Source organism: Streptopelia decaocto (assembly GCF_964273445.1).
Source record: "Streptopelia decaocto genome assembly, chromosome: 3".
NCBI lineage: Eukaryota > Metazoa > Chordata > Aves > Columbiformes > Columbidae > Streptopelia > Streptopelia decaocto.
Genome location: NC_138656.1, coordinates 120,161,404 through 120,298,871, shown reverse-complemented (window position 1 = coordinate 120,298,871; position 137,468 = coordinate 120,161,404). Strand labels below are relative to the sequence as shown.

At 55.5% G+C, this 137,468-nt stretch overlaps 8 protein-coding genes across 12 annotated transcripts in view; 3 read left to right on the top strand and 5 right to left on the bottom strand.

Moving 5' to 3' along the window:
- The window catches only part of SLC35F6 (solute carrier family 35 member F6), a 5,658-nt gene extending 2,253 nt beyond the window's left edge, over nucleotides 1-3,405 (top strand). The window contains exons 2-6 of the mRNA XM_082048231.1: nucleotides 89-161; nucleotides 227-398; nucleotides 990-1,202; nucleotides 1,755-1,865; nucleotides 2,661-3,405. Coding sequence (XP_081904357.1) covers nucleotides 89-161; nucleotides 227-398; nucleotides 990-1,202; nucleotides 1,755-1,865; nucleotides 2,661-3,130 — 1,039 coding nt within the window. The 3' untranslated portion in view covers nucleotides 3,131-3,405. The remainder of the gene's footprint in view (nucleotides 1-88; nucleotides 162-226; nucleotides 399-989; nucleotides 1,203-1,754; nucleotides 1,866-2,660) is intronic.
- A 356-nt stretch (nucleotides 3,406-3,761) lies between these two features.
- Nucleotides 3,762-10,227, bottom strand: CLU (clusterin). Of its 2 annotated transcripts, none has more exons than XM_082047681.1 (9): nucleotides 10,179-10,227; nucleotides 8,942-9,048; nucleotides 7,903-8,051; nucleotides 7,620-7,790; nucleotides 6,606-7,023; nucleotides 5,968-6,081; nucleotides 4,448-4,692; nucleotides 4,067-4,248; nucleotides 3,762-3,984 (listed from the first exon to the last, which is right to left on the bottom strand). In XM_082047681.1, the coding sequence occupies exons 2-9, from the start codon at nucleotides 9,036-9,038 to the stop codon at nucleotides 3,978-3,980; spliced, it is 1,383 nt and encodes a 460-aa protein (XP_081903807.1). In that variant the 5' UTR covers nucleotides 9,039-9,048; nucleotides 10,179-10,227; the 3' UTR covers nucleotides 3,762-3,977. The 2 variants fall into 2 exon arrangements, with proteins under 2 accessions (XP_081903807.1, XP_081903808.1); XM_082047682.1 differs by having other exon boundaries at nucleotides 4,448-4,674; nucleotides 10,179-10,226.
- Nucleotides 10,228-18,466: 8,239 nt separating this feature from the next.
- Nucleotides 18,467-25,983, top strand: SCARA3 (scavenger receptor class A member 3). Of its 2 annotated transcripts, none has more exons than XM_082048215.1 (6): nucleotides 18,467-18,712; nucleotides 20,860-20,919; nucleotides 20,984-21,103; nucleotides 22,045-22,143; nucleotides 23,268-24,311; nucleotides 25,244-25,983. In XM_082048215.1, exons 1-6 carry the CDS (start codon nucleotides 18,706-18,708, stop codon nucleotides 25,681-25,683), a joined length of 1,770 nt encoding a protein of 589 aa, XP_081904341.1. In that variant the 5' UTR covers nucleotides 18,467-18,705; the 3' UTR covers nucleotides 25,684-25,983. The 2 variants fall into 2 exon arrangements, with proteins under 2 accessions (XP_081904341.1, XP_081904342.1); XM_082048216.1 differs by lacking the exon at nucleotides 18,467-18,712 and adding an exon at nucleotides 19,250-19,287.
- Nucleotides 25,984-30,237: 4,254 nt separating this feature from the next.
- On the bottom strand, nucleotides 30,238-43,758 carry CCDC25 (coiled-coil domain containing 25). The gene is made up of 9 exons (XM_082048234.1): nucleotides 43,610-43,758; nucleotides 40,921-40,968; nucleotides 40,170-40,209; nucleotides 37,468-37,519; nucleotides 36,995-37,070; nucleotides 36,386-36,489; nucleotides 33,858-34,060; nucleotides 32,830-32,875; nucleotides 30,238-31,191 (listed from the first exon to the last, which is right to left on the bottom strand). The coding sequence occupies exons 1-9, from the start codon at nucleotides 43,632-43,634 to the stop codon at nucleotides 31,162-31,164; spliced, it is 624 nt and encodes a 207-aa protein (XP_081904360.1). The 5' UTR covers nucleotides 43,635-43,758; the 3' UTR covers nucleotides 30,238-31,161.
- A 1,913-nt stretch (nucleotides 43,759-45,671) lies between these two features.
- On the top strand, nucleotides 45,672-69,535 carry ESCO2 (establishment of sister chromatid cohesion N-acetyltransferase 2). Its single transcript, XM_082048214.1, has 11 exons — nucleotides 45,672-45,713; nucleotides 48,956-49,024; nucleotides 50,756-51,716; nucleotides 54,115-54,205; nucleotides 56,262-56,322; nucleotides 60,968-61,097; nucleotides 65,116-65,247; nucleotides 65,496-65,585; nucleotides 65,988-66,131; nucleotides 66,631-66,815; nucleotides 68,941-69,535. The coding sequence occupies exons 1-11, from the start codon at nucleotides 45,700-45,702 to the stop codon at nucleotides 69,077-69,079; spliced, it is 2,016 nt and encodes a 671-aa protein (XP_081904340.1). The 5' UTR covers nucleotides 45,672-45,699; the 3' UTR covers nucleotides 69,080-69,535.
- PBK (PDZ binding kinase) lies at nucleotides 69,047-80,194 on the bottom strand. 2 transcript variants are annotated; one of them, XM_082048232.1, is made up of 8 exons: nucleotides 80,116-80,194; nucleotides 78,551-78,627; nucleotides 78,153-78,243; nucleotides 76,385-76,527; nucleotides 75,084-75,253; nucleotides 74,446-74,575; nucleotides 71,701-71,877; nucleotides 69,047-69,834 (listed from the first exon to the last, which is right to left on the bottom strand). In XM_082048232.1, the coding sequence occupies exons 2-8, from the start codon at nucleotides 78,594-78,596 to the stop codon at nucleotides 69,629-69,631; spliced, it is 963 nt and encodes a 320-aa protein (XP_081904358.1). In that variant the 5' UTR covers nucleotides 78,597-78,627; nucleotides 80,116-80,194; the 3' UTR covers nucleotides 69,047-69,628. The 2 variants fall into 2 exon arrangements, with proteins under 2 accessions (XP_081904358.1, XP_081904359.1); XM_082048233.1 differs by lacking the exon at nucleotides 80,116-80,194 and adding an exon at nucleotides 79,912-79,957.
- An 823-nt stretch (nucleotides 80,195-81,017) lies between these two features.
- Nucleotides 81,018-116,903, bottom strand: SCARA5 (scavenger receptor class A member 5). Of its 2 annotated transcripts, none has more exons than XM_082048219.1 (9): nucleotides 116,683-116,903; nucleotides 115,800-115,912; nucleotides 110,707-110,835; nucleotides 105,223-105,897; nucleotides 99,858-99,938; nucleotides 97,410-97,508; nucleotides 90,494-90,541; nucleotides 85,152-85,349; nucleotides 81,018-81,269 (listed from the first exon to the last, which is right to left on the bottom strand). In XM_082048219.1, the coding sequence occupies exons 2-9, from the start codon at nucleotides 115,909-115,911 to the stop codon at nucleotides 81,133-81,135; spliced, it is 1,479 nt and encodes a 492-aa protein (XP_081904345.1). In that variant the 5' UTR covers nucleotide 115,912; nucleotides 116,683-116,903; the 3' UTR covers nucleotides 81,018-81,132. The 2 variants fall into 2 exon arrangements, with proteins under 2 accessions (XP_081904345.1, XP_081904346.1); XM_082048220.1 differs by having other exon boundaries at nucleotides 85,152-85,346.
- An 8,006-nt stretch (nucleotides 116,904-124,909) lies between these two features.
- Nucleotides 124,910-137,468, bottom strand: part of LOC309438084 (L-gulonolactone oxidase-like) — a gene marked incomplete at both ends in the record, with an annotated part of 19,865 nt that continues 7,306 nt past the window's right edge. The window contains 6 exons of the mRNA XM_082048991.1: nucleotides 124,910-125,038; nucleotides 126,111-126,201; nucleotides 127,187-127,351; nucleotides 128,023-128,172; nucleotides 128,899-128,975; nucleotides 129,358-129,465. Of these exons, the coding sequence (XP_081905117.1) occupies nucleotides 124,910-125,038; nucleotides 126,111-126,201; nucleotides 127,187-127,351; nucleotides 128,023-128,172; nucleotides 128,899-128,975; nucleotides 129,358-129,465 (720 nt within the window). The remainder of the gene's footprint in view (nucleotides 125,039-126,110; nucleotides 126,202-127,186; nucleotides 127,352-128,022; nucleotides 128,173-128,898; nucleotides 128,976-129,357; nucleotides 129,466-137,468) is intronic.

The window sequence follows — 137,468 nt, the reverse complement described above, 5'->3', positions numbered from 1 at the left end:
ACCTGAGGGGCTGCTGGTCTGGGTGACAGCCCCGCGCTGGGTTTTGGGGTGACCCCCCGCTCTAACCCCCGTCCTCTCTGTCTCACAGATGGGCCGATAACTTCAGCGCTCCCGGCTGCGGGGGTTCGGAGGAGCACGGTTTCCAGCACCCGTTCCTGCAGGTGAGCCCCCCCCAGCACAACGGCTGCGCCGGCCGGACCACCCCCCTGACCCCCTTTTCCCGCAGGCCGTGGGCATGTTCCTGGGGGAATTCTCCTGCCTGGGGGTGTTTTACCTGCTGGTGTGGAGGGATCGGCGGCGGCCGGAGCCCAGCACGGCGCTGGCACAGCCCTTCAACCCGCTGCTCTTCCTGCCGCCCGCCCTCTGCGACATGACCGGGACCAGCATCATGTACGTGGGTGAGTGCTGGGGACGGGGACGTCACTGCTGTCCCCTCTTGGTTGTCCCTGAGGCTGCCGGGCTGTGGGACTCCACGGTACGTTCGGTTTTGGGGAGGGACGCTGAAGGGGTGTGATGGGTTGTGGCAGGACTCGGTGAGTTGTGTTCTTTAACGGGGGGACACGGGGTTCCTGTGGGGCTGTGTCTGGGCATGAAGCAGCTCTGAATGGGGGAGACAGCATTGCTGCCCCTCCCTCTGGCCAATCACCACACTGCTCTTAATTCGGGGAATCATAGAATCATTTTGGTTGGAAAAGACCCTCGAGATCATTGAGTCCAACCGTTACCTGCCCCACGTCCCTGAGAACCTCATGTCCGTCTGTCCAACCCTCCAGGGCTGGTGACTCCAGCACTGCCCTGGGCAGCCTGTTCCAATGCCCTACAGCCCTTTGGGGAAGAAATTGTTCCCCACATCCAACCTCAACCTCCCCTGGCACAACTTGAGGCCGTTTCCTCTGGTTCTTCGCGTGTTCCTTGGGTCAGAGCCCAGCGGTGGCCCCAGTTCGGCTCCAGCACCACACACACTTAGGGGTCTGTCTCTCCCTGTGCAGCCTTGAACATGACCAGCGCCTCCAGCTTCCAGATGCTGCGAGGATCCGTCGTCATCTTCACCGGGCTCCTCTCCGTCGCCTTCCTGGGCCGCAAGCTGGAGCTGAGCCAGTGGCTGGGGATCCTGGTGACCGTGGTGGGGCTGGTGGTGGTGGGGCTGGCGGACCTGCACAGCTCCCACGGCCAGAGGCACAAGCTCAGCGACGTGATCACCGGTACGAGGGGAAGGGGACGGGCAGGGAAATAACCCCCCAGGGCTGTGCCCCCCTTTCTCCTTCCCTTTCCCTTCCTTTCCCCCTTCCTTTCCCCCTTCCTTCCTTCCTTCCTTCCTTCCTTCCTTCCTTCCTTCCTTCCTTCCTTCCTTCCTTCCTTCCTTCCCTCCCTCCCTCCCTCCCTCCCTCCCTCCTTCCCTTCCTCCCTTCCTTACCCTTCCTTCCTTCCCCTTCCTTTCCCTTTACCTTGCCTTCCCCTTCCTTTCCCTTCCCCTTCTCCTTCCTTTCCCTTCCCCTTCTCCTTCCTTTCCCTTCCCCTTCTCCTTCCTTTCCCTTCCCCTTCTCCTTCCTTTCCCTTTCCCTTCCCCTTCCTTTCTCCTTTCCCTTCCCCTTTCCCTTCCCCTCTCCTTTCCCTTTTCCTTCCCCTTCCCTCCTCTCTCCCCCATCTTCCCTTCTCCCCATCTTCTCTCCCTTCTATTTTTCTTTTCCCCATCTTCCTTTTTCCCCTTCCTTCCATCCATACTTCCTCTCCCCTGTCTGTCCTTCTCTCCACAGGTGACCTGCTCATCATCATGGCGCAGGTGGTGGTCGCCATCCAGATGGTGCTGGAGGAGAAGTTCGTCTACAAGCACGACGTGCACCCGCTGCGGGCAGTCGGCACCGAAGGTCTGTTGGGACATCAGTTTGGGGTGCTGAGCACCTGAGGGGCGTCAAATCCTGCAAATCTGGGACAACCCCGGTATCGGTCCAGGCTGGGGATGCAGGGATGGGGAGCAGCCCCGGGAGAAGGACTTGGGGTGCTGGGGTGGGACATTGGCCATGACCCGGCCATGTGCGCTGGCAGCCCAGAAACCACCCGTGTCCTGGGCTGCGTCCCCAGCCCCGTGAGCAGCAGGTTTGGGGGGATCCTGCCCCTCTGCTCCGCTCTGGTGAGACCCCCCTGCAGTGCTGGTCCAGCTCTGGGTCCTCAGCACAGGACACACATGGAGCTGCTGGAGAGGGGCCAGAGCAGCCCCAGGAATGACCCGAGGCTGGAACAGCTCTGCTGGGGACAGGTGAGAGAGTTGGGGTGTTCAGCTGGAGAAGAGAAGCTCTGGGGAGACCTTAGTGCGGCCTTTCAGTGCTTAAAAGGGGCCGAGAAGAAAGATGGGGACAGACTTTTGAGCAGGTCCTGTTGTGATAGGACAAGGGGTGATGGTTTTAAACCAAAGGAGGGAGATTCAGGCCGGACATGATGCAGAAATTGTTTGTGCTGAGGGTGGTGAGAGCCTGGCCCAGGTTGGCCAGAGAGGTGGTGGCTGAACCATCCCTGGAGACATCCCAGGCCAGGCTGGACGGGGCTCTGAGCAGCCTGAGCTGGTGCAGATGTCCCTGCTCATGGCAGGGGGGACTGGGGGAGCTTTAAGGTCCCTTCAATCCAAACCACCCTGTGATTTGGTGATTTTTTGACATCCCCCCCAGGTTTTTTCGGCTTCCTCATCCTGGCCCTGCTCCTGGTGCCCATGTACTACATCCCCGCGGGCGGTTTCAGCGGGAACCCTCGCCGGACGCTGGAAGACGCCCTGGACGCCTTTTGCCAGATTGGCCACCAGCCCCTGATCGCGCTGGCGCTGCTGGGGAACATCGGCAGCATCGCCTTCTTCAACTTCGCCGGCATCAGCGTCACCAAGGAGATCAGCGCCACCACCCGCATGGTGCTGGACAGTCTCCGGACCCTCGTCATCTGGGCCGTCAGCTTGGCCGTGGGCTGGGAGACCTTCCACGGCCTGGAGGTTTTGGGGTTCGGGGTTCTGCTGACGGGGGCTGCTCTGTACAACGGGCTGCACCGGCCGCTGCTCGCCCGGCTGCGCCGGCGCGGGGACGAGAGCGGCGGCGCCGAACGGGAGGGTTTGCTGCATGGGGACAGCACGGCCATCAACAGCGACAGCTGAGCCCCGCGCCTGTGGGACCCTGGGCTTTATTTCCCTGGATCATTGTCCCTTGTCCCCTCCTCGGGGGGCTCGGCGTGGTGGTGGGGACACCGTGGTGGGGGGGACACCGTGGTGGCACCAGTGGCCGCTGTCCTGCTGTTATTTGCAGGATAAACCTGTCCCGGCCTCGCTGGGAGGGGACAGCGGCGCTGGGCATGTCCTTCCTTGTCTGGGGGGGAGATATTGAAGCCTCTGCCCCTGTTCCCAAGGGGCTCCAGTGCGGGGGGGCTGTGGGGGGGTTGGGGCTGGTCCCGCTGCTCCCCAACTTGTGTCTCCCCCCAGTAAAGAGCATCTGCCCGTGAGTCGCTCCCTGGGTGTTTGTGCTGTTGTGGGGTCCCTGTGGGGCTGGGGAACGGGGTGGGGACCCCCCTGGGCCCTGCTGTCCCCAGGGGACAGTTGGTGCTGTGTCCCCCCCATCACGCTGACCCTGCAGGACTTATCACCCATGTCCCCAAGGGATGAGAGCACCGGGACCTCTTTCCAGGGGCAGAGGGACAAGGCAGCAAGCCCCAGTGTCCTTGGGGGCCTGCCTGCCCGCCCCAGTTTGGGGGGGGGTTACATCCTGCCCTCTCCATTTCACAACACCCAACGCTCATCCTGTTTCTACAACGTTTATTTGCTATGTGGGGGATGCGCCCCAAAGAGTTGAGCACAGTCGGGGGGTTCGGCTCTACCTTTATTTCCTCTCTGTTTCGGGGCCCGTGGTGGGACCCTGGCAGCGGCGGGGGGGGAGCAGCGGCGTTCGGCCCCCCCAGCATGGGATGGGGTGATGGGGGGTGCTCGGTGGGGCAGGGGCAGCATCGCCCGGCTACTCTCTGTGGGATAAAGGATTTTGAGGGTGAGGCACGGCCTGGCCACCCCATCTCCACCGTGGGGATTTGGGGGTCACGGACTCACACGACGTTTTGCTTGTAGTGCCGAAGCGCCTGCTCGGCCACCAGCTCCATGAAGCGCGGGTCGTCCCAGGAGATGTCCCCGGGCACGGTGAGGGACAGCGGCTCCGAGTCGAACAGCTGCACCGTCACCTGCGTGTCGGGGGGCGCCGAGGGGTCCTCGGGGTTGGGAGCCTTGGACAGGACCTGGAAAAGCAGGGGACACACAAAGGGAGAGCCGGGCTAGTCCCCCGCGCTGGCCCCTGGCCCTGGCAGCGGCGCAGCCGCCGCTTTTGTGCCCGGCCGGGCTCACAATCGCCTCTTTCTCCCCCTGACCCACTTTCCGCGGCTACAAAACCGGCGGCGGGACGGGGGCGTTTGGAGCCCCGCGGCCGCGGGGACGCACCGTGGTGACCTGCAGGAAGCCGTCGGTGCCCTGGGTGAGGTTGGCCAGGCGGGACACCCAGCCGAACTGGCGGTTGAGCTGCTCCAGGAGGCTGCTGGTGTTGAGCATCTCGGCCTGGAAGGCGCGGAGCAGCTCGTCGTAGCGGCGGGTGAAGCGCTCGGCCAGGCGCAGCGCGTCCTCCAGCTGCTCCCGCAGCTGCTGCTGCGCGGGGTCGGTCTGCTGGCAGTCTGGGGGGGCACGGGGAGCTTTGGGGGTGTCAGGGTGCCGGGGTTCGCCCCAGCCCCGCTGCTGGAACCCCCCTTGCACCCAGCTGCATCTCATCCCCGCAACCCCCGTGCGTGCACCGCTTGCACCCCACCAAGTCTCAGCCCCGCTGCCTGCACCCCCTCGCACCCCACTGCATCTCATTCCCTCATCCCAGTGCCTGTAGCCCTTTAAACCCCACTGCATTTAACCCCCTCACCTCCAGCCCCAGTGCTTGTATCCTCTTGCACCCCAACACATTTTATAGCCTCAACCCCAACCCTGGTGTATCCACCCCCTTGCACCCCACAGCATCTTACCCCCTCACCTCCAGTGCCTGCACCTTCTTGCATTTAACCCCCTCAACCCCAGCCCCAGTGCATGCGCCCCCTTGCACCCCACAGCATCTAATGCACTCACTCCCATGCCTGCACCCCTTTAAACCCCACTGCATTTAACCCACTCACCTCCAACCCCAACATGCACACCCCCTTGCACCCCACTGTATTTCATCCCCACACCAACCCTGCTGCCTGCACCCCTTGCACCCCACAGCATCTTATATCCTCACTCCAGTGCCTGCACTCATTTAAACCCCACTGCATTTAACCCCCGCACCCCCAGCTCCAGTGCCTGCACCCCACTGTATTTCATCCCTGTGCCCCCAGCCCCACTGCATGCACCCCCTTGCACTCCACCACATTTTATCCCCTCACCCCAAATTCTGGTGCATCCACCCCTTTGCACCCCTCAGCATCTTATCCCCTCACCCCCCGTGTCTGCACCCCCTTTAAACCCCACTGCACCATATCCTCTCACCTCCAAGTGCGTGCACCTTCTTGCATTCAACCCCCCAACCCCAGCCCCAGTGCATGCACCCCCTTGCACCCCACAGCATCTTATGCACTCACCCCCAGTGCCTATACCCCTTTAAATCCCACCGTATTTCATCCCCTCACCCCCAGCCCCAATGTGTGCACCCCCTTGCACTCCACCACATTTTATCCCCTCAGCCCCAACCCTGGTGCATCCACCCCTTTGCACCCCTCAGCATCTTATCCCCCCCCCCCCTGTGTGTGCACCCCTTTAAACCCCACTGCACATCATCCCCTCAGCCCCAAGTGCATTAACCCCCTTGCATCCCAGTGCACCCCATCCCTGGTGCCTGCACCACCTTATACCCCAGCGCATCTCATCCCCTCATCCCCAGTGCCTACACCCCCTTGCACCCCACCCCCTAAATGTGTCCATCCCACCCTCCCCGTCCCCCCGCTGACCCACGGCGAGGATGTCCCGGCACTTCTCGCACTCATCGCGCATCCGCAGGCAGCCGGCCGAGTTCCTCCGGATCTCCCGACACACCATGCGGTCGTCGCTGAAGTTACGGGACTCTGCGGAGAGCACCCCAAAACCACCACGGTGCGGGGGGCAGCACCACAGACCCCCAACCCCAGGGCAGAGCTGCGGCGCCAACACCCCGGGGTGCCACGGCGGGGCATTAAAGTGCTTTTCGCGGGGAATTTCCCCCCGCCGGCTGTTTGTTCCGAAGGGCAGCGCTCCCTGCCAGCCCGCGTTTCGAAATCGCCGTTTCCCAGCCGCCGGGGCCGCGGTGGCAGACGGTGACGGCACCGGCACTCGGGCAAAACAAACACCTTCCCGAAACGGCGGCGGCTCCGGCAGCCAAGATTTAAGTGGTGGGTGGGGGGGGAACCCAAAAAACACCCGGCAAAGCAAACAGTGGAGCCTGTGATTCCTGGGCTCCCATGGGGATTCCCTGATGTGTCGTTGAGCTCATCCTCTAAATTAGTCACCCCTTAATAAGAAGGGGGGGCTTGCCGGGAATTCTGGCCATAAGAACGCTGCTTCCAGCCGAACTGGGGGACCCACGACCCCCACCCGTGGACGAGCACCCTACCTGAGCCGAGGGTGCCCATGGGGCGCTCCCAGCCGCCCTGCACCTCGTCCAGCATCCGCTGCGTCATCTCGAAGAGCGGCTGGAAGAGGCGGTGGAAGCCGTGGTGGGGATGCTGGAACAAGGGATGCAGCTCCCGGGAAAACCTCTGGCTGCGCGGGACCAGGCGGACGCGCTGGACCGGGGGGCGGAAAGCCTTGCGGAACCCGCCGAAGGGCACTGGGAAGAAGGGGTGAATGCGGCCGTAGACTTGGGTGCTGTCCTGGAAGATGTCATCCACCTCGTCCTCCAGCAAACCGAATCGTTCTTCCAGGTCCTCAAACTGCCGCTCCTGGCGCTGGTCGCGCTCCAGCAGCGAGTCGATGCGCTCGCCGTTCACCCAGATGGAGAACGGGGACGAACGGTTGAGGAATTCCTCCAACTGCCGGGCAGGGGAGAATCACAGAATGTCAGGGGTTGAAGGACCCTGGAAAGCTCATCCAGTGCAATCCCCCCATGGAGCAGGAACACCCAGATGAGGTTCCACAGGAAGGTGTCCAGGCGGGTTGGAATGTCTGCACAGAAGGAGACTCCACAACCCCCCTGGGCAGCCTGGGCCAGGCTCTGCCACCCTCACCCCAACAAGTTGCTTCTCCTCTTCCAGTGGAACCTCCTGTGTTCCAGTTTGCACCCATTGCCCCTTGTCCTGTCCCTGGTTGTCACCAGAAGAGCCTGGCTCCATCCTCCTGACACTCCCCGTTTCCATATTGATCCCCAGGAATGAGTCCCCCCTCAGTGTCCTCTTGTCCAGCTCCAGAGCCCCAGCTCCCTCAGCCTTTCCTCCCATGGGAGATGCTCCACTCCCTGCAGCATCTTGGTGGCTGCGCTGGACTCTCTCCAGCAGTTCCCTGTCCTGCTGGAACTGAGGGGCCACAACTGGACACAAGATTCCAGATGCAAAGGATCACACCAAAGAAAACCCCACCCCACAAATCCCTCCGTTCCCAGCAGCACCGCTGCTGCGGTCCCAGCTCTCACCTGCCGCCCCACCAGCCCGGAGCCGCTGTGGCAGGTTCGGGAGTAGAAGCGCATGCAGGTGTGTTTGAGGCAGGGCTTGCACTCCTCCCACAGCGCCAGCATCGTCTCGTTGCAAACCTCCTGCTTGGCCGCCAGCTGCTGCTCCTTGTCCCGCGCCAGCTGAACCGCCTCCTGCAAAGCACCCGCATCCAGAACGGCACCCAGCACCCCCGGGAACAGCATCCCCCGGACCCTCCGGATGCATCCCAGCCCGGGTACCACCGCCCTCCTCATCCTCGCTCACCTCCTTCCTCCTCTTGGTCTCCTCCAGCGTGTGCAGGATGGCTTGGTGGTCCTTGCTGGTCTTGTCCATGAGGGTCTTCATCTGCTTCACCCCGTTGATGGCGTTTTCCACCTCCGTGTCGATGTATTTGCTGCCAGCCGCTGACATCTCTGGCAGGGAGGGGGAGGAAGAGCGTCCCTCACCCGCTGCTCCCGGGGTGGGGGGAGCCCCACCAGCACACACAAGTATTTGGGGGGGCAGAGTCCTGTTTGCTCAGCAACGGCCCCATTCCAGTTCATAGAACCCAAGAGAAGTGACCCAAAAATCCCACCCAGGCTGGAGCCGCATCTCGCTGCCCATCACCCCGACATTGGGGCAGCGCTGCCGTGAGTTCCCCCCACCTGCCCCCCAGGAATGGCCTCACGCCGAGGTGGCCATCGGGCTGTGCTGTCCCCATCCGGTCATTGTCACCAGCTCTCGCTGTGCCCACCCCAGCCCCGGGAGACCTCTGGGGGGAGAATCTTCCTTTCTTGCCCCCCCAAAAGCATCCAGCCCCAACACTGCGTTCCCATCTCACTCAGGGATGACGTTGTGCCCCCCCCAGGGATGATGCTGTGCCCCCCAATCCAGCCACCCCCAGGGATGACATGGTGCCCCCCAGGGATCATGTTGTGCCCCCCTCCAAACTGCCCCGCCAGGCATGACGCTGTGCCCCCCCCAAGGGATGACGCTGTGCCCCCCTCCAAGCAGCCCCCCCCACGGATGATGCTGTGCTCCCCCTATCCAGCCACCCCCAGGGATGACGCCGTGGCCCCCAGGGATGACGCCGTGCCCCTCCATCCAGCGCCCCCCGTGGACACAGCCCGCCCCCCCCTCCACCCCACAGCCATCCCATTTGCTCCCCCAGCCTACAGGGAACAATCTCTCCCCCAATTAAAAGCTGTGCCCCCCCCAACCCATTGGGTCCAGCATCCCCCCACCCAGCGCTGCCTGGGGTGCTGCCAGACCCCCCGCGCCCCCCACCCCACGACCCCCACCCGGGCTGTCCCCCCCCACTCACGCTTGAGCTCGCTGGGGGGGACGAGGGCCTGGCCCCCCCGCCCGGCGAGCAGGAGCCCGAGCAGCGCGAGCGGCAGCAGCGCCATGGTCCCGGCCATGGTCCCGTCCCTGCAGGCAGCGGGGGGGTCAGAGCAGGATCCGCCCCCACCCCCCCGGCCACGGGGCTCTGAGTCAGCAGCAGGGACCAGCCCCCCCCTCCTCCCCGGGCATCGCTTTGGGGACACGGCGATGATTGAGCTAATGCTGCGTTACCCAGGGGGGCCGGGGGCTGCAGCGCATCCCCATGGGGGGGGCTCTGGGCAGGGGGGTCCTGCTCGCAGCCCTGGCTGGGGGGGCAGGATGTGTAGCCTGTGTTCCCCCCCACCTGCCTGCGGGACAAACAAGCCCCAGGCCCAGGGCCAGGCAGGGCGGGCGGCCAAGGCAGTGACCAGGCACAGATTCCCCCCCACCGTGAGAGCCAGCGCTGCTTTTCTGTTACCCAGCAGGGATGGAGAAGGGCTGGGGGGGCTCTAAGGAGCGGGGGGGGGCAAAGCCAGGGCAGCTCTGAACCCCTGCCAGCTGCAGGCAGGGTTGGGCACAGCTGGCAGGACCCCGGCCTCCCCGAAAAGTGTCATGCCCAAGGCACCCGGGGCTGCGCAATATCGGGGCTTCCAACCGCCCCTCCCCCGCAAAAAAAGTTTGTGCAATGGCCCAGCTGCGGTGGGGCTCTGCCCGCCCCCCCCCGGTGCCCTGCAGCACTGCAGCACCCATTGCAGCCCCCATTGCAGCACCGCTGCACCCCCCTGCCCTGCTGCCCCTCCCCAGCGCTGCCCCCTAAATAACCCCCCATCCCGCCCCAGCTCCATCCCGCCCGACCCGGGGCATTGTGGGAAACTCCTGCTCAATGGGCTGAGCATCCAGCCACCGCATCACCCCCCCAGCACAGTGCGGAGGGGTGGGCGGCACCCCGGGGTGCACGGCCCCCAGCTCTGCCCCAACAGCAGCTGCCCCACACCCATGGGTTGCTGTGCACCCCCAAAACAAGCGTGAAGCACCCAGTCCTCCCACAGCCAGGGCAGTGGCACCCCAGGGAGCACCCCGGGGAGGGGTGGGGGGGTTCCAGCACCGGCTGAGACCGGGCAGAGCTCATGGCAGGGATGGGGAGATGAGGAGGAGATGGGGAGACGGGGATGGAGGGACAGGGATGGCATGGGGGGCGGACAGGGATGGGGGGACAGGGATGGGATGGGGATCCGTACCTGCACCCCGCCGCCCTGGCCGGCTCCACCGCACCCGCCCCCGCCCGCCCCTATTTATCCGGCCGCGGCCCCGCGGGTCCGCCCCGCTCCGGCCCCGGAGCTTTCTGGAACCGGCGGGACCGGCCCCGTCCCCCCCGCGGCCCGTTTCCCGTTCTCCCCCGCGCCCCGACGCCGCGGGGTTGGGCGTGGTGCCGCTCGCACATCCCGCCTCGCCGCCGGTGGGCATCGCCCCCCCAAAAAACGGGGCTGTGGGGGGGACGAGACACGGGGACCTCGCATTCTACTCGCACTCCCCCTGGGGTTCACAAAATCCGGCGGGGAAAACCTCCCCAGACATTGCGCAGCCTTTATTATCCCATCCCGGGGGGGCCGGTGCGGACGGGTCATCCCCTCCCCACCCGCGTACCCAGCGGGGGCTGCGTGGGACCCCCCCCCAGCTCCTTCACCCCCGGCCCAGCTGCAACATCCGCCGCTGCCACGGGGGAAACTGAGGCACGGGGGAAACAAACTGAGGCACAAGGGAAACTGAGGCACGGGGGAAACTGAGGCACGGGCCCCACCCGCCTCCGCTCCCGGCCATGCCCCCCCCCCGCACAGCCCGAAACCGCAGCTCCCCCCCGGGGCTATAAACAACTTCGCAGCTGCTGGTCACGGCCCAGCGCCCGAACGCCGCCTGGGGAACTGGAGGAACTGGTTGGCGCCCAGTAAAGAGGCGGGGCCGGCGCGCAGGGGCTGGGGAGCTGCTGATCCCCCCCCGCCCCGTTCCGGGCGGTGGGAGGTGCCCACGGCCCCGCGGGACCGGAGCCGCCCCCGGGAGCGCTGCCCAGCGCGCACGGACGGTACCTGGGACGGGACGGGACGTGCCGGGCGGGGGGTACACGGGCCCCCCGGAGCGTGTGGGAGACACTTGGGTGCGTGTTGTCCCCGGACACGCGTGTGCACGGGAGGGTGATGGGGGTGCGAGATCTTCCGGGACTGTGTAAGGGACATGTCGGTGCATGTTCTGCCAGGACGGTGCCGGGGGGAGCCTGGGAAGGTGGGTGCAGGTTCGGGGGTTTAAGGAGGGGCTGGTGCTTCACCCAGCCCCCCGCACCCCCTTTTCTAGGGGCTTCACACCCCGCTCTGCTCCCCGCAGCCCCAGCGCACGTGGAGGAGGGGACATCTCCGTGGAAGGGGGGACTTCCCCGAGCAGGAGCCATCTTGGTCTGACATCCGAGCAACCTTCCTCTTCCTCCTCCAGCCTCCTCTTCCTCCCCCAGCACAGAGCAGCCGCGTAACCCGTGTGCTGCCGGTGCTGGCACAGACAGACGGACGTCCCTCGGTCCTGCCAGCGGGAAGCAGAGGTGAGGAGCCAGCGAGGTGCACCCAGTTGCCTTCGCGGTTTTCGGGGCGATGGCCTATGCCTGGGGCAGGAAGAACAAGCAGAATGGGCTGGTGTACAACATCCTCTGGGAGACGCTGTTTGGGGACCCGGAGGAGGAGTTGGGAGAGTTTTGGCAGTTCCGAAGCCCCGGTAAAGGCCGGTGGCCGAGCAGGACCCTGCGGTTGCCGTTTGGGAAGAGGCAGATGTGGGAGGAACCTGGTGATGGGCCCCCAGTGCACCTTATGATGTTGGCAGACGCCAGGATGGAAGAGCGATGGAAGGAAGAATTCCCGGACGTGTGGGCGCGGGATGAGACGGACTGCGGGCGGGTGGCCGGCGAGGTGGAGGTGAGCGGGACGTCCGTGCCCTTCAAACCGCAGCCCCGGATGTCAGCAGAGATGGAGGAGGCGGCAGCGCGGATGCTGTGGAAGCTGGAGCGGGGTGGCGTGGTGATCCGAGGCACCTCTCCCTCCAACAGCCCCTTTAAGCTCAGCAAAAAGCGCGACGGGAAGACGTGGCGCCTGACGCTGGATTGCAAAGCCATCGACAGGAGCACCCCGGTGGTGGTGCCGCGGGTGGCCCTGGATAGGACCAAGCTCGTCACCACGCTCAGCCCGCAGAGCAAGTGTTTCTCGGTGCTGGATCTCTCCAACGCCGCCTTCGCCATCCCATTGGCGGCCAGTTCCAGAGCCAGGTTTGCCTTCACCTTCCGGGGCCAGCAGTACCTGTTCACCCGCTTGCCCCAGGGCTTCCACAGCACCCCCTCCATCGTGCACCGGCGCGTGGATGAGATGTTGTCCCAGCTGGACCAAGAAGATAGAGCTTGGGTTTTATCCTTTGTCGATGACATCCTCATCGCCGGGAGAAACAAGAGGGAAACTGAAGCCCGAACGAGGAAAGTCCTGAAGCTGATCCAAAAAACAGGCTTTAAAGCCAAGTATGAGAAGGCGCAGCTTGTGCAGCCCGATGTGGTCTACCTGGGGATGACGATTGGCCCCAAGGGGCGAGGGATCCCCCCCAGCAGGGTGGAGGCCATCCAAAAAGCACCCTCCCCGCGCGATATCCACAAACTCCGCTCGCTGCTCGGCCAGTTTGCCAACCTGCAGGATCACATCCCCGATTACTGGGAGCTGGCCCGGCCGCTCCAGCGCCTCACCCTGCAGCACGTCCCGTGGGAGTGGGGAGTGGAGCAGGAGCAGGCGCTGAGCAGCCTCAAACGCACCATCCAGGATGCGCCCCCCCTGCGCTTCCCCGATAAATCCCAGCCCTTCGTCATCAGGTTGACAATCAACCAAGAGACGGTGGCGGCCACTTTGCTGCAGGAGGACGAAGAGAGGCGTCTGGTCCCGGTGGGACATCACTCCCGCATGCTGAAGGAGCGCGAGGTGTCCTGCCTGTGGCTGGAGAAGGGGTCCCTGGCGGCAGTCTGGGCCGTGCAGGCGTTCAAGACCCTCACGGGGTCGGCCCCCATCTTCATCCAGATGCCCTATTCCCCGTGGAAATGTCTTCTGGCAAGCGAAGGGTCAGGGTCCGGCGGGACAAACCTGCAGCCGGCACAGTGGACTCTGTGCCTGGTCAACGGGGGGCTGACCATAAGGGGACCCCAAGCTGAGAGGAGCCTGGTCCCCACTGCTCCCCCGCTGCAGCTGCCGCTCCTCCCTGTCCCCATGGCCAACGTGTGGTTCATAGCCACCAAGGCGGTTTCCTCCATGGGCTTTGCCGCCGTCAACCTGGAGGAGCGGTGGCTGCTGGGGGTGGCCGAGGGCCACTCGGTGCTGAGCGCGGAGCTGCTGGCTCTCAGGGAGCTCATGCGCCGTCACCGGTCCCCGGCACCGCTCTACGTGTACACCGACCATTGGGCCTTGGTGAAATCGCTACGAAGCCATGTAAGAAATTGGGAGCTGTGGCTCAGCTCCGGGGAGGGCTTGTGGCCGAGCATCTGCCAGTGGGTCTGCGCCGAAGCGGGGAGGCTGCACATCAGGTGGGTGGGAGGGGACAGGAGCGAGGACGCGGAGGGCAGGGAGTGGTGCCACAAAGCGGGCAGGAGGGCCGGGGCGATGGCCGGCGGGGCCGCGGGCACACGCTGGGTCTGGGAGCCCTCCAAGCACGAGAAGCAAGAGATCATCGCCCAGTGCCACGGGCGCTGGCACGAAGGGGTGCAGGGGACCCTGGCGAGGGTGCGGCGGGTGGCGTGCTGGCAAGGTGACAACCGGCAGGTGAGCCTGTGGGTGCAGAGCTGCCTGCAGTGTGCCGCGGGCAGGGGGGCCGCACGCAGGGTGCCCCCCCAGCGGGCAGAGGGGCCGTGGTCGCAGCTTCGCCTGGACTGCGTGAGCGGGCTCCCCGAGGGCGCCGGGGGGCTGCGCGCCCTCCTGGTGCTGGAGGATGAGTTTTCGGGGTGGCTGGAAGCCTTCCCGCTGCGGGAGAAGACAGCGGCCACAGTGGTGGAGGTGCTCAGCCGGGAGGTGTGGGCGCGGTACGGGACGCCCGGTACCGTCCGCTTGCCGCGGGTGCCGCGTTTCCTGCGGGACGCCGTGCTGACGGTGATGCCGGAACGCGACGCGTGGCCGGCGTGGCAGGTGGTGGAGGCTGGGAAGCCGGGACCGGGCGCCGCGGTCCTGCAGCGGCTGGCGCAGGCGGCTGGTGCGGAGTGGGTCGGGATGCTGCCCCTGCTGCTGGCGGCCGCCAGGGCCACGCGGGCGAAGATGGAGGAGATGGGACCGTACCAGATCACCCGCGGGTTCCCGGTGCAGATGTGGTGGGGACGCGAGAGGGTTGGCAATGGCAACGTCCTCGCCTGGCTCAGGAGGCTGGAGAAGGATGGGACCGGCTACAGGGGCCGGCTGGAAGACACATTGCAGGGGGGGCTGCCCAGAGAGGGATCGTAGAGTCATGGAATAGTTTGTGTGGGAAGGGTCCATTAAAGCTCATCCAGTGGCACCCCTGCCATGAGCAGGGACATCTGCACCAGCTCAGGCTGCTCAGAGCCCCGTCCAGCCTGGCCTGGGATGTCTCCAGGGATGGTTCAGCCACCACCTCTCTGGGCAACCTGGGCCAGGCTCTCACCACCCTCAGCACAAACAATTTCTGCATCATAGAATCACAGAATCATTTCAGTTGGAAGAGACCCTCAGGATGATCAAGTCCAACCATAAACTAACCAGCTCTAGCACTAACCGGTGTCCCTAAGAACCTCATCTAAACGCCTTTCTGAATCTCCCTTCTTTTAGTTTTAAACCATTATCCTATAGTTTTTAGTTTGAAGCCATTATCATTGGTGGCTCATGGCCAGTCTCTCAGCCCAGCACCCCAAGTCCTTCTCCTGGGGCTGCTCCCCATCCCTGCATCCCCAGCCTGGACCGACACCGGGGTTGCCCCGACCCAGGTGCAGGACCTTGCCCTTGGCCTTGTTGACCCTCATGATGTTCACATGGCCCCACTGCTCCAGCTTGTCCAGGTCCCTCTGGGTGGATCCCGTCCCTCAGCTGTGTCCCCTGCACCACTCAGCTTGGTGGCACCTGTGAATTGCTGCGGGTGCTCTCGATCCCACTGTGAAGATATTAAATTGCTTTGGGGCTTTTAAGCCAGTCTGGGTGTTCTTAGGCAGGACTGGGAAGCTTTTAGGTAGGACTAAGCAATGCACAAGCTCTTGCTATGGTGTTCAAGTGCAGGGAGGGAAGGCTCACTGGGTATACTGGTTTTGACTGGGACGAGGTTGGTTTTCTTCAGAGCATCCAGCACGGTGCTGGGCTCTCCAGCTGGGACCCCAGGGGTGCTGGGAGCACTGGGATGGTGTCTCCATCCCCAGGCCTGGGCCAGCTGGACCAGCTTTTCCTCGGGACTGTGTGATATGGTGAGCAACAGCCTTGCTTTAGTTTCTTTATTTTCTTTCCCTCTTTTTCTACTTCTCGTTTATTAAACCATTTTTATCCGGAGCCACAGGTTTTGTTTTTCCTCCTCCTTTCTGCACCGGGTTTGGGTGGGATAGAGTTAAATTTCTTTTCGGCAGCTCACGGTTTGGGTTTGAACGGCCTTGATAACAGGGGGGTGGATGCTTTTGTTATCTTGCTGCTTGCACAGCGTCAAGGCCATTTCTGCTCCTCATCGGGGCCATTTCTGCTCCTCATCGGGGCCGTTTCTGCTCCTCATCGGGGCCATTTCTGCTCCTCATCGGGGCCGTTTCTGCTCCTCATCGGGGCCGTTTCTGCTCCCACCACACGGGGAACTGAGGCTCAGGAGCCTCTGGGAACGGTGGGAGAGGAAAGAGGAGCCACCGTGTCCAACACCCGAGTCTCAGCCCCTTAGTGACCCCAGGTGATGTCCTGGTGCTCCTCGTGGTCTTCAAAGGGCGGTGGGTCCATGTCCTTCTCCATCTCTCACAGAATCACAGAATGTTAGGGATTGGAAGGGACCTCAAAAGATCTCTCCTGATGGTTCTCAGGTTGTAGTCGTGCTGCTACTTAAAATCGTAGAAATCGTGGAATCATTTAGGTTGGAAAAGACCCTTAAGCTCGACTTCAACGATTAAACCAAGTGATGGAGGGTGACCACAAGCCCTGCAAGTGCACAGACCTGGGGACCCCGAGCTCTGGTCCATAAGCTGGTTGAGGCCAGAGGAGCAGCAAGGTGGGAGCTGGGGGCTCACCTGGGCACCCCCAAATGATGAGTTGCCCTCGACAACAGGTATGAAATAGAACAAGGGCAAGTGTAGAGTCTTGAATCTGGGCAGGAACAACCCCAGGTTCCAGTGTAAGTTGGGGAATGAGCTGTTGGAGAGCAGTGTAGGGGAAAGGGACCTGGGGGTCCTGGGGACAGCAGGGTGACCATGAGCCAGCACTGGGCCCTTGTGGCCAGGAAGCCAATGGGACCTGGGGTGGGTTAGAAGGGGGTGGTCAGTAGGTCAGAGAGGTTCTCCTGCCCCTCTGCTCTGCCCTGGGGAGACCACACCTGGAATCTTGTGTCCAGTTGTGGCCCCTCAGTTCCAGCAGGACAGGGAACTGCTGCAGAGAGTCCAGCGCAGCCACCAAGATGCTGGAGGGAGTGGAGCATCTCCCGTGGGAGGAAAGGCTGAGGGAGCTGGGGCTCTGGAGCTGGACAAGAGGAGACTGAGGGGGGACTCATTGCTGGGGATCAATATGGAAAGGGGGAGTGTCAGGAGGATGGAGCCAGGCTCTTCTGGTGACAACCAGTGACAGGACAAGGGGCAATGGGTGCAAACTGGAACACGGGAGGTTCCACTGAAAGAGGAGAAGCAACTTGTTGGGGTGAGGGTGGCAGAGCCTGGCCCAGGCTGCCCAGGGGGTTGTGGAGTCTCCTTCTGTGCAGACATTCCAACCCGCCTGGACACCTTCCTGTGGAACCTCATCTGGGTGTTCCTGCTCCAGGGGGGATTACACTGGGTGAGCTTTCCAGGGCCCTTTCCTGTCCCTGACATCCTGTGATTCTGGGGCCCCTCAGGTTGCCCAGGGGCCGGTAGCCCAGGGACTGGTGGCCAGGACACAACAGCCACCCCAGCAGAAGTAAATTTAGTGGTGCTGTGACGAGCTGGCAGCCGCAGCGCTGGGTCAGCACAGGTGAGGAAGAGCAGCCGAGGATGAGGATGGTGAAGGAGACCTCAGGTGCCACCAACAGCCACCACCTGAACCCCAAAAAGATGCCATGGGCTGGGTATCGAAGGACATGACAGCTGCAAGAGCATCACTCTGGCAATGAAGAAATTATTGTGATGGGCACCAGGGTGTTCTCTGGGTGGGGAAATCCCAGCGATGGAGCAGAGATACCCCCAAAATGCTCCTAGAAATTGGGGGGGGGTGGTGTGAGGGGACCCAAAAGCATGGGATGGGGCGAGGGGCTCAGCAAGGAGTCCCCAAACATCCCTGAGCACCATGGGACCCCCGTCCCGTGCCTCAGGACTGGGACCAGTGCGCCGAACCACAGCAGCCAGGGTCCCAGCCATGACCCCAGACCCCCAACCACACACCCAGGACCCCAGACCCCTAACCCCGTATCCCAGACCCAGGGGCCAGACCCCAGGCCCATCTCCCCAAACCCCCATATTCCTGACCCAGATCTAGGGGCCAGACCATGGACCACAGACCCATCATCCCAGATCCAGGACCCAGATCCAGGGGTCAGGTCCAGGACCCCAGACCCATCACACAAAATCCCCACATCCCTGCCCCACGTGCAGGGGCTGTGCCAGGACCCCAGACCCATCTCCCAGGTCCTTGACCCAGATCCAGGGGCTGTACGCCAGATCCTACACCCCAACTCCCCACGTCCTTGCCCCACATCCATGGGCCATAAACAGGATCCCAGCCCCATATCCATGGGCCATAAACAGGATCCCAGCCCCATATCCCACATCCTAGGGCCATACCCAGGACCCCAGCCCCACACCACATATTGCTGCCCCACATTAAGGGCCATACCAAGGACCCCAGCCCATCTCCCCACATCCCTGCCCCACATTAAGGGCCATACCAAGGACCCCAGCCCCATCTCCCACAGCGCTGCCCCACATCCAGGGGCCATACCCCGGGACCCCAGCCCCTCTCCCCACATCCAGGGGCCATACCCTGGACCCCATCCCCATCTCCCCACATCCAGGGGCCATACCCCGCACCCCAGCCCATCTCCCCACATCCCTGCCCCAGGGATGTGCCCAAACCCCCGTTCAGACCCCAGCCCCTGACGTCCCCAAGCCAGACTCCTGTGCCACTCTGCCCTTAGCCCAGGACACCCAAACCAGCCCCCCTTCTGCGACCCCAGAGCCCCCAAAAATGCTGCTGACCAAGGCCAGCTCGGCTCAGCACGCCCAGCACGGCCCAGCACGGTCCAGCTCAGCGTCGGTCGCACATTTGTTTGCCATTAGTGCTCAGGGACGAGCGGGCGCCGGAGCCGTTTCCACCATTGCGCGTCCCGGTGGCTCCGCCGTCCCCGTCCCGCGTGGGCAGAGCCCACGGGTGCCCAGGGGATGTTCTACCGGCGGGGTGGCCGCTGAACGGCTCCCGGGTGGTTTTGGGAGCGGGGGGCCGGTTTTGGGGGGGAGCAGCAGCCCCGGCCATGCTGGCCGCTTGCTGACGCTGGCCGGGGCGGATGCGGGAAGCGGGAGCGTGAGGCCTGGGGGGCACAGGACCGGACCCACCGCCCCCCCAGCACGGGGCTATGAGAGGTGAGTGGGGGGCGGATGGGGGGGCTGGAGATGTGAGGAGATCAGGGAGGACACTGGCACTGGGGACGGGGGGCGACGCTGGCACTGGGGACCCCCCCGTCCCCAGTGGTGGGGGGGTCGTGGTGGAGCGGGGGGCATTGGGGCGATGCACCCCCCGAATCCCAGCGCACCCCACGGCCAGGGGCTCCAGCCATGGGCAGGGACCCCCCGATTGGGGTGAGAAGCAAGAAGGGCTGGGGGGGTCCCGCTTGCTCATAACCCACCACTTGTTGACTCCCCGTGGCAGAAAAGCACCATTTGGGGTGGGAAAGCTCCATTTGGGGCGGAAAAGCACCATTTGGGGTGGAAAAGCTCCATTTGGGGCAGAAAAGCTCCATTTGGGGTAGCTGAAAAGCGAAGGGCCGTGTAAGGAGAGGAGGGAGGGAGGGAAGCGCCACCGCCCCACCCAGCGACCCCCCCACCGCAACCCCCCTCCTTTGCATGGGGGAGGCCAGGCTTTATAAAGCCAGGCTTTACAAAGCCGGTGCTGCGCTCACCCCGGCTGTGCCCCCTTGGGCTGGAAACCCCTTTGGCTGGTGAGGAGATGGGGGGCCGGGGATGGGGTGGGGGTTAAGTTTTGGGGTGCTGGAGAGGGGCCACTATCCCCCTGCCCCATGGGGTTGGGGGTTTGCCAGGAGCCATTGGCTTCTCCATCACCCGCTTTTTGGGCAAATCCAACCAAATATCCCCAAGTTGCCCATTTGGCAGCACAAAGGTCCCGGTTGAGTCCCACAGAAGTGGGGGGGATGTGTCCCCAAGGGGTTTTGTCACCGGGCTGAGGGTGACGTGCGGTTGCATTGCATGGCGTTGCATGGCGTTGCAATGCAATGCGAAGCATTGCATTGCAACGCCATGCAACGCCATGCAATGCATTGTATTATAGCATAGAACATTGTCTTAGTGTTCAAAACGAGTTTCTTGTTAGTGATTTTGGGTATGGTTTTAATGCTGGAAATCAGGAGTTAGACGCGTCGCTAAGATTTGGATTTCATGCCATGCATGTTAGCGATACCCTGTTTTCTAATGTTATTGGAAATTTCGGACTTGGAGGATTTATTTTCGCTTTCAGGGAAGAAATAACCTTTTTTAAATGAAGTGATTTCTCCCCCCCCACTTTTTTACGAATAAAAACACGTGACTGTTACAAAATTGTAGCAAAAGAGAAGAAAATCATTTGCTTTAGCGTTTGTTAGTATATATTTTCGTATTAAAACCATTTCCCAGCCTTTGATTGGGAAGATAATGTGATATGTTTAATACAATGTGAGGCAGGGTGAAGGGTGCAGGATGCAGGGTGCAGGACGCAGGGTGCAGGACACAGGATGCAGGACGCAGGGTGCAGGATGCAGGATGCAGGATGTAGGGTGCAGGACGCAGGGTGCAGGACGCAGGGTGCAGGATGCAGGATGCAGGACGCAGGGTGCAGGATGCAGGGTGCAGGGTGCAGGACGCAGGGTAAAGGGTGCAGGGTGCAGGACACAGGGTGCAGGACATGGTGCAGGACGCAGGGTAAAGGACGCGGGGTGCACGACGCAGGATGCAGGACACAGGACGCAGAGTGCAGGGTGCAGGGTAAAGGATGCAGGATGCAGGGTGCAGGATGCAGGGTGCATGATTCAGGGTGCAGGATGCAGGGTGCATGATTCAGGGTGCAGGATGCAGGGTAAAGGATGCAGGGTGCAGGACACAGGGTGCAGGATGCAGAGTGCAGGATGCAGGACGCAGGGTGCAGGGTGCAGAGTGCAGGATGCAGGACGCAGGGTGCAGGGTGCAGAGTGCAGGATGCAGGGTGAAGGGTGCAGGATGCAGGACGGAGGGTGCAGGACTCAGGGTGCAGGGTGCAGGGTGAAGGATGCAGGACACAGGACACAGAATGCAGGGTGCATGATTCAGGGTGCAGGGTGCAGGATGCAGGATGCAGGGTGCATGATTCAGGGTGCAGGACACAGGTTGCAGGACGCAGGGTGCAGGATGCAGGATGCAGGACGCAGGGTGCAGGGTGCAGGACGCAGGGTGCAGGGTAAAGGATGCAGGGTGCATGATTCAGGATGCAGGGTGCAGGACGCAAGGTGCAGGCAGCTCAGATCCCTCCTGTGTTGACTTTTCAGAAGCCGAACCGTCGGGAGCAGAGGAAGAGGAGATGCCGACCTTCGGCTGCCGAGCGAGCGGTAAGGCCGTCCCGGGGGGGGCCCGGGGGGCGGCAGGGCCTGATCCTCCCCTCTCTGCGCTCAGGGCGGGCGCGGAGCAGCTGCAGCCGCTGCCAGGAGCACCTCTCCCTCCAGATGGCCGTCAAAGTCCTCTACGGCTTCTCCATCCTGCTCATCGTGGCCCTGAGCGTCCTGGCTGCCGTGGGTGAGCGCGAACAGGGCTGGGGGGTCCAGCTCCTCGGGGTTTTGGGGTTCTCCAAAGCACCTTCAGCAAACAGGTATGGGGAGGAGCATCCAGCTCCCCCTGGGACTCGTGTGGGACCCTGGGTGTGATGCCTCCTCACCAGGAGGTGGTTTTACCCCCATGGGAACCTCAGGAACCACCCCAGAGTCCAGAGGTCAGCACCTCATCACCTACACGAGCAAGAAGGTTCTTCCAGGTTCAGCAGAGGGTCGGCTGCTCCCTGGGACCCTGGAGATGCTTTGTGGACCTTAGAATCATCGAATCACAGAATACTTTGGGTTGGAAGGGGCCTTCAAAGGTCATCCAGTCCAATAGTTTGGGTTGGAAGGGACCTTCAAAGGTCATCCAGTCCAATAGTTTGGGTTGGAAGGGGCCTTCAAAGGTCATCCAGTCCAATAGTTTGGGTTGGAAGGGACCTTCAAGGGTCATCTAGTCCAATACTTTGGGTTGGAAGGGGCCTTCAAAGGTCATCCAGTCCAATAGTTTGGGTTGGAAGGGACCTTCAAGGGTCATCTAGTCCAATACTTTGGGTTGGAAGGGGCCTTCAAAGGTCATCCAGTCCAATACTTTGGGTTGGAAGGGGCCTTCAAAGGTCATCTAGTCCAATACTTTGGGTTGGAAGGGGCCTTCAAAGGTCATCTAGTCCAATAGTTTGGGTTGGAAGGGACCTTCAAGGGTCAGCTAGTCCAACCCCACTGCCATGAGCAGGGATCTCAGCCAAGCCCCGAACCTGAAGTCCCTTGGGACACCCGCCCTGCAGAGCCAGCACCCACCATGCACCCAGCCCGGATCCTCAAGCCCTGGCCACCCTCCTGGCCAAGGAACGAGCCCAGGGGAAAGGTGTGGAGGGACCATCACGTCCCAGTGCCCACCAGCCCTGACCCCCCACGTTTCGTCTGCAGTGTTCAAGAAAGTTGACTCCATCTCCAATGACATCAGCTCAGCCCAGACCTACTATGAGAAGAAGATCGTGTCCATCCAGGAGGATCTCCAAGGGTTGGGTGAGTGGTTTGCACCTGGACCTGCAGGTCTTCTCCAGGCTTCAGAACCGAGTGTCCCTCCATGGGCTGAAGTGTCATCACTTTTCAGGTCCTGGGGCTTCCCCAGAGCCAAAACCTCACATTCCAGTATGAGTTGGGGAATGACCTGTTGGAGAGCAGCGTAGGGGAAAGGGACCTGGGGATCCTGGGGACAGCAGGGTGACCATGAGCCAGCACTGGGCCCTTGTGGCCAGGAAGCCAATGGTACCTGGGGTGGGTTAGAAGGGGGTGGTCAGTAGGTCAGAGAGGTTCTCCTGCCCCTCTGCTCTGCCCTGGGGAGACCACACCTGGAATCTTGTGTCCAGTGGTGGCCCCTCAGTTCCAGCAGGACAGGGAACTGCTGGAGAGAGTCCAGCGCAGCCACCAAGATGCTGGAGGGAGTGGAGCATCTCCCGTGGGAGGAAAGGCTGAGGGAGCTGGGGCTCTGGAGCTGGACAAGAGAAGACTGAGGGGTGACTCATTCCTGGGGATCAAGATGGAAAGGGGGAGTGTCAGGAGGATGGAGCCAGGCTCTTCTGGTGACAACCAATGGTAGGACAAGGGGCAATGGGTACAAACTGGAACACAGGAGGTTCCGCTTAAATTTGAGAAGGAACTTCTTCATGGTGAGGGTGGCAGAGCCTGGCCCAGGCTGCCCAGGGAGGTTGTGGAGTCTCCTTCTGTGCAGACATTCCAACCCGCCTGGACACCTTCCTGTGGAACCTCATCTGGGTGTTCCTGCTCCATGGGGGGATTGCACTAGATGAGCTTTCCAGGGCCCTTCCAACCCCCTGACACTCTGGGATTCTGTATCTCCCAGGGTTTTGGGAAGGGACAACTGTATGACCCCAAGGGTGAGGTTGGTTGGATTTGGGCTTTTTGAAGAACACTCTGCACAGAGGTGGCAGGAGCACGATGAGGGTGGGAGCTGGTGGGAGCTGGTGGCATCAGGGTTGTCCCAGTCATGGCTCCGTGGTGACCATCCCCAGGGTCTGCAAGGACAGACCATGGTGAGGCTGCTTCCTCCCCCCTGGTCCTCAGCAGGAGGGTCTCCAGGCCTGGTGAGGGATGGGGTTGGGTAACAGACCCCTCTGCCCTTCGTTCAGATGAGAGGACCTCGGGAAACTGCTCCCTGTGCCACGAGACAGGACAGCTGGGCCAGGACATCACCAAGCTGCAGGGCGAGCTGGAGGAGATCCAGAAGATGCTTCTGGTTCAAGAAATCCTGCTCGATCGGACCGCCCAGACCCACAACCAACTCTCATCCACCAGCAACAAGATCACCAGCGAGGTGGACAACTGCTCCTTCTCCATCCGGCAGGTCAACGAGAGCTTGAAGCAGCTCTTGGCCCAGGTCGGGGGCTGGCAGGTGGTCACAGCCCAGCTGGACAACTCTCTCAAGGGCTTGGCCCAGGAGCGCTACGATGTCCAAGCAGCCGTGCAGCAGATGAACTTCACCCTGGGGCAAACCTCCGACTGGATCCAGGTCATCCAGAGGAAGACGGACGAGGAGACGTTGACGCTGCAGAAGATCGTGACCGAGTGGCAGAACTACACGCGGCTCTTGGGTGGGTTGAGGGCCACCTCGTCCAAGACCAGCGAGCTGGTGAAGAGCATCCAGGGCAGCACGGGCGCCGTGGCACGGCAGGTTGGCCAGAACTCGGAGAGCATGCACGACCTGGTGCTGCAGGTGATGGGGCTGCAGCTCCAGCTGGACAACATCTCCTCCTTCCTGGATGACCACGAGGAGAACATGAATGACCTGCGCTACCACAACAGGTACACGCAGAACCGCACGGCCGAGCGCTTCGAGACGCTGGAAGGTCGCATGAGCTCCCACGAGATCGAGATCGGCACCATCTTCGCCAACATCAACGCCACCGACAGCCACGTGCACAGCATGTTGCGCTACCTGGATGACGTGCGGCTCTCCTGCACCCTGGGCTTCCACACCCACGCCGAGGAGCTCTACTACCTGAACAAGTCCCTCAGCTTGGTGCAGGGCACCACGGACCTGCTGCGGGAGCGGTACAGCTTGCTCAGCGCCCGGCTGGACTTCGACATCCGCAACCTGTCCATGGTGATGGAGGAGATGAAGGTGGTGGACGTGCAGCATGGGGAGATGCTGAAGAACGTCACCATCCTACGAGGTGAGGAGCATCCCGGTGGGCAGGGTATGGGTTGGGGCTGAGCATGGTGGGATCTGGGGTCCTTGGGAGCGTCCTGCACCATGGAGGAGCCCAACCACCATTGCTGAGGCCAAGGTGGAGCTGGGGTGCGCTCAAAGGCAGCCAGACACATGCCCATGGATACAGAGGTGTCCTGGGGATGGAGCTCCATGGACACGCGTGGATGAGGTTCTTAGGGACATGGGTTAGTTCCAGGCTGGGGGTAATGTTTGGACTCGATGATCTTGAGAGTCTCTTCCAACCACAATGATTCTGTGACTTGGCTTGCAGAGCTGTCCCTGTGTGTGGGGATGGGGACAGCGGGGAGGTGACCCCTGTCCTTCCAGCCTGATGCCAGTGACCCCTCTTACTGGTCCTGCTGGAGAGGCCCCTGGATGAGGGTGCTCAAAGCTTCCCCCAGTGTCTCGGGTGGCCTGGGGACATCTCCGTGCACACCGGGGACATCTCCATGCACCCCGGGAGCAGCGGGGCTGGCCCAGCTCCACCACTGGCTCCACAAGCCCATGGGCACCCCAGAGCTTCTCCCTCCACCATGGACCACCCAGCCCACAGCCATCATTATGGGGCTACCTTAATTAGTGAGCCCAGGCCGTTCCCTGGACCTGGTTTTAGGGGGAGTCCTGCAGTGTCCCCTCCATGGCACTGTGGCCCCCCTTGGGACCCACAGCAAGAGCTACAGGGCTGGGGGAGCCGGGCTCAGCTGATCCTGGTCTTAGTGAGATCTGCAGGGCTGGGGGAGCCAGGCTCAGCTGATCCTGGTCTTAGTGAGATCTGCAGGGCTGGGGGAGCCAGGCTCAGCTGATCCTGGTCTTACTGAAGATCTGCAGGGTTGTGCATGTCCCCATGTCCCCGTTTTAGGTTGCTGCCCCCACTCACCCCTCCTCTCCCCCCAGGTGTTCCCGGCCTCCCGGGCCCCCGCGGCCCCAAGGGTGACGTTGGCACCAAGGGCCCCCCCGGACATGAAGGCGAGAAGGGTGACGTGGGCAGCCTCGGCTCGCCAGGCCCCCCGGGACCCTCCGGCCCCCCAGGACCCCCTGGTCCCCAGGGAGAAAGGGGCCCCCTGGGCCTGAAAGGCTTCCCCGGCCTCAAGGGCACCAAGGGCAGCTTTGGGCAAACGGGCTCCCGGGGCCAGGGGGGGCCCAAGGGAGACCCCGGCCCCCCTGGGCCGGTTGGGGTGCCCGGGCCAGCGGGACCCCCTGGCCCCCAGGGCACCCCAGGGCTGCCCGGGACCCCCGGGGCTGTGGGGCAGGTCGGCCCCACAGGGCCCAAGGGAGACCCTGGTTTGCGGGGCCCCCCCGGGCTGCCGGGCCCCCCCGGCCCCCCAGGACAGTAACCCGGCCTGATGCTGACCGGGGCGGCGGGGACAGGGGGTCCCCATTGCCACCCCCAGAGTGTCCCCTGTGGGGCTGTGAGGCTGAGCCTCGCAGGACAGGGGATGGGGGGTCCCAGTGTCCCCAGTGCAAGGGACGGGGCTGGTCCCCCTCTCAGGGTGCTGCCGGCTCCGGGCTCGGCGCTGGGGGGTCCCCGTGGGATGGGTGCAGCTGGTTTGTGCCATTGTTCCCGCTCTGGTCCTCGCTACCCCCCCCAAACCACACGCTGTGTCCCCAGTGTACTCCCGGCACAATAAAGATGTTTGGGGACAGGTGGCTCCTGCCTTGGGGACACTGCAGGGGGGGACACTGGGGTGCATGACTGTGTGTGCATGAGGATGTATGTGCATGTGTGGGCACACGCACGCATGTATAGGCACACAGGGTGCCTATAGATCTGTGTAAGCAATGGGGGGGGTTGCAGCTGGGACCCCCACAGATGGGAAGGCGCTTGCTGCTCTGCTCCGTGCCTCAGTTTCCCCAACCGGGCTGCTCGGCCAGACCGACAGCAGGGGCAGAAGGGAATGGGACCCATTGCCACGTCAGCCAAACCTGGGGTCCCCAAACCCGGGTTGTGGGGGGACCCACCGGGACAGAGGGGATGGCCACAGGTCCCAGGTGCCAAAAGCATCGTGGTGCTGGGGACAAAAGCCCCGCTGTCCCCTCCATCTGCCGGGAGGGACATAGAGACCCTGCAAACCTGCCTGGTGCTTTGGGGGGACACATGGGGACCCTGCAAACCCAACCAGTGCTGAGGGGGACACATGGGAACCCTGCAAACCTCCCGGGTGCTGGGGGGACATGGGGACCCTGCAAACCTGCCTGGTGCTTTGGGGGGACACGGGGACCCTGCAAACCTGCCCGGTGCTTTGGGGACACATGGGGACCCTGCAAACCTGCCCGGTGCTTTGAGGGGACATGGGACCCTGCAAACCTGCCCGGTGCTTTGAGGGGACATGGGACCGTGCAAACCTGCCTGGTGCTTTGGGGGGACCCATGGGGACCCTGCAAGCCTGCCCGGTGCTTTGGGGGTACATGGGGACCCTGCAAACCTGACCAGTGCTTGGGGAGGGGGACATGGAGACCCTGCAAACCTGCCTGGTGCTTTTGGGGGATACATGGGGACCCTGCAAACCTACCTGGTGCTTTGGGGACACATGGGGACCCTGCAAACCCAACCAGTGCTGAGGGGGACACATGGGAACCCTGCAAACCTCCCGGGTGCTGGGGGGACATGGGGACCCTGCAAACCTGCCTGGTGCTTTGGGGACACATGGGGACCCTGCAAACCTGCCCGGTGCTTTTGGGGGATACATGGGGACCCTGCAAACCTACCTGGTGCTGGGGGGACATGCGGACCCTGCAAACCTCCCCAGTGCGGGGGGGACATGGGGACGCTGTAAAGGGTGCAGGGCTGGGCTGGGGGAGCCCCGTGCCCTGCCCGGGGCGCAGGATCCAGCCGGCCGGGTGGTTTATTGCTGTTGGCAAAGGCTTTTCCTGTTTTCGGCGCAGAAACAGCCCCGGGCTGGTTGGTAACACGGGCCAAGGCGCCCGGCCCTGGTTGGAGCCGCCAGCGCTGGGTGGGGGGGACAGAGCTGGGGGAGCAGAGACCCTGCGACTCGTGACACCGATGGGCACAGGTGACCGGGCACCAGGCAGGGCTGGGTGGGACTGCTGGGGCTCTGGGGACGGGAGGGAGCTGGTGACAAGGGACGGGATGGAAACGTGCTGGTGGGGGGACGTGGAGACCCTGCTAACATGCCTGGTGCTTTGGGGGGGACATGGGGACCCTGCAAACCTGCCTGGTGCTTTGGGGGGACACGGGGACCCTGCAAACCCGACCAATGCTGGGGGGACATGGGGACCCTGCAAACCTGCCTGGTGCGGGGGGGGGGGGGCGGAGAAAAGGGGACCCCACAAATCTCCCTGGTGTTTGGGGTGACATGGGGACCCTGCAAACCTGACCAGTGCTTGGCGGGGGGGGGACATGGAAACCTTGCAAACCTGCCTGATGCTTTGCGGGGGGGGGGGAGAAAGGAGACCCCCAAAACTGCCCTTGTGCTGCGGGGACCAGTGGGGACCTTGCAAACCTGCCTGGTGCTTTGGGGGTGGGGGGAGAAAAGGGAACCCCACAAACCTCCCTGGTGCTGGGGGGACACATGGGGACCTTGAAAAACTCCCTGGTGCTTTTGGGGGGGGACATGGGGACCCTGCAAACTTGACCAATGCTGGGGGGACACATGGGGACCCTGCAAACCTGACCGATGCTGGGGGGACATGGGGACCCTGCAAACCTGACCGATGCTGGGGGGACACATGGGGACCCTGCAAACCTGCCTGGTGCTGGGGGGACACATGGGGACCCTGCAAACCTGCCTGGTGCTTTGGGGGGACATGGGGACCCAGTAAAGGGGAGTGCACCATGGGCACAGGGCTGGGCTGTGGGTGCTGCCCCCACCGTGGCCTCCACTGCTCCCCACTAGTCCACCCTGACCGTGCTGTAACCCCCACCCCGACCCCTGGCCCCCTCCCAAACTCCTGCGTGTGTGGAAAGCCGGAGCACATCTGGCCGGGAGCGGAACATGGGGCAGCGGCCGTGCCAGTGTTTGCGGACCGGCCTCCAAAAAATGTGCAAGAGCAGGGTTTTCCCCCCGAAACCCGCCACAGTTTGTCTTTGCGGGCGGGGGCGAGGGCGGGGTGGGATTCCAGAGCTGGGAGCAGGAGGATTAATAAATAAACGAGGAGCGGAGGCGGAAGGGCCGGGCGGGATGTGCTGACGGGGCCGCTGGCCATCGGGGGGGCTGGTTTGGCGGCTGTGGGGCTGGGGGTGGCACGGAGGGGGATGGGGGGTTGGGGTGTCACCCCTGCTGCTGTCACCCCGTCCTGCCCCGGGGTTGTCGCAAATGGGGTCGTGGCAGGATGGTGTGGAGCCAGCACCCACCGACCGGGGCAGCCATGGACAGGGTGCTGGGGACACACAGGGCGCCTGGGGACACGTTGCCCCGTGGTTGTTGATGCACAAGGTGCTTGGGGACATGTGGCCCCATGACAGTGATATACAGGGTGCTTGGGGACATATGGCCCTATGGACAGCCATGCACAGGGTGCCTGGGGACATGGGCCCTATGGCAGTGATGCACAGAGTGCTTGGGACATGCGGGGTGCTTGGGGACATGTGGCCCCATGGCAGTGATATACAGGGTGCTGGGGACAAACAGGCTGCTTGGGGACATATGGCCCTATGGCAGTGATGCACAGAGTGCTTGGGGACATATGGCCCTATGGACAGCCATGCACAGGGTGCTTGGGGACACGCAGGATGCTTGGGGACACGCAGCCCACGGGCAGCCATACACACGATGCTTGGGGACATGTGGCCCCATGGACGTCAGTGCACAGAGTGCCTGGGGACACGTGGGCCCATGGACATTGATGCATAGGGTGCTGGGGACACACAGGGTGCTTGGGGACACATGGCCCTATGGACATTGATGCATAGGGTGCTGGGGACACACAGGGTGCTTGGGGACACATGGCCCTATGGACATTGATGCATAGGGTGCTGGGGACACACAGGGTGCTTGGGGACACATGACCCCATGGATGTTGATGCACAGGGTGCTTGGGACATGCAGGGTGCTTGGGGACACATGGCCCTATGGACAGCCATGCACAGGGTGCTTGGGGACATGTGGCCCTACGGCAGTGATGCTGAGGGTGCTTGGGGACACATGGCCCTGTGGACAGCCATGCAGAGGGTGCTTGGGGACAAGTAGCCCCATGACAGTGACACACAGGGTGCTCAGGGACACACAGCCCATGGGCAACTATACACACGGTGCTTGGGGACAGGTGGCCCCATGGACATCCATGTACAGGGTGCTTGGGGACTGTGGCCCTATGGCAGTGATGCTGAGGGTGCTTGGGGACACACAGTGTGCTTGGGGACACGTGGCCCCATGGTCAGTGATACAGAGGGTGCCTGGGGACATGCAGGGTGGCCGGGGACAGCCGGAACTGTGGCCAAGCACAACTGTTGGCCAAGCACAACAGTGGCAGCTGCAGGGCCGGGCGGTGCCGATGGCAGCTCCACAACGTCACCGTCACCAGCTCCACAACGTCACCGTCACCGGCCACCACCCGTCCCATCAAAGGGGCCATTGATGGTTGGGAGGGGGAAGAAAAGCAGCTGCCGCACCTGCCTCAGTTTCCCCATCAGCCCCAGTGGTTCAGCCCCAGTTCGCACGGCAGGTCCCTAAAGAGCTGGGACACTGGGGACAGCCCGGGGTGGCAGCAGCTGGATGGGACACGAGGAGCAAGAGGACACACAGGCCACCAGCGGCCTCCTCCCAGTAAGGAACTGGGCTGGACGGGGGTCTGGACCCCCCTGGGGCCCCCCGACCCTGCACTCAGATGCTGGGAAACATGTAAAATAAGTTGATGTTTAAAACTTTAGGTTTACTTAACAATAAATTTTAAAAAACCCTTAAAAATAATACTGAAATAATAAATAAAAATAAAATAACAGAAAGTTTACTGTTATTGGGACTGATACTTGTAGCAGGGGAGGATTTTTCTCCTGTAATAACTGGCTCATTCTCTGCTGAGATGAGGATTTCCATTCCTTAAGATGCGCTTCCCTTTCACCTTTTTCTGCCCCAAAATTCCACCCTGGACCAGAAATGGTCCCTTTGCACTGAGGGCTCTTCCCCAGCTCCCATCCTGCTGCGTTTGCACCAAACCCCAGACTGGTGTAGATGTTGCTGTTCCCCAGTACCTCACAGTGTTTTATCAGCACGATATGGATTTAATGGTGACGTATATACAGGGGCTGTCGTGATTATCGCGACCGTTTCGTACAGAATTATCCACAAAACCGCAGCGAGCGCTCAGTCCGGCCTGGGCAGACGCTGCGCAAAACTCCGTATCTTCCCAAACTTCTCTCTCCTGAGATATCCAGCCAAGAAATCAAACGTAATTTAAGAAAATAATACACTGCGGGGCTACTTTCTGCTCCCAGCCCATAGGTGAGGAGGCTGCAATTAGAGCTCAGCTCAAACTTCATCGTTTGTCGCTTGGTATTTAATGAGCCACAAGGTTTCTGGTCTGCGAAGCACCTGTGAGCTTGTTTTACACCCCCCGGTTTGGAGCTGGCGGCGTCATCGCGTTTTTTCTTTCAATCTCATTGGGTTAACAGCTACACCCGAGAATAAATATCATTGTCTTTGTAGAACTGAAAGTCGGTTGTGCTTCCGTCCGCCCCCGGCTGCGCAGACACAGGAACCTCCTTTTGCTGGTTGCGCTGCCCGGAGAACCAACCCGGTTCTGAAGAAATGGAGTCAGAGTTCACTGGTTTGGGGTTTTTTTTGGTATTCTTAGCGATGGTGATATATTAAGACATCTCAAAGCACCTTGTGATTGAGAAAGGAGAGAGACTTTATTTACATAAAGTCATCCGAGTCGTTGCCGTCCTGCGGGGAGAAAAGACAAATCAGGACGGTTGTGCATGTGAAAATGGAAAAAAGAGCGTTTGGCGGGATTGCAGAATTGCCGTTTCAGTACAAACACCACAAAATCAGACCAAATAACCGCACAACCAGAGCGCTGGGGTGGGAACTTTGCAGTTTGCTGGCCCTGCAAAGTGTCACTTGGCAAAGTGTCACTTCTGGGCAACTGCATGGGAGGAACAGAGCCCAGGATCCCAGCAGCAGCACAAACCATCCCCGTCCCACACATCCTGAGCTTATTGCTGAACCGGGAGAAGGAAAAGGGCTGGGAGAGGAGACCCCTTCCTCGAGGTATCAAGGTGGCAGGTGCAGGTCACGGTCACCATTAGGGAGAGGCAGGTTATGCCCAAACAGCTCATGAGGAGACAAATCACTTCGGCTCTACCGGTTCTTTCAGTGGGGTGGGAAGGGAACCAGGACCACTCGTGGTCAATGGGGCAGAGTCCAGCTGAGGCCTGGATCTAGTGGAGTGTTCAGGGGACAGTGCTGGGACCTGTGCTATTCAATATGTTCATCAATGACTTGGATGAGGGAATAGAGTGACTGTCAGCAAGTTTGCTGGTGACACCAAACTGGGAGGAGTGGTGACACTGGAAGCTGTGCTGCCATCAGAGACCTGGACAGGCTGGAGAGCTGGGTGGGGAGAAATTTAATGAAATAGAACAACGGCAAGTGTAGAGTCTTGAATCTGGGCAGGAACAACCCCAGGATCCAGTGTAAGTTGGGAATGGCCTGTTGGAGAGCAGCGTAGGGGAAAGGGACCTGGGGGTCCTGGGGACAGCAGGGTGACCATGAGCCAGCACTGGGCCCTTGTGGCCAGGAAGCCAATGGTACCTGGGGTGGGTTAGAAGGGGGTGGTCAGTAGGTCAGAGAGGTTCTCCTGCCCCTCTGCTCTGCCCTGGGGAGACCACACCTGGAATCTTGTGTCCAGTTGTGGCCCCTCAGTTCCAGCAGGACAGGGAACTGCTGGAGAGAGTCCAGCGCAGCCCCCAAGATGCTGGAGGGAGTGGAGCATCTCCCGTGGGAGGAAAGGCTGAGGGAGCTGGGGCTCTGGAGCTGGACAAGAGGAGACTGAGGGGGGACTCATTCCTGGGGATCAAGATGGAAAGGGGGAGTGTCAGGAGGATGGAGCCAGGCTCTTCTGGTGACAACCAGGGACAGGACAAGGGGCAATGGGCGCAAACTGGAACACAGGAGGTTCCACTGAAAGAGGAGAAGCAACTTGTTGGGGGTGAGGGTGGCAGAGCCTGGCCCAGGCTGCCCAGGGAGGTTGTGGAGTCTCCTTCTCTGCAGACATTCCAACCCGCCTGGACACCTTCCTGTGGAACCTCATCTGGGTGTTCCTGCTCCATGGGGGGATTGCACTGGATGAGCTTTCCAGGGCCCTTCCAACCCCTGACACTCTGGGGCTCTGAACTCCACACATACTTCCAGCACCACAAGCTCACAGAACCAACGGGGCCCCCTCAGAAAGCGGCTCCAGCCTCCAGGAAGGTGACAGCTACGTCCCCTGTGTCACCCACAGCAGGCTGCACCATCCCCATCCCGTGTGGAATTTCAGCTGTCTCAGAAAGGTTTCTGTGGGCATCAACTGGCTCTCACCTGGTTAGAGGACATGTTCTCAGCCTTCATTAACGACGAGTAGCTCCTGGAAAGGAAATGACATTATCCTGTATGATATGTTTGCAAAAACCCACCAACAGAGACGCCTTTTTCATAAAACACGACCGAGTACTAGAAAAACAACTTTTTTCCCTTTCCGAGCTCAAGCAGGTTGGACAAATATTTGCTTATCTCATACTCTGGGGCTAATGAAAACAAGCGGAGAAAGGCCAGGTGCTGCGCAGGCGGCTTCTCCACAGCTTTCTTCAGCAATTACCAGCTGGACCATGCCAGGAGGTAGAAAATCTTGATTTTGGGGGATGGCCAAGGGGACAAGGTTAAATAAGCAGGCAGGGCCCTCACTCTGCAGCACCCACACACCAGCCGGTGCCTTCTCTTCAGTTTAGTTTGCTTCTCTAATCTCTCTTTTCTGACTTCTACACGTGTAGAAGTGTTCAGGAAATCCCAGTGTTTCTTCAAATTCTGGCTTCACTGTCATTTATAGATAAACACGACTTAATAAAGCTTAAAAGTGAGATTTTGGACGCTGCACGGGGCGGTCAGTACTAAGGAACGAGCTCAGACTTGCTGCAGCACAGAAAGGTCAGAACGACATTTCAAACCATCGCTCATTCTGTGGCTAAAGGAGCGTCCGACTGAGGGTTTCTAGGTGTTTTAGTTAAAATCAGGGATGCAAAAGGAAGCTGGAGAACTCTAAGGAAAGCTCAGTGCTTGCAAAGCTGGAAGCGATCGCTCCGTCCCAGCGACTCACCCCATTTCACCCAGGTTAGGGACAGGTTTCAAAACCACACAGTCCTTTCTTTCCACAACGTTTTAACCTCCCGGTTTATTTTCGGTGAAACAAGGCAAACGCGTTTATTCTAAAGACAAAGGGAATCGCTGGGCCGTGCAGCCGCCTGTGCCAGCTGAGCGCCGAGTGACGCCGATTCAACGGAACGCGCTGACCCGTGACTCCCTCGCAGCACTGACAGGAACCGCAGTGCTTGGCACAACAATTTAACACTTACCGAAGTTCCTCCAGCTCTTTCTTCTTCTTCATCTCTTCCTTTTCCTTCCGCTTCATCTCTTGGATCTGGGCTTTTTTCTCGTTCCTCTCCTCCCTGTCTCGAGCTTCTTTCTCAGCAGCCAGGTCTGGGAAACGCTCCACTTTGGTCTTCTCCAGCCTGTTCAGGATCTCGTTCACCTTCTTCTCCACCGTCAGCATTTTCACCTTTGGAGTGCAAAAAACTATGATCCTTATTAAAAAAAAAACAAACAACCAACAAAAAAAACAACACCACACCCAAACTTTGATCCCGGCGCTTTCTCGACGGAAAGCAAACGCCCCATTTCCACTTCACGCGTGGCTGAATCCCACAAAAACAGCCGCTGAGGAAAATCTGATGCCGAGGGCTGTTCAGCAAGTTGTGTAACAGCAAAAAGGGGCGACTCCCAGCGCCTGGGAGCACGGAGCCCATAAGCTGGAGGGTTTCTAAGTACATAAGCATTAACGTTTTACTTCTGGGCACAAAGCTCAACAAAGAGGCCAACAGACAAGACGGGGTTTCTGCAAAGCGTTTGGGGAGAGAAGCTCATGTGGTCATTGGTGACCGTAGGATTCTTAGCACTTCTTGTCCTGGTACAGACCTATTTTAGTCAAACAACTGCACCGCTAGAGCGTCTTCTCTCCCAGCAGCCAATTAAACAAAATTTAAGTATAATATTATCTGCGGACACTAGGTCAGGCTTAGGAATAGCCTGGCTTAGAGGATGGACTGCCTGAGCTTACTGAATTATTGGCTGAACTGCTCCTCGTGGAGCTTGTTTAGGAACTACTCATACAGAGTTCGCTTAATGTAAGTTAATTTGCTCAGCGTAACTTCTGCAAGTAAAAAAGGCCTCAGAGCCTTCAAGCTGGATGATCAGGGAGCTGCAGCCCTGGACATAAGTAAAGGGACAGAACTGCCTCCAACAGTTTTGGCTGCTCCTAAGAACTTATTTTCTCCAGCTCTGGGTGCAAAATAGCAACTGAAGGTCAGGACTTTAACTGACAGCCCACCTGATGAAAATCATAGAGTCATTTGGGTTGGAAAAGACCATCAAGATCATCAAGTCCAACCATTCCCCACCCCTGGCACTGCCCCATGGCCCTGAGAACCTCATCTATGTGTATTTTCAACCCCTCCAGGGCTGGTGACTCCAGCACTGCCCTGGGCAGCCTGTTCCAATGCCCCACAGCCCTTTGGGGAAGAAATTGTTCCCCACATCCAACCTCAACCTCCCCTGGCGCAACTTGAGGCTGTTTCCATCATCCTATCACTTGCTACTCTAAGAGATGCGATGAAGAATGGGGAGACCCGGACTCTACACTAACTTGGCAGCTTGCCTGGAGTGACGCGCAGGGGGTGGGACTGGATTATAGGGGTCACAGTATCACAGTATCACAGTATGTTTGGGATTGGAAGGGACCTCAAAAGATCATCCAGTCCAATCCCCCTGCTGGAGCAGGAACGCCCAGGTGAGGTCGCACAGGAACATGTCCAGGCGGGTTTTGAATGTCTCCAGAGAAGGAGACTCCACAACTTCCCTGGGCAGCCTGTTCCAGTGCTCTGTCACCCTTACTGAGAAGAAGTTTCTTCTCAAATTTAAGTGGAACCTCTTGTGTTCCAGCTTGATCCCATTACCCCTTGTCCTATCATTGTTTGCCACCGAGAAGAGCCTGGCTCCATCCCCATGGCACTCACCCTTTATATATTTATAAACATTAATAAGGTCCCCCCTTAGTCTCCTCTTCTCCAAACTAAAGAGCCCCAGCTCCCTCAGCCTTTCTTCATAAGGGAGATGCTCCACTCCCTTCAGCATCTTCGTTGCCCTACGCTGGACCCTCTCCAGCAGTTCCCTGTCCTTCTTGAACTGAGGGGCCCAGAACTGGACACAATATTCCAGATGTGGTCTCACCAGGGCGGAGTAGAGGGGAAGGAGGACCTCTCTCGATCTACTGACCACCCCCCTTCTAATACACCCCAGGATGCCATTGGCCTTCCTGGCCACAAGGGCCCAGTGCTGGCTCATGGTCACCCTGCTGTCCCCAGGACCCCCAGGTCCCTTTCCCCTACTGTCGAACTGTCGAACTATCCATGGTTTTTCCACCTCTTTGGGAGGCACCAGCTTGAGCTGCTCTACACTGTACCTTGCAAATAGATTGTTTGGTGTCTGCTATGGGAAACCTCGGGGACAAGGAGGTTCTCAACAACTGCCTGTGAGCCGATGTAAAGTGACGGCTCGTACGCAGACAGAGGATTTCGGTGGAGATAAATTCAAGCAGATAGCACAGATTAGCACGTGGAATCGTTGGGTATGCACAGAGACCCGTCGGGTAGGCCGAGCTGCATTTGTAAACACGAGGCTGACACTCAATCATGGATTTGCAGGTGATGTTCCAAACATGGGATCTCTTTGATATTTCAGAAGCGGATGATTCCCCGGCTTTAGGGCAAGCGCTGAAAACGATCCGCCCAGTTCCTAACGCAGAAACGTTCCAGTCTGTAGCACTTACATCCTTCTGCCTGTGGAAGCCGATCTGCCCCACATCCATGTCCGCCGTCTTCTTCAGGTTAGTCCACGGCGTGTACACCACGTTGACGTTGTTCATCTTGCAGCCTAGCGGAGAAACAAAGGGAAACATTTCCATCCTCTCCCCGCTGAAAGAGGTCGCGAAGCCTTCGGTGCGCGTGGAAACGGGCAGTTATTGCTGCCACAAACATTACAGAAGGAGAAAACAGAGAAGCCCTTGCCATGTTAGAGTGAAACAGAAGACCATGACAAGGTTTTCTGCAGCAACACAAGCGCTGCGGCAGCGTTAACTAACTCCAGATGGAGAGCTTCCTTGCCAGCAGAGATTACTGCGGAAGGGGGGCCCCAAGGTGGTGTTCCAGAAGAGACTGCGAAGCCTCCTTGGCTCAGACAGCAACAGGGAGGCACAAACAACTTTGGAGATTTCAAATTCCTCTTTACAAAAGCATAACGCGACATCTGCTTCCCGTGAGACCCGCAGGCACGGGCTTAACGCAGAGGGAACGTCACAAAGGTCTGATCCAAAAAAAACAGGCGCTTGCGCGGAGCAGAAACACTCGCCTCGCACCGATCTGCGGGGAATCGGCCTTACCCTGGATGCTGTTCGCCTTCACTAGGTGAGCACAGTCTATCAACACCTCTTTGGGAATGTCGTCCACCGTCTGGCCCTGCAGCAGAGCGAGGAAAAGTGAGCGGGGGCTGCAGGGACCGACGGGCACGCGGAGACGCGCCACGGCCCCAGAGATCCGCAGCCCGCTTCTCTCAAAGGTGTTCTCCACGTTTTAGCGGGGCGATGGTTCTTGGACACACACTTGGCGTCAAGCGGAAATCAACTGTTCCGCTGGGCCACAGGAAACTTGTCACTCCCCCTCTCAGGTTATTTGGGAGCGGAGGGTGGAAATTCAGCCTCCCCAAACTGGGAGTTACCTGCACCCTCTGGGAGCCCCACAGACTTTGCATGAGAGAAAAGACAGTCAGATGCACAATAATCACTCCAGAATCTGCAAGTGCAGCTCTTACATGGATGAATATGAATGTTTTTAAAGACACATGTCAAAGGATTACCTTGTGCAAGCGAAGGTACACGTGCGCGGAGGACAGTTTATCCACGTGAAACCTACAGAAGAAAAAAGCAGCACATTTAACAGAGGGTAAGAGATGGTGATCTGCTCGGATTTCTAACTAGTAACAAAACAGCCACTCCACAGACCACAAAATTATAGAAACAGTCAGGATAGACGTGTTTAAAAGCAGGTAAGGGAGTTAGGGCCCGTCCTTCAAGACACAGCAAACAAACCCCCTTTCCCCTCCTTTGTTTCTGCTTGTTCTCCAGACCTGTTCTAACTTTACCCTGTTTTACCGCCTACTTTTTATGCCTCTGTGCTGATCAACGCTCACTCCAGCCCTGCAAACCTCCAAGGACAGAGCTGGGGGACTGATCTCATGTCACCTTCCAACCCTTCTCAACACTGTTTGCTTTATAATGGGATTTTTTCCTTCCTGCTGCAAGACAGAAACCCCTCAAGCACCAACATATGAACTCTCGCTTGTACTTCCTGAGCCTCTTATCCCGATTCCACTGGACCCCTGTTAAACAAAATAAAGTCTAAAAGGTGCCAGATACATTAGGAAGATAATTCCCAGGAGGCCTCTGCACAAGGACCTACGATATTTTGTTGAGATGGATATGAAAAAACAACGTGGATTATGTCAGTGTGGGCAAAAAGGCAGGAAAGAGATGGGGAAAAATAACTGCTCAGGGAATTTGTGGATGAAACTCAAGGTCACTCCTAAATAACAGCAACACCTTAAATTACACAGTGATAGGATGAAAATGAATGTGATACTGCTACAGCAGCGTGTTATTCGGCTGAAGGACAATCTCTTCGGCTAGAAAAGAACACACAATATTCCCTTGCCGGTCAGCAAAGCGCTGACAAACCATCCTCTGAGGAGGGTGAGTTACCAGCCATTCGAGCTCCAGTTCTACAACACCGCAGCTTAAAGGGCAAACGAAGAACGAGAAGCACAACCCAGGGGTGATTCTTGTTTAGAAAGTGGTAGCAAAGCCAAGGGCAGCGAGCGCGGTACCTCTGCTCTGTGCAATAGTGCCTGACTGCGAGCAGACCACTCCAATTTCAGGGACTAATCCAGCCAAAGATGCTGCTAAAAGGTTTGGGAACTCCCCTTCTCTTGTTTTTCTCTTGTGAAGGCACCTTACTGTCCTCTCTTAGTGTTCTGGGTTTGTTGCTCCGTGCAGAGATGCTCTTGCTACACTCAGGAGACACTCGCTCTCGCAAATACTAATCTGCACCCATTCATCTCTGCGCATTTCCCCAGCAAACTGGCACCAATGTTCTGAAACTCAGATATCTGTGTGTGGAGTTACTGCTGCTGCATGTGGGGAGATGTGGGACTGCGTCTGCAAACAAATGGATATCTGTGCAGTGAGCAAGGCTGCATCGAGCTGATCCACAATGGAAGGGGCACTGAAATGCCCTTGACCACACAGAACGGGGAAGAAAGTTGATGAAGCAAGAGGAGAATGGGGAATTAAAGTGGTTTGTGGCGAGACGTGGGAGGTGATGGGTGTCTAAGATAGAAACCAATCATGTCTTAGCTAGAGAAACGTAGGCAGTGCGTAATCTAAATATAATTATGCAGTATAAATAATGTAACTACATAATCAGCAGTTTAAGACTACATAAACTGATCATATTTTGCATTGAAGGGCTTCAGTTTATAATTCTCATAGAGTTGTTGGAGTCCCGCAGAGAGAAACACCAAAAAGCTTCAGAAAGGGGCCAGATCTTATGATGAACAAAACGGAGGGTAGAGATGCAGGGGGATGAATCGTTCAGGTTGGAAAATACCTTTAAGATCATTGAGTCCAACAATAATGCAGACCTGGTGTTATGGTTAGCTGTATTTTGCTTCGTAAACTGTATCCAAGATTCTTACCTTATCTTAAAAACTATGCAGGTTGTATATGAGTTTCATATTTTAGAGAACTAAAAGTTAGTACTTATCTTATCTCGAGAAGATAGGATGTGCTGAGAAGGTACATTTACTATCATCCGAGAATTTATATAATTTTGTGAAGAGTGCGCATGTGCTGTGATGAAAGGTGAAAAGTACACTAGTGATGAAGACTACTTACTTCATCCTGAAGACCCCCAAAACGACCACCAGAGGACACTGCGCATGCTTAGGGTAGTTCCAAGGTGTTGCAACTGATATTGTGAAATAATTGTGTAACCTAATGAATATGCAGTATACACGTTGTAACTCTAATGAATATGTATGTAACCATACTGTATAAATGTAGTAGAGTTCAAATCAGTGGTCGAAGCCAGCTTTGGGTGCGAACCCCTGGTTTCCCAGCGCTGAAATAAAGCACCGCATATAACTACGCCCGTGGTTATGTGTCCTGATTGCTAACACTGGCACTGCCCCATGGCCCTGAGAACCTCATCTCTGTGTATTTTCAACCCCTCCAGGGATGGTGACTCCAGCACTGCCCTGGGCAGCCTGTTCCAATGCCCCACAGCCCTTTGGGGAAGAAATTGTTCCCCACATCCAACCTCAACTCCCCTGGCGCAACTTGAGGCCGTTTCCTCTGCTCCTGGCGCTTGTTCCTGGGGAGCAGAGCCCGACCCCCCTGGCTCCAAGCTCCTTTCAGGCAGGTCAGAGATCCATGGAAATCAAGAGCTTCTGTGGGTTGTTTGATCACTTGGCTCGGTTTTCCAGCGAGTTTCGGTACCTACCAGATATCTTCAGGCCAGCCGTACTTTATTAGATCTTCATCTGTAGGAATAAAAGTATCAATGAGCAAAGCTCAGGATCTCATCAACAATAAACCTGGTGAGCAGGAAGGGAAAAGGGTTTTAACCCAGGTCTGGCAGAAACAGGGAGGGCAGGAACCACCCGGTAAGGGGTGACGACCAGAAAACCCCAGATTACACCTCACTTTACGCCTCAATTCCGCCCCTTCTGCATTTTGAATTTTTTAAATGAAACTACATTTCTTTAAATAGATTCCTTGGGGGGAGACTTTCAGGGCACATCGCCAAAATTGCTCTTCCCTGGGTTTCATATCAGCTGCTAACGTGGGAACGGGAGACGCGGCAGAACCGTGACCTTCACCTTGAGGGAAAGGATGAGAAACCTGCGGACTCTGAATCACTGTGGAGAGGGGAAAAGTCCAAGCTGAGCAGGGACACAGTCGGTTTGCGAGAAGTTATCAGACACCACCTGAAAAAATGCTATTTTTTTTCCTAGAGAAGCTTTTTTCCACTTAATTTAGCATTTCAAGGCACTCGCGCTGCCTAGAGGATTTATAAAATTTATCCTAAAGCAGTGGATTTCAGAGGGGTAAGTCAGGATTACTTGAAAGGGTAGACAAGTTTTCAAAGAATATATCAAATTAAGACACAGAAAGATACCCTCTTTCAAAACGACCCTAAATCCCCACAAATCACATCCGAGCCTCAGGCATCATTATGTTAATGTACTTACTTTCGTACTTGTCTTTTCCCATGTAAATGGTGTAAACGGAAGGAACAACTGAGAGAGAGAAAGAGGGAAACAAGTCAAAAGGGGTTTGGACACACTCTGCGAGGAATGACTCACACACTCCAGCCTCCAGCACAGGAATTAGAATTAAAATCACCCATCCCACATCCCTCCTGGGGCCAAAGGAAACTCCGCTTGTGTTTCCTCCACATTTTGTCCCAAATGCTTCAAAGGATTTTGGAAAGTGGCGTTTCTCAACCAACCTTCTGCAGCACCAGAGTTGCATTTTCCATCCACTGCTGCAGAGCAAACAGAATTCACGGTGGCACTTCTCAAATTACTCGCCGATGCCGTGTAAATTAAGGACCGAGAGCAAATGAATGAAGCGCAGGTGACCAAATCTGCCTCCAGAAAGGACCCTTTGAAAATACAGCGTCTAATCTCTTATTTGCAAAGTCACTAAAATAATTAACACACTTCGGTTACGTGTTACAACTCTGGCAGCGCAACCACGTGGGTACAGACTCGGTCCTTTCCAAAGAGCTTTTACATCAGAAATCAAACATCACAAGCACAAAGCCCAGCCAAAACTTGTCAATTTAATGATGAGGTAATAAATATAAAAAAATAGGAGAGGATTATATGCCTGTGGGAGTTAAAAATTGAGAAAAAAAACAGCCTGGATATGTAGGAGGGTTCAGAGAATGTGAGATCATTGTGACTACAGGTGCTACGCATAACATAAAATTAAATGATCAACAATAAAGTTGCATTAGTGATGGTTCTGTGAAAATGAATCCATAAGAGCAGGGAAACACTAACAGAACCGAGGAGGATTTCACTCCAACTTGTAAGATTTAACACACACCAGATTTGCACAACATTCTGCTTCTCGTCGAGCTCTCTCTGGCAGCAAAACTGATTATAACGTGTCAGGAACCTCCTGTGCAACCATCTTTCACAAATAAAGGAGATTGTTCACATCATTAACTGTAGCTTGTCTGCTCCCAGTAACCCCCAAGTTACCCAAATCTGCCCAGCACCACAACAGGCTCTTTTCTCCCCAAAAAAAGGGCCAAGTCGACGGAAATCTCTGAACTCCTCACTCGCAGCTGCTGAGCAGCTGAAAGTGTTTCCATGCAGCGTCAGGTTAAGTGATGACACAGCCAGGGTGTCTTTCCCTGGGTGTGTAATGGGCCCCAGCTTCCCTAAGAGAAGATAAAAAGGTTTTCAACAAAACCCAAGAACAGATTTATTTCAGAAACATTCACAAGGCCGTTAAGTCTTGCCTTCCCGAGGCAAATCAAACAGCCAGGCAGTCAAATCCTGCTCATCAAGCAAATAACATCTCCAAAACTGAAGGAACCAATGCTAAAGATACTAGTTTGTGGTTACAGCAGGCAAGGGGTAAAATCACACAGAAAACTTCACAAAGAAGGTTATACATTGGTGAAATGACTTTGGGCAAATAAAAAAGGAATATTCCTGTACTACCGTTTGTATTATCAGACTATAGCACATCAAACCACAGGTTTGTGATGCTTCACATTCTTTGTACATGGGCAGACAAAATAACCCTCTCTATTCAAGGAAAAATAATGAGACAATTTACACATTATGCCTTCCCTCAAACTGCTGACAGAAATACACTCCAGGATGCCTTTCAGCCACACACAGGGACCGCAGCCCCTCAGGGACCATCACCAAGAGGCTCCTCAGCTCAGTGAATCCTTCAAGTCCTGAAATGTCTTCAAGCTAAAGCCCATCTTGGCCCAAACTGGGATTTTTATACTCAGAATCCCAGAATGTCAGGGGTTGAAGGGCCCTGGAAAGCTCATCCAGTGCAATCCTCCCATGGAGCAGGAACACCCAGCTGAGGTTCCACAGGAAGGTGTCCAGGCGGGTTGGAATGTCTGCACAGAAGGAGACTCCACAACCCCCTGGGCAGCCTGGGCCAGGCTCTGCCACCCTCACCCCAACAAGTTGCTTCTCCTCTTTCAGTGGAACCTCCTGTGTTCCAGTTTGCACCCATTGCCCCTTGTCCTGTCACTGGTTGTCACCAGAAGAGCCTGGCTCCATCCTCCTGACACTCCCCCTTTCCATCTTGATCCCCATGAATGAGTCCCCCCTCAGTCTCCTCTTGTCCAGCTCCAGAGCCCCAGCTCCCTCAGCCTTTCCTCCCACGGGAGATGCTCCACTCCCTCCAGCATCTTGGTGGCTGCGCTGGACTCTCTCCAGCAGTTCCCTGTCCTGCTGGAGCTGAGGGGCCACAACTGGACACAAGATTCCAGGTGTGGTCTCCCCAGGGCAGAGCAGAGGGGCAGGAGAACCTCTCTGACCTACTGACCACCCCCTTCTAACCCACCCCAGGTCCCATTGGCTTCCTGGCCACAAGGGCCCAGTGCTGGCTCATGGTCACCCTGCTGTCCCCAGGACCCCCAGGTCCCTTTCCCCTACACTGCTCTCTAATATGTAATCTCCCAACCTATACTGGCACCTGGGGTTGTTCCTGCCTAAGTTCAACACTCCGCGCTGAAAGCAATAAAGAGGGTGCTCAGCAGGACGGCTCGTTACTGGGCAGGGCCGCGGCCCAGCGCTCCGCTCCCCGCGGCAGGACCCGGCCCCTCACAGGCCCCACACCGCCCCGGAGAGGGAGCCAAGGCCTCCAGCCGCTCTCCCGTCGCCCACTCACCGTTGGAAGTGAAGTAAAACACCATGGCGGCGGCTGCTCAGCCCGCCCGGCCCGAGCTCCCGCTCCGGCGGCGCCTGCTGACGGGTAGGCAGGAGTGGGAAAGAGAGCAGAGCGCATGCGCAGACTCATTGGGCAGTGAAGCCGTCAAGAGATGGGCGCATGCGTAATGCTGTGCTGGCAAGTCATGTGGGCTATGTGCATGCGCTGTCCACTCCAGCAGTCTGGCACGCCGATTTGCGCATGCGCAGTTTGCATTTTGACGCCACCCCTTGTGTGCATGCGCAAGTTTCCTCCAGCCCATATGAGTGAGAGTGGCTGAGAATACAGTTTTTCTTTCTTTCTTTCTTTCTTTCTTTCTTTCTTTCTTTCTTTCTTTCTTTCTTTCTTTCTTTCTTTCTTTCTTTCTTTCTTTCTTTCTTTCTTTCTTCCCTCCTTCCCTCCTTCCCTCCTTCCCTCCTTCCCTCCTTCCCTCCTTCCCTCCTTCCCTCCTTCCCTCCTTCCCTCCTTCCCTCCTTCCCTCCTTCCCTCCTTCCCTCCTTCCCTCCTTCCCTCCTTCCCTCCTTCCCTCCTTCCTTCCTTCCTTCCTTCCTTCCTTCCTTCCTTCCTTCCTTCCTTCCTTCCTTCCTTCCTCTTTTTTTTCCCCCTTTCTTTTTTTTTCCCTTTCTTTTTTTTTCCCTTTCTTTTATTTTTCTTTCGGAGTGTTCAGCCTGGAGAACAGGAGCTGAGGGGAGACCTTCCGATCTCTGACCTGCCTGAAAGGAGCTTGGAGCCAGGGGGGTCGGGCTCTGCTCCCCAGGAACAAGCGCCAGGAGCAGAGGAAACGGCCTCAAGTTGCCCAGGGGAGGTTGGGGTTGGATGTGGGGAACAATTTCTTCCCCAAAGGGCTGTGGGGCATTGAACAGGCTGCCCAGGGCAGTGCTGGAGTCACCAGCCCTGGAGGGCTGGACAGACAGACATGAGGTTCTCAGGACATGGGGCAGTGCTGGGCTGGCTTATGGTTGGACTCAATGATCTTCAAGGTCTTTTCCAACCAAAATGATTCTGTGATTCTAAGTTACAAAGGACATACCGTCATTAACCAATTAACAAATGCTTTCTGACCACCTGCAAAACGAGGGGGACAGAAGATTAAGTGGCACATTGTTTAGAAGCGAGTGCTTAGTTTATATTTAACTAGTAATTAATAGGTGTATTGTAAGTAGGAAACCAATTACCATAACTTCATACCAACCTTGTGATTATAGATGTATATTAAAAATTTCCAAACATTGTTATGAATGTGGCATAATTAGGTGAATATAAGCAACGCGAGAGCATCCGATTGTTGGAGCGCTTATGGAGGGTGATCCCCAGCTTTCCCCAGCACCGATAAAATAAAGAATGCTGCTTAACAGTATAATTGACTCTGCTGTTCAGTTTATTTGTTTGTTTAATTAGGGACATGGGTTCGTGCCAGGGTTGGGGTAACGGTTGGACTTGAGGGTCTCTTCCAAACAACATGATTCTGTAAGGAGCAAAGGCCACGAGCAGAGTTTCGGGTCGGTTCCTCCCTTCACCGGGTGATTCCCAGCAGACCGTGCAGCCCCGGGCAATGGAAACGCCTCCTTGTTCCCTCTGCCCCATTCCGGGCTGCGGGGTTTTGCTTTTCAGTTGTAATTAACCCTGGTTTGTGGAGGATGCTCTTCCCGGCAGGGCTCTGATGGCCCATTGAAAAGCAAAAGCGCTGCCGAGCACCCCCTAAATGCCCCTTTAGCCTCCGCGAATGTCTCTCTATTCGCCCCATCCCTTCACACGGCAAAGTCGCCCCCGGGACCGCACGGACTACAACTCCCAGCAGCCCCCGCGCGTCCTCACGGGGCAGAAGCGGCGCTGTGCTCGCGAGGCACGCTGGGAGTTGTAGTCTCTCGGGGTGTCGATGCGGCAAGCTCTGCTACGTGATTGGCTGGAAAGCGCAGAGGGCGGGCGCAAAGCGGCGCGCCGTAGATAGGCCAATGGCGGTGAAATACACGTGAGTGACGGGGCACTCGGCCAATGGTAAGGGGAGGGCGGGCGAGCGGGAGAAGGCGCGCGGGTTCGAACGCGCGGGAGCGATGGCGGCGCTGAGGTGAGGCAGCGGGGTTGGGTCTGGTTGCCCGGGGGTGGGTTTGGGGGACTGTGGGTGCTCGGAGGGGCGGGAGGTGGTGGTTTGGGGCCGTGTCGAGGCGCTGGAGGGTCGAGGGGTGCGGGTGGCAGAGCCCGGGGCGGTTCTGAGGCGCTGAGGGCTGGGGCGGGGGGGCGCTGGGCCCGGCGTCTGGTGTGTGGGTTGGGGGTTGTGAGAGGGACGCCGAGCTGGGGGTTTGGGGCGGTGCTGAGGTGCCCCACGTACTGTTGCGGGTGGAGTGGGGACTGGGGGGGAGTGCAGCGTGGGGTCAGGCCCTGGTGCTGGGTCAGGTGTAGGGGGTTTGGGGCACTTTGAATCACAGGATGGTTTGGGTTCCCCAGTGTCCCCCCTGCCATGAGCAGGGACATCTGCACCAGCTCAGGCTGCTCAGAGCCCCGTCCAGCCTGGCCTGGGGATGGTTCAGCCACCACCTCTCTGGCCAACCTGGGCCAGGCTCTCACCACCCTCAGCACAATTTCTTCCCTATGTCTGGCCTTTGGTTGGGCCCTTTTGGTGGGAGCGCTGTGGGCTGCTGGGCTAATGTGCTGATGCCCCAGTAGAATCTGTAGGAAACAATTATTTTGCGAATATAATAGGCCCAGGCAGGACCTCTTAGCAAAGCATATTTTAATAACGATTTTGCAAGACCAGGTGTTCTACCTAAAGGCAGGCACACCTAATAGGGCAAAAAAACCCTGCTTATACTCCCCCAAGTTCCAGCGGCAATTTGCCTGCCATGTTCCCCATTGGTTGGTACTGCAGGGTTTATACAGATACCCGAGGCTTACAACACCCTTCCCCTTATCAATATGGATTCCTGGTACTTTGGCTACACTTGCCCCTAAATTAATTTATCAATACAGGTGTCAGTATGTATAAAGTTATCAGTATATATTCCGGGAAAAGACTGTGTTTTACATTAAGGATTCATAGTCTGATGTCTCTTGGTCCTTCCCCCCTGGGGAACACTGGGGATCATCCTCCACAAGTGCTCCCAAGACTGGATGCTCTTGCATTGCTTATATTCACATAATTATTACATGTTAATTACAATTTTTGAAGATTTCAACACACAATGCATCTATACTAAGAAATAATAGATGATGTTAGTTATAATTGTTTAGTTTCTTACTTAAAATACGTCTATTAATTATTAGTTAAATATAAACTAAGCACTTTGCTTCCAAACAATGTTTTACTTCATTTTCTGTCTCCTCTTGTCACACAGAAGGATCTAAAACTTGAAAAATATCCCCTTGTTTTGCGGGTGGTCGGAAAGTGTTTATCACGTCAATTGGTTAATTGGGTGTGCCTTTTATAACTTAATCACAACATGCATTAATTTAGCAGCTTCTCTTCACCCCAAAACCAGCAATGCTTTAACATGGGCAGGTTGGGAGGAACCTCCCCCTGCTGGCAGATGATTGAATTAATAAAAATAAATCTTTACGTGGCGTTCTAGCAGTTTATGAATATTTGTTATCAGTCCCCCGAGATATGTGCATTTGGTTATTCTGGGGTTTCAGGTGTGAGAAGTGAATATTGCATGATGATTATCACAGTGTCACAGTATGTTTGGGATTGGAAGGGACCTCAAAAGATCATCCAGTCCAATCCCTCCATGGAGCAGGAACACCCAGCTGAGGTCGCACAGGAACATGTCCAGGCGGGTTGGAATGTCTGCAGAGAAGGAGACTCCACAACCCCCCTGGGCAGCCTGTTCCAGGCTCTGCCACCCTCACTGAGAAGAAGTTTCTTCTCAAATTTAAGTGGAACCTCTTGTGTTCCAGCTTGATCCCATTACCCCTTGTCCTCTCATTGTTTGCCACCGAGAAGAGCCTGGTTACGTCCTCGTGGCACTCACCCTTTATATATTTATAAACATTACTAAGGTCACCCCTCAGTCTCCTCCAAACTAAAGAGCCCCAGCTCCCTCAGCCTTTCTTCATAAGGGAGATGCTCCACTCCCTTAATCATCTTCGTTGCCCTACGCTGGACTCTCTCCAGCAGTTCCCTGTCCTGCTGGAACTGAGGGGCCACAACTGGACACAAGATTCCAGGTGTGGTCTCCCCAGGGCAGAGCAGAGGGGCAGGAGAACCTCTCTGACCTACTGACCACCCCCTTCTAACCCACCCCAGGTCCCATTGGCTTCCTGGCCACAAGGGCCCAGTGCTGGCTCATGGTCACCCTGCTGTCCCCAGGACCCCCAGGTCCCTTTCCCCTACACTGCTCTCCAACAGGCCATTCCCAACTTACACTGGAACGTGGGGTTGTTCCTGCCCAGATTCAAGACTCTACACTTGCCCTTGTTCTATTTCATTAAATTTTCCCCGCCCAGCTCTCCAGCCTGTCCAGGTCTCTGATGGCAGCACAGCTTCCAGTGTCACCACTCCTCCCAGCTTGGTGTCACCAGCAAACTTGCTGATAGTACCCTCTATTCCCTTGTCTAAATCATTAATGAATATATTGAATAATATTGGCCCCAGCACTGCCCCCTGAGGCACTGCACTAGATACTGGCCTCCAACTGGACTCCGCACCATTGACTACCACTCTCTGGCTTCTCTCCTTAAGCCAGTTTGCAACCCACCTCACTGCTCTATTGTCTAGACCACACCTCCTCAACTCAGCTGTGAGGATGCTGTGGGAGACTGTGTCAAAGGCTCAAACTGGAAGAGATGGATTATCTCAAACTGGAAGAGATGGATCAAACAGCAGCGAGTGTTAATGTGGTTTAATTGGTTCATGTGTCAATGAAGGCTCAAGAAGTGCGGTTTGGGGTATTGGGCAAGGTGGGAAGTGGGAGAGAAACTCTCAAAGTGCATTGCGTAAAGAGCTGCCTTGGCTGGGAGGTAAATACCAATGTGAAATCCTCATAGGAATAAGGTGCCCATGGATATAGGCAGATTTCTAGGAAGGGGATTTGTCAGAGATGGAAAATAAAACACGTTTCTGAATGATCCGTCTCCATTTGAGAGAAACAGCTTTAGGACCCATTTGTGATGAACAACTGGACGTGAGCTGAAGATCCTTTGGGTGCGCTTGTTTTACAGCTCATGCTCAACAAAATGTATCCCGATGTTTTTTCAGCCTCCGTCACGCTGTTTTCTTCCCAGTTCTCCACCTTCTCTTCCTTCTTTACTACGTTTAATTTTGTTTTTTTACTAGAAATCTTATTTCAAGCCATTAAACCCTTGTTCTTGCAGGCGCTCTGCTGAGGACATGGCAGCCGTTACCCCCCAGAAAAGGAACCGCGGTTCTACGGAGACTGATGGGTATGTGAACTTTCATAATAAAAACAACCTCATTGCTGCAGATAGAATAAAACAGATCTTTAAAATCCTTCAGAGCTTTTAATGCAAAGTGGAAAAGATGTTAAGATTCTTCTGAGACACATGTAGCATCACCTCATATTTATTATTTAGTGACGCATGTTATTTTTTATATTGTATTGAGCGTCTTGAGAGTTTTCATCTAATAGACAAGGAAACTGAAGCTAAAGATCTATGGCATAGCACAGGGCAGTTAGATATACCTAAAAACTTATAGATTTTTTTCCCCTAAATCTAGTGAAGGAGAAACTTTGGACAAAAGCTGAGCTTTAAAACACAAAGCCCAGCTTGTTTCTCATTCTTTCCTACCTCCGCCAGTTGAACAGATTTTTCTCATGCTCACCCTGTTCTTCCCCCACAAAAACATTCCTGGGAGGGAGCGTGAAGTTTGGGTTCTGAGTTCTGAAGGACAAATTCCTGAGATAAAGTGTAAACGGGCCCTGAGGAAACACCTCGTGGGGTTTTGCACCAAATGTGTTACAACCGGGAACGTGGTTTTAAATAAATGGATTGTCTCCTCTTGGCCAGCGGGTTCAGGAGCAAATCTGAGTTGGTCTGAAACAAATAAGACATTTTATTGTTCTCTTTAATCATAAATAGTGCTGATTTGTCCAAATTCCACCCGAAAGTGCTTTAACAGGTTCAGGCAGGAAAGCAGAGTTGCTATGGAAAGAAAGTAACAGCGAGACAGCCTTAAGCTTTTTGATATTTGTATATGAAATAAATAACTTATGCTTTTTCTATGGATAAACAACATTTAATCCAATTCCTTGTATTCCTTAAACTCGTGTTCATTAGAGCATAAGCAAAACAGCGCTGGGTGTGCGGCGGATTCACTCCACCCAACGCGCACACCTTTTAACAATAAGAGGTGTGCTTAAATACAGTAAGGTGTTACATATTCATAATGAGCCCAGGAATGCCTGTACATATTCATAACCTTCCCTGCTTCTGATTAAAATGAGTCTCAGATACCCATTTCCATAGTCTCCTCCTTGACCCTCCCCTGTTGCGCCTGCACAGTGTCACTTGGTGATTTAGAGGAGGGGTCTTTGGATGAAGGCTCCTTCAGCTTCATCACAGTGAACTTTGTACCTGTGGCTCATTATGATGAACTGGCTGGAACCCAAGCTGCCAAGTCGACCGAAATCAGACTGGCGCCCCCTTTTTGCTGTAAATCTTCACTGTCTTGTCTCCTCAAGGCTGTAGCTGGTGCTGTAAAACTTCTTATCTCGGCATTCGATGAGGTTCTGTCTTTTTCTTAACACAATTGGTTACATACAGCTCTAAACTAGATATTCATTATGTGGCTTAAAGTGTTAGTTCGTTAGTAGGCCCTTATTATGTGGTTGGTTAAACCTTGAAATGTTAGTTCCCTCTATCAATATAACTTCATAAACAAGTTTCATAACTTTTTACATAGAACTTAACCACCTTTTCCTTTTTTCAGGTTCAGAGCCCGTGCCTCATTTGGTTGTATCTGTAAACACTAAACATCTTAGCACGAATCACAACTGCATTTCTCACATATATTTCGATGTCTGATATTTGTTATAGGGTGTATATCAGTATAGGCAACTAGGCTGAGTGAAAATTAAGCGCTATTTAAATTAAAAAGGAATCAAAAAGCTCTCAGCGTACATGTCATGTTTTGCTCCGTAATTATTTTCACAGCTCATCCTTCGAGACTCCTGTGAAGAAACCGATGACGGGCTTCGCCGAACGTCCGTCTCCACTCAAGAAACCCAGAAATGATGGCTCTGCTTCTCCAATAAAATGGTCCTCGAGCTCTGGTGATGAGATGAAGGAAAACGAGCCCATCGTGGTGAAGCCGGCGCTGCCGAGGAGGTTGGATATTTCTCCTCTTCAAGCGACCAGCGTTCCTGTGGCCGCACAGAGCGAATCCTCGGGGAAATTATCCCCCAAAACGGCGTCGTCCTACAAGCCACTCATTCCCGTGGTGTCTTTTTATAGCAAGGAGAAGCAGTACCTGACTCTTGTGGAGAGGAAACAGTTGAGTGAGAGCCGCTTTTTGGGTGAGGGGAACAGGGGGGAACGTCTCCCCACTGCCAGCAAGAGTGAGAAGATGAACGCGAATGTGAGCAGGAACACGAGCATAAAGCCACCCAAGCACGTAACCAGCTCCAAACATGGCAAAACCGTCCCCAAAACGCTCAAGAAGGCAAAGGCAGGCGCCCCGGTGGGAAAAGCCGCTGCGGAGAAGGAAAATGTGAATCCCTTAATTAAAAAGAAGATGGATTCACCCTTCAGAGTGCTGAGCATGACGGTGAAACCAGCCCTGAAACTCCAGCTGGGAGCTGCGTTCTTTTCTGCCAGGAAGAGGTCGCACTCCAAGAAACCTGTTGTGGACGCCAGATCTCTGCAAGAAAACGATCAGCCCCGGCCCCCGGCAGCTGCAAAGTCTGATTCGGCTGATAGAAACAAAGCTCTGGAGGCGGGTGAGGTGTTGAGGAGGATTCCTGCGCCTCAGCAGAAGGGAGGTGAAGACAAGGAGGGTTTCACAAGGTGTGTGAATCAAGACAGAGATTCGGCGTGTGAAGGAAAAACGTCCCCGCAGGAAAGTGGAAGCACCTCTGGTCCGCTCGGTGCGGGAGGCAGCGATGCCGAGAACGCGGTGAGTTGTCACGGGGATGTTGGGGTGACGCACACAGAGCTCGCTGGAGCTCCTGTGGTTTGAACGCTGGGTTTTTATTCAGATATATTAGTGGATTTTGCATAGGAAAGCTTCCACAGATTTAAGCATGAAGGCACGTTGGCCAAGAGGCCACAGGATCCTGGCTGGTACCAGCACTGGTGTGGCCAGCAGGACCGGTGACCGTCCCTGTGCTGGGCACACTGAGGCCAAATTGCAAATCCTGGGGCAGTTTTGGGCTCCTCACCTCAGGGCTCAAAATGGTGGCCACAGAATCACCTCAGGGCTCAAAATGGCGTCCCCAGGCGTGGCGGGAATCACCTTAGGGCTCAAAATGGTGCCGTCAGGGGCACCAAAATCACCTGTGGGCTCAAGAAAGGCCTTGAGGTGCTGGAGCGAGTGGAGAGAAGGGAATGGAGCTGGTGAGGGGCTGGAGCACAAGTGTGATGGGAGCGGCTGAGGGACCTGGGGGGTTCAGCTGGAGAACAGGAGCTGAGGGGAGACCTTCTGATCTCTGACCTGCCTGAAAGGAGCTTGGAGCCAGGGGGGTCGGGCTCTGCTCCCCAGGAACAAGCGCCAGGAGCAGAGGAAACGGCCTTGAAATAAATAACTTACGCTTTTTCTATGGATAGACAACATTTAATCCAATTCCTTGTATTCCTTAAACATGTGTTCATTAGAGCATCAGCAAAACAGCGCTGGGTGCGCGGGGGATTCGCTCCGCCCAACACGCACACTTTTAACAATAAGAAATGTGCTTGAATACAGTAAGGTGTTACATATTCATAATGACCCCAGAAACGCCTATACATATTCATGACCTTTCCCGCTTCTTATTAAAATGTGTCTCAGATAACCATTTACATATTCCCCTCCTTGACCCTCCCCTGTTGCGCCTGCGCAGGGTCACTTGGTGAATTTGAGGAAGGGTCTTTAGGGCTCTTTGGATGAAGCTCCTTCAGCTTCGTCACAGTGGACTTTTTACCTTTGGCTCATTAGGAGGAACTGGCTGGAACCCAAGCTACCAAATTGACCAAAACCAGACTGGTGCCCCCTTTTTGCTGTAAATCTTGGCTGTCTTGTCTCCTCAAGGTTGCAGCTGGTGCTGTAAAACTTCTTATCTCGGCATTTAATGAAGTCCTGCTTTTTTTAGCACAATTAGTTACATACCGCTCTAAACTAGATATTAATTATGTGGTTTAAAATGTTAGCAGGACCTTATTATATAGTTGCTTAACCCTTAAAATGTTAGTTCCCCCCCCCTTCCCCCCCCTCTTTGTGTTTGTGGTTAATTGTCTTTAATTGGGACGGCTCTGCCCATCCCCTCCCCAGCCCCTTCACACCCCTGGCTCCTCATTCCCCATTTATCCCCAACTGCCCTGCTCAGGATGGGGATTTTTCCCTCCAAAGGGGAATCTCAGGGTGGCAACTGGACAGGAACAGTTGCAAACACTTTCACCCCACTCACTGTCATCAAATCCAGCCCAAAACCACTGTAGCATTTTATACTTATACCCAAATACCAAAGAGAAGCAGCGAACAAGATGCAATCTGCTTTTATAGGGCTAATGTGGTTTATATCCCCATATCGCTCCAACAGTTCGTTACCTCCTTTATTCACCCGCGCTGTTTTATTATCTCGCATTCCTGGCTTGATTATCAATATATTTTTCACAACTCAGCGTTAATAAAACACAAACGTCGCCTTGCGCCATCTCATCCTGCACGTGTACTACTAAAAATACAACTTGAAAGCATCTGATTCCGCTGCGGTGACAGATTTTTGTGTCGGAAACCAGTTCCCACAGGTCAAACAGCAACACAGTGTTTGGAAAAGGAATTTAGTGACTTCGTTACTGTGATAATTGAGAATATAGACCAAGTTTGGGCTTGATCTGGGCTGGGATTCGGCCACAGCTTTACCTGGGGGCTGTTCCTGATGAGATGGGAATTAATACGCTGTTGTATAGAAAAAGAGAGGAATTCAAGGCAAAAATCAGCTTGGCAAACGTTAATTTTGTATAGAACATTAATGAGAGAGGTCCAGAAAGACACACACTTCGAGAATGAGGCAGAGAAACACAGGTGAGAAATGATATAAACATCTATGGTCAAGATTTATTTAAAACAAAAGGGGAAAAACCCCCGTATGCTGCAATAAACCCAAAGCAGGTGCTGAGAATCAAAACCATTTTCAAATTCAGGTTAATCAGGTGTGACTTTAATAACAGGTGAGACGCGTGCTCTGCTAAGCCCGCCTTTTATTCTTGGAAAATCCGCTTTGTAATGTCAATTATCGCCCCTTGAGCGTGTGGGATTCTGCTGCCCGAGAACTTGAGCAACTTTCTTTCTGCCCTAAAAATATGGTTTTAATTTATAGGATGGCGATGAAGTTGGTTCTTCCACCACCTGTGAGCCGGACGATTGCGTTGTTGTCTCCAGCCACTCTCCACTTCAGGCCAAGAAACGAGGTGAGCTGGATTATCCACGTTTTGGTCTATGAACTTTGTTCCCGCAGGCAAACGAGGTGGAAAAACCTCTATTTACCTGGTTTTCCCCCAGCAGGACCCGCTCTGCTCAATTCCCATCTCCCCCTGTCATTTGGCGGTTTAATTAGCGGTTTGGTAATTACAGAGATGCTGCTGTCTCCCTGGTCAATCCCTTAAGCACTATAAACTGTTTGTTTTCCTCATGTCTATGGCCCATCTTCCCTCTTTGCTTCGCTACATTCCCTGTAAGATTTGGGAAATCATTGCATCCGAATCCTATTACTTTTCCCCCATTCTTTTCTCCCTGGATTATTATCCCGATTCTTCCCATTTCCCTTTAGAAACCAGGATTTTTAGGCATCTGACTTTTCATTTCTCTGTTTTCTGTATGTTTTACTGTGCTGCTCCCAAACCCATCTGAGCCTCAGCAGCACTAATTAGCAGGAAGGCATTAATTAATACACCTCACACGCCCACAGAAAACCTATTTTTCCTTTATTTAAAGTGTTTTCCAGGCAGCTGCTGCCCAGAGGGTTGATCTTTATCCCTTATTTTCCCCATTGCTGTTCAGTGCAGTCGTCTCCTTATCCTTATTTCAATCTATTTGTTTCTGCCTATTCTCAGCCTAAGAATTCTTTTTAAATTAAACTATGTGGTCTTTAATCTCCAAAGTTATAAGGATCTATTATTATCTCCTCTTGATAATCACTGAGGAAACTCCACTCCACGCTTTGTGTTTTGGCAACGAATCATTAACAATCATTATTTCTTTAACCCTCCTGGTTGGTTTATAACCACAGAATCACGGTTAGTTTATAACCACTACATTTCCCCACTAACGCAAGGGAATTTTCAGAAGTTCCATATATATATATATTTCAATACATTGGTTATTTTTCCTCTTGATGATAATAAAAACTAAACCACGTTGCTCAAATATTATTTCATTAAAGCCAAATATTGTGTTGGCCTCTACCTGCTGTCTCATCTCCCAAATATGTGCTAATGTGGATGTTTGCAGGGGCTGAGCTCGTGTTATTTTATCCTCATTTCCTTCTTTCTCCATTTTTCCCCCTAAAATGAAGCAGCATTTGCTGTTCCGGCCTCAGCAGCCCTGGGTTCATTCATCTGAAAAGGTTTAATTTACCTGAGAGTTCTCTTTGCACCCTTTCCCAGCTGTGGGAATTCATCACTCCTTTGTGTCTTAATTGCGCTGACGACCTCGGCACAACCATTTCTTTATTGGTGACTGAAATAAAACCGCACCAAGTGTTTTGCCAACTGGTTTAAGCGCCTCCTCCTCAGGGTTTTCCCCTTGTTTTCGTTGCCTTCTCAGGTGAAGCTGATTTGACTATTTGGTCCCTTCAGGAAAAACTCCATGTCCCTTCCTCCACATCTTTCTGGCCCAGCTGCTCTTAATCCATTTCTTGAAGGAATTGCCAACACCCCTGAGCTTTTTTCCCCATTTCCCTTTAGTTTTGCTTCCCATGGGAACTTATTTATCTGCCTTTGGAGCTTTAAGTCATTTTCTGGAGGCTCACCCCGTCTCCAAACCTGCTCTTGCTTACGCACTTTAGTATTCTCTGTAATTTGTGTCTATTTGCAGATGTACTCAGTGCATAAAACACTCTTGTACCTAAACCTTTTACACCGGAGGGAAAATATATTCCTAATTAATAATTTGGTTAGTTTTACTTACCAAAATCTTTGCTATATTATCCTAAAACTGCTGTCATTTCGCAGTTTCTCCAGGATGAAGCTGTGGGTTAGTGCTTAGCCAAAATAATGGCAAATGGAGAAGCCTGTGCTTAATTAACACCCTTAATTAATAGCCGAGGAAACGCTAAAGCCTGGATTGCACTTATGGAGATAAATTTTCTATCCCGCAGCATCGCCAGCTTCCCATTGCTCTTGTAAACTCGTTATGCAGTTGGATTTTACTGTCGTGGGGCGTTTTGAAGCCTCCTTGGTGTTGGAATTTCTGCTTCTGCAACCAAAAAGGATCCGAAACCACAATAACATCTCTTGTGTTTTCCAGAGTCTCCTTCCAACGCTGTCGTCTACCCCATATTCAGCACAGCCCCGACCAGCAAGAAAAGGTGGGTTCATCCTCACAGCTAAGTTGAGAAGGTGTGGTCTAGACAATAGAGCAGTGAGGTGGGTTGCAAACTGGCTTAAGGAGAGAAACCAGAGAGTGGTAGTCAATGGTACGGAGTCTAGTTGGAGGCCAGTATCTAGTGCAGTGCCTCAGGGGGCAGTACTGGGGCCAATATTATTCAATATATTCATTAACGATTTGGGCGAGGGAATAGAGTGACTGTCAGCAAGTTTGCTGGTGACACCAAGCTGGGAGGAGTGGTGACACTGGAAGCTGTGCTGCCATCAGAGACCTGGACAGGCTGGAGAGCTGGACGGGGAATAACCTGATGGAATTTAACAAGGGCAAGTGTAGAGTCTTGAATCTGGCAGGAACAACCCCAGGTGCCAGTATAGGTTGGGAAATTACATATTAGAGAGCAGTGTAGGGGAAAGGGACCTGGGGGTCCTGGGGACAGCAGGGTGACCATGAGCCAGCACTGGGCCCTTGTGGCCAGGAAGCCAATGGGACCTGGGGTGGGTTAGAAGGGGGTGGTCAGTAGGTCAGAGAGGTTCTCCTGCCCCTCTGCTCTGCCCTGGGGAGACCACACCTGGAATCTTGTGTCCAGTTGTGGCCCCTCAGTTCCAGCAGGACAGGGAACTGCTGGAGAGGGTCCAGCGTAGGGCAACGAAGATGATTAAGGGAGTGGAGCACCTCCCTTATGAAGAAAGGCTGAGGGAGCTGGGGCTCTTTAGTTTGGAGAAGAGGAGACTGAGGGGTGACCTTATTAATGTTTATAAATATCTAAAGGGTGAGTGCCATGAGGATGGAGCCAGGCTCTTCTCGGTGGCAAACAATGAGAGGACAAGGGGTAATGGGATCAAGCTGGAACACAAGAGGTTCCACTTAAATTTGAGAAGAAACTTCTTCTCAGTGAGGGTGACAGAGCACTGGAACAGGCTGCCCAGGGAGGTTGTGGAGTCTCCTCTGCAGACATTCAAAACCCCACCTGGACATGTTCCTGTGCGACCTCACCTGGGCGTTCCTGCTCCAGCAGGGGATTGGACTGGATGAGCTTCTGAGGTCCCTTCCAATCACAAACATACTGTGATACTGTGATATTTGCCAGCTCCCTTCAAGAATGATCAGAAGTGTCGTATCTGAATGGTTGTTTAAAAATAATAATAATACTAGTTCTAAAAACAGTAACTTCGCTTTCTCCCCGTCCTTGGAAGGTTTGGGAGTCTGGCATTTTCATAGGGTTTTCTTCTTTGCTTTCTGTTTAAAGGGAAGATGAAAGCGGTTGGTTTAGAGGGATATTAGCCCATGAGTAAGGAAATACACATATTTTACTGTCTGTAGTATATTTTACCTGTGAATTTGTATAATACATATTATTGAGCTGATTATTTTATCTCGCTAAAAAGGAAAGATCAGTTTTCTCATAGCTGTTGCTAATGATAAAATCATTAGAACAAGGGCGGCTGTTTCAGGATATATTCATCACTAAGAACAGCACAACCTGGGGGTCGTTTGGGCCTGTAGAGGGATTTTTAGTTATTTATGCGACTTCTGCATGTTCTATATCTTTATCTGGAGTGTCTACAACGAGCAGTCGCTTCCCAGAGACTCTCAACAGCGCTAAATACCATGTGAGTTGGTACCAAACCATGATGTCTTTGTTTTGCTCGGTGCAGGGAGGTGTCACCATCCCTCACTAGAATCTCATCAGGGTTTGGCTCTTTATATATTCCTTAAATTGAGCGTCAAACCGATCTCCCTGCCATCAGCTCATTGCTTTTCCGCAATAGCTCCTCCTGTGACTGTACATTTGTAAGTGAACAGCGCCATGGCCAAGAATGACCAACATCCTGCACGGAAACTGCCCCAATGCAGCCATCAGTTACTGCCCAGCTCTGCTTTGTATTGCGCTTCGGTTTTATTTAAACCAGGTACATTTTCAGTGCGGCAGCACGCTCAGAAGTTTAGATCCGGGCGCCAAATGCAAGACAGAAGTTGTAATATTAATAAAAACGGGTGAAAAGGATTAACGGAATCTTCTGCTTTCCCGTGCTCACCTAAGTGGGTATTTTACAAACCTGCTGGGCCATGTTTGATATTTGGAAACAAATCACAAATGTGTGAAGTTTCCTTTTCGACTCTGAAAAGCATCATCTTGCTAAATTTTTTGCTGGCAAGGTGTCATTTTGCTACCTGGTGGCTCTGCTTCCAATTAGCTCATTTCTTCCATTAATTTGCTGCTGTGCTCATAGTGGGAAAAGCCTTGTTTGCCCACACAAGAACCAGAGCCGCTAATCCCTCGCCCATATTGAATCGACTTCTTGATGCATTTTGTTACCGATTCAAGCACTCTGAGCCGAGCTTAGTGTGAACATATGCAAACAAACCCACTTGAATTTGCTCCTAAAAGAGCCAAAGAAACCGTTCCAGAAGTCGCTACTGCAGCGCTGTGCCGCGGGGGTGTTGAAAGCGAGATCCGATTGCCATATTTGCTTTGCTTCCTCATGTGGCTTTTTCAAATGGCTTTGGTGGCGCAGGCGGGACCTGGAACGGGTGGAAATCCCCGTGTTTGTCATTAAGCACAAACACTCTTGGCTTCGTGGGTCTCTGGAGGGGCTGATGAGCACAAGCTTTCCCTCCATCGAGTCTCCGCTTTGGAAATTCTCCTTAGCAGCCAAATCTATAAAATCGTTTGGTGTATCTCTAAATTAGTTCCATCTTAAGGTTTGCTGCACAACAGTTACAGTTTCCCACTTGTATGATTGCTTGAGAAATGCCAGCCTACCTACAGAAGCCTGAAGGTGGGTTAGATTATTATGGATTAAATTATTAACACCCCAAGCAATGTGCTTCCCAGTAGCTGAAGCCCACGTTATAAAGTCAAAAATTGATGTAAAATGTCTATGGCTGGATCTGAATATGAAACAATTTCTCTTGGCCTAATTCCTGTCCACCTTGATCAGAACCTGGATGAAATGCTCCAGAAGTTCTTTGGGTTCGATTTTTCACTTTCTTCCCTTTTTTTCCCCTTGAGGGGACAGTGGTGCTGGTGTGGCGAGCACTTTAGAGTCAGTTTTCCTCGCAAAATGGGAACACTCGGAGCTTTGCGAGATGGTTTTGGATGATGGGCTGAGGCCAATTGTCTGAGGTTCACCAAGGCCAAGGGCCGGATCCTGCGCTTGGGTCACGACAACCCCATGAACACTGCAGGCTGGGGAACAGTGGCTGGAAAAGGCCCTGGGGGTGTTGGTGACAGCGGCTGAACATGAGGCGGCGTGTGCCCAGGTGGCCAAGAGGCCACCAGCATCCTGGCTGGTCCCAGCACTGCTGTGGCCAGCAGGCCCAGGGCAGTGACCGTCCCTGTGCTGGGAATGGGGAGACCAAACCTCCAATCCTGGGGGCAGTTTTGGGCCCCTCATGCCAAGAAAGGCCTTGAGGTGCTGGAGCGAGTGGAGAGAAGGGAACGGAGCTGGTGAGGGGCTGGAGCACAAGTGTGATGGAGCGGCTGAGGGACCTGGGGGGTTCAGCTGGAGAACAGGAGCTGAGGGGAGACCTTCTGATCTCTGAACTGCCTGAAAGGAGCTTGGAGCCAGGGGGGTCGGGCTCTGCTCCCCAGGAACAAGCGCCAGGAGCAGAGGAAACGGCCTCAGGTTGCCCAGGGGAGGTTGAGGCTGGATCTGGGAACAATTTGTTCCCCAAAGGGCTGTGGGGCATTGGAACAGGCTGCCCAGGGCAGTGCTGGAGTCACCGTCCCTGGTTTAAAAGGTGCATAGACAATGTTCTCAGGACATGGGGCAGTGCTGGGGTGGGTTATGGTTGGACTCAATGGTCTTGAGGGTTTTTTCCAACCAAAATGATTCTGCGATGCCGCTTCTCCTGCCGATCCTGGCAGGGAAGACCCTTGTCTCCAACTGATGTCACCTCCCAGAAGCCCAGTGCAGACCCTGAGCTGCGGTTCTGTGTGTCACACCCTGGTGACACCTGAGGCTCCTGCTTCCTGTGTCCCCTGTGCCCACATTCCCAGGTGTTCACAGCCACGGCTCCTCGTGTTGGTCTCCCCTTCCATGCACGGGAGACCTTCCAAACCCACAGATCTCAACCCACCCAATGGCAGACACATGGTTTAGGTGGCTGTAATTTTGTGCACAAATTAAACAAGTTAGGAGAGCGTCTGTGGAGTGTTTAGGGCAGACTTTGTGTGTGTTGTATCCTGGTCAGGCTCGGGTGGCAGGTTCCTGGACCCTGAGGCTGTGCAGGGAGTTTGGATGTCCAGGGTTTGAGGAGGGAGCTGCTGGATTTGGGCACCAATTTCTTCACCTGCAGTTTCCACACTTCATGGACCTGCCTCTCTGCTCATCACTTTGCTGTTTGTCCCTCTGACTGTTCAAGGAGCTGCTGCTTTTCCAGTATCCTGGGAATGGGATGAACGTGGAAGTGGGAGAGATGCTCAATCAAGCGTTATTGAGTTTCTGGTGCAATTTCTAGAGCCTCTTCCCCCGGAGGAGTTGGCGCCACAGCGGCCAAGAAGCTTTGCTGTACCTGGCTTAGTTTGAGCTGTTCTGGAATAACAGTCACTGCCCTGGTACCCAACAAATAACATTAACCTTTGTCTGCAGTAATTTCTATCTCTCTGCAATGATTTTCAGGCCGCAGGCTGCGCTGGATGAACTGACTTCTCCGTTTGGCTCCAGCCCATGCGCAAAACCGTCTCACACCTCGCAGAAAAGCAAGAAGGCGAAGGAGCTGAGCAGGAGCTCCCGGGACCAGATGATCATCGTAAGGTTCCCTCGGGGCGCGCTGGGTGCTCGGGGCAGCTCGGTGCTCAGGGAACAAGGGAAATGTCTCGGAGAAGTGATAAGTGGTTTTCCTCACGTGTCAACCTCAAACCGACCGCACTGATGAGCATAACAGGGCCGTGATTAACGCGTTTAGTATTAGACGCCAGAAGGCTGTGCTGCCATCCAGCGGGACCTGGACAGGCTGGAGGGTTTGGCGGGGAATAACCTGATGAAATTTAACAAGGGCAAGTGTAGAGTCCTGCATCTGGGCAGGAACAACCCCAGGTTCCAGTATAGGTTAGGAAGTTACATATTAGAGAGCAGTGTAGGGGAAAGGGACCTGGGGGTCCTGGGGACAGCAGGGTGACCATGAGCCAGCACTGGGCCCTTGTGGCCAGGAAGCCAATGGTACCTGGGGTGGGTTAGAAGGGGGTGGTCAGTAGGTCGAGAGAGGTTCTCCTGCCCCTCTGCTCTGCCCTGGGGAGACCACACCTGGAATATTGTGTCCAGCTGTGGCCCCTCAGTTCCAGCAGGACAGGGAACTGCTGGAGAGGGTCCAGTGTAGGGCAACAAAGATGATTAAGGGAGTGGAGCATCTCCCTTATGAAGAAAGGCTGAGGGAGCTGGGGCTCTTTAGTTTGGAGGAGAGGAGACTGAGGGGTGACCTTATTAATGTTTATAAATATATAAAGGATGAGTGCCATGAGGATGGAGCCAGGCTCTTCTCGGTGGCAAACAATGATAGGACAAGGGGTAATGGGATCAAGCTGGAACACAAGAGGTTCCACTTAAATTTGAGAAGAAACTTCTCAGTGAGGGTGTCAGAGCCTGGCCCAGGCTGCCCAGGGAGGTTGTGGAGTCTCCTTCTCTGCAGACATTCCAACCCGCCTGGAAATGTTCCTGTGCGACCTCACCTGGGTGTTCCTGCTCCAGCAGGGGATTGGACTGGATGAGCTTCTGAGGTCCCTTCTAATCCCAAACATACTGTGACACTGTGATACTGTGATAGACGAGGAGAGGGTAGTAGCTGGGAAATAGGTTGTTATGGTTGCACTGGAACTCGCGCTATAGCGCGTTTTAGAATTAAAAAGAGATTTATGGAACGTAACGCAAGAAAAAAAAGGCCAAGAGAAACTCAGCCAAGCGTGTATGGATGCTGTGGGAGTGAATTTGGCCAGATAATTTTCCTTTCCCGTGGTTTTCTGGCCTGCTCTGGGAGCGGAATCGGCGCAGCGCTGCGACCACAGGGGCAAACGGCAGCCAGGAGAGCGGGGATGTGCAACGAGGAGCAGGGGTGTGCAGTGAGGAGCAAGGATGTGCAACAAGCAGGGGTGTGCAGTGAGGAGCAGGGATGTGCAACAATGAGCAGGGACATGCAGTGAGGAGCAGGGATGTGCAACAAGCAGGGGTGTGCAGTGAGGAGCAGGGATGTGCAACAATGAGCAGGGACATGCAGTGAGGAGCAGGGATGTGCAACAAGCAGGGGTGTGCAGTGAGGAGCAGGGATGTGCAACAATGAGCAGGGACATGCAGTGAGGAGCAGGGATGTGCGATGAGCAGGGGCGTACGATGGGGAGCAGGGGTGTGGGATGAGGAGTAGAGACGTGTAACAATGACCAGGGCTGTGCAAGTGAGAAGAAGGGACGTGCAGCGAGGAGCAAGGATGTGCGACGGGGACCAGGGACGTGCAAGGAGGAGCAGGGATGTACGACGGGGAGCAGGGATGTGCAGTGAGTAGCAGGGACGTGCAACAATGACCAGGGACATGCAGTGAGGAGCAAGAACATGGGATGAGGAACAAGGATGTGCAATGGGGACCAGGGACATGTGACGGGGAGCACAGATGTGCAGTGAGGAGCAGGGACATGCAACAATGACCAGGGACATGTAGTGAGGAGCAAGGATGTGCGATGAGGAGCAAGGACGTGCAACAATGAGCAGGGACGTACAGCAAGGAGCAGGGACATACAACGGGGAGCAGGGATGCATGACCAGGGGCTGAACCCCAACCAGCTCACTGAGAACAACCAGCTGCCTCTGGTAGCTCCACGCCAGCCTTCCCACTGCTGCCCTTCAGCGTGGAGTGCTGATTTTGGAGCAGGAGGAGGCCCAAACGGTGTTACTGAGGCTGGTGTGCCACGGAGCCATCACGCGTATGGGTTTCCAGAAAATACACCCTCAGCAATGAGTAATTTGTTTTGTAAACCGTTCGTTCTCGCTCGGTGACACACCGACTTCTCCAAGCCAGTTCCCGAGGGAGCAGGGCTGCTGTGATCGCTCTTGTCTGCTGATTGGTGCTTTTTCAGTTGTTTGCGTGATTTCTGTCAGATTTAGGACCTCGCAGCTATGAATTTTTGAGTGTTTTGAGCGCCGAGATGAAAGCAGCAGAACATGCTCAGCAGTCATCGCTGTCTCGAGTGAATAGAGTGACTATCAGCAAGTTTGCTGGTGACACCAGGCTGGGAAGAGTGGTGACACTGGAAGCTGTGCTGCCATCCAGAGACCTGGACAGGCTGGAGAGCTGGGCGGGAAAAATTTGATGAAATAGAACAAGGGCAAGTGTAGAGTCTTGAATCTGGGCAGGAACAACCCCAGGTTCCAGTGTAAGTTGGGGAATGACCTGTTGGAGAGCAGTGTAGGGGAAAGGGACCTGGGGGTCCTGGGGACAGCAGGGTGACCATGAGCCAGCACTGGGCCCTTGTGGCCAGGAAGCCAATGGGACCTGGGGTGGGTTAGAAGGGGGTGGTCAGTAGGTCAGAGAGGTTCTCCTGCCCCTCTGCTCTGCCCTGGGGAGACCACACCTGGAATCTTGTGTCCAGATGTGGCCCCTCAGTTCCAGCAGGACAGGGAACTGCTGCAGAGAGTCCAGCGCAGCCACCAAGATGCTGGAGGGAGTGGAGCATCTCCCGTGGGAGGAAAGGCTGAGGGAGCTGGGGCTCTGGAGCTGGACAAGAGGAGACTGAGGGGGGACTCATTCCTGGGGATCAATATGGAAAGGGGGAGTGTCATGAGGATGGAGCCAGGCTCTTCTGGTGACAACCAGTGACAGGACAAGGGGCAATGGGTGCAAACTGGAACACAGGAGGTTCCACTGAAAGAGGAGAAGCAACTTGTTGGGGGTGAGGGTGGCAGAGCCTGACCCAGGCTGCCCAGGGGGGTTGTGGAGTCTCCTTCTGTGCAGACATTCCAACCCCCTGGACACCTTCCTGTGGAACCTCATCTGGGTGTTCCTGCTCCATGGGGGGATTGCACTGGATGAGCTTTCCAGGGCCCTTCAACCCCTGACATTCTGGGACTCTGTGATCTTGGCTGCATGTTGAAGCGCTGGGCCCATGAGGGACAACCTGTGGGTGCTGTGACACCAGGTGAAGCCCAAACTGGAACATGGGGACAGGAGAGCAGCCAGTGCAGGGAAATATCGAGTCCTTAAGCCTGGTTTCATTTCACTACTCAGAGCAACCTGCTGTTGCTCACACAACTGCTGTTTGATTCCTTCTCTTCCCCTCCCTGCACTGACAGAGGTAGAAATGAGGCTGGTTTTAGATCACTGATGTAAACACTATACAGAATTACACAGAATTTCATCTTTTTAAAAAATTTCTAGTGCGCTTTTGCGTTGTTTCCTCAGTGAGGATGTTGCCGAACTATTTCAGGGCTTGTTCCAAATAACACGTTAATTGTATATATGTGATAGGACATGGGGTGATGGTTTGAAACTAAAAGAGGGGGGATTTAGATCAGATATGAGGAAGAAATTCTTCACCGTGGGGGTGGTGAGAGCCTGGCCCGGGTTGTCCAGAGGTGGTGGATGAACCATCCCTGGATAATTTAATGCCATAGAGTTCTGAATATTCTGCAAATAAGCAGCTGCTTGTCCTCCCCTTCACAAATCCAAATGAAAACAAATACTTGAATCTTTGATTATTCTATCTAGAACCGATTCTTAAGCTCGCTCCTTAAACCAAATGTGGTTTTGAAGAGTTTTGGAGCGCTCAGGTGATTCTGTTTGTCACCAGGACGCGGGTCAGAAGCATTTTGGTGCCGTGGTTTGCAAGTCGTGCGGGATGATCTACACGGCGGGCAGCCCGGAGGACGAGGCGCAGCACATCCAGCACCACGAGCGCTTCCTCGAGGGGCTCAGATACGTGGTAAGGCCAGGACGAGCGGGGGAACCGCCTGTGACATCTGGATGCAGCGGTTGTCACCCGCGGGGGACGTTAAAGTGCAAGTCAAGCAGCTCCAGCGACTCTGTCTTCACCACTTTGAGCGTAACTTGGTTTTATTCCTGAAAGCTGAGGTGGTTCAAATTACAGCTTCCTGTGCCAGATTTTTCATGGAGTTGCTTTCTCTCGTGCTAAACCACTTGTTTGTTTTCTCCGTTTCCCCTCTGTGGCAGGGCTGGAAGAAAGAGCGAGTTGTGGCTGAGTTCTGGGATGGGAAAATTGTCCTGATCCTTCCAAATGACCCGAAATACGCCGTCAAGAAGGTACAGGCTTGTTAATTATTGGGGTTGTGTTGTAGCCGAGCTTTGGCTCAGCTCCCAGGACAGATCGCCCATTGTCAGCAGTGCCGGGGTGAGCAGCAGAGCCAAGGGGGCTGTGGACACCCACCCGACACATCCCAACCTTGCCCTGATACTTCGGCTCTTATTTGATCAACATAACCTGATCTTTTCCATCCTGAGGACGAGGGTGAGAAGCAAATGAGCTTTGCGAGAGCGTTGTGGTTAAGACACAAGTGAGAGCCCATTCTTTAACATTCTCCACGCCATTAGGGCCTGATCCGGTGTGAAAACAAGCTTATTTGAGGAAACCGGGCCCCTTTCTGACAGTTTTCACGCCAAAGAATGTGCGTGTTATTTCCTAATGCTCTAGTTTTGTTTGCTTAGGCAGAAGATGTGCGAGAAATTGTAGATAATGAACTGGGATTTAAGCAAGTTTCTTTGAGCTGCCCAGCCAAGACGAAAATGTACTTGTTTGTGTCCAACGAGAAGATGATCGTCGGGTGCTTAGTGGCTGAGTCAATCAAGCAGGTACGTGGTTTTAATTAGAGGGGGAGAGGGGCAATTGCGAATAACTGGGGATGTTTGTGTGTTAGAAATGTGGGATGGGGGGAGATCAAGCTGAGGAAATAAAACCAATTCTCTCCAACTGCCTGAAAGGAGTTGGAGTGAAGGAACAAGCGCCAGGAGCAGAGGAAACGGCCTCAAGTTGCGCCAGGGGAGGTTGAGGTTGGATGTGGGGAACAATTTCTTCCCCAAAGGGCTGTGGGGCATTGGAACAGGCTGCCCAGGGCAGTGCTGGAGTCACCAGCCCTGCAGGGTTGGACAGACGGACATGAGGTTCTCAAGGACATGGGGCAGGTAACGGTTAGACTTGGTGATCTTGAGTGTCTTCTCCGACCACAACAATTCTATGAAAAAACAACCCCTCCCAAAGAAAAAAAAAAAACAACAACAAAGAAATTAAAGCAAAGCTCGTGCTGTTCTCAGGGTGATAAGGCGCATTTTGCCACGTCCTCTCGTCCCGCAGGCGTTCCGGGTGCTGTCGGAGGCGGGAGCCGCCGCGTCCCCCGATGCGCACGCCCCAGCGCAGCCCCAGCGCGCCTGGCGCTGCTCCAGCCAGCCCGAGCCCGCGCTCTGCGGCGTCAGCAGGATCTGGGTGTTCGGGCCCCAGCGTGGAAAAGGCATCGCCCGGCGCATGGTGGACGTGGTCAGGTAGGAGCAGGATCCCATCCCGGGTTTGTCCTTCAACAGGGAAAACCACGACCGCAGCAAAAAGTATTTATGGTTACAAACCAGAACACAGGAGGTTCCACTGAAAGAAGAGAAGCAACTTGTTGGGGGTGAGGGTGGCAGAGCCTGGCCCAGGCTGCCCAGGGGGGTTGTGGAGTCTCCTTCTCTGCAGACATTCCAACCCGCCTGGACACCTTCCTGTGGAACCTCAGCTGGGTGTTCCTGCTCCATGGGGGGATTGCACTGGATGAGCTTTCCAGGGCCCTTCCAACCCCTGACATGCTGGGATTCTGCAAATTTTCCCCTTTCCATCAGCCCCGCTTCACACTGGAAGGATATAAATCAAATATTCTCTGTATATCTTATATTTTCATTTAAAATCTGATACAAGCATAGGCCAAGCTGTTAATTTCTGGCTAGAACCTGAAACACAGCTACACAGACTGGATTTTCCAAGAGAAACTTGTGCTTGTTGGGGAAAAAAATATTCTATGTTTTATTTTACTGGATGGGCCCAAAACACTTGAGATTTTTCCAGGCAGGAAATTCTGAGCTTGAAAAGCTCGAACCGAAGTGGAAGATTTAAAATCTTCCCCTTGTCTGTTGATACAGATTCACTTGAGGGGGAGCCTGATGGTCTGTGGGTCTGTAGGAGCACAGATCTTATATCTGCTCACTCTGTGTGTATAAAACACAGAGATATGGGTACCTATGTATATATTTGTGTATAATCACAGTATTCTGAATATTCTCCACGTTCTCCCATGGTTTAGTGTTTAATGTCTTCACCCTGCAGGCCCTGGGTGCCGTGTTGGGCTCCAAACGGGAACTGCTTCAAGATATTGAACTAAAACCTCCAGGTTTCCATGTCAAACTGTATTTTGGGAGTTTTATGCCTGTATTTGCTCTTACACCGTTGTTCTTGCTCATTTTAAAATGCCTCCTGGTTATATCCAAGATGACAAACTGGCACCTCGCAACTGTCTCCTCTGGTTTCAAACCAAGTGATGGAAGCAAAACCAGCTCCCTGCAAAGGAGCCTTGGGGGAAAACACCTCGAAAAGGTGTTTTAAGTGAGAGTGGTAGTCAATGGTGCGGAGTCTAGTTGGAGGCCAGTATCTAGTGCAGTGCCTCAGGGGGCAGTACTGGGGCCAGTATTATTCAATATATTCATTAACGATTTAGATGAGGGACTAGAGTGTACTATCAGCAAGTTTGCTGATGACACCAAGCTGGGAGGAGTGGTGACACTGGAAGCTGTGCTGCCATCAGAGACCTGGACAGGCTGGAGAGTTGGGCGGGGAATAACCTGATGAAATTTAACAAGGGCAAGTGTAGAGTCCTGCATCTGGGCAGGATCAACCCCAGGTGCCAGTATAGGTTGGGAAATTACATATTAGAGAGCAGTGTAGGGGAAAGGGACCTGGGGGTCCTGGGGACAGCAGGGTGACCATGAGCCAGCACTGGGCCCTTGTGGCCAGGAAGCCAATGGTACCTGGGGTGGGTTAGAAGGGGGTGGTCAGTAGGTCAGAGAGGTTCTCCTGCCCCTCTGCTCTGCCCTGGGGAGACCACACCTGGAATATTGTGTCCAGTTGTGGCCCCTCAGTTCCAGCAGGACAGGGAACTGCTGGAGAGGGTCCAGCGTAGGGCAACAAAGATGCTGAAGGGAGTGGAGCATCTCCCGTGGGAGGAAAGGCTGAGGGAGCTGGGGCTCTTTAGTTTGGAGAAGAGGAGACTGAGGGGTGACCTTATTAATGTTTATAAATATATAAAGGGTGAGTGCCATGGGGATGGAGCCAGGCTCTTCTCGGTGGCAAACAATGATAGGACAAGGGGTAATGGGATCAAGCTGGAACACAAGAGGTTCCACTTAAATTTGAGAAGAAACTTCTCAGTGAGGGTGGCAGAGCCTGGCCCAGGCTGCCCAGGGGGTTGTGGAGTCTCCTTCTCTGCAGACATTCCAACCCGCCTGGACATGTTCCTGTGCGACCTCACCTGGGCGTTCCTGCTCCAGCAGGGGGATTGGACTAGAAGATCTTTTGAGGTCCCTTCCAATCACAAACATACTGTGAAACTGTTTGCAGCACCCTCTTTTCTCTCTTTTTCAGGAGCACTTTCATGTACGGCTGCTACCTGAGCACCGACGAAATCGCCTTCTCCGACCCCACACCAGATGGCAAGTTATTCGCAACAAAATACTGCCAGACCCCCAACTTCCTTGTCTATAATTTTATTCATACCAACTGATCCAACATATCAGTACAAGTTGAGCTTCGAAATAATCTAAAAATCAATGTTGAAATGAACACTTAAGCCTTGCTAGGCGGCTAAAGGCCGTTTTCCTGCTGAGCGCGAGTTCTCCCTGCCCGTGCGAGCGAGCTGGGGCAGAACGGGTCACTTTGTGTACAGAGTTGTCTTATGGGTTAGTGTTTCCGGTAGGTTTGTTTCTTCTAAAGTTAAATTTTATTGTGAGTAACTTAAAAACTTTAATTAATATAAAGATGCTGTTTCCTCCCTGAGCTCCCTGCAGCGTGCGCTGGGAAAGGTAAAAGACTCAGTACAAGCTGTTGCTAAATTTATACACTATGAGATGTCTTAAAACAGGATTTTCCCCCAGCACATAAGGCCTGGGAGCCCTCATGGTGTTGAGCTGCAGGGGACGCTGTTGGGGGGCTGCCTGCTCAATAAAAGGTGTGAAGTGCTGCTCTTTGAGCTTGTTTCTCTCTGTACTTCCCATGTTCTCCTAATTGGAGGAGTTCAAGAGGAGAAAGCGGCGATCCCTGAGCTCAAGCGCTGTTAATCCTGGGCCGCGCTGGCCTCCAGGGCTTCCACGATGCATGCGGCCGACGGGCGTTGCTTGGGCTCCTCGTTGGTGCAGACGGAGAAGAGATCGATCATGCGCTGGTAGGATGGGTCCAGCTCCTCCATGTTGAGAGCAGGACGGGTTCCCAGCGCCGCGTAAAACGCTTCTTCATCAAAGGAGTCCTCGTCAAAAGAGTTATCTGGGCGAGAAGGTGGAAAAGGGTTTGGGGCACGAGTGTGAGGGACCTGGGGGGTTCAGCTGGAGAACAGGAGCTGAGGGGAGACCTTCTGATCTCTGAACTGCCTGAAAGGAGCTTGGAGCCAGGGGGGTCGGGCTCTGCTCCCCAGGAACAAGCAGGCAGTGCTGGGGCAGTGCTGGGCTTGGTTATGGTTGGACTCAATGATCTTAAAGGTCACAGAATCACAGAATGGACTGGGTTGGAAAAGACCTCAGAGATCATCGAGTCCAACCCTTGGTCCAACTCCAGTCCATTGACTAGATCATGGCACTAAGTGCCGTGTCCAATCTCAGTTGAAAAACCTCCAGGGCCGGTGAGTCCAGCACCTCCCTGGGCAGCCATTCCAATCCTGACCACTCTCTCTGCACAGAATTGCTTTCTAATCTCCAGCCTCAATTTCCCCTGGCAGAGTTGAAGCCCATGGCCCCTTGTCCTATTGCTGATGCCTGGGAGAAGAGCCCAATCCCCGCCTGGCTAGAACTGCCCTTCAGGTAGTTCTAGAGAGTGCTGAGCTCAGCTCTGAGCCTCCTCTTCTCCAGACTGAACAAGCCCAGCTCCCTCAGCCTCTCCCCATAGGGCTTGTGCTCAAGTCCCTTCCCCAGTCTTGTTGCTCTTCTCTGGACCCGCTCCAGCACTTCAATCTCTTTCCTGAGCTGAGGGGCCCAGAACTGAACACAATACTCCAGGTGTGGCCTCCCCAATGCAGAGCACAGGGGAAGGATCACCAACCACGATGATTCTGTGACAAATCCCTGGAGCAACTCAAACCTTCCCCTGTGCTTTGTCAGAGGGGAGCGGGTGTTTCACAGCCACATTCACAGCATCCCCGCTTTAGCTTCTTCCTAAAAGACTGGGGCTGATTCCAATGGGATGAAGTTCAACAAGGCCAAGTGCCGGGTCCTGCCCTTTGGCCACAACAACCCCCTGCAGCCTCCAGGCTGGCACAGAGTGGCTGGAGAGCAGCCAGGCAGAAAGGGACCTGGGGGACTAATGGACAGGAAGCTCCACATGAGCCAACAGTGTGCCCAGGTGGCCAAGAAGGCCAATGGTGTCCTGTCCTGTATCCAAACCAGCGTGGTCAGCAGGACAAGGGCAGTGACCCTTCCCCTGTGCTCTGCATTGGGGAGGCCACACCTGGAGTATTGTGTTCAGTTCTGGGCCCCTCAGTTCAGGAAAGAGATTGAAGTGCTGGAGCGGGTCCAGAGAAGAGCAACAAGACTGGGGAAGGGACCTGAACACAAGCCCTATGGGGAGAGGCTGAGGGAGCTGGGCTTGTTTAGTCTGGAGAAGAGGAGGCTTAGAGGTGAGCTCAGCACTCTCTAGAACTACCTGAAGGGCAGTTCTAGCCAGGTGGGGATTGGGCTCTTCTCCCAGGCATCAGCAATAGGACAAGGGGCTATGGGCTTCAACTCTGCCAGGGGAAATTGAGGCTGGAGATTAGAAAGCAATTCTGTGCAGAGAGAGTGGTCAGGCATTGGAATGGCTGCCCAGGGAGGTGCTGGACTCAGCGGCCCTGGAGGTTTTTCAACTGAGATTGGCCATGGCACTTAGTGCCATGATCTAGTCAATGGGCTGGAGTTGGACAAGGGTTCGACTCGATGACCTCTGAGGTCTTTTCCAACCCAGTCCATTCTGTGATTCTGTGACTCAGCTGCCTTAAATATTTTGGTGCACCATTTCAAGCACCGCATCCTTTCAGGCTTTTCTGGCTGTGTCATTTTGATGGTATGGACACAGCACCCCCCCAGAGCTGCAGCTGTACAAATCGATCCCCCCGAGGGAGGAAAGCGTTTCTAGGAGCAGAAATTGCTCAGCGGAGAAACAAACCTTCATCGTCAGGGTCACAACGCAGGTTGACGTGGGGCACGGAGAGGGTCATCATCTCCCACAGCGTCAGCCCGAAAGCGAAGATGTCGGCCTTGTCGGTGATCACGCCGTCGTCCTGCAGAGCCTCCTTGGGCTTCCAGGGCTCGGTGCCCACGTAACACAGCTCCGGGTCGCTCACTGGAAGGAAACAACGCAGCTCCGGTGCCCGCTGGGACTTCCAAAGGCACCAAGACACCGTCGCAGTGAGATTTTTTGCAGCAAAGTGTCCAAGGTCACGCAGAGCGTGAAGAACCGAAGGCCGGAGCTGCGCTCGGGGCTCAGCCCGCTCTGAGCACCCCGTGATGGACGGGGGGGTTACCTGCGTTGTACCCACCTGTGGCCCTTGCCCAGCGCACCCCCCCAGGACACATCTCTGTCCCCAGACAAGCCAGGGGACAAAGCCACCCCAACCCCGCTCCTCGTGAGGCGCCAAAACCTCCCCCCACACTCCCTCTGTTTCCTTTACACCAGCCCAAACCACTTTGTTCAATTTAATGCCTCCTTGACCTTAATCAGCCTCAGAGAGCTGAAGTAACGATGAACGAAGCACCAGATCCAACTGGGTCCCTTTTATCCGTCTCTAACTCGGGGCAGTGCTCCCCAAAGCCAACTGGATCCCTTTAATCCATCTCTAACTCGGGGCAGCGCTCCCCAAAGCCAACTGGATCCCTTTAATCCATCTCTAACTCGGGGCAGCGCTCCCCAAAGCCAACTGGATCCCTTTTATCCATCTCTAACTCAGAGCAGCGCTCCCCAAAGCCAACTGGATCCCTCTTATCCGTCTCTAACTCGGGGCAGCGCTCCCCAAAGCCAACTGGATCCCTTTTATCCGTCTCTAACTCCCAGCAGCGCTCCCCAAAGCCAACTGGATCCCTTTAATCCGTCTCTAACTCGGGGCAGCGCTCCCCAAAGCCAACTGGATCCCTCTTATCCGTCTCTAACTCGGGGCAGCGCTCCCCAAAGCCAACTGGATCCCTTTTATCCGTCTCTAACTCCCAGCAGCGCTCCCCAAAGCCAACTGGATCCCTTTTATCTGTCTCTAACTCCCAGCAGCGCTCCCCAAAGCCAACTGGATCCCTTTAATCCGTCTCTAACTCGGGGCAGCGCTCCCCAAAGCCAACTGGATCCCTCTTATCCGTCTCTAACTCGGGGCAGCGCTCCCCAAAGCCAACTGGATCCCTTTTATCCGTCTCTAACTCAGAGCAGTGCTCCCCAAATCCAGGTGCCGCATTTCCCCCGCAGATCCCTGAGCTGGGGAAAGATCTCGGCTGCTCAAACTTCTCTCACGTGGCTGATCAAGAAGCCAATTCCAAAATCCCTCCACGCTGTTGGGCTTTAATCCTTGGCTGCCACATGGACCCAACACCATCACCCCTGGGGGGTGCGCGTTGTCTCCTCAAGACACGGAGGCAAAGCCAACCTCCAGTGGGTGGAGAGGAATTCTTGCTGTTCAACCAGCCCAAAACCTGATATTTTAACCACACTCCTCTTCAGGAGATTACACTGGGGCGCTGCCTCCAGCTCTCTCGCTCCTTATAAAAGGGAACAGCTACTAATAAAAATGTAATGGAGCAGCTTGATAAATTACGAGGCTGTCGCAGGCCCAAGCGCTGCGTGATTCTTGTGATGAACCCAAACCCCTTCTTGCTGTTGGCAGCCAAGCCGCGACGCCGTTAGGCATCTGCTTCTCGTTTGTAATGTGTTTGGCTCGTGCTTCCTCCCAGCCCTGTGAAAGATCCGAGACTCTCAACGCGAGCATCCCGGCAATTCTGTGTCTGTATGAGCGTGTGCAGCGGGGAATAACCTGATGAAATTTAACAAGGGCAAGTGTAGAGTCTTGCATCTGGGCAGGAACAACCCCAGGTTCCAGTGTAGGTTGGGAAATTACATATTAGAGAGCAGTGTAGGGGAAAGGGACCTGGGGGTCCTGGGGACAGCAGGGTGACCATGAGCCAGCACTGGGCCCTTGTGGCCAGGAAGCCAATGGGACCTGGGGTGGGTTAGAAGGGGGTGGTCAGTAGGTCAGAGAGGTTCTCCTGCCCCTCTGCTCTGCCCTGGGGAGACCACACCTGGAATCTTGTGTCCAGTTGTGGCCCCTCAGTTCCAGCAGGACAGGGAACTGCTGGAGAGGGTCCAGCGTAGGGCAACAAAGATGCTGAAGGGAGTGGAGCATCTCCCTTATGAAGAAAGGCTGAGGGAGCTGGGGCTCTTTAGTTTGGAGAAGAGGAGACTGAGGGGGGACCTTATTAATGTTTATAAATATATAAAGGGTGAGTGCCATGAGGATGGAGCCAGGCTCTTCTCGGTGGCAAACAATGATAGGACAGGGGGTAATGGGATCAAGCTGGAACACAAGAGGTTCCACTTAAATTTGAGAAGAAACTTCTCAGTAAGGGTGACAGAGCCTGGAACAGGCTGCCCAGGGGGGTTGTGGAGTCTCCTCTGCAGACATTCAAAACCCGCCTGGACATGTTCCTGTGCGACCTCACCTGGGCGTTCCTGCTCCAGCAGGGGGATTGGACTGGATGATCTTTTGAGGTCCCTTCCAATCCCAAACACACTGTGATACTGTGGAGGGCACGAGACGGACGTCAAGGGCTGGAGAATTAACGCTGGAGCGCCCAGAGATGCTGCTGCAAACCACCCGTCGGTCCTTCCCTCCCAGGTACATGCACCGAGGATTCACGTCCTTCCCCCTCGACCTACCGGTCATGTTCTCATCCAGGGGCAGCGACATTCCCACGTCACAGATCTTGACGGCTTCAAAATCCCCTTTAACGACGACGTTGGAAGATTTGATGTCTCCGTGGAGCAGCTTCTTGTCGTTGTGAAGGTACTGAGGGCACAGAGAGGCCGTTAACGCAGCCACAGCTACGGCGAGGCGGGAGGAGCCGTCGGATTTGGACAACAAAGCACCAACTTCTTAATATTTAACATATTTAGCCTTAAAACCAACTATCCGTAACGTGTACAAAACACAGGGCAGGTTGTTCCCCCAGCCTAATTTCGGAGGCTTATGGTTGCTTTTTACTAAACTGCCTCTAGCACCGAACACTTGAGCGTGAGCGCAACACATGGGTGTTAACAAGTGGCCAAGGACCCGTCTGTTTGATCCCTGGAGCTCCACAGCATTGCTGAGGCTCCGTTTTCTCCCTTTTTCCCCTAAAAACAAGCTCATTGAAGCTTCAGGGCTTGGTTTGACCTAAGTCTGTACAGCACCCCGCTAAAAAAGAGCCCACCGAGGCTTTAGACGAAGCGTCGCAGCATCTACTCTGCACCTGCTGCCTCCGTTATTCCCCCAGCGTGCGCGGCTCCAGAGCAGCCCCGGTTACGGCCGAACGCACCTTCAGCCCCCTCGCCATGCTCAAGGCCACTTTGAAGATGGTGGCAGCCGGGAAAGGGCCCAGCGCGTCCCCGCTTCGCTCTTCGATTAAGTCGTAGAGGGATTTGTCTCCTCCGTACTCCATGGCCAGACACATGCTGCCGTCGTTGGCCTCGGTGAACGCCCGGTAACCTTCCAACAGAGATTATTTGTTAGAGTCGAAGCGGACACGAGCCTTTCGGTGCCTTTTCCGGCCTGATGGAGCATTGGGAGCTGCTATGCGGGTGCTTTCCCCGCTCAGCTTTACACCCCGTACCGGGGCAAGGACCTTTACCCTGATTTTTATAGGATGGAGAAGCAGATCGGTGGCACCGACGTCCCCCAATACAAAAAGCAGGAGGCACACAGAGGATGAGGTGACACTCAATAAGTCAAACCACAGTGTCACAGGGGCCGTCCCGCAAGATTAACACACACACGGACCGGCCCATCCTTTTTCCTCCAGGTTTTACTCCCGTCCATGAACAATTCTCAGGTGGGGTTAGAAATGGCAAAGCCTTGCGTAACCGCATAGCAGAACTCTCACCCTATAAATGATTTACGGCACCTCTTACAGACAAAAGCACTGAAATGTTCGCAATGTGAAGGGTCAAGACTATCCTGGCTCTTAAATTCGCGACAGATGCCGCTTTAGGGGTACAAACAACATTCTTTGCACGCAGCCTTTCGAACACAAGTGACCTCAACCAAGCACTTTAAAGCACAAACAACAGGATGAAGTCAAACAAAGCTGCTGTTCCTGCTGGAGGGATTTCACACAAGAGCAAAGTTAAACACAGCCTAAAGCACCTTCTCAAAATATTCCTATTGTAGAGCCAAGAGCATGACAGAGCCCGATTGTCACACACAAAGGGGCAGCAGGGGGATCCGGAGCCTTGTTATTGGATCTTCTTATTGTTCTTATCATTGGATCTTCTTATTGTTCTTGTTATTGGATCTGGAGAACAATTTCTTCCCCAAAGGGCTGTTGGGCGTTGGAACAGGCTGCCCAGGGCAGTGCTGGAGTCACCAGCCCTGGAGGGCTGGACAGACGGACATGAGGTTCTCAGGGACATGGGGCAGTGCCAGGGGTGGGTTATGGTTGGACTCAATGATCTCAAGGGTCTTTTCCAACCAAAATGATTCTATGATTTTATCGCTACCTGGGATATCTCCAGGGATGGTTCATCCACCACCTCTCCACCCAAGCAGGGCAGGTTTTGAAAATCAGCTCCAACAACGTCATTCACAATTAAAGCAACGCGGGCCGTGCTGGAAACTCACCCACGATGTTGGGGTGCTGCAGGTTTTTCAGGACCTGGGCCTCGTCGTTCAGCCGCTGCTGGTAGACGCTTTGCTGCTTCGTGGTGCATTGCGGGTTGATCTTCTTCACGGCCCAAGGGGAGCGAGACAAACCGCGGGGAGACCTGCGGGGGAAAACACACACCCGACTCAGAATTGCGGGCAGCACCGGGGTTAAAGCACAGACGGGTCACCGAGGAGCCGTTCTGGAGAGCGTCTGACTTCGTTTGGTGGAATTAATAGAGAATAATGCTAAAATAAACTAAGATCTGCTCGTGTGCACATGGTAGAGGTGCATAATAATGCACGGTTTGAAACGGAAGGAGAGACATTCAGGCTGGACATGAGGAAGAAACTGTTTGTGCTGAGGGTGGTGAGAGGATGAATAATCCCCAAACAGGCTTTTTCTGCCTCAAAATGCCTTGTGGTCAGGAGGAGCAGGAAGAGCCCAGCCCAAGGATGCGGAGCCTTCCTGGGCAGAGCTGGGGGGCCGAGCTGTGACCCCTCATGTCGTGCTGGTGTGGGGTGTTGACTGGGATGTGGCCACGCTGGCCACCAGGAGCTGGGATGCGGCCACAGACCCGTGTCCAGCTCTGGAAGACGCCGTCGCTCTGCGGGCAGCGCCGCGGGCAGATGGTGGTGGTTCTTGCAGAGGTGCCACCTGTATCTGTCTCTCAGCTGCACATGCAGCGAGCTCCTGGGGTGGAAGCTGGAAGATGTGCTTCTAAAGAGTCCTGTTCCTGCCCTGTGCGGGCTGATGGAGCTGGGACAAGTCTCACAGAATCCCAGAGTGTCAGGGGTTGAAGGGCCCTGGAAAGCTCATCCAGGTCAATCCCCCCATGGAGCAGGAACACCCAGATGAGGTTCCACAGGAAGGTGTCCAGGCGGGTTGGAATGTCTGCAGAGAAGGAGACTCCACAACCCCCTGGGCAGCCTGGGCCAGGCTCTGACACCCTCACCCCAACAAGTTGCTTCTCAAATTTAAGCAGAACCTCCTGTGTTCCAGTTTGCACCCATTGCCCCTTGTCCTGTCACTGGTTGTCACCAGAAGAGCCTGGCTCCATCCTCCTGACACTCCCCCTTTCCATCTTGATCCCCAGGAATGAGTCCCCCCTCAGTCTCCTCTTGTCCAGCTCCAGAGCCCCAGCTCCCTCAGCCTTTCCTCCCACGGGAGATGCTCCACTCCCTCCAGCATCTTGGTGGCTGCGCTGGACTCTCTCCAGCAGTTCCCTGTCCTGCTGGAACTGAGGGGCCACAGCTGGACACAATATTCCAGGTGTGGTCTCCCCAGGGCAGAGCAGAGGGGCAGGAGAACCTCTCTGACCTACTGACCACCCCCTTCTAACCCACCCCAGGTCCCATTGGCTTCCTGGCCACAAGGGCCCAGTGCTGGCTCATGGTCACCCTGCTGTCCCCAGGACCCCCAGGTCCCTTTCCCCTACGCTGCTAAGGAGGGAGATTCAGGCCGGACATGATGCAGAAATTGTTTGTGCTGAGGGTGGTGAGAGCCTGGCCCAGGTTGGCCAGAGAGGTGGTGGCTGAACCATCCCTGGAGACATCCCAGGCCAGGCTGGACGGGGCTCTGAGCAACCTGAGCTGGTGCAGATGTCCCTGCTCATGGCAGGGGGCACTGGGGGAGATTTAACGGTCCCTTCAACCCAAACCATCTGTGATTCGATGATTTCTATGGTTCTGGAGGAAAACCAGCGCCCAGCGCCGTTCCCAGCCCCCCCTGCGCTCGCACACACACCTTTTCATCAAGTAGACGTTGACCCCGGTGCCGTATCCCAACTTCTGCATGAAGGGAGAGGCCGGGATGGTGATGGAAACTGGGCCCCCGGCTAAAAAAACAGACAACAAAACACCAAAATAAACTTAAATATGAATATATATATATAAGAAAAACAACAAAAGCAGCCCCATGTGTGACAGATCAAACCACCACTCAATAGTTGGACTCGCCGATCAGAAAGGTCTTTTCCGACCGAACCGGTTCCATGAGGAGTTTTGATGCTCTGGTTATAAACGGTGATTGTTTGGATGCTTGAAAAGCTCCTTTTCGCCCCATATCTCAGCAAACCCCCCCTGAGGCTCCTCCTTAAACACGTTTGATCCCGGTGACCCCCACGTTTGGGGTGACGGACTCACCGGGTTTGTCCCTCTGGGCCGGGTTGGGGGACCTGAAGGTTTCCATGGTGCCGGGGTCACCTGCAGCCTATGGGTCCCTATGGGCATCACGATGGGATGTTAAATACAATTAAATCAAAAAAACACTGAAAAACTGAACAAAAAACGACTAGAAACCCCCAAATCCCTCCAAAAAAAACCAAAACCAAACCGTGAAAAACAACAACCAAAAAAATACACCAAGAAAACGACCTGAAAAAGCAGCCAAACGAAATATAGAAAATAATTCAACAGGGAAATGGGGTCGAAAGGAAAAAAATATTAAAAAAAAAAAATCAAGAAGTTAAAATAATTTTAAAAAATTAAAGTAATAAAGAAGTGGAAAGAAAAAGTAAAAGTGGGGAAAAAGTAAAAGTGGGGAAAAAGTAAAAGTGGGGAAAAAGTAAAAGTGGGGAAAGTAAAAGGGGAAAGTAAAAGGGGAAAGTAAAAGGGGAAAGTAAAAGGGGAAAGTAAAAGGGGAAAGTAAAAGGGGAAAGTAAAAGGGGAAAGTAAAAGGGGAAAGTAAAAGGGGAAAGTAAAAGGGGAAAGTAAAAGGGGAAAGTAAAAGGGGAAAGAAAAAGGGGAAAGAAAAAGGGGAAAGAAAAAGTAAAAGGGGAAAGAAAAAGTAAAAGGGGAAAGAAAAAGTAAAAGGGGAAAGAAAAGTGGGGAAAGAAAAGTAAAAGTGGGGAAAGAAAAGTAAAAGGAAAACACAATAAAATTAAATAAAAAATTTAAATTAAGAATAATAGGAAAAAGTAATAATGAAATAAAAATCAAATGGGAAGCCAAGAAGTCAATTAAATATGGGGTCAAATGAAAAGGTAAAAATAAGAGCTAAAATTGATTTAAAAGACAAAAAAGGAAAAAAAATCTAATAAAATGAAATAAATAATAAAATGAAATAGATAATAAAATGAAATAAATAATAAAATAATAAAAATAAATAAAAAACAAAATAATTAAAGAGCAAATAATATAAAAACATAAAAAAGGAAATAATAAAAAAGATAAAAATGAAGATAAATTAAAATGCAAATTAAAAAAAACATAAAAATGCAAATAAAATCATTCAAAGGCAAATAATAAAATCGCATAAAAATGCAAACAAGAACATCACAAAATAAATAAAATAGAACATCGGTAAATAAGTGAAATAAAAACGTAAAATAAAAAAACAGAACAAAAGCTCAAAAAAATAAAGAAAACGAAACATCAGATAAACAAACTGAAACAGCAAATAGAGTAAAACAAAAAATAATCATAAAACAAATAAAGAAAATGAAACATCAACTAAATAAGTAAAATAAATCGAATTAAAACAACAATAACAACAACAAACGCACCCAACAAATCCCATACGAAGATCAACCCGACCCGCACCCGGCACCCTGACCCCAGGCGCCCGTTGGGCTCCGCAGGGGCAGCAGCGCCCCGGCCCCCCCGCTCCGCTCCGTCCCCTCCCCGTGTCCCCGCCCTGTCCCCACGGACGGCTCGTGGGGTCTCTGGGGTCCCCGTGTTCCCCGTGTCCCCCGCCCCGTGGCCGTTACCGATCGCCGCCGCTTGAATCCCGCGCGCGGGAAATCGGAACCAACCCCCCACGCTACGGCGACCCCGCGCGGACAAACACGGCGGAACGCGGAGGGGGCGGGGCCAGCCTAGGGGGCGGGGCCAGCCCAAAGGGGCGTGATCAGTATAAGGGGCGTGATCAGTCCAGGGGGCGGGGGCAGCCCGAGGGGCGGGGCCTACGGGGCTGGGCGGGGCTTGGGGTGGGTCTGAGGGTGTCTCCAGGCTCTGAGAGGGGGTTTGGGGGGGTTAAAGGGCCCCCAAGTGCTTTTGGAGGGTCCCCTGGGTGTTCCCAAAGATTCGGGGCCACCTGAGGGGGGTCCCCGGGGCTCTGCAGGAGTCACACGGGTCACCAAGGCTTTGGGGGGGGCCCTGAGGGATCCCCAAGGCTTTTGGAGGGGGGCTGCATGGGTTCCCTAAGCCCTTGGGGGGTCTCTATGAGGTCCCCAAGCCCTTGTGGGGGTGTCTACGGGTTCCCTAAGCCCTTGGCGGGGGTCTCTATGGGGTCCCCAAGACCTTGGGGGGGGTCTCCATAGCATTGCCACCCCCTTGTGGGGCTCGCTCTTGAGCCTCCAGACCACGAGGGGGGGTGTCTCTGGGGTTCGGCAGGGTCCCCAAGCCCTTGGGGGGTCACCATGGGGTCCCCAAGCCATTGGGAGGTTTCCAAGGCATTTTGGGGGGTCTCTGGGGGATCCTCAAGCCCTCATGGGGTGTCTCTAAGGGTGGGTTTGGGGGGCTCAGACACCCCAGGGTGCTCCATACCCCCCATGCAGGGGCTTCCTGAACCAGGGCCAACCCACACCCAGGCTGTGTATTTATGTCCCCCCAGGACCCCCCAAATCCCCATCGCTCTTTGCCCCCCCTGAAAACAGCTGCACCAGCGCGGTAGAGAATAATAAAAAAGCATTTATTTCTCTAAGAACCAAACCACTTTGGGAAGCTCGGGTGAGACTGGCGGGGACGGAGCGAACCCCCCGGGCAGATTTGGGGGTCCCGTGCCCTCACGGCGCCAGGCACTTGACGCCGGCGTCCTCGGCGTGCCCGCAGTTGGTCCTGCCCCAGCCGGAGAAGCTGCAGTGCTGGAGACTCTGCTCCGTGCCCGCGCACGAGACGTCGTCCATCCAGATCCTGCCGGTGCCTGCGGAACGGGGACACGCTGGGGACACGCTGGGGACACGCTGGGGACACCGGCAGCCAAACTGGAACCAGTATGGGCACTGCGGTGGGCACCGGTACCAGTATGGGCACTGGGATGGGCACTGGTACGAGTATGGGCACCGGTACCTGTATGGGCACTGGGATGGGAACCGTTACCAGTATGGGCACCAGTCCCATTATGGGCACTGGGATGGGCACCGGTACCAGTATGGGCACTGGGGTGGGCACTGGTACCAGTATGGGCACTGGTACCAGTATGGGCACTGCGGTGGGCACCGGTACCAGTATGGGCACTGGTACCGGTATGGGCACTGGGGTGGGCACTGGTACCAGTATGGGCACTGGTACCAGTATGGGCACTGGAGTGGGCACTGGTATCAGTATGGGCACTGGTACCAGTATGGGCACTGGTACCGGTATGGGCACTGGGGTGGGCACTGGTACCAGTATGGGCACTGGGGTGGGCACTGGTACCAGTATAGGCACCAGTACCAGTATGGGCACTGGGGTGGGCACCGGTACCAGTATGGGCACTGGTACCAGTATTGGCACTGGTACCGGTATGGGCACTGGGGTGGGCACCGGTACCAGTATGGGCACTGGGGTGGGCACTGGTACTGTGATGGGCACTGGTACCAGTATGGGCACTGCGGTGGGCATTGGTACCGGTATGGGCACTGATACCAGTATGGGCACTGGGGTGGGCACCGGTACCGGTATGGGCACTGGTACCAGTATGGACACTGGGATGGGCACTGGTACCGGTATGGGCACTGGTACCGGTATGGGCACTGGGGTGGGCACTGGTACCGGTATGGGCACTGGTACCGGTATGGGCACTGAGGTGGGCACTGGTACCAGTATGGGCACTGGTACCAGTATGGGCACTGGGATGGGCACTGGTACCAGTATGGGCACCGGTGTCCCAGCACGTCCCCCGTGACCAAGGGAACACGTGTCACGGGGACAGAGCGAAAATCATTCAAGCCCTTGAACAAAGGGCTTCGCCCCTTATGAAAATCCCCCCGTCATTATTGTATCCGTCCCTCTTTTTGGTAACGTGTACTAAGTTCATTTTATACATATATATTATTTTCATATATAATACATAACATATATACACTACATAATATGTAACACATTATGTGGTATATATTATGTATGATACGTATGAAATGTAACATATTACATAGTATATATTATGTATGATATGTAACATATTACGTAGTATACATTACATATTATGTATGATGTATGAAATGTAACATATAGTATATATTATACATTATATTATATACTATAAAGTGTATATTTATGTAGTATAAAGTGTATTAATTTTATACATATGTTATTTTTATATATATATAATATGTAACATATAACTTATATACTACATAACATGTCGCATTTCATACATATCATACATATTATGTGTATATATAACATATTATATATATTCAACATATGTATATATTTATATATACTTACATATATAATATATTTATAAAAATAACATATATGTATAAAATAAAGTGGGTCACTTCTATCCAAGGTCACTATTCACAATTGGGTGGCATGTCCATCAAGGAACCCACTGGGACCAAGGCTAATTAGTATCTTCATCAATGACACAGTGGGATCGAGAGCACCCGCAGCAATTCACAGGTGCCACCAAGCTGAGTGGTGCAGGGGACACAGCTGAGGGACGGGATCCACCCAGAGGGACCTGGACAAGCTGGAGCAGTGGGGCCATGTGAACATCATGAGGGTCAACAAGGCCAAGGGCAAGGTCCTGCACCTGGGTCGGGGCAACCCCGGTGTCGGTCCAGGCTGGGGATGCAGGGATGGGGAGCAGCCCCAGGAGAAGGACTTGGGGTGCTGGGGTGGGACATTGGACATGAGCCAACAACAACGATGCTTTTAAACTAAAACAGGGGAGATTCAGGCTGGACATGATGCAGAAATTGTTTGTGCTGAGGGTGGTGAGAGCCTGGCCCAGGTTGGCCAGAGAGGTGGTGGCTGAACCATCCCTGGAGACATCCCAGGCCAGGCTGGACGGGGCTCTGAGCACCCTGAGCTGGTGCAGATGTCCCTGCTCATGGCAGGGGGAACTGGGGAGCTTTAATGGTCCCTTCAACCCAAACCATTCAATGATTCTACAGCCAAGTGGTTGTACCAGCTTCAGGGGTAACAGAGGACCAGGCTGGAAGATGGTGAAAGAAACCCAGGAATGGGCAACCAGGCACTGGTGGGAGGTGTCCCAGGGCTGGGGTGAAGGACACCAACTCCTGGAGGCATCCAGCCCTGCTCGCAGAGAATGTCACAGAAGCACAGAGTCACAGGATGTCAGGGCTTGAAGGGCCCTGGAAAGCTCATCCAGTGCAATCCCCCCATGGAGCAGGAACACCCAGATGAGGTTACACAGGAAGGTGTCCAGGCGGGTTGGAATGTCTGCACAGAAGGAGACTCCACAACCCCCTGGGCAGCCTGGGCCAGGCTCTGCCACCCTCACCCCCAACAAGTTGCTTCTCCTCTCTCAGTGGAACCTCCTGTGTTCCAGTTTGCACCCATTGCCCCTTGTCCTGTCACTGGTTGTCACCAGAAGAGCCTGGCTCCATCCTCCTGACACTCCCCCTTTCCATATTGATCCCCAGGAATGAGTCCCCCCTCAGTCTCCTGTTCTCCAGCTCCAGAGCCCCAGCTCCCTCAGCCTTTCTGATCACCCGACACGTTCCTGTCCAGATGATGGCCATGGTGGGCATCAGGTGCTTTTGGGACCCATCACCTCCTCAGCAGCCCCGAGCAGATGGGGAGAAAACAACCCAAGGAGCTCAAGAGCCCAAGTGGAAAGGGAGCTGCTCTGGGCATGATCATAGAATCATTTTGTTTGGAAGAGACACTCAAGATCATCAGTTCCCCCCCACCCCACCTGTTTGGGGCCAAAGGCCACCCCTCCGCCCGCCAAAGTGTTCCTGACAGTTCCCCTCTGTTTTTAAAAGCTTTTCCTTTTTTTCTTTTTCTTTTGTTATTCTAAAAAGAAAATAGATCTCAAAAATCACATCCGGCTGGAAAACCCGAAGCGTTCGTTCAAAAACAACAAGCCTGGGGATGGTCCCGCAGCGCTGAGTCAGCACGGGGACGGGATGGGCCACCTGGGCCAGCGCCAGCGGTGGCCTCGCACGCGGCCCCGTGAGCCAGCGCCAAAATATTTGGCTGGATGTGCTGAATAAACTGGTGCTGAACCGGAATGGAGCTTCTGGGCCCTCAGTTCCAGCAGGACAGGGAACTGCTGGAGAGAGTCCAGCGCAGCCACCAAGATGCTGGAGGGAGTGGAGCATCTCCCGTGGGAGGAAAGGCTGAGGGAGCTGGGGCTCTGGAGCTGGACAAGAGGAGACTGAGGGGGGACTCATTCCTGGGGATCAAGATGGAAAGGGGGAGTGTCAGGAGGATGGAGCCAGGCTCTTCTGGTGACAACCAGTGACAGGACAAGGGGCAATGGGTGCAAACTGGAACACAGGAGGTTCCACTGAAAGAGGAGAAGCAACTTGTTGGGGTGAGGGTGGCAGAGCCTGGCCCAGGCTGCCCAGGGAGGTTGTGGAGTCTCCGTCTCTGCAGACATTCAAAACCCGCCTGGACATGTTCCTGTGCGACCTCACCTGGGTGTTCCTGCTCCAGCAGGGGGATTGGACTGGATGATCTTTTGAGGTCCCTTCCAATCACAAACATACTGTGATACTGTGACTCTGGGGCCACCACACCCCCTGTCGTTGTGGGGGACACGCTGGATGCCTCCAGGCTCATTTCTGGGTTGATTTTTGGGTGTTGATGGTGGATGAGGTGGGGCAGGGGTGCAGGGTCCTACCTTGGCCAAAGCGGGCCATGCGGTACACCTCCTCGGCGCCTCGGAAGCCCAGCATCCGGCACACCACGTCCCCGTCCTTCTTGTCCCAGCCGTCGTCGCACACCGTGCCCCAGCGCCGGTCGTAGAAAACCTCCACCCGTCCCTCGTGGGAGCCGGAGCCGTTCACCAGCCGGACCGTCCCCTCCTCGGCGGTGGCTGCTGGGGACACAGAACAAAGTCAGAGGGATCGTGGTGGCATCTCTGAGTCCTGCTCTTGCCCGCCTCCCGTGCCCTCAGCTGAAGAAAGCACAGGGTGACGCACCTCCAGGAGACCTGAGGACATCCCACCACCACCACGTACCGGGCTGGAAGGGACCCAGGGTTGTCACAGAATCCCAGAGTGTCAGGGGTTGAAGGGCCCTGGAAAGCTCATCCAGTGCAATCCCCCCATGGAGCAGGAACACCCAGCTGAGGTTACACAGGAAGGTGTCCAGGCGGGTTGGAATGTCTGCACAGAAGGAGACTCCACAACCCCCCTGGGCAGCCTGGGCCAGGCTCTGCCACCCTCACCCCCAACAAGTTGCTTCTCCTCTTTCAGTGGAACCTCCTGTGTTCCCATTTGCACCCATTGCCCCTTGTCCCTATTTTGCTGGGGGAGGATGAGCCTTGCAGTGGTCACACCAAGATGGAAAACCTGCTCACAGCCTAGAACTGCTGCAGGGAGGGCAGGGACCAGCAAAACCCAGTCCCAAAGCCACCAAGGTGAGACCAAAGGGACACAGCTCAGGCTGGCGATGAGGAGGGAGATCTGAGCAACCAGGCGGGAGGAGGACGATGCCAACAAAACCTGGGCACAAAGCATTTCCAAAAGGGACTAGAAAGGGAATCTCAAGTGATTGGGAGGCACAGGGCAACAAAGATGCTGAAGGGAGTGGAGCATCTCCCGTGGGAGGAAAGGCTGAGGGAGCTGGGGCTCTGGAGCTGGACAAGAGGAGACTGAGGGGGGACTCATTCCTGGGGATCAAGATGGAAAGGGGGAGTGTCAGGAGGATGGAGCCAGGCTCTTCTGGTGACAACCAGGGACAGGACAAGGGGCAATGGGTGCAAACTGGAACACAGGAGGTTCCACTGAAAGAGGAGAAGCAACTTGTTGGGGGTGAGGGTGGCAGAGCCTGACCCAGGCTGCCCAGGGGGGTTGTGGAGTCTCCTTCTGTGCAGACATTCCAACCCGCCTGGACACCTTCCTGTGTAACCTCATCTGGGTGTTCCTGCTCCATGGGGGGATTGCACTGGATGAGCTTTCCAGGGCCCTCCAACCCCTGACATTCTGGGATTCTGTGTTTCCAGCCTGGAGAACAAGGACCAAGTACACGCTGCCCAGTTGGACCCTGACTTGGTGCTTGTGGGGAAGCTCCAATGGGTCCAAAAGCCGAACTGGGGTGGTGGGATACAACGTGTGCTCCTCCCCCCATCATCACCCTCTCACCAGGCGGGACCAGCATGGTCACCCAGGGAGAAGCACAGGGGGTGCTGGTTTATCTGCCAGGGCAATGACCGAGGAGCTCAGCACCAAATCCAACCCGCAGCAGTTCTTCCTTCCACCCCCAGCAAGGAAACCCAGAAAAGGAACACGCCACAAATCCCGTTATTTGGGATGGAAAAGGGGTCAAATGGTGAAAATCGCTGTCAGGCAGCTGGGCTCCGTGAGTCACCGCGGGCTGGGACGGCGGCCACGGGCGGAGCTGGGCCCCCCCAGCCAAGGTTGGATTGCAGCTGCTCAGAGATTTGTATTTCAAGAGGTTTTCTCAAAGCCAGGGTGTTGGTTTGTTTTCTTTTCTTTCCCCTATCAAAACACACATTCCCGTTGGAAATGCTCACTGACATCACTTCTCAAATGAGAAGATAACTGGGGTTGGATTGCTGCATGGAGCAGCGTTTCCAGGCACAGCGAAGCCTCCTCCTTGACGCCCATCAGCTCATCCTCCATGCCCAAGGCTGGTCCCCGGTGGAAATGGGGTCGGGGGGTTGCATTCTGCTTCCATCCCACCAAAACCACCACAACCACCACCAAGGGCCCAGCAGTGCAAACAGGAACAAAACCTCCTGATCTGCTGTGATTTTGCCCATGCATGGACCACGGCAACTTCTCAAGGGGTGAAACCAAGGGTCTCCACACCAAGAGGTGACCATTGCAGAGGGAGCTGCGAAGAACCAGGAAACATCTGACATTGGTCCTGCTTTTGCTTTAATCTCATGGTGGTGGGATATCACAGAATCGTTTTGGCTGCAAAAGACTCGTAAGATCAAGTCCAACCATAACCCAACTCCTGGCACTGCCCCATGTCCTGAGAACCTCATGTCCGTCTGTCCAGCCCTGCAGGGATGGTGACTCCAGCACTGCCCTGGGCAGCCTGTTCCAATGCCCCACAGCCCTTTGGGGAAGAAATTGTTCCCAAGATCCTATCTAATGTCCACCTAGCTCTGTGTCCAAAGCCACCCACGTTCCCTGGTGCCAGGAGAGCAGGCAGGTGACCGACAACCCAGGGCCCATTCCATATCTCCAACCCAAACCAGTTGCTCACCCAACATGCTCATTCCTCCCCATGAGTCCATCCTTGTCCCGTCTCTTCACTAGATGCCCATCACCACATCCCCAAGGAGGAGAAGAGATGTGGAATGAGGGCAGGGATCCAAGCACTACCAGCATGTTCCCATTAATCAGCAGGGTGAGGGCTGCTAATTAACTCTCAGAGCTCAGCCCTTCTGCTTAGCCTCTAACGAGCATTGCTTAGAGGGCTCGTAAAAGCTCATAAACCCCAGAAGTCTCCTCACAAACCAGTATCAGCTGCCCATAACAGCCCTGCAGACCAGCCCAGGTAGTCCCAACCCAGCTGACTCCAGCCCAGATAGTCCCAACCCAGCTGATGCCAGCCCAGATATTCCCAACCCAGCTTATCCCAGCCTAGCTGATCCCAGCTCAGATAGTCCCAACCCAGCTGATCCCAACCCAGCCTAGGGTTGTTTTGAGCCCACAGCCCCTGGAGACCCTTCAAAAGCTGCAGTGGGGGCTGCACTCGTGTCCTGCCCCCCGGGAGCCGGTGGAGCCATCAGGAGCTGCTCGGGGACCAAAGCGGGTTGTCTACATCCTTGTGCTGCAGAAGCTTTGCCCAGGATCAGGGTCTCCGATCCCAGCCCTGCCCGCAGCGTCCCTGCCCGCAGCGTCCCTGCCCGCAGCGTCCCTGCCCGCAGCGTCCCTGCCCGCAGCATCCCTGCCTGCATCTCCTGGCCCCATCCTGCTCCAACATACCCACTAAACTCCCCAAACCACCGTTTCTTCCTCATCCTGGGCGTGTGCGTTTGGTTTTTGCTGCAGCAAATCCTCCCAAACCCCTTGGCCTCCCCCCTGCCCGGCCCCCAAAATCCAGCAAAACACACAAGGAAAGGCTGAAGAGGAGAAATGACTCCCAGTGGCCGAGAAAACGGGGCCTGATGCTTTGCAGCTGGGTTGAGATACTGTCTACCCCCGTGATGGAGACCATCTGCCCCCATTCCCTGGACCCCCACCTCCCTCTCCTGCTGCCCCCGCTCTGCTCCCTTTGGATTGGGACTCTGGATGCAAACATCACGTTTCCAGGGGGTGGATGTGGGGTACGTCTATCCCAGGAAACTAAATAGTGATATTCCCCGTCATTTGGACTTTGCAGATAGGAACTGGTTGTGTTCACCCACCAAGAGTGGCTGGAGGGGATGTGGGTGCTGGGTCCTTCTTGGGGTGCAGGTGCATCCCACCGCAGGGCCCCCTGCTCCCCTTATGGCCCCACCACGTCCTTGCTTGTGCTTGGCACCCTTTGGGTGTCATGGTGGCTGGTGGTGGGGACCTGGAGACCCTATGTGGGCACCTGAGGCAGGAGAGATGTCCCTGGGGTGGCAGAAGGGATGTCACCAAGGAGGTAGGAAAGATGTCCCCAAGGAGGAATGACTCTGGAGAGGCAGGAGGGATGTCCCTGGGGTGGCAGAAGGGATGTCCTCAGGGAGGTAGGAGGGATGTCCCCAGGGAGGGATGTCTCCAAGGAGTGACGTCCCCATGAAGGGATGTCCTCGAGGAGGCAGAAGGAATGTCCCCAAGGAGGGATGACCCCAGGCTGGCAGGAGGGTCATCCCCAAGGGAGGATGACCCTGGAGAGGCAGGAGGGATGTCCCCAAGAAGGGATGTCCTCGAGGAGGCAGGAGGGATGTCCCTGGGGTGGCAGAAGGGATGTCCCCAAGAAGAGACACCCTGGACAGGCAGGAGGGATGTCCAAAGCTTGGAGGAAACCATCAGCATCTCCAGGGGTCTCAGGGACAAGGTCCCTGCCCAGCACAGCCATAAGGGTGGGCAGCATCCAGCCCTGGGCTTGTTCCCTGGCATTTCTTTGCTCTGAACTGCCTGAAAGGAGCTTGGAGCCAGGGGGGGTCGGGCTCTGCTCCCCAGGAACAAGCGCCAGGAGCAGAGGAAACGGCCTCAAGTTGCGCCAGGGGAGGTTGAGGTTGGATGTGGGAACAATTTCTTCCCCAAAGGGCTGTGGGGCATTGGAACAGGCTGCCCAGGGCAGTGCTGGAGTCACCAGCCCTGGAGGGTTGGACAGACGGACATGAGGTTCTCAGGACATGGGGCAGTGCCAGGGGTGGGTTATTGTTGGACTCAATGATCTTAAAGGTCTTTCCCAACCAAAATGATTCTATGATTGAGCTTGACCCTCTTTATCTCCTGGAAAACACGGGGAGCAGAACGCCCCAGCTGGCTTTGGGCATCTGTGTGGGCATCTGAGGCAGGTGAGATGTCCCTGGGGTGGTGGGAGGGATGTCCCCAAGGAGGTAGGAGAGATGTCCCCAGGGAAGAATGACTCTGGAGAGGCAGGAGGGATGTCCCCATGGAGGCACGAGGGATGTCCCTGGGGTGGCAGAAAGGATGTCCTCAGGGAGGTAGGAGGGATGTCCCCAAGGAGTGACGTCCCCATGAAGGGATGTCCTCGAGGAGGCAGAAGGAATGTCCCCAAGGAGGGATGACCCCACACTGGCAGGAGGGTCAGCCCCACCATCCCGGCTGGGGGCTCCGCACACCTGGGGCTGCAGAACAAGGTGCTTCCCCCTGCTTGGCTCTGCCTGAACGTCACCACCACCTTCCTCGAGCATCCTTGGTCCGGCATCCCTCCCACCTCTCGGTTGCGCCGGTTCCTTCTTGCCCAAGGCGGAAAAGCCAAGCTCAGGGCTCAGCAGCCTCGTCCAGCAGCTTTCCTGCCCGGTTTGCAGGAGCCATTGCCCCACATAACACCACCAAAACCATACCCAAAGCACCGGGGAGATGACCGTGATAGAGCGCTTACCTGTGCTACCGCCTCGGTCCCCCTTCTCTCCCTTTGGGCCACGGTCACCTGGGAAAAGAAAGCCGTAAATCTTGTTAAAAATCAGCTTTTTCCCAGATATCCTGCTCTGAGGTGTCGGCAGCTCTTGGAAGGCTTGATCAGTTTGGGGAAACTGAGGCACAAAGCAGCAAATGACTTGTCATCCCCTCTCCTGACCCTCCCAGACATTCTGCTTGGCAATGGGACCTTCTCACCCCTCCAGCTTCTCCTGGATGATGCTTTGAAAAGCAAAACCAACCTGGCCCTGGGAAAACGCGGCTTTGCGCGGGTTTATCCTGTGCGGCACCAGCAGCTCCCCAGGCTCCGGGGTTTGAGCTTCAAAGTGGTTCCTCACCCCTGTATCTGCAGGGGGGACCCTGCCCTGGGTACCCCTTGGTTTGGACTCACCAATACCCGCGGTTTGGGGTGCAGGGAAAGGATGGAGAACACCCTGAAAATTCTCCTGGGGTGCATGTCCTGCAGGAGATGGAGGGGCTGGTGGTCCCTCAAACCATCCCATCCGCTCTGCCCCGCTCCATCCCAACAGGGAATAAAGGAAAGCAAAGCCTGAGTCTGGGGTTAAATAACCCCCAAATTTGGGGCTAAAAACGCCTCGTTTTGCAGAGGTCAAGGGCAGGGATGTGCTTTCCCGGTGGAGCATCGACCCTCCTGCACCCAGCGGGTCCCTCCGCACGAGCAGACCTGCTGAACCCAAAGCCGGTATCCACGGAGAAGCAGCGATGCCGAGGGGCTCGGAGCAGCTGGGTAAACAGGCTGCCTCCAAAACCACGCCTGTTTCCAGGGAAAAATAATGAGCTCACTAATTATCTGTATCACGGCTTGGCTTTCCTCGCGACCTGCAAGCACGGGCTGCCTGTGCCTGCACCTCGTACCCCAAACCCCTGTCTGTGCTCCAGCTTTGCCCCCAGCAGGCAGCAAATGTGCTTTTCTGTGGCGTGCACCACTATAAACACCATCCTGAGCGGGGCTGTGGGCTTGGCTTTGCTGGTCCTGGCTTTGCCGGTCCTGGCTTTGCCAGCGATGTTCCACAAGAGACCCCCAGCCCTGCAGCACAGCCCCGCTTCGCTATATCCCCTTTTGTCTCTGCGTAAGAATAACAAACAACACACGCACGCTCTGAGATCTTGTATAAAATAAAATAATGATAATAATAATAATAAAAAAAAGCATGCAGGAAATTCTTGCCCTTTAAGTCGGAGGCTGTGGGAAGGCGCGATGGGTCCCCCGGGCGGGCGCAGCTGTGTGGGATGAGGAACGCGGCCTGCAGCCCGGCCCGCTGATGGGAACCAGATGGGAACAGCCCCCCCAGCAGCGGGACGGGCGCCAGAGACACTGCTCCCGGCACGGGACGGTCCCGGGACGCCGCAGCAGCCCCTGCTCTGCACCACCCGCCTCCCCAGCCTGCGGGAAACGGGCTTGGAAAACAACAGTTATGGGGGTTTTGTGTTTGTCCCCAAAAATCTGGCTCTTCCAGAGCTAAAGGTTGGATATGAGGAACAATATGAGCCCCCAAAGGGCTGTGGGGCATTGGAACAGGCTGCCCAGGGCGGTGCTGGAGTCACCAGCCCTGGAGGGGTTGAAAACACACAGAGATGAGGTTCTCAGGACATGGGGTGGGTTATGGTTGGACTCCATGATCTTGAGGGGCTTTTCCAACCCAAATGATTCTATGACTCTAGAAGTGCTTTCCCTGCAGAGTCCGGGCTCCATCCTATAGGGCATCATATAGGAATGATGGAGAGAGGCGAAGGTGCAAAGGTGGAGCTTGAGGAACAGGAATGATTCAGCTGTGCTGGGCACGAAAGTCACAGACTGAAACTCTTGGAGTAAATAACTCAACTGCCATATGAGACCGTTGCTACTCTCATAGAGTCACAGAATGGTTTGGGTTGAAGGGACCATTAAAGCTCCCCCAGTGGCACCCCTGCCATGAGCAGGGACATCTGCACCAGCTCAGGCTGCTCAGAGCCCCGTCCAGCCTGGCCTGGGATGTCTCCAGGGATGGTTCAGCCACCACCTCTCTGGCCAACCTGGGCCAGGCTCTCACCACCCTCAGCACAAACAATTTCTTGCTTGTATCTAACCTGAATCTCCCTCCTTTAGTTTAAAACCATCACCCCTTGTCCTGTCACAACAGCCCCTGCTCAAAAGTCTGTCCCCATCTTTCTTCTCGGCCCCTTTTCAGTCTGGAAAAGCCACAATAAGGACTCCCCTTGCTTTTCCTTGCTCTCCAGGAAGGCTTTTCTCCTTCTTTTCTCTTTTTCCCTTCTTCCCATCTCTCTTTTCTCCCAAAACCTCTCCGGTGAGCAGAGAGGACATCTCCCTTGAGGACATCGTCCCTTTGGTGGCACAGCTTGATGAACTTCACCCTTGGGTCAAGCTCAGCTCCACGAGGTGTCCAGGATGAAGAACATCCCTGGCTGGGGACAAACCCCCTGTGAGCTGGAAAGAAGAGACCCTGGGGATGCGACAGAGCTCACGAGTTCAGCATCACCACTGGTCCTACCAGAACGTCCTCATGGTGCCTCCACCCAACCAGTGTCAAGGGTTTGCTCAACCCTTTCCCACTGCAGGTCGATCAGCACAGCTCAGGCTGGTTCTTCTGGAGCGGGAAGACAATTTTGGCACAGATGCCGCGACAAGTGACCCTCAGCTCTTCCCATGGGAGAAGCTTGGTCCTGATTGATGTCCTGCATCACCTCCGCTCCAAAAATCAGCGCTGTGGAGAGGGGCAGGGCACAAAACCTGCAAAGCTCATGGGATGGGACATCACTGGAGGAGGGTGGAAAGAGCTCCTGGGTCTGCAGGGTGACATGGACCACCATGGTCCCAGACCAAGCCCCAAGAGAAGCTGCCAACCCCCATCTTCATGGGCAGAAACATGTTCTGCCTTCAGCAACATACCAACAATTCCCTCCTTGCCTGCACGTGGTGTTTAGGAAGGGAACTTCTCTCATTGCCCTGAAATTATCTATGAATTAGTAATCCCTACCTTGGCTCATTTTCTGCTGTTTCCTCCTGAACGTGTTCCCTGCACAATGTTCTCCATGGAAGACTGAAGAAGACTGATGTATAATCACTTTCCAGAAGAATTTTCCCCATTTGGAAAGGAGAAAAGTAATACTCCACCGGGGTAATTTTGAGGGAAAATGCATCAAGGATAGGAAAATACCAACAAGGGAGAATAGTCAGGACTCTGCTGTGGACAGAAGTTGTGGCTTGACCAAGTCAGAACATCTCTGTGGGATGGTTTGACCCAGGGTTTTTGGGGAGGAGGCTCATGTCCCCCAGGTTCTCCCCACCCCAGGACAGACTCTATTTCCCAAGAACTGGTTGCTCAGCAAAGTCATTATGGATGTGTAAGACTGGTGCTGCAGAAAAACAGGCCTTTGCTTAAAGCCTGGCCTTGGACCGCTGCCTGGCGCGCTGTCTGTTTCCTATAAATTTCAGAGAATCCCATAAACTGTAGAAATGCAGAGCTCGCTGCCAGTGTGGTTTCTGTTTGCCAGAGAAGGGATTGGATGAAAACCCCTTATCTGAGCACCCCTGACCTCCAGGAGCTGAGAAACAGGGGGTGTAGTTTGGGGGTCCCTTTGTAGGGGACACGTCCAAGTCCTGGAGGTGACATCCATCCACACAGGTCAACGAGGGGAGGTGGATGCAGAGCCCCCTGTGTGGTGATGGGCTCTGGTGGGACCTGGGAATGGACCATCCCCTGGGAGGACACTTGATGGCTTTGCTGCCATGGAGTCATCCTCACCCCAAACCAAGGGCGTCCCCAAGAACTGCACGAGGAAGGGGGTGCACCCAGGCCACACTGGTGGAACCCTGGAGGTGGTCAAACCTTCTTCAAGCCAACAGGCCTCCTCAGATACAGGGGTTACTCTGCACCAATGATACAGCGATGGACAGAAGCAACGCACCGCATGGCAAAGACCCACCAACCCTTCGGCATGCTCTCCGAGCCATCGCCTCCCAAAACCAAGAGCAGAAGTGCTTGATTTCCCTGGGCAAGGGGGCTTGAGATGCCGACCCACTTTGGGGAAGGATCACCAAGCTTGTGGGTGTTGATGCTTAACAGGGTCTGTTAACACATCTGAGCACTGACCCAGCACAGCAGCTGTTAATGTCTTTGACTTAGGAGTGGAAACGTGATGCACATCAATCTCCTCCCTCCAAAAGCAACACGTCCTGCAGGGACGCGCTTTGCAGAACAAATCTGTTATCGGAGCTTGGTCATCTACTGGACCCTCTCTAGAACCCAAGGGAACATCAGAAGATGTGCCAGGGTTTAGACTGGACATGAGGAAAAGGTTCTTCCCCCAGAGGTGCTGGACACTGAACAGGCTCCCCAACCTGACAGTGTTCAACAAGAGACTGGACAACGTCCCCAGACACACAGGGTGACCTGTGGGGTGTCCTGTGCAGGGACAGCAGTTGGACTCCATGATCCTGGTGGGTCCTTCCAGCTCAGGACATTCTGTGATTCTGTGATACTGAAGCCTAATTCAACTGTCCCAGGCTCTTTGGGATAATTTGTTCCTCTAATGAGCGCTTGGCACTGACCTATGAGAAAAACCCACTTTCCTCTGCTCCAGGGAAGGGAAGGAAACCACAGTCCCGAAGCGCGTTGTGGTTTTGGTTGGCCAACCTCGGTGTTTGATGCGCTGCCAGGAACATCTCAGCGCTGACGTCTCTCTCGCGTTAGCACCTCCGTCCCTGCAGCCCGCACGCCTTCGCAAGGCTCACGCCAGGGATGTGTCCGGGGCTGGTTTGACCTTCTGCAGCATCAGGCCAGGTATCTTCACCCCACAGCTTGGATCACAGAATCACAGGATGGTTTGGGTTGAAGGGACCATTAAATCTCCCCAGTTCCCCCTGCCATGAGCAGGGACATCTGCACCAGCTCAGGGTGCTCAGAGCCCCGTCCAGCCTGGCCTGGGATGTCTCCAGGGATGGTTCAGCCACCACCTCTCTGGCCAACCTGGGCCAGGCTCTCACCACCCTCAGCACAAACAATTTCTTCCTCATGTCCAGCCTGAAAAAGTCCTTTACCCCCACAACATATTGGCCATCCTGCAGTTGCACAGGTCTAAAACCCCAAGAGATAGTGCTGGAAAGCAATGAGGACGTGCTGCTTTGCCTTACTCTTGCAGCACGTCGGGCTCTGTGTCCCGCTGGCAGCTTTTGCCTTGGTGGGATGATGGAGACTTGTCCCAGCTCCATCAGCCCGCACAGGGCAGGAACAGGACTCTTTAGAAGGACATCTTTCAGCTTCCACCCCAGGAGCTCGCTGCATGTGCAGCTGTGAGACAGATACAGACGGCATCTCTGCAAGAAGAACCACCACCATCTGCCCGCGGCGCTGCCCGCAGAGCGACGGCGTCTTCCAGAGCTGGACACGGGTCTGTGGCCATGTCCCCAGCTCCTGGTGGCCAGCGTGGCCACATCCCAGTCAACACCCCACACCAGCACGACATGAGGGGGTCACAGCTCGGCCCCCCAGCTCTGCCCAGGAAGGCTCCGCATCCTTGGGCTGGGCTCTTCCTGCTCCTCCTGACCACAAGGCATTTTGAGGCAGAAAAAGCCTGTTTGGGGATTATTCATCCTGGTTTAGGTTGCAGGATGGAACTTCTTTTAATAGATCTCCTGGGACGGATCTGCCCTGCTAAATAGGTGCGCAGCCACTTCCTACCCCCACGGCTTCTCCCCGCTCTTAGCCGGGGTGTGGTGAGGAGCCGCAGAACCACAGCGAGACAGAAAAGGTCACCAGAAAACAAACACCAGGCTCTTCCTAAAACCCCGACAGAGCCAAGTGTGGGAGGGCAGCCCGGCAGGTCCTCACAGGGCTCTGGCGAGGACTGAGCCCCGTTGTGTGGCAGGAGCATCACAAACCCAACGGGTTTGCCATTCTCCCTCCGGTCCCTGGGCTCTCTCCACTGCTTGGTGGAAAGTTCTCGGTGCAGAGGTTGTTCATGTGCAGGTTCCCAGCCCAGCAAGATCTCCTCTCACAGACCCCCAGGCTGGCTGGGCTTGAAGGGGCCTCTGGAGACCCCCCAGTCCACCCCAGCTGCTCACGCAGGGTCACCAGAGCAGATCACACAGGTGGGTCCAGGCGGTTTGAATGTCTCAGAGCAGGAGACTCCACACCCGCTCTGGGCAGCCTGGGCCAGGCTCTGGCACCTCCCAGCAAACAAGTTTCTGCTCATGTTCACATGGAGCCTCCTGTGCTTCAGTCTGTGCCTGTTGCCCCTCACCCTGGCGTTGGGCACCACTGAACAGAGTCTGGTCCATCCTCTGACACCCACCCTGACATATTGATCCGTTGATCACATCCCTCTCAGCTTCTCTTCTCCAGCTCAACAGCCCCAGCTCTCTCAGTCTCCTCATCACAAAGATGCTCCAGACCCCTCAGCATCTTTGTGTCCCTCCCTGGACTCTCTCCAGTAATTCCTTGTCCTTCTTCAACTGGGGAGCCCAGCACTGGACCCACAACTGCAGACGGGGCCTCCCCAGGGCAGAGCAGAGGGGGAGGAACAACCTCCCTCCACCTGCTGCCCACACTCTTCCTCCTGCACCCCAGATCCCATTGGCCTCTTGGCCACAGGGCACATTGTTGGCTCACGGTCACCCTGTTGTCCACCAGAACTCCCAGGTCCTTCTCTGCAGAGCTGCTTTCCAGCAGCTCAACCCCAACCCGTACTGGTCCCGGGGTCCCCAGCCAGGTGGGTCCCAAGCCAAGGGACCCACCACTCTCGCACCCACGACTGGTGTCTCTGCCCCACATGCTGGTGGTCTCCAGAAGCCACTTTACTGCCCAACGAGCCCACCCAGACTCCACGACCCACCAGGAGCAAGCGCAGGGGCTGGTCCTTACCTTTGGATCCCCGCATCCCCACTGGGCCTGGAGGGCCAAGGTCTCCTTGGTCGCCTTTCAAGCCACGTGGTCCTGGGGGTCCTCTCTCCCCGGGCAGCCCTGGAGTGAGAACAAAGAGGCAAAATGACCCTGTTGTAGCTGAGACCTACACAAACCAGATGTGCACACACACACATGTGCGTCCTGCTCACCAGCAAACACGGCAGGTGGTCGCTGGTTCTTTACCAGGACTTGGGGACCATCCAGAAACACCTGGGAATCCACCTCATCCTCTCTTTCTGCCCCCCTGGGTACAGGATGGACTTAACCCAGACATGGACTGGTGACTGGAGCACCTTAAGGCTCAGCTTAAGGTAACTGGGCTCCAAAGCTGGACACCAAGGTGAAGAGTGAGGAGCCAGGGTGAAGCAGAGACCCCAAGGAGACATGATGTGCCCACCATGTGCTGCGGGTCCCTTCCATCCATGCACGCGGAGCAGGTGGGTTTGCTATTTATTGGAGAAGGGGTTGGATTAAAACCCCTTATCTGAGCACCCCGACCTCCGGGAGGTGGGAAACGGGGGCTTTAGTCTGAGAGCTTGGGCTCCCTTCCTAGGGGACACATTGGGGGTGACCTCCACCCATGGGGCCAGCGAGGGGAGGTGGATGGAGAGACCCCATGGTGGTGATGGGCTCTGGTGGGACCTTGGGATGGTCCCACCATGTTGTTCCAGCAGAGAGTCAGCTTGAGCCTGAGCCTGGGGCTGGGTCTGAAGCTCCTGGGGGAGAAGTCCTTGAGATGAAGCTCATTCAACACCCAAGCTCAGTGTCCTGCCTGGCACGATCCTGTGTCGCCGGTTCCCTTGGCACTGAGCCTCCAACCCCTCCTGGGCTGGGCTTTTCCAGGCTTAGTCACTCTTTTCCTCTGGTTTAAGAGAAAAAAGAGAAGCTGCCAAGAGGGACTTGGGCACCAGCTCCAGCGAATGTGATCTGGGCTTAACTCTTTCCCTGCTGCATCCAGCCAACACCTCACATCCCTGCCAGGGGACGCAGCAGGACCCAGCTGTGTGTTGGGATGGAGAAGGTGGGGAAAAGGCAGGATGGTAGATTCATCGTGCAAAAGGGGGTTTGCCAGGGATGCTTTACGAGCTGGGCTGCACCTGAACCTGACCTTCTCCTGCTGCGACCACATCCGAAAAGCAGCACAGAAAATGAGACAGAGAAAGACCTAAAAATAGTGGCCTTTTCAGCAACTCTTCCTGAAGGTGAACCCTCTGGACTTTGTTTTGTTCTTCTGTCTTAACAAAAGAAAAGAGAAAACAAAAAAAAAAAAGGAGAAGGGGAAAGAAGCCAGACAATCTATTTCTGATGCTTGTTACACCCAAGAAAAACAGCCATGAATCTGTCAACGCAGAAAAATGCAGCTGTCGGTGCAAGGCGCAGGAGCAGCCAGCGCTGAGCGGGCTCCGCGAGAGCTCGGCTTTCCAAGCTGATCCGCCTCACTCGGCTGGTCCTGCCACCCACCGCGGTATCAAAACATGAGGTTTTAAGCCCAGCTCAGTACCGGCAGCTCGAATGCACGGGGCCAGGGTGGTAAACCTGACTCTGAGACCATAGTCTTACATAGGTCAGGTCTTCAGGAGACAAGGTGGAGCCGGGGCTGGAGATGGAGAAGGAGGTCCATGCCCTGGGTGGGATAGATCATAGACTCACAGAACCATTTGGGTTGGAAAAGACCTTTAAGATCATTGAGTCCAACTGTTAAGCCAAGCCTGGCACTGACCCATGTCCCTGAGAAGCTCGTCTATGCATCTTGTCACCTCCAAAGAGTCTCTTGGGGACAGAATGTCCCCACCACAGGGGATCCTCCATCACCTCTGTGCCCCTCCTGGCTCTTGGATGCAAAGGTTTGGCTTAAAATTAGAAACAGGCTCAAGCTGACTCCTGTTTTTTGGGGCGGGGGGTGTCTTCTGCTGTATTTTAACTGAATTTCTCTCAAAAAAAATTGATGAAATTGAGATGGGGAAAAAACTTGTCATTCTTAAAATTGAATTGGGGGCAACAACCAGCAGGAGATGGACCCTTGAAGCTCTCACTGCCCTGGTCCCAGCTGGAAAATCACAGAATCATGGACCAGTTGGTATTGAAGGGACCTCTGGAGATCATCCAGTCCACACTGGTCCAGTCCAGACTTGGGCACCACTGAACAGAGTCTGGTCCATCCTCTGACATCCACCTGAGATATCTATAAGCAGATTTACACGATGAGAGAGACTTTTTGACCCCAAAGACTGACAGTCCGGCAGGAGGTGGGGCAGCAGGTTAACCCTGTTGTTCTTCAGGACCTGTCCGTAGCCACTGAGGTCCCAAGGGACAGGTTGGGAAGCCACCAGGAGGTGCCCCATGACTCTATGGGCTTTGGGTGGAGGTTTGCGGGGTTCTGGGCACCCCGGGTGTGATGTTCCTTACCTCGCAGGCCGGGCAGGCCGGGAAGACCAGGTTCACCCTCCATCCCCTCGTTGCCTTGGTCTCCTTTGGGTCCTGGTGGCCCTGAAACACAAGAAGGTTTGGAGCGCGTCCCAACTTCGCAGCCCTGCAGCAGGTGCATGGGCGCATCCACCCACCCATTAACCAGCCATTATCGTTTATCAGGTGTCCATGGACCTCTAAGAAACCCAGATCCCTGCAGACAGGAGCAAAGCAATAGCAAGCCAGCAGCTTTCTTCCACAATCTGTGGATTTTAAAGCCCAACTCCATCAACCTAAGTGCCAGAAATCTTCACCTTGCAGCTCCGGCGCTTTCACCTTGAGTGTGAGTCTATGGGAAATTCCAACCTCCTGGGATTTCATTTTGACCAAAAGTTGTGACATCTCCAGTGATATAACGTTAAGAAAAAATTAAAATTAAAAAACAAGAAAAAGCATTTTAGATATACTGAGATACCCTTTAGGAGAGGATTTGCATCACTGATCTCAGCAGAAAGTGGCCGCCTGTGATTGTTTTGCGGTGTAAACTCTGGTGAGCGGGCAGAAAGTCCAGCCCAGCAATAGAGTTATATCACTCAGCCTGCAAAGGGCCAAGTCTGCAAAGCTGAAAACAATTATGAGCTAAATCAATTGGAAGAAAGAATTTGAACAGGAAAAAAAGAAGTAAAAGACTCATGGGATGATAGAAAATAGGGCAGAGAGAGGCCTGGAGGGGCCGTTTGGTCTTTGTCCTAGCGAGCCAGGGTGATAATTGGAAACTGTTAAACGCTGTTTTCCTAGAAACCCCAAAAGCCATAATCTCAGAGTTGTGCGGAAAGCAAACGACCAGCCAGGGCTCCAGGAGATGTGGTAATGCAGAAGGATCAGGAGAGGAAAAGGGGGGATGTTTAGCCGTCCTAATGAAGGAGTAATTAGGATCTGCAAATATTCTGCAGAAATGAGCGGGTTCCTGAGCAGAAGAACCACAGCAAGCTCAGGAAACATCCCCAGCTGGAGATGACCACGGGTTTGGAGAGGACTATGGGGAAATATCACCATTTCTTGCCCTGGGTTTCCTCTTCTCTAGGTGATGCACATCTCTGGGCACCGAGGGGACATGGGGATGGACCCCAAACCCTGGGGACACGTCTCCTGTTCTCCATTGGCAAAACAAAAGGATGCAAAGAACAATGGACACCCGGGAGAGCTGAGGAGACGAGGAGGCATTTCTGGGTGGGAAGAAGAGGAACCACGAACAGCAGGGACGCTGCCTGCCCGGGGACAGGGAGGATTCTCCACGATGGAGAAGGTCCAGCAACGTCCACAGAAGGACGTGGGGCAAAGCGTGCGCTGTGTGGAGACACTGGGACGGCTGGTGAAATGGTTTTTGTTCCCATAGCATTAAAGGAGGGCTCTGCAACAGCCATTAAATCATAGAATCTGAATGGTTTGGGTTGAAGGGACCATTAAAGCTCCCTCAGTGGCACCCCTGCCATGAGCAGGGACATCTGCACCAGCTCAGGTTGCTCAGAGCCCTGTCCAGCCTGGCCTGGGATGTCTCAGGGATGGTTCAGCCACCACCTCTCTGGCCAACCTGGGCCAGGCTCTCACCACCCTCAGCACAAACAATTTCTGCAGCATGTCTAGAACGTCTAGAATGCAGAAGTAAAGAACTGAAACATGTCAGCGCCATTAATTTCAGCCTACAGGGCATTGCAGAAAGCAGATTCTGCCCAAGATCCACAGCTTTAGAGAACTGACAGTGGTTTTGATGGGTTTCAGTGAGTGTCGAGGCAAAAGGGTTTTCCTACTGGCACATCTCCTGCCCGAAGGTCCCAGGATGGGCAGTGGAAACTCTGCATGACCCTGCCCACATTTGGGTCAAGCTCTTCCCTCCCCTGCTGCACCCCGATGTGGTCACTGAAAAGGTTGGGCTGCCGAAAACCACTGAATTAAACCAAACAGATGCTTTCCCACCGCGAGCAAAACTAAAAGTAACCCTGGAAACATCTGGGGAAAGGTCCCTCATTTTGTCACCTTGACTTTGCCCCAGCTGCTCTCTCTGAAGGAAAAGTCCCACACCAGTGACACCAGAGCAAAATCCCACTGACATGAAATGTCTTTTGTCCCCCAGCTCTGGCAACTTCCATCTGCTCTGGTTTTACGGGCACCTGGGGAAATAACCCACGCTAGGACCCCACCTCGGTTCTGTTAACCCTGGAAGGGATGTGGGACCTGCCTGCTTGGGGCATCTCTTGGTGGGACAGGGGCTGCAGCTGCCCTTCCTGCTTAAAACTGGCTGCTACAGTGCAGCCCCCCATCCTCTGCCACTATCTCATCATCTCATCTCATCATCTCATCTCTCAACTCATCTCATCATCTACATCTCTCATCTCTCAACTCATCTCATCATCTACCAATCTCAGAAAGCCATCCCATGGGTCACCATGGAGGTCAATGGCATGGAGGGGCTAAGAAGGGGACCAGTTTCATGGAGGATGACCATGGGCAACAGACAATCTCATCAGCTCTATAAGAGCCAGGGAAATTGTCCTTCATTCACTTTACCCAATGTCTGGAGTTAGAAATGGAGCTTGTGGATGGGCTGATCCTGTTTGCTGGCTCCTGGTTTTTGGCACCCGCCCTTCACAGCTATTCCCACAGCAGTGAGCCCTGTGGTCCATCAGCCACCAGAACATCTCCAGGAGACACTGCCTTGGGGTGTCTGCTGGCTCAAGCTGTCCCACAGGTTGGACGCTGCCTTGTTGGTTGGGCTGGCCTGGGTCTGCAGGCTCCAGAGAAGCTCTTGCAGTGGCTCCATCATGAGGAACAAGGAGTCCAAATGGTTCTGCAGGACCCTCCAGGGTCATCCCATTTCAGAGGCAGGTGCCACAGCTTCGGAGAGGAGACGTTCTGCTGGCTGATGGACATCCCGGCTCCATGAGCAGACGTGGTCCTGTCCCGAGGACAGCTGGTGGGTTGGGACACAGGGTGGGGTGTAGCATGGAGGAGCACGAGGAGGAACAGCACTGCAGACACTGTGCCGAGCTGGTCCCCACCCCACCGCATCTGCGCTTTGCACTCAGCGACGAAAACCGCAGCCCGTGCACCCTCCTGCCTGCACAGGGCTGGGCTGCGGACGAGAAAAACCCTCCCCAGGCATCGGGGCGAGGGCTCGCATGACGTGCACGACGCTGCCGGCCGGCCGGGACCGCTGCCCTCGCCCCGGCACACCCGCCAGCGTGTCCCACCCGTGCGTTGTGCAAGCGGATGCGGGCGGGCGGCGGATCCCGAGCATCCTCCCTCCCCATGACACCCTCGTTTAAGACCCAGAGCCGTTCCCGGAGACACGCGAGCCGCTTGGCAGGGTCAGCTGCTGGAGATGAGCCCGGAGACCTCCCCGAGCTGCCATCACCAGCAAACAGCCTCAAAAGCCAGAGCCCGCGGCAGCTGAGGTCTTGGGGAAGGAAAATGCCCCCGGGCAGGCAGCCCCGCAGCTTCCAGCACCGGCTCTGCTGGTGCAAATCCAGCCGGGAGCACAGCACGTTCACCCAAGGACATCTGCAGCCAGGGTGAAGATAGGTGGGCAAAAGGGTCCTCAAATGATCCAGCCCCAGGTCCATGGGTGCTGACAGGGCAGGAAGGAGGAGGGATGGGGAGCTGGGGCTGCCAGGAATGTGTCAGAGCAGCGGCTGATAAATCAGGTGCTGGCCCATTGGGAGGGGATTTGTTTGGCTTTCTGCTGGTGTTAATTGGAGTAACGTGGCGCATGGGCTCTGTGACTGTCCCCTCCTGGGTGGCTTCATCCAAGAGGGGGTGACCTCCCTATGCCAGTGGGGGGGAGAGAGGGCACCAGGGGTGGGTGGGCAGCTATGGAAACCTCCAAGCAGGGGGTGCAACGTGGTCCCAGCAGCCCCAAAACAGGAATCAGGAGCGAACATCCCCTGAGGTCCAGACCAAGGACCATTGGAACAGGCTGCCCAGGGCAGTGCTGGAGTCACCATCCCCGGAGGGTTGGACAGAGGGAGATGAGGTTCTCAGGGACATGGGGCAGTGCCAGGAGGGGTTAATGATTGGATTCGATGATCTTAAGGGTCCCTTCCAACCAAAACAATTCTATGATTCTATGACCAGGGAAATGACCTCAGTGAGCTGCAGGCACCCAAAGGTGGTGGTTGGCCTGGATGGGGAGATACAGCTGTTGCACTTCAAACCACATCTGTCCCCTCCTGGCTCAGCAAATGGACACAGGGATCAAGTGCCTTGGCATCAGCCCCATCCTTCACCATCTGTTTTTTCAGCTGAAAACACCAGAAATAAGTAACAGCATCTCCACAAGTACAAACCAACAGCTTAGAAGTGGGCAAGCAACTGCCCCCCAGCCTCTTGCTTTGCCCCAGGACCCTGTACTGGGCTCCTCTGTGTTTCCTCATGGTGTTTCCCCTCCTGTGGCCAGTTTGCTCGGGACTGAACAAGCCACCACAATCAGATATTTAGCAGCTATGGATGTGTCCCATGAGATCTGCCCAGCACCTTTTGGACCCGCTTGGGTTTCCACCTCCAAAAGCTGCTGGAGAAGGAGCTCCAGCCAGGTGAGAGCTTGGCATGAGGGACAGAGGAAATTCAGAGAATCACAGAATCATTTTGGTTGGAAGAGACCCTCAGGATCATCGAGTCCAAGCGTGAACACAACCCTGGCACTGCCCCATGTCCCTGAGAACCTCATCTGCGCACTCCTGACATTAGAGTGGAAGAAATGTCCAAGCAGATGGTTAACCCTGGCCATACAGCTACACTCATGAGATAACGAGGTGACAAATGGCTGGACCTTGCAGACAATCAGGAAAAAAGGAAGTAGATGCTTAGCAGACTGAGGGGGGATTAGGGAGACAACCATATAAATACCCAAAACTTCAGCAAAACTACGGTTAACAGTCAAAGAGTGATCAGGGATGGGTTGGTTCTTTCATCGCGATGAGGGTGTTGAGAGCCTGGCCCAGGTTGGCCAGAGAGGTGGTGGCTGAACCATCCCTGGAGACATCCCAGGCCAGGCTGGACGGGGCTCTGAGCACCCTGAGCTGGTGCCGATGTCCCTGCTCATGGCAGGGGGGACTGGGGGAGCTGGGAAGGTCCCTTCACCCCAAACCATCCTTTGGCTTGGTGCTTCTATGTGCTGGAGATGCCTGGATGCTGCAGACACCTAAACAGGGTTGTCTGACAGATCTGATACACCCTGAGACATCCCCACAGGACATACCCGTGCCACAGGACCATTCCCACCACCACCCAAAGCACCGAGGACACTCCCATCCTCACAACAGCCTCGTGCACCAGCGAGGGAGCTGCTTATGAGAGGTGTTCAGCTTACCCCGTATCACGGAGATGTTCTTGAGCGCCACGGAGTGCTCCCAGTCCTTGAGCCGCAGGTCCTCCGTCACGTTGTTGAGGATGGCCAGCTCGTGCTTCAGCTGCTGCTCCATGGCGATGTGGATGAGCCGCATCTGCCGGGCGTCTTCGGTGGCGTTGCTGATGAGCACCTGCAGGTCCTGGATGCGGGTACGGTGGACGTTGACGTCGTAGGAGAAGGTCCTGTTGATGGTGTCCACCGCCCCGCTGACGGCTGTCACCTGGTCGCTCAGGCTCTCCATCCTGCTGCCCAGGTGGCTCAGGAGGTGGTCATGGTGCTGCAGCAGCAGCCGGCTGCTGTTGCCTTCCACCGAGAGCTTGTACATCTCCTGCTGGGCCGCGTCGCTCTGCTGGCTCAGGCTGTCCCACAGGTTGGACACAGCCCTGTCCGTTTGGCTGGCCTGGGTCTGCAGGCTCCAGAGAAGCCCTTCCAGCTTCTGCAGCGACCCTGTCATGAGGAACAAGGAGTCCGAGTGGTTCTGCAGGAGGTCCTGGAGCCTCCAGATGTGATCCAGCACATCCCCCTTCAGAGGCAGGTGCAGCAGCTTCAGCTGCATGTCCCGAAAGCTCTCGTTGAGGTGGTTGACGTTCCCCATCAGCACCTTCAGGTCCTCGGGGGAAGTCTGTGGTCTGGAGACTGCAAGGGATGGAGAAGGGGAGGCATCAGAAAGCACCCCATGGAGAGGGGACCCTCCTGAGATGTGTGACCCTGCCCATAGACCTTGTGGAGTCTCCTTTTCTGAGACATTCAAACTCACCTGGACCGACCTGTGTGATCTGCTCTGGTGACCCTGCATGAGCAGCTGGGTTGGGCTGGGGGATCTCCAGAGGTCCCTTCAACCCCAACCAGGTTGGCATTCTGTGATTCTGTGACATCCCCCTGTTCCTCGGTGCTTGGAGGTGGAAGCCCTACCTCAAACCCCCAAAGATTCACCCCCTCAGCTCCTCTTTGGCCCCACAGTTTTCTCCATGGTTGGAGAAGGTTGGTTGCTGGAGGTCTGGAGAAGACCCCTCGCTCAGAAGGGCAGCAAAGGCTCCCAGCAGCTCTGGCTTCAGGCTCTGGGCTCTGCCAGGTGGGTCAAGGGGCTACAAAGCTTCACCCAGTTGTGTTTGCCTCTGGCCAGAGGACTGGCTGCTAAAAGCATCCGCTTCGCTTGCCTCAAAACAGACCTGCAAAACTGCTGCTTCCCCACACCGAGGTTTTAATTTTAACGTTAACAATCAGGTTTCCCTTCTGGCCGCTGCTCCTGGGCCTGAGCTCAACCTTCTCGCTCTATAATGAAGACCAGCAGGTCGGCTTGGAAGGGCTCCACGGCTCGGGGTGCGGTTTGCTGTCAAAATCCAAGTACCGCATCCCGGGGCTGCCAGGGCTGTTCCCAAGGGAGGGATGGAGGGAGGAATCATAGAATCATGAAATCACAGGATCGTTTGGGTTGAAGGGGCCTTCCCAGCTTCCCCAGTCCCCCCTGCCATGAGCAGGGACATCTGCACCAGCTCAGGTTGCTCAGAGCCCCGTCCAGCCTGGCCTGGGATGTCTCCAGGGATGGTTCATCCACCACCTCTCTGGCCAACCTGGGCCAGGCTCTCACCACCCTCAGCACAAACAATTGCTGCATCATGTCTGGCCTGAACCTCCCTCCTTTAGTTTAAAACCATCACCCCTTGTCCTATCCCACCCCAGCTCAGGATCAACGTTCATCAGCCACCTCTGCATCCCCAATGGGATGGAGCTCCCGGCCATCCCAACCCCAAACTCCTCCTGGTCTCACACCAGCTCCCAGAGCACAGAGATGGGGTTTGAAGGGGGAACCTGGAAATTTGGGGGGAGCCTCGTGCTCTCACAGAATGTCAGGGGTTGGAAGGGCCCTGGAAAGCTCATCCAGTGCAATCCCCCCATGGAGCAGGAACACCCAGATGAGGTTCCACAGGAAGGTGTCCAGGCGGGTTGGAATGTCTGCACAGAAGGAGACTCCACAACCTCCCTGGGCAGCCTGGGCCAGGCTCTGCCACCCTCACCCCCAACAAGTTGCTTCTCCTCTTTCAGTGGAACCTCCTGTGTTCCAGTTTGCACCCATTGCCCCTTGTCCTGTCACCGGTTGTCACCAGAAGAGCCTGGCTCCATCCTCCTGACACTCCCCCTTTCCATATTGATCCCCAGGAATGAGTCCCCCCTCAGTCTCCTCTTGTCCAGCTCCAGAGCCCCAGCTCCCTCAGCCTTTCCTCCCACGGGAGATGCTCCACTCCCTCCAGCATCTTGGTGGCTGCGCTGGACTCTCTCCAGCAGTTCCCTGTCCTGCTGGAACTGAGGGGCCACAACTGGACACAAGATTCCAGGTGTGGTCTCCCCAGGGCAGAGCAGAGGGGCAGGAGAACCTCTCTGACCTACTGACCACCCCCTTCTAACCCACCCCAGGTCCCATTGGCTTCCTGGCCACAAGGGCCCAGTGCTGGCTCATGGTCACCCTGCTGTCCCCAGGACCCCCAGGTCCCTTTCCCCTACACTGCTCTCCAACAGGTCATTCCCCAACTTACACTGGAACCTGGGGTTGTTCCTGCCCAGATTCTAGACTCTACACTTGCCCTTGTTCTATTTCATTAAATTTCTCCCCGCCCAGCTCTCCAGCCTGTCCAGGTCTCTGGATGGCAGCACAGCTTCCAGTGTCACCACTCCTCCCAGCTTGGTGTCACCAGCAAACTTGCTGACAGTCACTCTATTCCCTCATCCAAGTCATTGATGAACATATTGAATAGCACAGGCCTCAGTACTGACCCTTGATGCATGGAGATAGGATGCAGCTCTGATATCTATCCCTGCGCACGGTTCAGACGCCCACACAAAGGTGCTTGGCTCATTAGCCGCGTCCTAACGAGCCCTGCTTGGGTTTCCCAGGCACGGGGCCAGGTGAGGATTGGGGTTCAAACACCAAAGTGCAGGTCTGTGCATGCAGGCAGCTGGGATTTAACCCAGACCTTGCAAAAAGGAGGCGAGATCAGATTCCTAAATTTGGGCTAGGTGCCTTTTTGGGGGGGCAAGGGGGAGACAGAGCGTGTGCATCCCCAGGAGCCAGAAAACTGCTGCCAGGCTTGTGAGAGAGGATATTAAAAGCAGGTTGTGTTGAAACCGCTCCGGCTCTGTTGCTGAAAACATCCTGTTTCCGCAGCTCCAAGGTGGTTCCCGGTATTTTTAGCAGTTTGCTCCTTTTCTAACCCATTTCCATGGGGCGTGTTGCAACCCACAGGACACCTGCCCAAAATGATGCCTGGGGCAGCTGCATCCCCAAAAGCACCAGGTTGTCATGCTGGGGACACCAGCACATTCTGGGGGTATCTCCAGGGGGGTGATGCTTCCTGCAACACCCCAGCCCTGCCAGGCAGCACCCTGGGATGTACAAGCATGTGTTTGCACACACACACACATTTCTGTGGGTGTTTGCACACACACATTTCCATGGGTGTTTGCACACACACGTGCTTTCCAGGGAGGCTTTTGGGGAATTTTCCTCATTTCCCATGGGCAGGGTGGGAAGCAGCGCAGCGGGCAGGTGGAGCATCCCTGCTCCGTGCTGCTGGCCCTGGGTGAAGGACGCTGGCACATGGACCGGGGACACAGTTTCCCCATCCCCCTTGTTTTTTGGGGAGCAGCTGGGGTGTAACAGCTCCATGTCCCTCTCCAAAGAGCGTCACGTCTGCAGATGTGCTGGACACCCGGCGCTCCGAGCAGGGACATCACCGCGGCCGCGGGAGGACACGGGTGGCACCAAAGTGGGATGTTCCTCTTCCAGCATGGTGAGCAGCGCTCCCCAGCCCAAGGCGGAGGTGAGAACAAGCTTTCTTCACTAAATGCTGTATCTTTCTGGGCATCTTCCCCTCTGACGGAGGATGAGGGATGCTGGTGTGTGTTCTCCATGAGCACTAAGTGCGATGTTCCACAGGAAAACCCAGCCCTCCATGGTTAAGGGTGCCAAGGAATACCCAGTCCCGCTCCTCAAGGACCATCAGCTCCAACACCGAGGTGTCACCCTGAAGCTGGGGACACCACGGTTGTCTCCATGGGCTGCACAGGTAACAAGCTGCTCTTCAGCCCATTGCCAGACCAGCCTGTGCCTGTGGTTTTTCTTTATGGGATAAGACAAGCTCCGGGCACAGCCAAAGCCAGAGGCTTGGCTTAAAGTTCCGGAAAGCAATAACAAAAAGATGACTTTTCTCTTCATTTTGTCCTTTCTTTTCCAAGATTGCGGCGCACAACCCAAAGTGGTTTTCACTGGGGTCTTCCTGAAAGTCCCAGTCGTAGGACTCCGGGAGATAAGGCTTTAAAGATGCCCGTGACCATGAACCTGCAGCTGTTCCAGATGCCACGATGTGATTGTTATTGCTGGAGCTGCTTTGGGGTGAGCAGCTGTAGCTCAGCCCAGGACAAGAGCGTCCGTCCCAAGCTCTTTGCACAATTCACAGCATCCCTCGCTCGGGGTTTCGCTGGCCAACAACAACATTCAAACAATGTAATGCAAGAAATCAGTGGGAGAGGTTTCAAAATTCCAGCGAAACCTTCTCCGTCCCTTCCACAACCCAAGAAATAACAAACTAAATCCAGCCTGTGCAAAAGACACGAGCTGCCTTCACGGTGCCAGCAGCTGGAGTTATTAAATCCATCACCCCCCAGCAGGCAGGACACGGAAAATCATCCCAAAGGAGGTTTGGGGCTGGAAAAGGGGGGTTTTCATGTCTCCCCCATGGGCGCTGGGGTTAAAGCGGGGAAGGAGGTGGGTGGGAAGCGAGGAGCTGGTCCTTGGTGGTGGCGTTTCCCAATTTGAGGCCGTTTTCAAGCCCCCCTGGCCAGCAGAGCCCCATATGGGGGTGGTATGGGAGCAAGGCGGGGGTTATGAGGTTGTGGGTTCAACCTCAATTTCCCAGCATGACGAGAAGGTAACGAACGGGTGGTGATATGGACCACATGGGATGTCTACATGGGGGCGAGCTGGGAGCAATGATGGGTGTTTGCCAGCGCTTTTCCCAGCCCTGCGCTCCCTAAAACACAGAGGGAGGCTGCAGGAGCCTTGGGGGCTGTGCTGTGCAGGGATAACTGCAGCCTGCAGCACCGTCCTCACCCCAAGGAACAATCGGTGCCAACCTGGCAGCCCTAGGAACAACTTGAGCCCTGAACATCCTCAAAGCTTCAATCAAAACTGCTCCAGACACGCAGTACGATCCCACTGGATTGTGCCCATGGCATTGTCCCCAGGGAGCTGGAAATGGAGGCGATGCCCAAGGTGGGCATTGCTTCTGCACCCCGCTTCTGCTGGATCCCATATTGTTCTCCTCCGAATAGAATGGAAAACCCTCCCAAACTCCACCACAGCGTCACCAGAAACACTGTGCCATGCTCACGGCCAGACCCGACCCGCAGCGCACGGGGAAGCATCGCCCCGGGGAGCCACAGCACCTTTACCTGCAAGGATGAAGACTCCGACGAGGATGAGGAAGACGAGCAGGTAGAGCCCCAGCACGGCGTACTTGAGCGCGGCCAGGGAGCCCAGGCGGCCGCAGCGCCCCGCTGCCTTCACCGTCCTGCCGGGACCTGCGCACAGAGCGGGAGTCAGGGGGAGCACCTCCCACCGCGGGAAATATTGTGCATGTAACTTGGGCAACACATCACGGGCGCAGCAACGGCGCTGAGTGCAACAGTGTTGATCCACATGATGCTCCCTGGGTGGGGACCGTCCATTTGGGTCCAGCGCTGGGTCCTCAGCACAGGACACACATGGAGCTGCTGGAGAGGGGCCTGAGGAGCCCCAGGAATGACCCGAGGCTGGAACAGCTCTGCTGGGGGACAGGTGAGAGAGTTGGGGTGTTCAGCTGGAGAAGAGAAGCTCTGGGGAGACCTTAGTGCGGCCTTTCCAGACTAAAAAGGGGTTGAGAAGAAAGATGGGGACAGACTTTTGAGCAGGGTCTGTTGTGACAGGACAAGGGGTGATGGTTCAGTGTGCCCAGGTGGCCAAGAAGGCCAATGGTATCCTGTCCTGTATCAAAAATAGCGTGGTCAGCAGGACAAGGGCAGTGATCCTTTCCCTGTGCTCTGCACTCGGGAGGCCACACCTGGAGTATTGTGTTCAGTTCTGGGCCCCTCAGCTCAGGAAAGAGATTGAAGTGCTGGAGCGGGTCCAGAGAAGAGCAACAAGACTGGTGAAGGGACTTGAGCATAAGACCTATGGGGAGAGGCTGAGGGAGCTGGGGTTGTTTAGTCTGGAGAAGAGGAGGCTCAGAGCTGAGCTCAGCACTCTCTAGAACTACCTGAAGGGCAGTTCTAGCCAGGTGGGGATTGGGCTCTTCTCCCAGGCAGTTAGCAATAGGACAAGGGGGCATGAGCTTCAACTCTGCCAGGGGAAACTGAGGCTGGATATTAGAAAGAAATTCTTTACAGAGAGAGTGGTCAGGCATTGGAATGGCTGCCCAGGGAGGTGCTGGACTCGCCGTCCCTGGAGGTTTTTAAACTGAGATTGGACATGGCACTTAGTGCCATGATCTAATAAACGGACTAGAGTTGGACCAAGGGTTGGACTCGATGATCTCTGAGGTCTTTTCCAACCCAGTCAATTCTGTGATTCTGTGATTCTGTGGTTTTAAACTAAAGGAGGGAGATTCAGGCCAGACATAAGGAAGAATTTTCTACAAGAGGGTGGTGAGAGCCTGACCCAGCTTGGCCAGAGAGGTGGTGGCTGAACCATCCCTGGAGACATCCCAGGCCAGGCTGGACGGGGCTCTGAGCAACCTGAGCTGGTGCAGATGTCCCTGCTCATGGCAGGGGGGACTGGGATAGCTTTAATGATCCCTTCAATCCAAATCATTCTAAGACACCCAGATCCTGACGTCCCTGCTTGCCCAAACCTGTCCTTGCTGACATCCAGCTCCTCTTCAATGCTGCCACAAGCAGCAAGAGCTGGGTGAGGAGGAGGTGGGTTTTAGGAATAAAATAAGCAGGAGGAAAAAGTAAGGAAAGACAAGGAAGGCTCCTGTGCCATGAGCCCAGCGACAGGGAAAAATCATCTGGTTTTGGGCTTTGCACACATTCAAAACCCAACTCATGTTGAAATCTGGGCCAGCTTGTGGTCTGAGGAGCCGTAGCCTGATCTGCATACAGACCCCCCATCCCTCTGCCCCAGCCCCAGGGCTGCAGGGATGCTTCAGCCCAATGTTTTGGCTCTCTGGACGACCCCATGGTGCTGGGATGGGGTGCAGGGTGTTGGGTGCCTGCGTTTTTGTGTTAGACCCTTGCAGAGACACAAGGTTTCTGAGAGCTGCCAAGAACCAGCAACTTCATGCCAGGTCAACTATCACCGCCCAGGTTTGCTCCTTGCCAGATGTGAGATGTCTCCAAGGAGACACCAAAGGTGGAGGAAGAGTCCAAAACCCCCACACCCTGGAGGTTTCATAGAATCATGGAATCATTTTGGTTGGAAAAGACCCTCAAGAATGAGTCCAACCATTAACCCACCCCTGGCACTGCCCCATGTGCTGAGAACCTCATGTCCGTCTGTCCAGCCCTCCAGGGATGGTGACTCCAGCACTGCCCTGGGCAGCCTGTTCCAATGCCCCACAGCCCTTTGGGGAAGAAATTGTTCCCAGATCCAACCTCAACCTCCTCTGGCGCAACTTGAGGCCGTTTCCTCTGCTCCTGGCACTTGTTCCTGGGGAGCAGAGCCCGACCCCCCCCTGGCTCCAAGCTCCTTTCAGGCAGTTCAGAGATCAGAAGGTCTCCCCTCAGCTCCTGTTCTCCAGCTGAACCCCCCAGGTCCCTCAGCTGCTCCATCACACTTGTGCTCCAGCCCCTCACCAGCTCCGTTCCCTTCTCTCCACTCGCTCCAGCACCTCAAGGCCTTTCTTGGCGTGAGGGGCCCAGAACTGCCCCAGGATTGACGGTTTGGCCTCCCCAGGTCCCAGCACAGGGACGGTCGCTGCCCTGGGCCTGCTGGCCACACCAGTGCTGGTACCAGCCAGGATGCTGGTGGCCTCTTGGCCACCTGGGCACACGCCGCCTCATGTTCAGCCGCTGTCACCAACACCCCCAGGGCCTTTTCCAGCCGCTGTTCCCCAGCCTGCAGCGTTCATGGGGTTGTTGTGACACAAGCGCAGGATCCGGCACTTGGCCTTGGTGAACCTCAGACAATTGGCCTCAGCCCATCATCCAAAACCAGGCAGAGAGGCAGTACAAGGGGTTGGGGTGTCCCAGCCTGCCCCCAGCTGATGGTCCGTGTGTCTGTCCTGCTGGAGCTGTGCAAACGCCTCCAGCCAGCGGAGGGTTACGCTGGGTGTATCGCGTAACCCAGCCCCATTTTTTGGCTGGGAAACACTGGAGTGCTGATGTCAGGCTGGCTGACACCCGAGGGGACCCGCGGGGACACGGGTGCTCGTGCGCCCCAGCTCAGGTGCTAAAGGCGGCGCCTCCCCCCAAACCCCCCATCTGCAACTAGTTACCCGCACGTGGTTCCCATTCACTGTCACCGGCCAAACAGATGGAGCCGAGGGGGTTCCGAACGAGGGAAAACTGCAATATTTTCCTGACATTAACACTCGTGTCAGGCCCTGGAGGCTCTGAGGAGCTGGCCCCGCGCCCCGAACCGCCCACTCCCGGGGCAGAGCGGGACCGGCCGCAGCTGCACATGGGGATTTGCTCCGGGGAGCCCGCAGCCGCGCTCCGGCCCGTAACCAAGGGGAACGGCAAATATTTCTTCCCCCTGCCCATGCCCATGCGGGAGCTCCGGTCCAGCCGCTTGGTGGGGATGCAGAGGGTGTGAGGCTGAAAGCAGCCGGGACTCAGCATCCCCGAGCTCTGGGGGAGCCAGGGCTGACATCCTGGGGGTCATGGCAAGCAGGGCCTCAACCCCACGCTGAGTGCTTTCCATGAGCCCAGGAGGGATGTGGGTGGTCCCATCCTCATGATGGAGCTCTCAGGGTTGACTTTGCCCTTGGTCTGTGCAGCTGCAGCCCAGACACAGCCCCACGAGCAATAGGCTTCAAGGGCAGGCTGCATGGGGCTCTGGGCAACCTGGGCTGGGGAAGATGTCCCCCTGCTCATGGGGTTGGACTGGATGAGTTCCCTTCCCACCCAAACCATCCTGCGACTGCTTGGAGGACCAGGGTGAGTTATGGGGAGTTATGTCCTCAGAGGTCCAGGACAACCTGCCACAAAACTGCCAAAGCCAGGGAGATACCTTGAACCCTGCCCACGCCAGGGCAAGGTCTCTGCTGGGAATGGTGGCCTCGGTGCTGGGGGACACCAGCTCTTCCAGCATCCCTCCCTCCAGGCTCCACCACCCCCTGCCCTGTCTGGGGACATGGGGACAGTCCCTGCCCCTCGCTCTGCTGCAGGGAGGTGGCCAGAGGCAGGAGCAGATGCTGCTGAGAGCAGGGGACACTTGCAGGGTGACAGCAAGTGTGGAGAATGGCATCAAGACTCAGCTTTCACCTGGAGGTGAAATCCAACCTCTGGGCTCAAACTGTCCCCATCCTGCAGGCTGGAGGGCAGGAGGAGACACTCACACAGCAATAGCCACCTCCTCTTGCAATGGCCACCTCCTCTTGCAGTGATGAGCCACCTGCACCACACAAGCATCCAAAAGCAACTTGGCCAGGGCTGGGTGCTCCCAGTTCACCCAGTGCATGTACTCACAGAATCCCAGAGTGTCAGGGGTTGAAGGGCCCTGGAAAGCTCATCCAGTGCAATCCCCCCATGGAGCAGGAACACCCAGATGAGGTTCCACAGGAAGGTGTCCAGGCGGGTTGGAATGTCTGCACAGAAGGAGACTCCACAACCCCCCTGGGCAGCCTGGGCCAGGCTCTGCCACCCTCACCCCCAACAAGTTGCTTCTCCTCTTTCAGTGGAACCTCCTGTGTTCCAGTTTGCACCCATTGCCCCTTGTCCTGTCCCTGGTTGTCACCAGAAGAGCCTGGCTCCATCCTCATGACACTCCCCCTTTCCATCTTGATCCCCAGGAATGAGCCCCCCCTCAGTCTCCTCTTGTCCAGCTCCAGAGCCCCAGCTCCCTCAGCCTTTCCTCCCATGGGAGATGCTCCACTCCCTTCAGCATCTTTGTTGCCCATGCAATTTCTGCTGCAGGTATTTAATAACCCCAAAAGCCTTCCTGAAACCAGAACAAAATGTCTGATTGGCTTTGGAAACACAATCCGGTAGCAGATATGGTAGCCAAGCGCCAAACGCCATCAGGACAGGAGAGGAGGCACAGACGCCTCCTTGCAGTGGGATTCCCTGAGCGTTTTGCCCCATGGGGCCAACAGGAGAGGAGATTCCTCCTCCATTTGAGACACACACGTTCATCACCAAGACACCAAGATCACTCCTGTGCTCTGGTCCCCTGGGACCCACAGCTGGAGCTGAGCCCCCAATTCAGGCCACACACCTTCACCAAATGGCTGAGCTGCTCCCTGAGCAACTCAAGTCCCCACGTCCCCTCCAGAAGCTCCCCAGGTTTCTGCCACCAGGTCCAAAGCCCCCCAGACCCATCCGCACGTGGCGCCCGCACTCACCGTCCTCGCAGAGGTTCAGCTTGGAGAGGTTCCTTCCCTCGAAGGGCTCCTCAAAGATGGAGCCGTTCTCCCTCTCGCTGAAGGTGTGAAGGTACATGGCTTTGTTCTCCATCCTGGTGGAGCAGAGCGGGCACGTGAGATGGTGCTGAAAGGGCTCCTACCACCCACCCATGCTCAACCGCACACCCTGCAGATGTCCAGCCTGGGGGTCCCTCTCCAGGGCTGGGGATATGGAGGCCCAGTGTAGCTACACGAGCTTCCCAGGGCATCTTGCACCCCAAGGGCCTGGGGTACCCCTACACCCCCAGCACCCTGACCATGAGCCAAGCACAGGGGCCTGATCCTGCTGCCACTGCTCCTCTGGTCAGGAGGCTGGAGTTGGGCTGGTCTCATGTCCACAGCAAATACTGTGGGCCTGGGGGGCTTGTGCGCCCACTGCCACCAAGGTTTTGTCACAGCACCCAGCCAGGGGGGTGGAATCAGCCCCCAGCAGGGCTCTGGTGGGGAAAGAGTTAAACTCACACCCTAAGTGGGACCTGCTGAGCGCTCCCAAACTCAACCTTCAACCCTCCACCCCACGCCCCCCCAGCTCCAGCTGCCAGCACACGGGTGCTGTGCTCTGTGGGGACCCCCCGACACTGGGCACAGGGACCACCCTGGCCAGGAGCAGCATCCCCAGTCCCACGCGGGTGACATCACCCGTGTGACCTGGGGGGGGGTCTCACAGCACCGCGGGCTCAGACCTCACTCCCCACTCCTGCATCCCCGGGGTCCCCACGCAGGGATGCTCAGGGACCCCCCCCCGCAGGGGTGCCCATCCGCACCCCCCATTCCGCTCCCCCCCTGCCCGGAGCCGCGTGTCTCCTATCGCGACACTACCCACCTGCCGGGCGGACCCACGCGGGAGCGAGTTTCCCGTGGCCCCTTCCCCCGTCTCCTGGCTCAGTCCCCGGGCTGCGACATGCTGGCCGGGGCGGGGGGGCGAGGACAGCAAGGGGAGCCCCCGACCTCACCGCCAGCTCCCCCCGGATGCAGAGGGGCCGCCGTTCCCATGGGTGGGGGTCCCGGGGGTGGGTGACGCGTGGGGCCGGCGCAGTGACTGCAAAGCCGGAACCTGCGAGCACAGAGCGCTCGGCCCGGAGCGTTTTGTAGACGGGGAACGGGGCGGGGGGCGGGATCCACACACCCCCCACCCTCCGGGGCCGCCCCCACCGCCCATTCGCCGGCCCCGGGCTGCCCCGGCCAAGGGGAGATGGGGGGCGCCGGGGCAGGAGCAGCCCGGGGTGGGGTAGGAGCATCTCGGGGGGGCCGGGGCAGGAACGGAAGAGTCGGAACAGGAGCATCCCCGGGGGAACCGGAGCAGGAGCATCCCCCGGGATGGGGGCAGGAGCATCCTGGGGGGGCCGGGGCAGGAACATCCCCGGGGAACCGGGGCAGGAACAGGGGGAGCCGGAACAGGAGCATCCCCGGGGGAGCAAGGGGCGGGAGCATCCCCGGGGGAGCAAGGGGCGGGAGGATCACCGGGGGGGGCAGGAACATCCCGGGGGAGGGGCGGGACAGGAGCATCCCTGAGGAACCGGGGCAGGAACAGGGGGAGCCGGAACAGGAGCATCCCCCGGGGAACGGGGACAAGAGCATCCCCGGGGGGTGCAGGAGCATGCCAGGGGAACCAGAACAAGAGCATCCCCGGAGGAACAGGGGCAGGAGCATCCCCGGGGAAATCTGAGCAGGACGATCTCCCGGGGCGGGCAGGAGCATCCCCGGGAAACCAGGACAGGAGCATCTATGGGGAACAGGGACAGGAGGGTCCCCGGCGGGTGTAGGAGCATCCCCTGGGGGAACCGGGGCAGGAGCATCCCCCGGGGGTGTAGGAGCATCCTGGGGGTACCGGGGCAGGAGCATCCCTGGGGGAATGGGGGCAGGAGCATCCCTGAGGGAATGGGGGCAGGAGCATCCCTAGGGAACAGGGGCAGGAGGGTCCCCCGGGTGCGCTCGGCTCACGGGGGCAGGTTCCCTGGAAGCCCTGGCCCTGGGGCAGGAGCGGGGTGCGTGGGGCACTCCATGTCCCAGCTCCAGGGGGTCTCCACAATGTCCCTCTCCCCTCAGGGCCCAGTTCCCCAGCAGCTCAGGCCACGGCGGGCAGAAGCAACCGCAGCCCCCAGAGAGGGGACGGGTCCTTGTTCCCCGCCGCACCCGGGGGAAACTGAGGCACAGAGGAGCAGAGGGGATATGCTGAGCTGCCCCCAAATCACTGCTGCTCTTGGCCTCGGTGCAGGATGTGCACCCACTGTGGGCAGTCTCTAGGTGGGAACAAGGTGGGGGGATGTTTTAAGGTGCTGCTGCAGGTCCCTTGCTGCTTTTGGGGCACTGCCCACTCCCCAGTGCATCCTGTGGCTCCCCCAGGCCACTCGGGGTCCCCAGAAGCCCTGTCCCACCCCATCCCTGGTCCTGAAGCAGAGCCAAGCGCCCTCCAGCAGCTCTACAGTGCTGGGGGGGACAGGCTTGGCTTGGTGACACCATCGGGGTGGTCACTGCTGTCCCCTTGGGGTGGGGGCCTGTGGGTGCACTGCTCCCCTTCTGGGAATGTAGCTGGAGCCAGCACTGGGCAGACTGGGACGGCGTGGTCACCACTGGTTGTGTCTGGTTCAGCACCCATTGCGGTGATGGCAGAGCCACTCGGTTTCCCCGGCGCCATCAGCCGGGCCGTGACAATGACAACACACCCTTTCGGAAGCCATAAACGTACTGGGACCAAGACCCAGATGGGAGTTGGTCCATAGATGGCAGCACCCAATCCGTTGGTCCCACAGATGGAGGGTCAGGCTGAGCTCGGTGGGAACATTCTCCAGCATCTGGGTGATTTGCTGCTACACCGGCAGAGAACAACAGCATCAGCCAACAGCACCACCTGGCTCCAGGAACCATCGTTCCCACTGTCACCTGCTGCCACCACCAGCTTGTGACACTGGTGACGGAGCCTCCAACCTCGGCACAGCCAAAAACCCCAGGGACTCAGGAATACCCCAGGGAGCCAGGAGTTCGGGAGGGACCCAGGAGTTCAGGAGGGGACCCAGGAGTTTGAGGGCAGGCCCAGGAGTTTGGGGAAGGACCCAGGAGATTGGGGAAGGGACCCAGGAGTTCAGGGAGGGACCGAGGCATCCAGGAGGGACCCAGGAGTTCGGGAGGGGACCCAGGAGTCTGGGAGAGACCCAAGAGTTCGGGAGCGACTCATGAGTTCAGGATGGGACCCAGGAGTTCAGGGAGGGACCCAGGCATCCAGGAGGGACCCAGGAGTTCGGGAGGGGACCCAGGAGTCTGGGAGAGACCCAAGAGTTCGGGAGTGACTCATGAGTTCAGGGTGGGACCCAGGAGTTCAGGAGGGACCCAGGAGTTCGGGAAGGAACCAGGAGTTCTGGAAGGAACCAGGAGTCCAGGAGGGACCCAGGAGTTCGGGAGGGGAACCAGGTGTCTGGGATGGACCCAGGAGTTTGGGAAGGACCCAGGAGTCCGGGAGGGACCCAGGTGTCCAGGAGGGACCCAGGAGTTCGGGAAGGACCCAGGCATTCAGGAGGGACCCAGGTGTCTGGGACGGACCCAGGAGTTCGGGGGCTGTGAGAGTCGGTCTGAAGATGGAGCAGTACTTGCCTGACCATCGCCATCAAGAACTGAGAGAACCGAGGCCCTGACAGAAAGAACACATGGACAGTGACTTGGAGAGCGGCCCGAGGAGCCACATTGTGCTGCACTGGTTTCTCTGGTACAGGAGGACTGCTGCTCACAATGGCTGTTGTGTGGACTCTGCCTGCTGCTTCAGCCAAACCAGCCCCCACCTCCTGAAAGGGATTGTTATGAGGGTCCCTTCGACCCAGGGACAACAGCTGCCATCCAGAAGATGTGTTCTCACCTGCAGCCTCAGTCACACCTGTCTCCCATCTGCTCCCCCAAACAATGGCCAAGGACAAGGAGCACGCCCAGAGCTCGCCAAGGGTCCTGAGGTCACCAATGGACCAGAGAAAGACCCCTGAATGCTGGACACGTAAGTGTTGGCAAAAGAAAGCATGGATCTTTCAAGCCTGCGCAGTTAAGCCTGGATTACAAAACAAAGGCGGAGACTGGCCTAAAACAATGGGAGCAAGGGGGGGTGAAGAAGCATAAAAGGTGACTCCAGAATGGACACTGTCAAGATCTTCCCAGCAGAGGATCCCGAACCACAATGGAGGACCGGCCGGACTCCACAGGACCGGAGACCAGAGGGACACCTTTGGAACTCAACTGGTGATAAACGCAACCTCATTTCTCATCTTTACTTTTACTTTTCCCCATTTATCTTCCCTTTTCTTTTTCTTACTCTCTCTCTCTATCGCGTGACGCTTTATGGGTAAATTAATAAAGCAACACTGCTTGATTGGATTATAACCCCTTGGCATTTTGGTCGCCTTAATTTTGCGCTTCGAGATCGAGGTAAAAGAACCATCAGGAGTCATCACCAAATGGACTGTGACACCAGGTAGAGATGGGGCAGAAGAGCAAAGTGAGCTCAGGAACCAAGAAGGGACAAAGCCAGGAAATCACTGCCTGGAAACCCAAAATGGTGCTTGCTGAGGGAGAAGATGCAAAGCTGGTTGGGGATTGAGTCCAAACACAAGTCACCTGGAGCTGATCCAGAGCTTGTTATCTCATCAAAAATCTGAGAGACAGAGAATTATTTAAAAAGCCCTTTGATTGCTAAGTGGCCTTCGAAGAATTCAGGAAACAGAGTGCAAAAGCCTGAAGCGAGTGCTCCATCTAGGGCTTCTGATTCGATGTTTCCACGCAAAAAATAAAAGCCATGAGGCAAAGAGTCATCACAGAGTCCCAGAGTGTCAGGGGGCCTGGAAAGCTCATCCAGTGCAATCCCCCCATGGAGCAGGAACACCCAGATGAGGTTACACAGGAAGGTGTCCAGGCGGGTTGGAATGTCTGCACAGAAGGAGACTCCACAACCCCCTGGGCAGCCTGGGCCAGGCTCTGCCACCCTCACCCCCAACAAGTTGCTTCTCCTCTTTCAGTGGAACCTCCTGTGTTCCCATTTGCACCCATTGCCCCTTGTCTTGTCCCTGGTTGTCACCAGAAGAGCCTGGCTCCATCCTCCTGACACTCCCCCTTTCCATCTTGATCCCCAGGAATGAGTCCCCCCTCAGTCTCCTCTTGTCCAGCTCCAGAGCCCCAGCTCCCTCAGCCTTTCCTCCCACGGGAGATGCTCCACTCCCTTCAGCATCTTTGTTGCCCATGCAATTTCTGCTGCAGGTATTTAATAACCCCAAAAGCCTTCCTGAAACCAGAACGAAGAGTCTGATTGGCTTTGGAAACACAATCCGGTAGCAGATATGGTAGCCAAGCGCCAAACGCCATCAGGTTTGTAACTCTGCAGAACAACGGTCTCCTCGCACGGTCACTCTGTCGTCTCAGCGGCCGTGTCCCACGCGTCCATGGAACTTCACCCCATCGCAGTGACCACCAGCGCGGCTGTTGATCCATCTCCCCTCATTCTGGGTTGATCACAGCAGGTTTTGATGTGTCGCTGCCCATGAGATCCCGGAACCGGCTCCTCACCCGCTGCTTTGCTATTCCAAACATCTCCATCTGCACCTCAATGTGTTCCAGGTAGGTTTGTAGCTGCTCTTATGGAATCCAGAATCATTGAGGTTGGAAAAGAGCTTTAGGATCATGGAGTCCAACCATAACCCAGCCCTGGTATTAAACCATGTCCTGAGAACCTCATGTCCATCTGTCCAGCCCTCCAGGACACTCTCCTGCTCAGGCCAACTGGCCCAGCCACCCATTTTTACAATTAACTTATCAAGTAATTAAGGCGCCTTCCTAAAGCGAACACGGGCGACTTCTCAGTTCTGGGGTTTAAACTTGTTCATTTTCTGATTGTGCCACCTACTGATGGGAAAGCGGTAACGAGTTCATGAGCTCATTACTTGAGGATGCTACGGGAGTCATGAAGGATGTCCTTCAAAGATGGACCCAGGAGTTCGGGGGGGGATGAGGTAACGAGTAACGAGTTCACGAGCTTATTACTTGAGGATGCTAAATTAGACATGAAGGATGTCCTTCAAAGACAGACATACAACAATGGATTAATCCTAGGGGAAAAAAAATCCACAGAATGGGAACTGAACCCCAATAACTTGTGGGCTCAGGGAGTCCCGTGCAGACTTTTCCTACCATGTGCAATTTGACTACGAGTCAACCCCTTTACTCTCTAAATACAACAGCCTGGATGAGCTACTGTGAGCTCTCCCTGCTAAATAAGTGAGCTGGGTGGCCATGGTTTTACTGCTCGCAGGTCAGTGGATGAGCCCAATTTAAGTTCAATACTATTAATTTAGCTTAAGTAGATGCACACTAAATATAATGAATTATTTAGATATATATGGTTGTATGATTTTTAATATACTCTCTGCTTCATGTTACTTGGTAAGCTGGTTTTGCTACAATATTCTGTTGTAAAGTTCTGCTCATATTTACCAAAAGCAACTACAAACTCCACTGAACACTTGCAAGATAAGGTCCAGTTTGCACTTTGCCGGGAAGAACAGAACTGACTGGGAAAAACAACAACCCAAGGCTAATTGGGAGACATCACAGACAACTGCAAAGCAGGGCCTATATTGCTGAGAAGAAAAGGATTGATTCAGACAAAACAGCACCTGCAAGGCCATGGAGCAAACCCAAAGTCTGCAGCCGAACAAAGCACGTAAGTCAGGAAAAGGGTCCAACGGGGAGCAAGGTGGCGAAATTCTGCTGTTGGGTTGAATCTGAGTGTGAACAGTCCGTGAAGATAGAGAGATTTATGATTCTCTTACGCGTGGGCTGAGCTGTGCAGCCCGAGCCAGCCCTTTTGCTATTTGACTCTATTCAATATTTCCCCTGCAGCCAACAGTCCCCAGGGAGGGACCCAGGAGTCCCAGGACCGGGGGAAGGAGAAGGCTGCGCGTTCACATGGTGATGGGGATTCGCGTTGCGTGAGCGTTTGCCTTTGGAGCTTCCAAACAGCCCCTGCAGCAACAGCCCCAGGGAGGGACCCAGGAGTTCGGGAGGGACCCAGGAGTCCGGGAAGTACCCAGGTGTCCAGGGAGGGACTCAGGAGTTCAGGAGGGACCCATGAGTTCAGGAGTCTCAGTGCTCTGAGATCAAGGTGAAAGAACCATCACGAGTCCATCACTGAATGGACTGTGACATTTAATGGGATGTCTCCAGGGATGGTTCAGCCACCACCTCTCTGGCCAACCTGGGCCAGGCTCTCACCACCCTCAGCACAAACAATTCCATTACATCCATCCTGAATCTCCCTCCTTTAGTTTCAAACCATCCCCCCTTGTCCTACAGCAACAGGCGTTCACTGGAACCTTCCTCCCATGTTCCTGTTTGCTCAGACACGGCCAGGACAGCGGCTCTGGTCGTTGACTTTGGCCGTGACTCCAGCATCTCGCCCCGAGTGCCCTGAGCTCAGTGATGGATGAGCTGCGATTGCCACCCTGGCACCAGCCCGCTGCTGCAGAGCTCACCCCACATCACCCATGGATGGGTTGTCACCCCCCATCACCACTGGACAGGTTGTCAACCCCCATCACCATTGGATGGGTTGTTACCCCCCATCGCCCATGGATGGGTTGTCATTGTCCACCATAAGCAGCCCAGATGCCATTGCTGGTGTCCCCGTCCTCAGCCTTGCACAGCAGCAATCCCAGCCGTGCCACTGCTGCCCAGGCCGTGTGGAGCCATGGGGACAGGACACCCAAGGACGCCGCGGCCGGGATGAGTGGGACAGGTCAAACTGCCATCGTCACACGTTTGGGATGAGCGTCATGCTCCTGTCCCGTGAAACCTCGTGCTCGCTGCACATGAAGGGCATGGTGTCTGTCCAACGGGATCGTCAACCCGCTGTCCATCTCTCCTGGGCAGCCTGGAGAACCCTCTTAGCAAACCCATCGTAGGAGTTGGGCTGAAGATGGAGAAGCATTTGCCAGAACATTTGCCATCAGGAACTGGGAGAATCAAAGCAACGTTCACTTCCTAAAGTGAACACGGGTGACTTCTCAGTTCTGGGGTTTAAACTTGTTCATTTTCTGATTGTGCCACCTACCGATGGGAAAGCGGTAACGAGTTTATGAGCTTATTACTGGAGGATGCTACGGGAGACATGAAGGATGTCCTTCAAAGATGGACCCAGATGTCTCAAAGGGACACAGGAGTCCGGGAAGGACCCAGGAGTGCCCCGGGGACCCAGGCATTCAGAAGGACCCAGGAGTTTTCAGGTGTGATCCTGGAGTTCGGGGAGGGACCCAGGCATCCAGGTATGACCCAGGCATTTGGGAAGGACCCAGGGCTTTGGAAAGGACCCAGGAGTTTGGGAGGGGAACCTGGAGTTCGGGAAGGACCCAGGAGTGCCCCATGGACCCAGGAATTCAGAAGGACCCAGGAGTTTTCAGGTGTGATCCAGGCGTTCGAGGAGGGACCCAGGAGTTCAGGAGGGACCCAGGCATCCAGGTATGACCCAGGCATTCGGGAAGGACCTAGGGCTTCGGGAAGGACCCAGGAGTTCGGGAGGGGAACCCGGAAATGGGGAGGGGAAGCAGGAGTGCCCCAGGGACCCACGAGTTCGGGAAGGACCCACGAGTTCGGGAAGGACCCAGGAGTTCTGGCCCCATGGACCCAGGAATACCCCAGGGACCCATGAGTTCGGGAGGGACCCAGGAGTTTGGGGAGGCACCCAGCCCCGGGTCTTGCAGGGACACCCACCCCACCCCTGTCCCCAGGCCCCTCCATGGCACACGCTGGGCTGGCAGCACAGACCGTAGGAGCTCTGCTTGAGGAAAGCTCTTTATTGGGATGTTGTCTTGCACAGGAGGCGCGTGGGGCTGTTGGGGGACAGGGACCTGCCTCCCCAAGCTGCTGGTTTCCAGGAGAGACATCCAGCCCCCACTGAACCCGGTTGGCACGGGGATGGGAGCCACTCTGCTGTGGGGCTGGCCCACACCAACCGCTGTGGACCACGAGCTTTAGGGTGTCACAAGAACCGGGGGGCATGGCTTCATCCTCCATCCCCCGCATTGCCCCCGTCAGTAAAACACCTTTTCCAGGTAGGAGTTCAGGAACATCCCGGTGGGGTCCAGCTTCTCCCGGACGGAGCAGAATTTGGGGAAGGCCGGATACATCTTCTCAAAGTCCTTCCTGGTGCAGCTGTGTGCCTGCAGGAGACAGAGTGTCCAGGGGAACGTGGCGCTGGCCCCGGACCCAGCACCACTGTGGTCAGCCCCTGCAGATGTGGTGGCACCTCCATCCCCTCTAGACATGCCCAGGGTGGGTGGCAAACAGGGGAGCAGGGAAAAAATGAATAAAATAGAACAAGGGCAAGTGTAGAGTCTTGAATCTGGGCAGGAACAACCCCAGGTTCCAGTGTAAGTTGGGAACGAGCTGTTGGAGAGCAGCGTAGGGGAAAGGGACCTGGGGGTCCTGGGGACAGCAGGGTGACCATGAGCCAGCACTGGGCCCTTGTGGCCACGAAGCCAATGGGACCTGGGGTGGGTTAGAAGGGGGTGGTCAGTAGGTCAGAGAGGTTCTCCTACCCCTCTGCTCTGCCCTGGGGAGACCACACCTGGAATCTTGTGTCCAGTTGTGGCCCCTCAGTTCCAGCAGGACAGGGAACTGCTGGAGAGAGTCCAGCGCAGCCACCAAGATGCTGGAGGGAGTGGAGCATCTCCCGTGGGAGGAAAGGCTGAGGGAGCTGGGGCTCTGGAGCTGGACAAGAGGACACTGAGGGGGGACTCATTCCTGGGATCAATATGGAAAGGGGGAGTGTCAGGAGGATGGAGCCAGGCTCTTCTGGTGACAACCGGTGACAGGACAAGGGGCAATGGGTGCGAACTGGAACACAGGAGGTTCCACTTGAATTTGAGAAGAAACTTCTCAGCGAGGGTGGCAGAGCCTGGCCCAGGCTGCCCAGGGAGGTTGTGGAGTCTCCTTCTGTGCAGACATTCCAACCCGCCTGGACACCTTCCTGTGTAACCTCAGCTGGGTGTTCCTGCTCCATGGGGGGATTGCACTGGATGAGCTTTCCAGGGCCCTTCCAACCCCTGACACTCTGGGATTCTGTGATTCTGTGAGCAACATCTCCCTGAGGAACCCACCTCCTTCTCGGCCAGCCTGATGTGGGGCTCTGCTCTGACCCCCCTCCACCGCACACCCGCTCCGACGTGATGGGAAGGGGAAGGGACCCCGTTCCACAGACCATCTCCCCCAGAGGAGCGGGGCTGTCGCTACCTTTGCCCAGTGTGGTCTCCCACCGTGCTTCTTCATGATGCCCTCGTAGGTCAGCCAGTAGTTGAGGCGGGGGACGTTCTTCCCATAGGGCCTGGGGTGGGGGACAGGCAGGGGGGACATCAGCAGGGGCTGTGGGGGGATTCGCACACCCAGGAAACCCCCTGAGATCAGGACACCCCCAGGGACCAGACACAGGCTGTGTGAGCAGCGCCGGGTGATGGAGACCCTCTGGGAACCAGTATCCCAGCAGCACTGGGCCAGTGGACCCCAACCTAGGGTGACATCATCAAGAAGGACGGGTGGGTGGCTCTGGGTGCTCCAAGAACACCCAGCCCTTCTGGCTCGAATGTGCGGGAGGGGTGGGCAGGGAAGGTCGAGAGAGGTTCTCCTGCCCCTCTACTCTGCCCTGGGGAGACCACACCTGGAATCTTGTGTCCAGTTGTGGCCCCTCAGTTCCAGCAGGACAGGGAACTGCTGGAGAGAGTCCAGCGCAGCCACCAAGATGCTGCAGGGAGTGGAGCATCTCCCGTGGGAGGAAAGGCTGAGGGAGCTGGGGCTCTGGAGCTGGACAAGAGGACACTGAGGGGGGACTCATTCCTGGGGATCAAGATGGAAAGGGGGAGTGTCAGGAGGATGGAGCCAGGCTCTTCTGGTGACAACCAGGGACAGGACAAGGGGCAATGGGTGCAAACTGGAACACAGGAGGTTCCACTGAAAGAGGAGAAGCAACTTGTTGGGGGTGAGGGTGGCAGAGCCTGGCCCAGGCTGCCCAGGGGGGTTGTGGAGTCTCCTTCTGTGCAGACATTCCAACCCGCCTGGACACCTTCCTGTGTAACCTCATCTGGGTGTTCCTGCTCCATGGGGGGATTGCACTGGATGAGCTTTCCGGGGCCCTTCCAACCCCTGACACTCTGGGATTCTGTGAAAGGTGCCGGAGCTCATTCCATGTCTGCAGCCCAGTCAAGAGCTGGTGCTGGTGTGTTTGAGCCGTGTTGGCCTCCGGGTCTCAGCACAGCTCCTGGAGCTGCAGGAAGGAAGGAAGAAGAGGGGCAGAGGCGGAATGGGGCCGCGCTCACCGGTACATGATGATGTTCATGTAGCAGCTGTCCCGTTGGAAGCAGGGGCTCAGCCAGATGTCGTCCCCCCGAGCGAAGCGCACCTCCACAGGGTAGTGAGCCACCATCTTGGGGTTGTTCTCCAAGGCGCCCTTCAGCTCCAGCAAGGCTTCCTTTGTCTTCTCGCTGCCCATGAGAAGGCCCCAGCCCCTCTTAATGCCCACAACCAGCTGCATTCAGGCTCACACCCACAGCCCCATCCCCAGCCCCATGTTAATTCAGGGAATGGCTTGGTGTGTCCCAGCATCCCTGACATTGCTTTGGGCTCACAAAGCACCAAAACACGGTGTGGCTTGTATTTTGGGATGTGATCAATGGGATCAGTATCTCAGGGTGGGTGTCAGAGGATGGACCAGACTCTGTTCAGTGGTGCCCAACGCCAGGGTGAGGGGCAACGGGCACAGACTGAAACACAGGAGGCTCCATGTGAACATGAGCAGAAACTTGTTTGCTGGGAGGTGCCAGAGCCTGGCCCAGGCTGCCCAGAGCGGGTGTGGAGTCTCCTTCTCTGAGACATTCAAACCTGCTTGGACCCACCTGTGTGATCTGCTCTGGTGACCCTGCGTGAGCAGCTGGGTTGGACTGGGGGGTCTACAGAGGTCCCTTCAACCCAACAAGTCTATGGTACCCCGCGACAAGGATGGAAAAGCATCCCCATGCAGGTACGATGGTGTCTCCTATCCAGGTCCCTTTCTCCGTGGCTTTGCACTGGGGCAGGACACAGGCAGGGGACGGGATGTGCTTTGGGTGGGGACCGTGGCTGGGGATGGACAGGGAGGGTCTGCAGAGTCATTTACATGGGGATGGCCCAGTCTTGAACGTGCTGCTTGAAACGACACTCGTAGTTGAAGATCTTGTAGCTGATGGCGATGTTCTCCACCCGAGAGCTGAAGAGCAGCCAGAAGAAGAAGCGGTTGATCCAGCACACCAAGCTGGGCACAAAGGTGCTGCAGGGGGAGAGCAGGAGGTGAGAACTGACCCCAGGTGTTTGCCAACAGTGTGAGATGTGATGGAACAAGCCTGGAGAAGGGAAGCTCTGGGGAGACATTATTGTGTTTTTTCCGGACTTAAAAGGGGCCGAGAAGAAAGATGGGGACAGACTGGGCCTGTTGCCATAGGACAAGGGGTGATGGTTTTAAAGTAAAGGAGGGAGATTCAGGATGGATATAATGAAATTGTTTGTGCTGAGAGTGGTGAGAGCCTGGCCCAGGTTGGCCAGAGAGGTGGTGGCTGAACCATCCCTGGAGACATCCCAGGCCAGGCTGGACGGGGCTCTGAGCAACCTGAGCTGGTGCAGATGTCCCTGCTTGTGGCAGGGGGGGAACTGGGGGAGATTTAATGGTCCCTTCCAATCCAAACTACTGTATTATTCTAAAGAGCCACTCTGCCGCTGCAGCCCCAGGCCGCTCCAGTGCGGCTCCGTCTCTGCGCACACGAGAGGGCAGTGCAGCCCCAGACACGCACCCCAGCCCAAATCCGCTCCTCTGCACAGGAGCTCACTCGGAGCAGAAAAAGCATCTCCTTCCTCTCCAGGATGCGTGTCACAGTTCCTCCCTTGCCATCCTCACTAGGACATGCCGTGAAACAGCACAGGTTTCAGGGCAGAGATGCAGAAAACAGAGATGGATGAGTCCAGCCCTTGTCCCCCATCGCTGCCCAGCTCTTGCTCCTACCTGATCCAGAGCAGAAACTCCAGCAGATAGTAGCCAACAGCGTAATCCCACAGCCAGCTGGCGGAGGAAGAGGGGGGCTGCAAAGCCAAGCAGAGGAAGATGATGGTGGTTAGGGAGCAGCAGGGTTTGCAGCTTTCTTGCCAGCGGGTGCGGAGATGGGAGCACGTGCGTGGACCAGGAGCAAAGTGGGAGCAGGGGAGTGGATAAGGGCACCCCAGGAGTCCCCAGACTTCTGTGATGAAAAAGGGCTACATCCCATCCCAGGAAGAGACCAGGCTTTGCCATGGGGGTGCTGAGAGCTCAGACACCCCCAGCTACAGTCGCATCCCCAAAAAATGCGCTTTCCCTGATCAGACACCCCAGCGGTGCTTGCACTGCAAGCCCAGCCTAGGCCATTGGGCCTGGGAGGGCGCCCAGCTCTGCGCACAGCCCTTCTCGCATGGAGCCCGCGGGACCTGCCTTGTTGGTGGGGTCCTGGTAGATGACGCTGACGTTCTCGCTGTGAGGGAACCACAGGAATCGGAAATACTGGGATCTTTTCAGGTGGTCCCCAAGGTGATCAAGGACCTGCAACAACAAGAGGAACAAGGTTGGTGATTTTTCCCGTCCCAGGAGCAGAGAGTGGAGGCACCTCGGGGACTCTGGGGGTGCCAGGGCAGGTCCGAAGAGTCTGTCTGCAGTGACCCAGCAAGCACTGGGTTGGCAAGGAGTCAACACAGACCAGCCATGCATGAAGGGGCTAACAGAGACCACGGGCACCGCTCCCTGGTCCAGAGAGGTTCTTCTGCCCCTCTACTCTGCCCTGGGGAGACCACACCTGGAATCTTGTGTCCAGTTGTGGCCCCTCAGTTCCAGCAGGACAGGGAACTGCTGGAGAGAGTCCAGCGCAGCCACCAAGATGCTGAAGGGAGTGGAGCATCTCCCGTGGGAGGAAAGGCTGAGGGAGCTGGGGCTCTGGAGCTGGACAAGAGGACACTGAGGGGGGACTCATTCCTGGGGATCAAGATGGAAAGGGGGAGTGTCAGGAGGATGGAGCCAGGCTCTTCTGGTGACAACCAGGGACAGGACAAGGGGCAATGGGTGCAAACTGGAACACAGGAGGTTCCACTGAAAGAGGAGAAGCAACTTGTTGGGGTGAGGGTGGCAGAGCCTGGCCCAAGTTGCCCAGGGAGGTTGTGGAGTCTCCTTCTGTGCAGACATTCCAACCCCCTGGACACCTTCCTGTGTAACCTCATCTGGGTGTTCCTGCTCCATGGGGGGATTGCACTGGATGAGCTTTCCAGGGCCCTTCAACCCCTGACACTCTGGGATTCTGTGATTCTGTGTCTGTGCTGTGAGTGTGTCTGGAGGAAGCAGCCTTTGCTCGCCAGCCCCTTTGAGGAGCTGTGGGCACCACATCATTGTAGACATCTCCCACACCTTTGCATACATCCACAGCTTTGCAGGCATCTCCCACAGCTTTGCAGACATCTCCCATAGCTTTGCAGGCTTCAAACGCCAACAGCTTTTCTTCCAGGAGCTTTCCTGACCCAGGAGAAGGTGCAATGACCCATGGATACAACCCCAGGAAGGTTGTGGCAACATCAGTTGTGACGCTGTTCCTTTCCCACTGGCTCCTGTGAGTTATTTGTCTTAATGAGCTACTAATGACCAGGCTGGGCTGCTTTGGCACCGAGGATCTTGCTGTGACCCTGCCATAAGCTGAGAGTCTTTTGTAATGCCATGGTCCCATTAAATCATGGAGGATGGGAAGATAAATAGTATAGTCCTGTAACTGGTGAGAATTAATGATAATGTTGTCTTCATCTTCACACCTCCCAAAAGGCCACAGAATCTCTCTGAGATGGCCCCAAAATACCCTGTTTTCTGGCCAGGGAAGCTCTTGTGTCAGAAACAGTTAATGATTGCACAAGTAGAAGCAGAGCAAAAGCTACGACCCCACGTCTTCAGCCATTTGGTTTCAGAACAAACGCATCGAGCAGCTAAAACAAGCGGGGAAAAGGCGGACGCAGCTTTCCCAAGGTGATCCTGCCCACGTCTGTTTGTCTTCCAGCCGCAGCGTTTGAGCGCAGAAGCAAATTGCCAGTGGGGCGACCTTTTCAATGTGCGCTTTTGATCCCCGTGATAGAGGAGGGATGTGGCTCTGGAGACAATAAGCCCCGCGACTTTGTAGGATAATTAGAAGGCAGCGAGCGAGGCGGCTCCGGGAGTCCTTGGGGACATTGTCTGCTGGCTGAGTGCCCAAATGGGAGCCAGAGAATCTCGGTGCTCTAACGTGGCCAACGTGCCCCATGAGAGCATGCAGAGACCTGGGGGGTTTTGCTTGTCTTTGCTTCCCTCCCAGGAGTCCAGGATAAATCGTTTTGCTTCATGAAAGCCGGGTCAAAAGAAGCCGCTTGCTTTCTTTTGTTGTTTGCAAACACACTCAAGAACTTTCCGAGCTGAGGGTCGGGCACCCCGCCTGCCGCAATGCAGCTCTGGATGCTCCAGATGTTCCTCGGGGAAAGGACAAGGATGGGACAAGGGGCAGGTGTGGAGGGTGGAGCACAAGAACTCACTTGCACGCATCCATCGGAGCAACAAAGGGGAGCCAGGGAGTGTGGGGAGGGAGCATTTCGGGTGAGGAAATGGTTATTTAGCCTTCTTTTTTGCCCGTGTGCTGCCCGTGCCAGGATTCCACTACACCAGGGGACGATGTCTGAGCACCAGTTCAAGAGTCGCTTCCATGCACTGAGGCCAAACCAAACAATTCTGGCCAGGAGGGATGAGATGAAGCCCAGCACTGGTGAGGTGGTTTGGGTGGTTTTGGAGGAGCTGGGGTTGAGGGATCCACCACAGGTGCCCGAGACACCCCCAAAGGGACAGCATTCAGGTTAGGCTTAGGAAACGGTAGGCTCAGACCAAAAGAAGCTCTTCTTCACCCACCAAATCACTAAGCTGTGCAAGTCTGCAGACGGCTCAAAGTTTCCATGGGTTCAAAGGCAGATCAGAGACCTTCGTGAATGAGAAAATCATTGTCTTATTACATATTGATTGATGCATTGGTGGGGACAGACTTTTGACCAGGGGCTGTTGCGATAGGTCAAGGGGTGATGGTTTTAAACTAAAAGAGGGAGATTCAGGCTGGATATAATGGAATTGTTTGTGCTGAGGGTGGTGAGAGCCTGGCCCAGGTTGCCCAGAGAGGTCGTGGATGAAAATCTGCAAATCCGAAGCTAAGAGGTTGTATAAACTTAGATAAATTTCAGTTTCTATTGCGACACACTTTTTGTGCTCATGCTGCTTCTTCTTATGCAGTTGATGCTTGAATGACTGTAGTTTGTCTAAATAACCTGCTGTCTGATTTTAGCCTGATTAATTAATTGATACTGTCTTTATGGACAGTAACTTTGGGGAAGATTTCTTTCTAATGTGGAGGTTTGAGTCTCTCTGCACCTCTGCTGCAAACGGTTGGGCTTGGTTTTCTTGTAGAACCTTTAGTCTGATTAAACCTGATAAACTCTTGCGACTCTTGGAGAATTTTGCCGCCGTGGGTATCTCAGTTCTCCCGCGTTCACCCAGGATGTGCTGCACCGAGTGTTCAGCTTGTGCTGTGAAACGGCTGATGCTGGTTTATATTTGCTCTGCAAGCTCTTCCATGATTTCCTCTCCCTTCACCGCTCCCTTTGTGCCTCCATTCACAACGACCTGCTGGGTGACCCATGACCGCAGCTTTTCTTCATTTTGTACTGAAGATTCTCTTGGTTTTTACAGAATAACCCCAATACAGGCTCAGAGGAGTCCTACAGGCTATGATCTGCCTCTTGAAAGGCTGGGATTAAATCCTGCTCATGGCAGGGGTGGCAGTGGGGGAGATTTAATGGTCTCTTCAACCCAAACTATTGTATTCAGAGGAAGAAGCATCATATCTGAGCCTGACCCATCCCCATCCTCATCCTCGTCCTCATCCTCATACTTGTCCTCATCCTCATTCTTGTCCTTACCCCATACCCATCCTCGTCCTCATCCTCATCCTCGTCCTCATCCTCATTCTTGTCCTTACCCCATACCCATCCTCATCCTCGTCCCCATCCTCATCCCCATCCCCATCCTCATCCCCACCCCCATCCTCATCCTCATCCCCATCCTCATCCTCGTCCTCAACCTCATCCTCATTTTTGTCCTCACCCCATCCTCGTCCCCGTCCTCGTCCCCATCCCCATCCTCATCCTCATCCTCATCCCCATCCCCATCCCCGTCCTCATCCCCATCCTCATCCCCATCCTCGTCCTCGTCCCCATCCCCATCCCCGTCCTCATCCTCGTCCTTGTCCCCATCCCCATCCCCGTCCTCATCCCCATCCCCATCCCCATCCCCATCCCCATCCCCATCCCCATCCTCATCCCCATCCCCATCCCCATCCCCATCCCCATCCCCATCCCCATCCCCATCCCCATCCCCATCCTCATCCCCATCCTCATCCCCATCCCCATCCCCATCCCCATCCCCATCCCCATCCTCATCCCCATCATCCTCCCAGCAGCTCTGGGGCCAGGGACATTGGCTCCATCGCTGCCACCACCCGGGATGCTCTGTGGGTGTCTTTGGTGACCTGAGCTGTGCAACAAACCCTCTCGGTCCCATTTCTCGTTCCCAGCCACCGCCAGCAGCCAGAGCAGCCGACTTCATCCCACTGATAAAGACAATCACGAGGCCAGAAAAGAAAGCCTGCGGATCTTACATAACCACAAATCCAAGCCCGGCTCCGCTGACACATATATTATTTGCAACGTCTTAGATAACTCAGGCTTAAATATTTCAAGCAACCTGCTCCCTTGCCATTATTCTCTTCCGCTCGGCTGGGCCGCTCGACATGAAAGCCGGAGATCTGGAAGCAGGCGAGGAGCGGCGAGGGCTGAGAAATTGATAATGGCATTAATATTTATAGAGCGCATTTCACCCTGCTAACAGCCCCGAGGGATGCGGAGAGACAGGCTGAGCTTTGCTGGGGGTAAAGCCTGGGCACATAATGCTGAGTAGAGTAAAGCTCAGCCTAAGCTACCTGCCCTGCTCAGGAAAGCGGGGTTACGTTGAACATGAGCTTAAGTTTCCTAGCTAAAAGGCAGATTAAGAAGTGTAAAACAACACTGCGGGAAGGTGCTGGAGGACGCAGCGAAGGTCCAAGCAGCCTGGTGGGGGTGAGGACTGAGCTGTAAGGAGTTGGCAGGTTCTCACCATATTTTAAAATATTTAAATGCATTTAAAGCAGGGAAATCCCTGCTGCAGGGCACTGGGCAAGTCTCAGCTCAGTAAACAAACCGGCATTTCACAAAAGATGCTCCCGAGCCATTAAACACAAACTCATCACCTCTGAAACTGGAAGCACCAGTAGCGACCTCACTGCGGGATGGAGAAATAGCTCAGGCTTCCCTTATTCCCTTTGCACTGCCCAGGAAAAATCAGGCACTGAGATGCTCCAGCTCTTGGCAGCTCTGCTGCAGCTGGTAGGGGTGACAGCAGGGGGACACGCCGAGGGACACGGGTGACACACATGGACCCCTCTGTCCACCTCCCCGGCCAGCTTTGCATCGGGGATTATGGAAAAGATACCGCACAAGCGCGTTAAATTCACATTGGTGGTGGCGTTTGAGTCACCCCAACGGGGCGCTGAATAATTCAGTCCTTATAAAATTAAGGGCGGTGTTTCTCAGAGCTTTCCTAGCGCTGCAGCTCTGATCAATCCTGCAACAGATTTTGCTGCTTTTGTCTATTTATTTTTTATGAGCCGAACTTAACGAAGGCTCATGCAGTCATTAGCCAGGGCTGGAACTGGACCTGTGAGACTCAATGAGACAGCGGGTGAGGATGCGGCTGAGGATGCACCAGCGAGGATGTCAGAGCACACCGGGACAAAGATGATGAGTGGTCGAAGCAGGAGATGTTCTTTTCCACTGTCACCAATTCCTCTTCTTGATGGACTTTCTGCCTCGGTTTCCCCATCCAGAAATCTGACGCAGTGTGTCCACATAACATTTAAAAGGCCACCAGGTCTTCCAGCTTGCAGGTGGCATCTCTATGGGCTTCAGCCTCCGCGACGATCTGGTGCCAGACGGGATGAGCTGCATGGTCGCTCAGTTCAAGGCAGAGGTGACATCCTGATACGGCGGCCGTGCCATGGAGGGGCTGAGCATCCAATGGAACAGCTCATTCCATCTGCCTTCCCACAACCGTGAGCGTGGGAGGGCTCCAAGGAATTGCACGCAGTGGTTGGAAGAAGTTTATATGGTGGCAGAGACGGGGAAATTTGGTTTTGATGTGTTCCCAGGAGAAAATAATCCCTGCGAATCGCTCTGTAGAAATGCTCATGTGGCCTTCGAAAGGCGTCCTGAGGGAACCGGATCACACCCACCGCTGGCCACAGGCACGTGGAGAATGAAGCTCATAAAGCCCAGGAGATGCACAGCCCCAAACCAGCGCATTTCATGCCTCTTTTGAGGGAAATCAGCCTGTTTCATGCTGGTTCGTGCCGGGGATGGAAAACTCATCTGTAAGTAACTACTGACCAGTATGGAGCATCCATGTACCAGCACCCCAGGCCACCGTCTCCAGCGCCTCAGCCCTGTCCTGAACTTCTCATGCTCCAATGGCCAATCTAGTGGCCTGTCATGGGCTACAGCAAGACGTGGTCTTCAGGGGGGACATGGCCACAAAGAGGGGACAGCAAAGAAAGGACAGATGGTGGGACAGCAGAAGAACTTGCTGGGGAGGACACAGCCATACGAAGTGTTCAGAGCTATGTAACGTTCCCATCTATGAGACAGAAGGTCAGAAACCCAACGCCCTTGAGCACATCCCAGATGGGCCAGTCACCAGCACCGTGCACCTTGGCCGGGGTGACGGGGACCTTCGGTGAGACAGAGACAGAGAACCAGTAGAGATGTGGCAATTGGTATAAGAGAGTTTCCAATCACAGCTCTGGGGTTGGATCCCAATAAGGGGTTTGTTCAGTCTGGCCCTTGAAATGTCTCACCCATCACACTCCTCCTCATCCTCAGCACGGTCTGTCCCAAGTTCAGCTCAAAAAAAGAGTTCAACCCAACTTCACACTGGGAGATCATCGAACCACAGGATGGTTTGGGTTGAAGGGACCGTTAAAGCTCCCCCATTTTCCCCTGCCATGAGCAGGGACATCTGCACCAGCTCAGGTTGCTCAGAGCCCCGTCCAGCCTGGCCTGGGATGTCTCCAGGGATGGTTCATCCACCACCTCTCTGGGAACCTGGGCCAGGCTCTCACCACCCTCAGCACAAACAATTTCATTATTTCCAGACTGAATCTCTCCTCTTTTAGTTTAAAACCATCACCCCTTGCCCTATGGCAACAGGCCCTGCTCAAAAGTCTGTCCCCATCTTTCTTATGGGCCCCTTTCAAGTCCAGAAAGGCCACAATAAGGTCTCCCCAGAGCTTCTCCTCTCCAGGCTAATGATGGAGGTGTGGAGCCCCATCCCAAAAAACACCCAGACCTCATGCACAAGAAAGGCCCAACTTATTTTCAGAAGCACAAGAAGTTCATGGGCTATTTTAAGTGGCTTGTCTGTCACAGGAGTAAACACCGAGCTTCCCGCTCACCGAGCAGCAGGACAGGACGCGATGGGAGGTGGCACATTCTGGGTGCCCGTGGGACACTGCCGCTCTCCCCGGGGACACGCTGCTGCCTGCGGGGATGCTGGCTCAGCGCACACGCTCTTCTCCCTCTCCTCGCTCGGTCCAGGCAGCACATCAGCCCGAGATTTCCAGCAAGGGCAATTTTCTCCGGCTGGAACACTAAATCCGCGTTAAGCTTAGTCATGCGTGGCTGTGGTCACCAGATCTGCCAACACTGGGTTAAACAGAGCAGTGGCGCGGGCTGGTCCACCTCCCAGTGGGGTTGTCTGTGGGCAAATCAGCTCGAGCGCTGAGGGCGGCAGTGCTGATGCCCCGCGGGCTCCTTCTGCATCGCTAATTCGATTGCACCAGAGCCCCCGTGCTCAGCCCCGCACAGCCTGGAGCCCCAGGGGGGATGGAGCCAATGGCTCCGGGCAAACCCCCATCCTGGCTCTGGTGGCACCGCTGCCATCGCAGCCCTGAGCAGCTCCCACTGCTGCCCACCCCATCCCATCCCACCCCATCCCATCCCATCCCATCCCATCCCATCCCATCCCATCCCATCCCATCCCATCCCATCCCATCCCATCCCATCCCACCATGGGGTGGGGAACAGCTGCAAACCCCCAGGGCTGTACACAAGGGATAGCGACGGCTGGAGGAAAACGGTCCCATCGCTGTCACCTCTGAGCTGAGTCAGGCAGGAGACAATTGATGCTGAGAAGTGAGGATGATGCTGCAGGATGTGGGGACAATGACAAAGGTCTCGTTGTCCAGACTTTTCCCTAAAGATGGCACTGGCTGTTCCCCAAGAGACCAACCACCTTGCCAGCCCCAAATCTGAATGGGAGGCGAACTCCAGAAGAGCAGGAGAAGCTCTTCAGGCTGAACATGCCAAAGAAACTTTTCACACTGAGGATTTGGTGAGAGCCTGGCCCAGGTTGGCCAG

Bases quoted from the DNA above. Each gene is read 5' to 3' on its own strand.
- CLU (XM_082047681.1), bottom strand. From the start codon at position 9,038: ATGGCCGGGACCATGGCGCTGCTGCCGCTCGCGCTGCTCGGGCTCCTG. The intron at 7,024-7,619 runs GTGAGAGCTGGG...CCTGCCCGGCAG, and splicing joins CCGGGCTGGTGGGGCGGCAG to TTGGAGGAATTCCTCAACCG. The intron at 4,693-5,967 runs GTCAGCGGGGGG...ACACCCCCAAAG, and splicing joins CCGGGACATCCTCGCCGTGG to CTCCCCGTGCCCCCCCAGAC.
- SCARA3 (XM_082048215.1), top strand. The intron at 22,144-23,267 runs GTGAGTGGTTTG...CCCTTCGTTCAG, and splicing joins GGAGGATCTCCAAGGGTTGG to ATGAGAGGACCTCGGGAAAC. The intron at 24,312-25,243 runs GTGAGGAGCATC...CTCTCCCCCCAG, and splicing joins GAACGTCACCATCCTACGAG to GTGTTCCCGGCCTCCCGGGC.
- CCDC25 (XM_082048234.1), bottom strand. From the start codon at position 43,634: ATGGTGTTTTACTTCACTTCCAACG. The intron at 32,876-33,857 runs GTAAGTGTTAAA...TTTCCTTTCCAG, and splicing joins AAAGAGCTGGAGGAACTTCG to GAGCTACTCGTCGTTAATGA. The intron at 31,192-32,829 runs GTGAGAGCCAGT...TTCTCCCCGCAG, and splicing joins AGAACATGTCCTCTAACCAG to GACGGCAACGACTCGGATGA.
- ESCO2 (XM_082048214.1), top strand. The intron at 65,586-65,987 runs GTACAGGCTTGT...TTGTTTGCTTAG, and splicing joins CGAAATACGCCGTCAAGAAG to GCAGAAGATGTGCGAGAAAT. The intron at 66,132-66,630 runs GTACGTGGTTTT...CTCGTCCCGCAG, and splicing joins TGGCTGAGTCAATCAAGCAG to GCGTTCCGGGTGCTGTCGGA.
- PBK (XM_082048232.1), bottom strand. From the start codon at position 78,596: ATGGAAACCTTCAGGTCCCCCAACCCGGCCCAGAGGGACAAACCCG. The intron at 71,878-74,445 runs GTAGGTCGAGGG...GTTTCCTTCCAG, and splicing joins CCTGGATGAGAACATGACCG to TGAGCGACCCGGAGCTGTGT. The intron at 69,835-71,700 runs GTTTGTTTCTCC...CTTCTCGCCCAG, and splicing joins TTGTGACCCTGACGATGAAG to ATAACTCTTTTGACGAGGAC.
- SCARA5 (XM_082048219.1), bottom strand. From the start codon at position 115,911: ATGGAGAACAAAGCCATGTACCTTCACACCTTCAGCGAGAGGGAGAAC. The intron at 99,939-105,222 runs GTAAGCTGAACA...CTTGTGTTTCAG, and splicing joins GAACATCTCCGTGATACGGG to GGCCACCAGGACCCAAAGGA. The intron at 97,509-99,857 runs GTAAGGAACATC...TTCTCACTCCAG, and splicing joins CGGCCTGCCCGGCCTGCGAG to GGCTGCCCGGGGAGAGAGGA.